At 35.4% G+C, this 144,179-nt stretch overlaps 1 protein-coding gene and 2 non-coding genes across 8 annotated transcripts; 2 read left to right on the top strand and 1 right to left on the bottom strand.

Annotated features, from left to right (window-relative positions):
* Nucleotides 1–47,684: 47,684 nt before the first annotated feature.
* On the bottom strand, nucleotides 47,685–129,377 carry LOC105284108. Of its 6 annotated transcripts, XM_011347369.3 has the most exons (5): nucleotides 129,048–129,374; nucleotides 125,974–126,134; nucleotides 123,857–124,314; nucleotides 111,283–111,338; nucleotides 104,419–109,619 (listed from the first exon to the last, which is right to left on the bottom strand). In XM_011347369.3, exons 3-5 carry the CDS (start codon nucleotides 124,115–124,117, stop codon nucleotides 109,496–109,498), a joined length of 441 nt encoding a protein of 146 aa, XP_011345671.1. In that variant the 5' UTR covers nucleotides 124,118–124,314; nucleotides 125,974–126,134; nucleotides 129,048–129,374; the 3' UTR covers nucleotides 104,419–109,495. The 6 variants fall into 6 exon arrangements, with proteins under 6 accessions (XP_011345672.1, XP_026825838.1, XP_011345671.1 ...); XM_011347370.2 differs by lacking the exons at nucleotides 104,419–109,619; nucleotides 125,974–126,134 and adding an exon at nucleotides 47,685–49,093 and having other exon boundaries at nucleotides 129,048–129,373; XM_011347365.3 differs by lacking the exon at nucleotides 125,974–126,134 and having other exon boundaries at nucleotides 129,048–129,373.
* Trnav-aac lies at nucleotides 97,624–97,696 on the top strand. Its single transcript has one exon. It is a non-coding gene; the product is annotated as a tRNA-Val (tRNA).
* Trnav-aac lies at nucleotides 98,102–98,174 on the top strand. The gene has a single exon. It is a non-coding gene; the product is annotated as a tRNA-Val (tRNA).
* Nucleotides 129,378–144,179: the final 14,802 nt, after the last annotated feature.

Below are 144,179 nucleotides of genomic sequence, written 5' to 3'. Positions count from 1 at the left end.
CGATTACGATCGAGCCTCAACAATGGGCCTCTGTCGTGATTTCGTAGATGAGCAACGCCCGAGCTATTGATTGACCGTAATTCCGCTGTTTCGCGGATTCTACGATGGACTAGTCGAACGATATAAATGTCCGTTAAACCGCTCGCCGGATGCACGACGATAAATTAGACAATGTATTGACTGATTTATCATCGGTCACTTAACTCTGTCTCCCCCTTCACTCCTAGCGAGAAAAGCTAACTCGTGATCGTTCGTCCGGTTGATTGTTCTCGCGATAAGACTTCCGTTTTTCTCTGATTCAGGTCAGATACGTAATTTACTGCATATAGCATTGCTAATGCCTCTTAAACTCAATAATCCGTTTTTTTAGCGAGTCAGAGTTTCCAACAGCTTTTTCCTGATATTCGCAGGCAATAATCGAACATCGTTCAATTATGACTATTATGTCAATATCGATAAAATTAGAACACTATATTTCTGGATTTTTCTGGATTCTGTGCTGCGATATGATGTTACTAAAAAATGGAAATGGTTTAAATCCATGACTTTATTTACTGCCGGTTTAATTTGTTATTTCAACTTATAATACTTTGTGGTTTTTTTGCTAAAACATTATTTTGCCAAAATTGCGGTGCAAAATAGACTTGAGTGTATCTAGAATTAAATTCAAAAATTCAGTTTAGAATGCATCATTCTTCTACTACTTCCTAAATTTTCTTAGGAATTTAAACATTCTGTTTTATAAAAAAATGTGTATTGATTTTTTTTCACTAGAATATAAAAATAAAATATCAGGTTAAATGAATTCTCCTATGATGCGTTTATGGTTAACATTCGTGTTTTTGGTTAAAACTCGATGAACAAATATAACGGATGTGTTCGTCCTGTTTATGTGATAGAACATTGAATATATCGAGCATTATTCCCGAGAAGCGGATATAATAAATCCGATTATTTGTGAAGCAGCGAAATCCTGTTAGCTTAGCATTGATGTTTGAAGGACTGAGTATTGTATTGTCCTTCGCGGTACAATCTTGAGTCAAGCAAGAAATTTATAATAGCTGATTTTTACTCTACGATTTACCACAATTTAAGACAATAGTGTATTATTAAAATCAATTAATTAATCTGTTATTAATCGATGTTAAATCCAAATGATAAATCGAGGATCGAGAATGTGCATAACAAGCATAGAAAATCAGCAATTTTGTCACGATCAACGATAATTTAAAAAAATACTAAAAATATTCGAAAAAGTTCAAAGTACAAAAATTTCTGCAATAATGTATGGAAAAAATAATAAAAATTGTATGAAGATTTATATATATTTCAATTTATATATGAAAATTCTAGATATTGTATTAGATAGACATGAAAGCTGGATGTTGAAAAGTTTAATGAGAACGCATAGCAACTCAGACTGGATCTTTTCTCTTATAAATAAGACTTATTGTGCCAAGATCTATTTCGAGCGAAATGGACCATCCATGCTGTATCCTGAAACGCGCATCAAATGCATCCAAGTTTAAGACAGCGGGAGACAATTCGGTTTTGGTCGGCACCGAGGACGATGAGGATGTTGACGCTTCGTAGTTCGAAGGTCAAGAAGCAAGTAACGAGGTTCGAACTTCCGACAAACGACTGCAACTGACAAATGAGAGGCGAAGTAATGGGCTTACGCTCCCTGCATAAATAATCGGGCCGACCAACACGACGCCGCAACCACTTCCAGGAGCAGTTCCACATCGCCTGCCCGGTGGTTTATCGACCTACGATACCGTTGACCTACACCATCACGTTACCAATGTGGGCGAATTCGCGTTCTAGCTACGGTGCTATTTTGTTATGCTGGCCAACTGCATGCTCTTGGCACAACACACATAGATTCAAGGCATGTGGAGAAAAATCACGGTGTGACCAGAATAAAATAGTACCCCTACATGTACGTGAATATATTATATTTTAATTTTATTTGCTCCGCTGGAGTAATTTATCTAAATAGCAAGAGAAAAATCTGTATACATGTGTATATGGTACAAGCGTTACAACATGGAGAAATACAATTTATTTTCGGAAATGAAGTAACTTTCACGAGCGAGAATATTTTTTCACGTTATGTTACAATGCATATCAATATAGATATATTTTCAAGTGCTATCCAAAAACATTTGTCAGAGTATTTTCCATAAAAGCTCCATTTCTCTCACGTTGTTTCTAAATTTATGTAATTTTTGTATGGGAAATGTTGTGTCATAAACCTTGTTACAACATATCATCCAATCAAGGTTCTATTGAATGTCTCATACTCTTTTAAGCCAGCGTATTTTTTTAAAAAACCTTCCATTTAAAAGTTTTCATGTGAATGAAAAACTACATCCCTTGGAGATATATAAATAAAACTGTTGACAGGATTAATTTGGAGAGAATCAAAATCGATACTTTGTAAGCGAGTTCATTTTGATCAATGTTTGCTTTAGTTTTTGTAATCCAGAAGTATCGAGAGTTTATGAAATAACGAATATTTGATATCATATCATACTAACCCGAAAGTCCGAAGGTTTTTATCCAAAGTAAAATTTGTTAAAATTAATTACAAAGTAATAAAAATAGAATAAAAAAATCGCCAAAAATTGTTATGGCAATGTCATAAATAATTTTAATATAATAATAATTTCAATATTTGTGTGGAAATATCATTTGTTCACATTTTGTTTCATAGAAATAGAATTTAGAGCTTTCCCATTATTGTTTTATAAAATCTAATTACTTGTGATAACACTTATGATAGCGGTATGGCTTAAGTATTTATTTTTGTCTATAAATCATTAGAAAAAACAATATCGTTAACTTGATAAGATCAGTTTATCATAAACATTTTTGTTGCAAAATTTTTCTATTTATTACACATGAAATATTTTCTTTGGAGAAAGTTAAATTTATTCATGCTCGCCATAAAATAGAGAAATGTGACTTACGCGAATAAGACTAAGGTACAGGTTTTTATTTACAGTACACCGCGCATAAATGGGAGGAGATAAAAGGTTAACCTGAAGAAACGGAGCAAGAAAAAACTGACCGCCTGTGCCGTAAAATAATCCCATAAATAACGCGATAAATCACCAGGCGTGTCAGCGGCATACAGAACTCAAAGTTGTGCGGCGTGGTCTCCTGCGTTTAAGTGTCGCGGCTTCGTTAGAATTTCCATCGTCGTCTCATTAATCAGACGCGTTGCCGTCGGTCGCGTCAAAGTGAATGACGTTGAGAACTCCACTACCGTTCTAAAGCGGAGCTTTCTTCCGCGACGTATCATCTCTCCTACCGACGAATAACTTTATTCGCGCTAATTATAGAAAATCTCACGAATCATATCGCACGATTACTGATTTTTATATCGCATTCAAGCTTTATAAACTACATGTTTTTTCGAAGTCAAAATACAATATTTACTTTCTGTCCGTACTAAGTAAAATATGCGTTGAAGATATATTTGATATGTAAATTTGAATAATATATAAAATCATATATAAGCAGAAATAGAGAAGTAAAAAATAAACTTAGAATGACATATGTCAATTAAAAAAACGACGTTGATATCAATTAAAAATAATATTTTTAAGTCACAAACAAATTTCATGAAATCCGTCAATCAATGTTTGTCAATTTTCTTTTTTAAGATAATTATTTCAGTTTCAAAATCTCCATTTTATGTCAACTGAATATAATTCAAATCTTGCTTTAATATCGCACCGTTAAAATTACATACTTCGAAAACAGGAAAAGAGATAAGAGCAGATAATCGGTATAAAAACGTTACATGTTTCAGCATATATTAATTAAATGTTGGTTTAAAATAACATTACGCATATCTCCCCATGAAGTTATATCAGATTAGGTTGGCATGATTAAGCTTCTTATTTGTTCAAGGAGCGTCTCTTGGGGTGTGGACTTGCGTCTTTCACGAAAAGCAAAGGGTCAACTGGGTCGGTCAGATAAGGGGTGGCAAAGCTTCTTAAAAAATGAAATATTACCCGTGTACATTATCATATAAAACACTCGGCCGGAATTTCTGTCGTGGCGCGACGGGCGTGAGAAGTAGACGCGACCGCGCGGTTAGTGAAGGTACACTTTTGCGACGGAATTTCGCGCGACATTTTAACACAAATCTGTCTAGATAGGAGTATACATCCAGTCTCAGAAAACGCTTTTCGAATGGGAGATCGTGATAAGTCACATTTTAAAAGATGACTTATTTGTGGTATTTGGTCGACCAAATACCACATGCAAGCACAAATAAAAAAAACGTCAATATGTGTGTGTGTGTGTGTGAACTTTTATATATAAATATAAATAAAATAAAAACGTATCTTTTGAAAATTATAAGTCCTAATCAACTTTTATTTGAATCTAAATTATCAGGTATTATAATAAATGTTATTTCAGAAAGATAGTACAGAATTCGTGGAATATCGTGAAATATTGTGGAATATAATAAAAAACATTTTCTAGAGAATTAATCTAAAAACATAAAATATAAAATCTTACAAATAAAATTTTACATACAAATTGATACGACTGAAATTATTGCATTAAAAGTATATTTTAATCTTGATAACTTTCTTTTTATTATAAAATCGCAGATAGATAAACACACTCACACACCCAAATACTATATCCCAAATGCTTAATAAGATTTATAGTATTTGTTGAATGCACATGTATAGCGTATATCACGATTACTTTTTACATAAAATATGTACAATATATCATCAGTGAAGCTTACGAATATTATATATTTCCGCTAAATATACGATGAGCACATAAATTTCGATCATGATGAAATATAACGACTCTCTCTGCTTATATAGCAAAAGAAAAAGTGAAGAATGCCAGTAGGGAGAGAAATTAAAGAAAAGCGATCGACGAGAAAAAGTTTGGGGAGTGAATCAGAATGAAACTTTCTCAAGAAAGTTGGATTTTCCGACGTTTTTTAATAAGAAAACCTCCCGTTGCGATGATGCGGCTGGAAGACGCGTTTGCAACGAGTTCTCACTGACAGAATTGTCATCCTACGAAGATTGGAGAGATAAGAAAGCGCAAAGTCGAAGAACGAAAGCTTCGAGAATCAGTTGAGGGATCGATTTCTTTTGCGCGATTTTCGCGCGATAAAGAAAAATCGGACGAGAAGACACGAATACTCGTCGGTGCATGTATAACGAGTGTATTCGGGCAGAAGGTATTCCACCTCAACGAAGGCTTCTTACACGGGTATTGCGTCGCGATAGAGGAGGAGATGGCCGAGGAGGTATTAGAGCAAAGGGATTATAAGAAAAAGCGTGAGTAAGCCTCTTTGATAAAGAAAACTGATTTCCACTCGGGAATTGCGTAACGAAAAACGCATCGCGTTTCCTGAGCCTGAAGCGCGAAGAATCTAGCACGTTTCAAAGTAAAAAGAACAAAGAGGTAGAAAACACGAATATAAAAAGTTAAAAGAATTGTATACCAAAGATTGCTAAAAGAACAAAAAACAAAATATTCAAAGAGAACTAAACACATAATATAAGAAAAGAAAGATCTAAAATACGAGAAATATTGACAAAGGAAGAGAAAAATAAAAGTAGCAAACAAGGAGAAAGAATAGAGCTTCACAGTTCAGGAAAGGACAGAAACACAAAGAAAAGAAAACACAGTAATGAAAAATAAAAAAATAGAAAGAAAACAGGTTCTGAGCAAACTGAATGTGACGAAAGAGAAACGAAAAGGTGGAAGTTTAGAGGAAAATAAAACGTAATGGATAAAAACTCAAAAGAAAAGATCTAGAAAAACAAGAATATAATAACAAAAAAAAATATGAATTCAAGAAAATATGAACGTTATAAGACCACTATGTGCGCGAAAAAATATGGATTGCGAGATAGTATAAAAAAATAACCGAAAGTTGAAGACATAACGTAAATTCAATAAGAAAGAGAGAGGGAGAAAAGGGAAGACAGGATAAATTCGATAGAAGGTAGACAAGCCGCGAAATAACGTGGAAGCAAAAGCTCGAAAGAAAGCTGCAACACGTCGGCTCTCAGGAGCTCGAATAGGCGCACAATTGTGTTACGCCGAAAAGTGAAGCTCGTTAGGCTACGTGACGTTGCCCTGCACAAAGGAAGGGCCGCGCTAGATAAGAGGTAGCCAGGTCAAGTCTTCACTTCCGCCTTTTCTTCATTATCGGGCAAGCGCGAAACGTGCGGATGCGGATGCGAAACGTCGTAACGGACGTTATCTCGTAGCAGACGTTCACGTGAAAGGGTCGAACGATACGGTAGATAAGAAGGAACGACGGTAAGACTTGCGGAGGAACAACTCGAAGGAAAACACCATGGAAAGAAATGAATACGCACTACGTAGGAAACGAGTCCGAGGCAAATGTATACGGGGTGACCTGCAATCTGTGACATTATTTAATCACGTAAAATTTTTTACTGTTTTTACCAAAGAAAAAGTAGTAAGGTACATTTTAAAAATTATAAAAGACATAAATTAAGATACTTGAAATTAAAATGTAAAAAGTATGTTTTCAGACTTGATTCTTTTTACACAAAGAGATTGACTCCAATATGGTGTTAATTATATTAAGAAAAAACTGTATAATTATATTATGCATTATATGCATAATGCAATAAATAAATACGAATTCAGTATGTATCTTCACATTTTCAACTTTAAGCTTCCACTAGCGTACTCTTTTAAATATGATCTCTTCCGTGACATGCGTATGATTGGTTGCTAATTGTTTGTTTGATTGTGCAACTTGACAACTTTGCATTACTTTGCACAAATTATTATCAATATCTGAATCCAGACTGTTAAAGCAAACCAGTATTATTTGAAGCGTATGAGTTAATGAGAGCGTTGCATGTGTGTAACATCGAATGTAATATGGAAAACAATTCATAGTAATAATCTAAGCATGTATTAAGTATATCGTAACGTACATGTAACTTACGTATGTCCGAGATAAATTATGTTTTATGCTAAAGCCTGCCAGTGATCCGTCATGTCGACTCTACATGCGAAGCTTAACATAGCAAGCATATCTTGCGTACGCAGAGTAATTAAAACATTGCATTACGGAGGACACTGGTATATCGACGATGATATATCGTCCAGAATTACGTAACTATGCAAAGAGGGATTATTGGATCATTCTATATATGTAGTCTGTGCACGGCACGTCTCATAATTGCAGCATTATTTTTTAATGCCGAATGCATTTGTCGGAAAAATGGATCGAAAAATAAGTCGTTTTCTCCAAAATTGATTCTACGTTCTGAAAAATACTTATTAATCTATAAAATATATATTATATAAAATTATAAATCGTTAAATAATCTGTATTGAATTAAAAAGCTTTTAAAGTGATTTTTTTTAAATTTACCTTCCACAAAATAATTAATTTTATTAAAATTTATTTATATCGATCGAACTTTTTAATTTAATTCAACTTTACTTCAATAAAGAGATTTGATTGAAAGCTATATTTGCTATATATGTAATATGCAATAAAAAGCTTGTGGATAATGACATCTTATATCATTTCTGTCAAAATAATGTCTATTTCAAAGTCTTCAAACTGGACCTTGTCAAAATCATACTTTTAAAATACCTTATATAAAGTTAGGATGAGAAGCTAGTGTTTTTGCCGCACAGGAAGGAAAGGTGAAACCGGAGGTGGAATAGCTCGGAAATTCTTTCTTTTTTTCTGATCTTTGGTCGGTGGTAGTTGTAAAAAAGTGTTGTAAGCGAAGGTAAAGGGTGACGTTTGCGATGGTCTACGGTTGCTGGAAGCTCCGATAATCCGAGCTTTTTCTCCGAGCTCTCTCTCTCTCTCTCTCTCAACACAGTCGATCGTGTATACAGGTAAGGAGTACTTATGGACACGATGAAAAAAGCATACAAACGAGTTCCTGGCAGATTACAGTTAAGGTTCTCATCGAGAACCATATAGACCCTTTGATGCTGGAAATATCATATTTTTATCTCAAAAATTAATATTTCTATATTAGGAATTACATATAAAAATAAAATCGTGATAAAGTTTTAAGCCATATAAATTTTTCTTCTTTTCCTAAACAAAAAAAAATATTGCGTTGCCCGGAAAGTTTATGCCAATATCTTTCGCAAAACGTAAAAACTGTGCATTAAGAATTAATACAAAGTTTTGCGTCAGACATATGTCAAAAAAATCCGCATAGACTTTCCAATAACGAAAAACTTTATATTAATTTTTAATGCAAAGTTTTGCGTTTAAGTTTTGCTAAGGGTATGGACTTTCCGGTCAACCCAATACAAATGTTTATTTAGTACATTGATCGATGTAATGGCTCTCAACATGAGCTGTATGATTTTTATAAGCAATCAAGTTTATAAAATATGGAATTGCAGTAGATTTATGGATGAACTAATCAAACTTCTTTTTTTTAATTAGCAGTGACTGTAATGTGCAAATTGGAAGAATCATCAGAATAAAATTCAGAAGGGCCCATAAGAGTATGGAAAAGTTGAGGGACACTGAGTTAAGGGTACAAGCACCAATGGGGCTTTCAGTCTCTGCGTAATTCCCGGTGTCAAATCTAGTAACTAGCACCGAGGGTGTAGACAGGCTTAATCCGCGCGGCTTACGCCGATAAAAATGGCGCCGCCGTTGGACGTACGTCGCTTTCGTCTTTCAGCACGAGTGGCCAAGTAATATACTTGGGCGAAATAGACTTTTTTAGAGTTCTAATAACAGGTGAAAGTACTTTTTTTATTTGTGCAAAATACATAAATTATGATTCACACGCGCATCATTTGATAATATGCATAAATATTTGAGGTTCTTACCTGTCTCTCCTCTTTTTCTCTCTCTCTCTATCACAAATGGATATAAAATTTCTGTGAAATAATTACTAGTTGAAACATCATAAAAAGATTAACGTTATATAATTAGTTATGATAAGAAGGAAAAAATTGAAATGTAGGCAATTAATTACTTTCCATCTCTTATTTTACATAAGAGAGAAACAAATATTTATGACACGCTGTTTTTAGATTAAGCTAATTTTGCATTTTTATAATATCATTAAATCTGTAATCGCAAGTTCCTGTAAGAATTAATTAGATCTACCGATTTCCTGTGGTTTTCCAATTTGCGAAGCTTTATCGCTTGTAATCGCGAGGCAAATGAGTGGGAAATAAGAGACGCGTGTTTCCTTGAGCGGCGGCAGCAGGCGGATGTACATAATGAATTCCGAACGAAAGAAACTTAAGCCCGAAATTAACCCGAAGAATTTAATTACCACCCAGTGAAATTAAACTTTGCCTTTTGATGCATATTCATGGCAAAGCCACTGTGGGCTTCCTCCACCGTTTCTGGAAAAAGAAAGGACGAAACGTCGCGAGCCGGGAGCATCCAAGATCGTCGTCCTGTCTCGTAACGAGGTGCATTGTGTCGTGATATAAAAGCTGGGCAATAACCTCGACTATAGAATAGAATAATTGATTTAGACCAATTTTGATGTCTCGAGAATTTCTTCTTAAAAGATCTATCAAATTCTATGTGAATTAATTTTATGTTAGGCAAGTCTATTTAATTAAAGGTAATCGTCTTTTAATGACGCCTGGGCGTAATTTCCCAGGAATCGACACGTGCCTTCGTTTTGTAGCGTGTAGTCTACGATTTTCTTTTGGATTTAAGGCTGCTATCTGTTCACCCCCTTAAACGTCCCTCTCGCACGAACAAGCGGGTCCTCCCTTTTCGCGTTTGCCTTTTTATTCATGAAATTCGTTCTGAAGAGATTTCGCAAGCCCGCATGAAGAAAAAACGGCGGCGCATTATCGAGGTTTAAAAGCGTCGTTCGTCAAGTCGCGCTAAGCGGATTTTCTACCTCACGAGCGGACAAAAAACAGCGAGAAAGGACGATTACACTCCTTACTGCGATTTCGTACGAGTTCGTTTGATCTCTATTCCCAATCTTTATAATCGTAGCATATTCAAAGTTTTTGAAGAAAGTTTATTTATGGGAAATGAAATTTTCGAAAGAAACAAGAAAAGATAAATATATAGTTATTTAACAGATAGTGTAGCTATTACTACTATTTATGCATTTAATCGTCATTTGCGATATATAAGTTATAGTCTTAAGTAATTATGTGATTTAGCTTTTCAAACCTCAGAGATTGTTAAAAATATTTTGTATGAATATCTTCAACCAATATCTATTTTCTTTTTTTAAATTGACCCATATCTATAATATCATCTCTACCAATCTCTATTGTTCACAAAAAGATGTATGCCAATGATGATTTTCGGGACAGTAAATGTGTCTCGATTCATTTAAGGGATTCGATCAATCAGCTGTGACAGGCGATCCGCAAAAGATCTCTTTCCGGATGACGAGGACGAGTCTAGCAAAGCTGATTTATAAAAATCGAAGGGACGCAGAATAGAAGTCGCTTCCCGCATAAAAGAGTAGTTGGATAATTTAAATAAAGATTCGGTGCTTTATTCGAGAAATCGATTCGCCATCCTTGGTTCTTATCTCACCCTTATTCGAGTGCGAGGTAAGTTAAATTTTTATCTCATTGCATCGCGTCGGCCTCGCTTTCAGCTTAGATCTTTTTTCTTCTCGCCGAACGGATGTGCCATTAGTTTCGCAGAGTTTCCTCAGTGATTTAGATTCCCATGCAGATTTATGAGAGAAAGCTCATCGATCACCGTGTGAATCTATTCTTTTATAGTGACGTACTATTATAATTGTTTATAAAGAGAATCTGTTTTTTATGTTATTTCTTCATACGAAAAAATATAATAATTTCGTTTACTTTATTAACAAAAAAGAACAATAGACCAAATTATATACATATACAGGGTGAGGCACCTAAAACAGGCCACTTGAATATCTCGGCTGTTATTGGTGATAGAAAAAAATGTGTCAGACCAACCTTGCATGGTTTCGAGGGACACATAATTTATTCTAAATAGTTTTTTTATTAGGTGAACGCGTAGAGGTCATATGAAGGTCAACTTCGTTTTTTTAAATGGTATGATATGTTTTTTTACGTACCATCTAGTAGAGCGTTTGAAGATGCGCACATTGATCTACGGGTCAAAATCATTCAAGGTCACTGAAGGCCAACTTCAAGGGAAAATAATTTACTTTATATTGCCTAGAGTTCTCTGCTATTAAAAATACTGTAAACTCAGAAATGAAAAAGTTCTAGCCGTTAGAAATTTTTTCTTTTCCAAGAAGTTCTGAGTTGATGATATCATTATTTTTTATATTGCCTAGAGTTCTCTGCTATTGAAAATACCGTAAACTCAGAAATGAAAAAGTTCTAGCCCTTAGAAATTTTAGCCTTCAGTGACCTTGAATGATTTTGACCCGTAGATCAATGTGCGCATCTTCAAACGCTCTACTAGATAGTACGTAAAACAACATATACCATTTAAAAAAACGAAGTTGACCTGCATATGACCTCTACGCGTCCACCTAATAAAAAATTATTTAGAACAAATTATGTGTTCCTCGAAACCATGCAAGTTTGGTCTGACACATTTTTTTCTATCACTAATAACAGCCGAGATATTCAGGTGGCCTGTTTTAAGTGCCTCACCCTGTATATTCTTTAGCGTAAAATTATCGGTATCAAGATACTAAAGTGTAATATAATCTACACGAAGTATAAGCACTCTTTAGCTTAGAGAGTCAATGAGCAAAAACTCGGATATGTATTGATGTCACGAAAACTACTAGAAAGTCTAACTCCTCGTCTTGCTTGATTTTCGATTTTCTTACTTATCAAACGTAACATGCTGTTTGCAATAACTGATTTCGATAAATGATTTAAATACTCTTTAAACGACTGACTTTATAATTAATTGCTTCCTATAATTGAATATTAATAAATTATTATAATAGAATATTCTTATAATATAATATTATTGGCATTATTGCGATACATATATATATATCTTTATAATAATTTTAGTAGATAGAAAATTTTCGTGAAGAATACGAGAAGCGGCTTTTGAAGTTGCGAAGTTTCAAAGAAAAATGGAGTAAGTTTATAATTTATTAGAATATTAGAATTATTTTTATTATCTAAAGTGAATTTTATAAATTTTACACATGATTTACTTTTATTTTATAAACTTTCTTTGTTGGAAAAATCTCTTCAATTTCTGCTCTTCTGTTAAAAATATATATTATCAATTAAGTTAGGAAATTTATCAATTACGATATTGTAAAGTTTTGTCCTTATGTTATTCTTAAATTACATCTAATTTATTAATATTTTATGGAAACTCCTTTTTAAAGCACATTTTAAACCAAGGAATTAAGTGAGATTTACATTTTAAGCTACAATAAAATAATTAAGATATGAAATAATGAGAAAGATATAGCTATTTAATGTAAAATACTAGAGAGAAATATGCAGAGACCACCTAAATGTTCTTAGGCTTTCGAATGTTCTGATTTTACTACTAGTTACCCGTTGCACATTGACGCTACCTTTTTAAAGTTTTTCTTCGACCTTTTGCCGATTGCTATTGTCGAGAGGTTGTCGCGGGCAAACCCAGAACCGCCCTTATAATGTAAACGAACCAAGCGAATCCGCTTTTACCTTTCACGAGAATCGAATCGTTTCCGCTTCGTGGTGAACGTTACCTTATACCTTCGCCTCGTCCTTCATCTACGTTCGGACCCCGTTGTTCATGTATGGGGGTGGTACCACACCAGCCCCATATTCTATCGCAATCTCATCTCTCCTACAGAATCTCACAGAAACGGCGGAAACTCAAACTCGGAGCTCGTAACTTAAAGAAGAGATCTAAAACTATCACTGACGAGGAAAGAAAATACTTTGAATGCTTTCGTACGTGTATCCACTCTCTCCGATTTTACCGTCTTTCTATGAGAAATTTTTATTGTTATACACGTATTGCTATTGAGGAAATTGTTTTGCTATGTATTTACAGTGAAATTGGAAAATTATTTTTAATCAAGTTCGAAAAATCATCAAATCAAATTATAAAAATTTTAAACAAATTCGGATAAGCAAATAAAATAAAAATATATTTATTTAGATGTAAAGATTTACATAAAAATTATTCAAAAGATAATGACATTTAAAAATCAACTTTTGTGATAATTATTGCAAGATAGTCATTGCTTTACTGTTTATAATAAGCGATATTTATTCACAATTTTTTCAAAATAACAAAATGATCTTTCACTTATATTCTTATGCAAACTACTTTTATAAAATATAAAATAAAAGTAATAAAAACTATATATATGTATATATATATATATATGAGATAAAGATATAATCACGTATAATTTACAAGTGTCCTAATTTTAACATATCACGAAAGAGATTGATGAAATTTTCCATCAAACTAAAAGTTAATGAGATGAGAGTTTTATATGTGATTTTTTTCAGAAGATAGTATGAGAATCGAGATAAGCTCAATATAATTTTCGGAAAATTGTTACTCCAGCGCGACTCGCTCCTTGTAAGATAAATTACCAGATTGATACGAGATAATCAGGTTAATTGCGAGCAGCACAACTCGGACTTGGTCTATTCCGGCGATTAGGTAGCGTAGGAACTACGGAATTAACTACCCTCATTATATGCGCCGTCGTAAGTTCCACTTGACCCGCGTGAGATCGATGCTCGACTCACGTGACGCGAAAGAGATTGGAATTAAACGAACGCCTGCGAACTTTGCTTTGCCCGCGACTTCGATTTCTGAAGACTCGCACCTCGATGGAAAGAGTGTACTCGCCATTTTTGGAGCTGAATCAACGACGGGCAGTGAACAATGAAAGAAAATTGACGGAAGAACGCGCGCGAATGAGCACGAATTGTACCGAGTCGAGCACGAAGAATCGAGTTTATTTTCCCGCAGATTCTATCCCGGAAGAAAAAATTCATACGTATGTAACAAGTGCTGTTCCCGATCGACGTTGTAACTGGCTCTCTAACAACTTTCGTTCAAAACGTGTAATTTTATGTTTTCATGATTTTTCTTGGTTTAAGTGTTCGTTGGCTGAATGGAGAGACTACCGAGATCTCTCATCAAAAGTAATAAATCTCTTTTATAATTAGTTTCTATATTGACAAAGCTTTAAAAGTATCTGCTGTAATTATTTTCGTAAATGTCGAGTTTTAAAGTTCTTGCAAATACTTCATTTGGCGAACGTGGAGGTGTAACACTATTTACAGAAATAGAATATATATAACGTTTATCACAAGCACATAAAATTAATAGTCTTAATATAATTAGAATAAAATTAGATTTTAGTTAAGATCGCAGAAAGTGCCAGATGCAACTCTTCAACGATCTTGGCTCACGCTAATTCGACTGTTCCATTAACTGGATTCCCGATTAAATTGTCGAGAAGGAGGAAATACGATCCGCTCGAAGATTTCCTTTTTGTCTACAATGCCAAAAATGAAGAGCAAAGAGAAAATAGAAAAGAAACGGGAAAGGAAATAGAGAAGATGAGAGAAAGAAAGATTCACTAGAGAAGAGTTTGTATGAAGCGGGCAGACGGCCAACGAAGTAGCGAACACCGGAAGTTCCGTTCCAGACGAAATTCCCATTCAAATCGGCCCGGTAACTCTCCCGGCCATCGCGACCCTGGTCTGACCCTCGACTACCAACCCCTATTTAAATTTCACGCAGCAGGAACAGAAATCCGAGCTAAGAGCGCGGAATTCTTGCTCGACAAGACGCCGAAGAAATTTGAGGATGAAGAGACGAGAAGAAAAATGGGAGAGTGAGCCGACAAGGGTCGAGAAGGCGAGCGATAGGTGGGTGAAATGGGCAACGTGCCAACCTAACACCAAACTCCTCATTGATCGCCGCACACCTACACCTCCCTCCGGTATAGCCGTCCCTCTTTGCTCCTCTCTTTCATCGCCGTTGATTCACCATCCCTCATCTCGCTCTGACTTTGCACTCGTCAATATGTGGTAACCTTCTCTTCCTTTTCTCGTTGCGTTATCGTCATTTCGCTTCAGCTTTTCCCTCATCAGTGTGTTGATGTACGCTTTCTTTCTTTTTGTTCTGCTATCGTGCTTCATCGTCTTGTTCTAACTTTCCATTCATCGATGTGTTGATCCTCTCTTTCTCCTCGTTGTTACGTCACTACTTCATCGTCTCGTTCAAACTTTTCGTTTGCACGGGTGTTCTCCACTTCTCTTTTTCCTTCTCTTCTCTCTCGCGTGCAATTGCATACTTAGGCAACGTAGAGCCTAGGAGGTGGGCAACGTGCCAGCACACACTGATGTAATTAACACCCCAGCCTGACTCTGACTACCCCGCTCTTTTCGTCTCTATCCTGTAGAGCCTACTCTTTCGGCTTTCGAAAAATGGGAAGGACTGCTGAGTAGGTCGGAGTGTTCTCTTGCTCTCGCTTCCTCCGTTTTCCTCTTCTGTCGCCGTTGTTTTTTCTGTCTCGTTCGCTCCTCGTAGTATTTTGCTGCGTGGCGAATCGCACAGCGAGAATTATGTCTCACCCCAGAAAGTACTAATTTCTTTCACAGAGACTAACGAACAAGGGAAGGAAGAGAGAAGAAAAGAGAAAAATTCTGCCGAGTATGCATTAGCTCTCTCTTTTACGTGAATTATAATGCACAACACTCGCTATGACGTTGCAATTATGCGGTCGCAACTCCGTGGCGTGTTTTAATTATACATATAATGTGGTATCACGTTGAAGCAGCATTGTTATATAACGAATTTTAACGGGTCTGGCCATGCGTGTCGGTAATACTTTCTGTATTTTATTTGCACTCTGCTATTCATAAATTCACGAACATTGGTAAATTAAGCGCCTCAGAAAGGTTATTAACAAAAGTATATTTACATCAAAATTTACAAAATTTTGACATAATGTTTATGAAATGTCCTGATTTTATACCGAGAGATTTATTTCGTCCTGTTCTTATGTATTTGTGAGATTTCTAATGGTTAGTGATTATTTTATTCCAAAGCACATATAAACTTGTTATTCCATTATTCTCTTTATATTCTCTATTATCCGTCTATCTATTATTCTATTTATCTACGAAAAAGTACTAATTACTCTGCTTGTAAAATACTAAGGTATCGTATTCAGTACAGATTTTATTAATATCTAAACTCTCTTTGGATTCGATAAAATATATAAAAACGGAGTTACGTTATCATAACGTTATGTAATCCATTTTGCTACGGCTCGACAGACAGAAATTGCTTACGTTTTTCCAACTGTTCTCTTGTTGTATTACACGCGATATTCGTGGCATGATAAATCAAGGCAAAGATTGTATCTCGCTGGTTTCCACAAATAGAATTTTGAAGAATGCTCGTGCAATAAAATTCCAGCTTTCATACGAAGGATACGTTGTTGCGGCTGGATGGAATAATCAACGTACTGACATAATTCCGTTTACCATGCGCATCTGCGGTTTCCTGTCCGTGAATCGTCGGGAAGAAAGCGGAATATATTTACAGACTCGTCTTTTAAGATGGGAAAATATTATGCAAAACGAAGCGACGAAATCGTATTTTCTGTTTCGGATTTCTCAGACGAAAATAATGTAACAGTTCTCTCTGTAACGTAACAGTTGAGTTTCAAGTAGCAGTATCTCGTGTTGTGTTAGCAATAATTTGTCGTGTACTTATTGAAAAATAATTCTTGCTTTACTGAACGTAAAGTTGTAATTTAAATAATTGAAAAATATAAATTAATCTGTTACAAATAGACATGTCATGTAATGTTCTCTTGATGCCAATTAACTGAATAAATTTTGGATTAAAAGGCTTGTCATATATTGTTATAATCATGTATTTGTCACAATCATATATTCATGCATAAAATACTTTTTCTGCATAATTCTGAAAAAATTACTCGAGCAGAGAAATGCCGAGTTTCTTGTTTGATCGATCTGATTGCGCCATGTTTCGTTATATGGATTTTTAACGACAGCGTGCGAGATGAGCTCGATGAGAAAGGATTGATGAGTGGTTCGGGCAGAGTACTTCATCTCTTTTCTCTTTTTCTCTCTTTCGCTCAGATGCACGGCACTCGCTGCACACTAAAACAGTCGACCCTTGCACCGAGTATCTATGAATCATGGGTAAAGTCTGTTGGGTAGCTCTTCGTTTCAACAAGGGTGAACTGGAGTGGTACATGTAGAAGCGAGATTGAAATTGTAACTGCGAAATTAGAAAATAGATTTCAGAACTGATCGAGAAAATCATTTCTCTGATTTATTATGACGCATGATACGCTCCGAAAATTTAAATTTTCCATTAATGTGTTCACGTAAATTGAAAAGCGTAAAAGTCAATCAAACAATTACAATATTCAATCGTTCTTTTTAAATAATAACTCTTCATAGATATCAATAAAACTTTTTATATATGCTTGGTGTACGTACACATAAATGGCGAAAATTACTCTTTAAAACTGTACAAAAAGAGTATTATAATTAAAATAATATTTTCTAAAACGGGTGTGCTTCATCTCCCGCTATTCAAACGTTGCTAATTATCCCAATTACCGCTTATCTGCGAATCCGCGTAACTCGAAACTGCACAGGTCTTGACAACTAACGGTAATTACCGTATCGCGCATTCAACGCGAGCCATCACGTCGCGCGATTAATTCTAATACTGTAATTACACTGTCGAGGCGATAAAGCGAGTAGCTTTTAGACGGTGAAGTTGTGAACATTAGCACAATTATGGGCACAGGAAGAAGTGCTATACAAAATATCCTTAAAAATTAACTCCATCTCACAATTAGCTTCTTATCCCTTGTTTTATAATACAAATTGCAAATAAACTTCCTACGTTTCTAACTCAAAGTATTACTTTTCGTAATATACGCAATCGTAGATGTGCATTTCTTTAATATTTTCTATATATCGTATAATCTTCATGTTTGTATAGAATTATCCATGAAAAGATAATACCATTATACCATATATTGTAGAGCCAATAAAAGTTTTGTAAAATATGCAACCGTATAAATTTTTGTTAATGCCACTTTTCTATAATTTTTACAAAAGGATACAATCATGTAAAAAAGGGTAAAAAATATGTCTTTTAAGATTGATGTGAAGCAAGCGAGATCGCTATTCAATCTGGGGATTAATACATCGAAATTGTCCTTTCGACGTGAAAGTGCCCCAGGCCGTTTTGTTCTACGAAAGAGAGCACGTGTTCTCATTTGTGGAGTGGTGGTGCGCACCAGCAGAAGCACTTGAGAGTGGTAAGAGCGACAGCATGTACGATTGGAAGTGCCACTCTGTGGCAGTCGCTCGTTTAATTCGACAGGTGAGATAGCTCGTAAAAGAACGATGCCACATAAAAAGGAAGTGCCATCGCAATTGTATCCGAGATTTCATAGGAACTTGATGTTCGTTTTTGTTATGATTGGTATATCACATTTATTGTATAAAAAGAATTTAAACAAGCAAACTATACATAAGATTACTTAACATTATTTAAAGAGTAAAGATCTTTATAATAAAATAGTAAATATCCAAATAGATGTTATACAGCTTTAGATAAATATTGTATATAAGATAAATTTGTATGTGAAGATGTATTTTGTTACCATAATTGCATAAATAAACTTTACTTTTCTGAAAATTTACTTTTTTGCAAGTAAAATACGCTACTATTCTCTATACGCTAATATTCTCTACAGAGTACAGAGTATTTTTTACATAAAATTCTGTTTATAAATTGTGCTTTATATAAATGTTTTTCTAAAATGAGTGATTTAATTTTCATGTCTATCGAAGGAAAGAGTCAAAACCATTTAAAAGAAACATTGCAATACGGGAGGTTCTAACGAGGGATTCGTGTTACGGGTTCACTTCGGGAACGGCTTGGCCATTTAATCCGGGAATGAAACGGAGAAAGAAGCGGCCGAGCGGACATTTAATTCGGCAAGAAGCCATTGGTGCGAACACGGCCAAGTAATTGTCGAAAGCGAGAATTGCCCCCGCGACGATATTCGTCTCGTTCTCTCGTTGCAAGACTTTCTCTCTGTCTCTTTTCGCTAATATGCAATCTTCGAATTAATTACCGCTGCTAACGACGTAAGACTACTCATTCTCCAGCTTTGTTGATTACCTTCGATAATCACATATCTTAACTAAGAAAGTCGCATTTCTCATATTTTTTCTTCAAATGCGTAATCTTTAATTATTGAGTAAAGGTCGAAAGAAAATATCTTCAATCTCAAATAGTACGTTTGATATTATTTTCTTCTCAATCAATTATAACATGAAATAATAAAAATATATGGATAAGAAATATATATGTTATTATTGTTCAATAATATTTTAATTAAAAAATATAAAAATTTAATTGATGAAAATGTGATAGATTATATATATATTTTGTTATCCATGTAATATGAAGATATATAATTAATTGATAATAAAGAAAATTAATAAAAACGCACATACACTCTCTCAATTAGATCATATCTTTTATCGTATGTGGGCGCGCAAGCTTATTTTTGAACACCCTGTATAAATAAACAATTACATACGTCAATTCTGCAGAAATGGAGATATCAATTACATCGAATTCGATTAATCCTGTATAAGATCAATTCTCCTAGAGAGGATATCGGTAGGTGTATATAGCTCTCTATCGAGTTATCGTCGCGGATTAATACGTGCTTAGCGATGGTATCCTCGATCTTACAGTTCGGCAGAGGTAAGCGAAGTTAATACCTCGGGGATGCATGCGGTATATATCCTAAGATTTTATTCAGAAGGGTATACTAGTTCCCGTTGTCTTCCGGTCGAGACATTGCCACAAACGAGTAACGACCACCAACCAGAACTCCTGCCGAGTTTGCGAAGAGTCCCACCCACAACTACCGCCACTCACTCTACATATTCTGGACGAGGGCAAATAAACGATCATTGTTCGCATAAAGATCGAAAGCGAGAGATTATAACGTTTTCTTTTGCATATAGAAAGATAAGTGAATGATAAATCAAACAAGAATAAAACACTTAGTAAAGGAAAAGTGTCTTATCAAGTTGTAATTGTTAATGTTAATTTTATGTTTTTATGTTACAATATAAAATACAAGTTTATTATTTATTTTGTCAAAAATTTATTAATATAGCATGATTGTAATAGAAATACTCTCTTCGTTTCTTTAAATCATCGATTTTCGAAGCTTTAAACAGCAGATATGTCGTTGATTAAATTCTTTGTGTCAATTGCGTCATCGTAATCAGGAATTATTGACACGAATAATTTTCTAGATCATATACTGAGGAGTCGTTTCACCTTAGGCACTTTAATACCAGACGAGGTACGCGACCTCAGATTTTATTCACGACTTTGCTAGCGACCCGGCGCGACTCGGTCACCACCAACGAGCAAGAATACGTGCCAGTAACCATGAGTCTTCCAATTCCCCGAGCAAACCGCCGCCGTCCCCAAGGGGTTGGTTGGGGCGGCATCGAGGGACGGGCGCGAGGTAGAGGTCGAGCGAGATAGTAGAAGCGCAACCGGGGACCAGTAACCACTAAACTAGGCGTCTAATAGCTCCTCTCGTCCAGCCACGAACAATAGCCCGTGGCGAACACCATCAGCTCCCTACGACTCCTCCAGGAATAATACCGTTCTCCGCGGACACTCGGTACACGTACGGCACCGCGCATAAATTTTCGCTCACCCCCGTTCATCGTGGCACTGTGCAGTTTTCAGCGCGCGCTTATACTAACTCTTGGATTACCACGTTCTGATTTCTTGCGCAAAATAGATATTCTGCATTTTCTTTCTTTGTATTAAAAATTTCTGGAAACGCGTTCCTCAAAAACTATCGTAACAATGCAATATGCGAACAAAATATGCGAATTTGTCGCTAAAAGATTGATATACATAGAATGAGATAAATTAAAAGGATCAGAAGATAATTTCAAAAATGCATAGAGAAAATTTCTATCTTTAATTAGATATCTTTTTGAAATCAAATTTATTCCAAGAAAATATTTTCATTTTCAATGAAACTTCGCTTGCCAGTGTGCCAAGCGCACGATTCGACGTTTCGAATAAAAATCATTTTCATAAGTTGTGCCGCAATGAAAAGTCAATACCTTATGTGACCTATTCCGTATGGGAAAGAGATAACCACTCACGATATTTCATTGTGTGTCACGTGGCACTTTAAATGGTTTTCGAAATATAGCAGAACGTTTCCTGAATACGTACGGCATGCATGCGCCAGCACGGATGCACTATCTGAATAGTTTGAATGCATTACTTCTGTCTAAGGAATATTAAACTTTTTTCAATTCTGTGAATGTCATCGGAAAAAGAATATTCTATTCCAAGCTACTGTGCGCTAATGTATACGATAAAATTGAAAATATCGAATACTATCTCATATGAATCATGCTAATTATAATCGCAATTTTTTGATTTATTATACAACCTTTATGTCGACTGAAATTCCTGTATTAATCGAATAAAGCCTACAAACAGATCAAATAACGCCTGCAAACACAAATGCTACATTGAATACGAAGATGAATACCATGGATCGTCTGAATCTCGATGCGAATAACGCGTAATCACGCCAATTACCAATGTCAATTTGCAATAATCACGGAACGTTTGTTGCGTCGTGCAGCAGATAGTAAGACGCTGCGACATGTGTACAATACTGTTTACATCAATTATAGAGACGCGTCATCACGCATAATCAGTATACACATAAGGAAATAATGTTCAACAAATAAAGCCTGGTATCAGATTGCTACATTCATCGCTAAATGCAAAGCTAAATAATAGAGCAAATACCGGCCGTCGTCTCGTTAACAATAAGGCATAATCATGCCAATTATCGGTGTCAATTTCCGTCATAATTCACGGAATACATTTGTCCTGTAGCGCACTACTCAACGCGCTGCATCTCGTGAAGATGCACTTCGACGTCGAGCACGAGGGACTCCGTGGTTCGTTGTTGTTGAACTAGTGCACACTTTGTTAGGCATGTGTCTCTATCCGCAGTTAGTAAATACTCTAACTAGCTAACTAACTGTGTGCGTTCTCCATTCTCGCAACTTGGTCCGCCCTCTCTCTCTCTCTCTCTCACTCTCTCCTTCCCCATCCCTTATTTCTACGTGCCTTCTGTATACATATGTGTTCCTTCGAGGCACAGGCACTGCTTGCACGTGTCCTGCACCGACCAGGCGAATTTGTTGAAACCTCGTTTCGAGCTAAATTGCCGGTCAAATAAGGCGCGTCATCAAGAATCAAGAAGTATTCTGCCGCCGCGATAGAAGCGAAACGTGAGTTGTATTTTCTATAGATCCACATCGTTTATCATTATTCCGCTTGTTACGTTGAATTTTTATAAATTCCTTTCCCTTAAGGGACGGTAGGTAGAGCAAAGCGAAATCTAGAATAACTGGATTTTACATTGTGAGAAAATTGAATTGAAAGCTTCAACATGCTAAGATATTTAATGCGGGAAAGTAAAAGATTTCAGCAAACAATAGCCTCCTTTTATTAAATTCTTGCTAAATAGAAGCGGGCTTTAAATGCTATACTGAAAAACTGCGGTTGAAAAAAATTCTTTGTAAGTCTGGAGCTTGTATAATTTTTCACTAACTTCGCCGAGAATATTGAAGCACGTTATTGCTTTGCTCTGCACACGCAAGAATTACAGAACTGAAAAGCAAAGTTGAAAGAGTTAAGGTCGGCAGAAATGCAACTCATGTGTGTTTCTCTTTCTTTACTTTCCTTAGCTGGCTTTCATATATCTGTTCAGCTCTCTGATGATGCTGGTTTTTCTGTTGTTCAGAAGGTAAAATTCCGGTATACGACACATTTCGCGGTATGAAAAGCCCCACTTAAGTTCCGCCCGTAACTTTTTGTCGAGTCGGACTTTAATTAAATTAAATTGCGCGTTCTGCCCTGAGAAACAACCACGAGAAAATGGGAGAGAGAAAGCGCGTTTCTCTTTTTAAATCCACCTCCGTCGGCTATGCGTTATCCCGCCACCCCACTTCAGGCGCAAACGCTAGCCAAACAATCAGAGAACTACTTCCATTTAATCCGGTTTGGATAAAGCGCTCCTTGTCAGCTTCGAAGGAACCGGCGGCGCCTCGCTAATTCATCGCCAGTCGCGTAAAATTAGCCTCGAACGTTTAATTATCCCGGATGCACCAACTGCGCTTCGGTTTTTACACCCCGCGACCCTCCTCTTCGGCTTGTGCCTGCCGGGATTTGTACCTCGCAGATTTAAATTCAATTTTGTAATATTTGCGCACCGGAACCATTGTCGAGCTAAAACCTGTTCGGGCGTCTTCGAAATTCCTCGCTCGAATGAATTATCTCTACACCGAGAGAGATTACTTTCTGTCGATTATATTATAATAAAAATAAATTTCTATATATGTATACAATCTCGTATAAACTTTATCTTTGTTTTGATATTTTACTTATGATTTGGCACATTTGGTACATTTACAACAATTTTACATGTATTAAAAACTTTTTAATTTAAAGATTAATGGAATATTAGATATTATATTATTTCTATTAGGAGTGTGATTTAGTTTTGAGGGTTTTGCAACAGATGGCTGTAGTGTCAGTTTGTTCCAATAGCTGTTTCCGATAACTGTTGTTTCTTACAGTGTTGACATTATCCATGACATTTAGTAGCATTATAGCAATAGATGCAATAACAGTCGTGTTTATATCATCGTAAAAATGCAACTTCCGAAAGCTCTTTAGCATTTTCGACATGCGTTGCTTTTGTTTTTTAATCAAAAGAAAACTGCAGCTGAGGGTTATAGAATTCTTGTGGAAACTTATGGTGATTCTGCCCCATCAATTAAGACGTGTGAATACTAGGTTTAGACGCTTTAAAAGTGGTGATACTGATGTGAAGGACAAAGAACGCTCGGGACAACCAAGAAAGCTTGAAAATGCAGATTTGCAAGCATTATTGGACGAAAATCCAACACAATCCACTTCAGAACTTGCCAGAGCATTAAATGTTGATCGTACAACAGTTACCAAACATTTACATGAAATGGGAAAAATTCAGAAAGAAGGGAAATGGGTTCCACATCAATTATCGAAAAGTGCCATTGCGAACCGGTTGAACATTCGCATTTCGTTGATCGCCAGGCAAAAAAGAAGAGTCTTTTGTCTCGGATTGTTACTGGGGATGAAAAGTGGATCTATTTTGATAATCCCAAACGCAGAAAATCATGGGTGGATCCAGGCGAACCATCAACATCCACTCCGAGACGCAATATTCACGGTTGAAAAGTAATGCTCTGTATTTGGTGGGATAGTGTACTATGAGCTGTTAAATCCGCATGAGACTGTCACGGCTGATCATTATCGACACCAATTGTACAAGTTGAAGCAAGCATTGGACCAAAAACGACCACCAATTGCGAGTAAATGACGGAAAGTGATTCTTCTTCATGACAACGCTCGACCTCACGTTGCGTTATCAGTGAAACAAACACTATTAGAGCTTGAATGGGAAGTCTTACCACACCCCGCGTATTCTCCGGACATTGCTCCATGCGATTATTATTTGTTCCGGTCGATGCAACACGCTTTAGAGGATACACACTTTCATAATTTCGAAGAAGTGCGAAAATTCGTCGACGAATGGATCAACTGAAAAGAAGAGTCATTTTATCGTGGTGGAATCCATCTGTTGCCAGAAAGATGGGAAAAAGTTATAGAAAAAGAAGGAAAATATTTTGATTAAGATATTCATTCATTATCATATTTAAATACATGCGTTTTTGAGCAAAAAAAACTCTCAAAACTAAATCACACCCCTAATATTTATATGTATATATAATATAAAATCTTTACACACACACACACACACACACACACACATAATTGTAATAATTGTACGTAATTTATTATAATTTGGGGTACTATTTGTAGCGAATTTCCACGATTTCGTAATCATTATAGACCATAAATATAAATTCATTCTTGGATATCAATAGCTTCGAAGTTGGATTTTCTCATCTAATGTTACCTCTCTTTGATGTTATCTTGTGTGTCACATTTTATTCCGTTTTTCTTAATTTAAATCGCTATCTAGTTGCCGTACTTGCATTATTAATTAACGACCGGCTGATGGGTGATTTTCTCCCGATTTTATTAAAAATTTCATTGATCGATTGAGTTGACATATTCGTGACAGCTTTTTTTCGCTGTGTTCAAGACTGATGCTTTAAATAATTATTCACAATTACTCGCTTCTCATTATTCTTTTATTTAATTTTAATAGAGACCAATTTAGAAAAAGATCTTAAATGTGCGTAATTTTAATATAAACTAATTACTTTAATTATTAAAAATAACATGCATTTCTATTATATATTTTTATATTTTATAAATTAAAAGATATAGATGGAAACAAAAATTATCAATTAATAATTAATATTACGTTCAATATGTAGGTACATTTCGATATTCGATATCTTTTCCGATAACACTATAAAAAGTACTGTAATATTAATACCCGAGTTTTCCAATATCAGAGACACCATATATTATTCTTTATATTACAATGTAATATTAATCTTTTTCTAGATATTTATAATAAATTTATTTTATATAAACAACGAAGAAATTTAAATTAAGAAATTTAAATTACACTAAATTAAAAACTAATACAAAAAGTTATTTGAAGATGAAAAGATAACCGTTGTTTGATTTATATATATAAAAATAAATAATTGTGAAACAAATTGTGTAAAGTTATATTATGTTAAGTATTACGCATTGTATTTATATTAAGTATTACATATTTATCGTATATTTTCGATAAAAAGTTTTCAGAATATGGGAATATCCTACAATAATGTGTTAAAATATATCTTTTAATTTATAAAATATAAAAATATATATTATAAAAATATACAATTGCATGTTATTTTCAATAATATAAGATTTTATATCTCGCTTATTTTGTTTATGCATAATGACGACATATGTTACTTACAATCGTTAATGTTACGAATACATTTAATCAAAATATTATATAAAATTGTAGGTACAGTTTACAATATGTATACGTCATTAATAGAAAGTAAATTGAATAGAATATAGCTTTAAAACTCGAATTTATTTACATTTAATATTAATATGTGTACTCAATTTTACAAAGCATCTGATAAAAATACACGGGTAATACCCTAATATATCAAATTCAATTATGTACTGACAATGAGTGTATATATATATATATATATATATATATATATATATATATACCAATAAAATATTCAAAATCAATACTTATTAGTCTTGTTTTACGTAATGTAAAAGGTAAATGAGATTTAAAAAAATGTTGCACACAAATGTCACAAAGAATTTCAATAACTCTCAATTCGGAACCAGGATAAAGGTTTGGCAAATTGGATGTGACAGACTACTAGAACGAGGAAAAGTTATTTACCCCAATAGTATTAAGGTTATACAAAGGAATTGTTTGACAACTGGCGCAATGTAAACTTGTAAAGTACAAAGACCTACAATATGTCGCAAGAGAAGAAATATAAAAAGAATATTTAAAATGTAACTACTGCGTGTAGAAAATTAAAAATGCGTTTTTAAATTACTGAGTGTAGTGAAAAATGATATTTGGGAAAAGAATAATCAGCCTAGTTAACCGAGCTTTTGAGAAAAAAAAATAAGACGGCTGAGAGAAGGGTTGAAAAAGCAAGTGACCAGATGGTTGCCCGCTTAGGAATTGAGACATGTTACAATGGCGCACGGAAGTGTGGAAATGAACGTATTACCAGCAGGAAGCAATTAGGAGAAGATAATAGGTGCCTAGGGATTAATTCCGAAAAAAGCTATGGGAACACGCCAGCAAAACGAGGACGGTAAAAAAATCGCCGGCGGTAGTTTGGATGGAAAAATGGCGAGAATGGTTGCGCATAGTCAGAATCGCCGTTAGGATAGGACAATCTTTCTTTTTAGTAGATTGCACAAATTGTTTCCTGGAGAGTCGAAATTGTAGTCATACCCTGCCAATTATATAATAAATTAAAAAGTAAGCAATTACAATTTATAAAGCAGATAATTAATTATGAAAGCGATTTGTAATATGAATTATGTAATTAAATTACTGATATATTTCTAATATTAATTTTCGATGCGTTAACTTTTGATTGATATGCTTTGTTACAATATTATAACATCATTATTTGCATTAATATGATGGATATAAATGAAGATGGATGTAAATAATTGAAATAATTATTTATGCGCCATATCCGTGGCGCAAATATTATACAATGGTGGATACCACAACGACACGATAATCAAGTGAGGGAGCTCGAGACGTAAAAAGTTATATAAAAAGATTCAGATTCGGAGATTTTTATATTACAAGGCGAAAGACAGGTAGATTAGCAAGAGGGGATAATATTGCATCGGAAGTGCTGCGAGACTGATTTCCAACAACGGAAGACGAGGAGATCGGAGAAGACATCTCGACGACGATGAAGGGGAGCTTCAGTGAATTCCCGCGCGCATCTCAAGAGAGCTTAATCCTGTCGGGGGGCTAAGAGGTTAGCGCCTGTAACTCCGTTTCAGGGTTTTATCCTTCTGGAGTACGGCCAAAACCTCTCCTTACCCGCGACGACGACAACGATCGTTACAACCTGGGCAAAGTCTCCGCAGGAAGCGCACGACATTTGCCCTCTTTAAAGCCGTTGACATTTGTTTTTGGGTGAAGAAAGAAAGAAAGAAAGAGAAAATGAAAAAGGAGGAGAGAGAGAACTCGACGACTTCCGTCTACTTTTAAAGTGCATCTCATCTTGCATTCTTAATTACGGTCCCTTCTGTCTGGCGTCTGTTGTCACCTCTCTGACGAGAGTACGTGTGAAGCTAAATTGAATCTTTCGAGTGGCGTAAGTGACATTTCGAAAATCTATTTAAATCGTTGACGCAAAGTTTGATCACGGAAAACAGAATATTCTAACAATTTAATATATTAAATACGTCCTAATTTTTGTCAAATTTATTTCAATTATTTCAAGTAGGCATTACAAATAATTTGATATTTTATTAATTTTTAGAATGTATCTCCAGGATATATAATATCTCCAGGATATTTCATGAATTTAAAAGAGAGGCTTATTCTTCAATATACTTTTTTATTTTATAAACTATGCCATTACTATGGAATGGAAAAACATTTTTAGAATATATAAAAATAAGATAAAAAAATTAACATCTAGTTAAAGTAATGGACTTTCCAAGATTCATTAAATATGTAATGAGAAAATGGTTTATGTATGCAATATAGAGTTAACATGTGGAGTGTATGTACATATTAAAATTGTATCTCTTTGAAAGGGACTTATACCAGGTTAAAAATTAATGATTTAAATATTTCAAAAGGAAGAAATAAGAAATAAGCTAGATGAATCATGAAAATGTAATAAATAAATGCAAATAATTTAAGATTGTTGTGTTTTTTATATTAACGTATTTAGTAATAAAATTTTTAATATAATAATTAAGTTAAATAAGTTAAAAATTATTGTTCAAGTAGGGAGAGAATATTTATTATTAACAGAAATATGTAACAGTTCAAACATTATATTTCTTTCAGAATCGCTGCCACAGTGCTCTCGTTATATTTTTTTTGGTATTCTAAATGTTAGTCAATTGAATTTTGAAACTCATGAATAAAAGAAAATTTATGAAAATTTATGATCGGATTAGAATGAAGAATTATTTAATTCATTTAATGGAGAATTATATAATTCTCCGTTCTATTCCGATCATTTCCTGAATTTTCTTTTATTTTCAGAGTTAAGAATAAAATCCGTCTAGAAAGAAAATAATTTAGTCCTGTCGATATCCAAGCATGCATGGAAGCAGTGACAACCAGGTGATTCGAAAAGCTTTAAAATGTGTGACCAGGAATATCTGGAAACCAGGGAAGGGTACTGCTTGAAGAAGAGACAAGCGATAAATACTTTCCTCAAAGTTTTGTTTCAGCGTGCGATATTCACTCACTCGCGAAACTTCCCCGATGTACCCTACATTCGCCGTGAATTATTACGTCTCGTGGGTTTATTTAGAAACCCATGAAAAAGTATCAGCGATTATCTTTCTTCGTCCGCACGATATTGGATTTCTCAACTGACGCTTTTTATTTCGCGCTTGATAATTACAAATGAAGAAATATATATTTGCTGAAATATGTCAAAGGCGAAAGAATATTGAACAATAAAGAACTCTGCAAAGAAACTGATTCCTGTAAATATATTTCATTTAAACTTTTATACGCTAATTTATGTACCTAAGATGTGCTTCCGACTTGGGACAGATAAAATATTCATAAGGATGGGAGATAAAGTTTCGAGTCTCCATTCTCGCGGTATTCATTATATCGAGTATATTGCGACCCTGTGAAAGAAAATGGCGCGGAAAAAATCGTAAGATGCGCGATGTTCGGACGAAAATGAAAATGAGGAGGAGACTTAATCAACTGAGCGAGTTCCTTATTCTTGAAAACGAGGCACGCCAGCAGCTCATGATGGAAAAATGTGCAAGAGAGCACATTTCCGAGGTCGTTCTATTCTCATCTTGGTCTTCGAAAAAAAGACCAGTATTTCCGTTGCTCGCAAGGAACGCTCCAAGAACTTGAAGAAATTTGAGCGAGACTACCGAAAGGGGTCTTTGTTAATGGTCGAGAGGTAAAGAGCTTCACTTGACACGTTCTCTCCTTCTTCCTCTTTCTTTATCTCTCTCTTTCTCTCCTTCCTTAGGCACTAATTACGTTAATAGCATCCGCTGTGGATCCTATTGCAGAAACGAAAATGGAACAAGTCTTGAAGAATTTTATCCAGAAGCGCCGCGGCGGCAACAGAACATCGTTCGCACAAGGAGCTTACAAAAGATATGAGATAACAGCATAACAAATGTCCGTGAAATATCGAGAGCGAAGAACACGCCTGAGAGAAGAACGGAGAAATAGAAAAGAGTATTAAACAAATAACGCGCAGAGGGGCTCATCGGATTACAGCGTTTTAATGCCGGGAAAACGCGGGGTTTTGTCAAAGACTCTTTTTTGCCCAACCAATTTCGTTCTTTAATTTCAAGACAATTAGTCCAAGCTGAAGAGAATCCGATCCAGTGCTGAAGAAAATGCAACACTATAAAAGAGATAAATTGGAATAGAAGAAATGTTAAACGACATTAAGAGTTATTGAATGATCGAATTTTTCTTGTCATCGTCCTTCATATAAAAAGTAAGACAATAAAAATTTTACCTCGAACCAAGTTATATTTTATTAACTAGTAAATATATTAACTAATAAATAACATATATTTCATTTATGTCAAAAATATCTTTATATAATTAAAAAGTTTTTTATCTTAAATTTTTTAATCGGGCTTCATCACGAACGAAGTAAGAATCGGTCATAGCAAAACTTGAAGATGCTAGGGTTTTGCGCGGCGTGTTCTTCAAGCCAGAAATTAATTATCTACTAGGGACAAATGAGCAGAAGGGTCGAGAGTCTTTTTTCGATGAATTGCAACCGAGAAAAATATGCGCGGCGTAAAGAAAGAAAAAAAGGAAGAAATAAGACTCCGTAGATGCCGTGGATATTTTCCTTTCCTGCTACGGATAAAAATAATTTTAAACGGAGAAGCAGAACGCGCGGTAAGGAAGTAGGAAGGGGGTGACTCCCTAGAGACCAACGATAGCCAGGGGCGCAGCAGGCAGGCAGGCAGGACCAGCAAAAAATTTCATCCCTCTTTTTTTCAGGGATTTAAGCGTTCTTGCTACCGTTGTTGGGCGCAGCTGCGCTTTTCTCAAGCCAGCAGACACCTCGATCTTTCTTCTTCGTCTGTCCAGCTGTTTTAACTGAAAACCGCAAGCGAATTTTCTTGCCGCCGTGTCGGCCTTGTAACGCGCGCTTGTCTGCTTTTGTTTATTCTCGTAGTGCGAGGATGCACTACAGAAAATGGATACTACGCTGGCCTCAAAAAGAATACTCGTTGAAAGAACGAAAGAATTCATTGTTTTCAGAATTGTTATCAAGTTTTTTTTAGATAAAAATGTTTTCAAGATAAATTTTAAGATACATTTGTAGCTGCGTAAGTTAAGTGTAGTCTACTAATAAAAGAATTCGTAAATACATTGAAGCAAGAAAATTAATCTACTGAAATTATTATAACAAAAAAATTAAATAATTTTAAATTCTTGCTATTAGTTTACATTTCCCAAGAGTCTTAAAGATTGACACATTGCCGAAATAGTCTGTAATTTAAAAATAACATAATGAAAAAAGAAAATAAAAGGTTTAATAAAGGAAGAATACATTATATAAATGTTGCAGAAATAGGATATTATCCTATCCGTTAATAAAAAGAATTATAAGATTTTTATAAGATTTTTTAGTTACTCTCTATATTAACACATTATATATTAGCAAATCTGTTCTGTTAGTTATAACAATTATTTTGGAGATCTATTTTATCTCTGTTTCTTTTCTCGATTGTGCTTTTGAGAAATTTATTATTGAATTCTTCCTCAGGAGGACAATCGTGATCGAGAGTATGAATAAGAAGTTCGGAATCCGCTCATATGTTCGCGGTCGTATTTTTCCTTTTGTTCCGGGGATTCGATCTGTGGCACTAAAACTTTCAATGCAACATACACGACTGACCGCAATGGATGCCGGCGCGCGTCCGAACGAATCTGCTGTCGGTTTTATTCGTTCGAGTTTACTGTACTGTGTGGATCTAAGCCTTTGAGACTCTCGCGAGAAATCTTGAGCGCATTTTTGCTGACTGCCGACCTCGCTGTCTCTCTGAGAAAGTTCGCTCATAAATTCGGTCTGTATTTTTCAGCTTATAAATCCGCGATCGCATTTGTACGATTCGATGAATTTACAATTTCGCGAAACAAATTTAGGAGATTACACTCAAATCTTTTATTGTTGAAAAAATGTTTTAAAATTTCTCAAGAGAGAATATAACTTTTGTTTCGTTCTCATTTGAATCGCGTTGTAATTATGTTAATAAAACTACGGAAATTAAAGTGGATTCAACTTTAATTTTTTAAAAATATTATTGAATCATATAGTTCCCATTAAGAAGTCATTGACACAACTTTCTTTAAAACTAGTTTACTTAGCTAAATGAAAAAAATATTTATAATACATTTATTATTATAATTAATTATGATTTTATGATTTATTTTACGATTTTACGATTTTACGATCATCGCGATGCAATACATCTGACTAGTATCGGGCGAAATCACTCGCACATACGATGACGAGGAAAGGACTCACAAAGCAAGTTCCAAAGTTAAGATGCCGTATATGCTTACGGAAAAACGATATCGCTGACTTTTCCTCGCCGCGATTTCGTAATCAAATTTCCCACTACAGACTAACAAAGAAAGTCCAAAGTTATGATGGTGAATCGTAACTTTTGCGTATCGAAACGTTCGTAACGGCCTGATATGCGGCCTGACGCGTTCCGTTCCGCCACTTAACGCCGTCGAGGCAACTTTTCCGACGAAGAAGAAATAGAAGCTGGAAGACGCGAGGGAGTCACGAGAAAAAAAATGAGGAAAGACGGAAAGTTGGAAAACTGACGAAGGGGTAAAACGAGAGGAAACGAAAGGAAGTTTTCTTTTCAGCTGGCCTATCGTGCGACCGAGAGCTTCGAGCTGCTGTAAGCTTTAAAGATTGTTTCCTTGCGAGAGCTACTACGCACGAAAGCACACGATCAATTAGGTTGGTTCACAATTTCTTGGTCGTCGTCGACGGCTTCTTTGGCAAGAAGCTCGTCTCCCTTACCTTTGAGAGTTACCAGGAGTTCGGTTCGGGAGAAATCGAGAAAGAAAATTTGTTACTACTTAAGAGTTTTTCATTGCGTTACATTAGACATCTAACATTTTAAACAGTTGCAGCAATTCTTTTATTTCTGTTTTAAATTTTAATAATCTTGAAACATACTTGAAAATATACAAGCTTTACAATGTTAAAAAATATAGACTACAGAAATTATAACAATTCGCGGAATCTCTCAGTATGCTACATGTGTGAGATACACATGCTACGGACGTTAAATAATTAAATGATATTTTCGTGATAATTTTTTCGTTAATTGAAATTCATATTTATTTAATTATATTTAGTAAACTTTTGAGTAATAACTACTTCAAAGCAAGCAGAAACGCAACTACGGCTCAAAGCGTCATATTAAGAGAAAATTGCAATTAAAATTTGAGTTTTAGAAGAATATGATTTTTGAATGGAATTTTTCAGAAGAAAAATACTGAACATATGGAATGTCCTCTGCAATATTTCCATCGTGATTTATCACGTATATGCATGAGATATTCTGTATAATAATATATTTTCCGCATGGGAGGAAAATGAACGTTAAAATAACAGTTTGCATGCTATATAATTAGTGGAAATTTCACAAAAATTTTCCCTCTCTTTCTCTCTCTCCCTCTCCGCTTCTGTCTCTGTATAGATTAAAAGATAAAATACGAAGCTAATAAACACATATGATCCCATGCGCAATAATACATTGTCGTTCAACAGTTCAGCAAGCTATTTACGAAAGCAGATTAAACAGTAGTAACGCGAGTTGTGCTGTGAAGCAAAACAAAACAGCCCAGTTACGATATGAGCCCAAACAGAAACGCAAATAATTTTGCAAATATTTCCAGTTATTTCCGCAGAAGAATTTATAATTAAATGTGCATATTTTATCTCTGTTCGGTCTTTTAGACGTTATCTTTTTCTAATATATATACTCTCAGCATCATCAATTGCATGATGAGTAAATTCATGAAAAGAATGGCTTTCTGTAAAACTGCTTAAAAATATCCATGCAGAATATTCTACTTATACATTTTAATTATACGTTGGATTATTAGATAATTAAAAATCAAATACTACAATTTAAATGCCATTTTCTTTAAATCATTTTTAGAAGATGACGCATGACGCATGTTAAAACGAAATAATCGCGCAATGATCAAATACGCACACAATTTTCACATAGATAGAAAAGAATATTTATACGATAATGCCTTTATTCATTTTTGATCATTGTGTTTAAAGGTGCCGGAGAAATAAAAATTTTATCGTATCGCAATGAAAAAAAATCAAAATAAATACCATTCACTTATTAATTGGCAGGAATGCACGAGGCTTTGATTAAAAATCGCGTTTATTACAACGCGAACGTACCAGATTCGTCCCTGCGAATAAAGGGACAATTATTCATGTAAATATCATAAACGGATTTACTCACCAGTGAACGCCTTGTTGTCCCTGCGTCGCTCCTATCTGGCATCTCAGTCCTGTATTCCGCATTCCTGCCGCCGGGAACCGATGCCACTGCGCTTCAGACAGTTCCGCATGCACAAGTACGAATCAATCGGAAGCACGCCGTTAATTATGATGTCGCGCACTAATTATCGATCGTCCGCCACTTTGTACGATGCATCATTACACCCGCGCGTACTCCGAGCACCGAGCAAATATCGTGAAATACGAACGGAAATGCGACGAGCGATTCCGCCGATTCAGCCGGCATCCCCGAATAACGCGATATGCGCCGCCATAATGCGTATCACGCGCGCTATTAAACGCACGATTCGACTTCTCGCTTTTGACGACGATCGTGCGAAGTCGATTTCGCTCGGTGACGCGTTAAATTGAGGGATTAGCGCGTTAACGATCCACCAGCGTAACTCGTTCGAGTGGGACTAGCTCTCTCGTGTGCGTTCGTCTCTTTGTGCGATGCGACAAATAAGTAAATAAACGCGACGCGTCCGGGCGCGCGCCGCGGCCGCGGCGTCTCAATCGCCGAGTCGCGCTACTCCGAGTTACTAACCTGCTCGCCTCGAACGCGCGCGACCGAGCGAGCGAATCGATGGCGTCGAGTGGATTCTCGGAGTAATTAAGACACTCGATGATAATGATGATAAGCTCTTCTCCGGCTCTCGAAGTGAATGCACTTGGGCTCTAAAGCATTGTGTGTCCACGATGCTAGAAATCGATTCGAGATCTCGGTCGGAGAAATATGTAGCCAATCAACTTGCAGCTTTTCCGTAAGAGTGCAAGCTGACTGGCCACACACTTCTCGGACCGAAATCTCGGATCGATTTCTAGCGTCGCGGACACAAGGCTTAAAAGACTACTGCGAGATGCGAGTTCATTCGCTGCACTTAATCGTGTTTAACAATAAGAAGAAACACGCGTATATCCTGACTTGGCGAAACGAAACTTGGGGGAGAAGAGAGGTGACGTAGTGTAGAGTGCAGAAAGTGTTGTCAGAGAGAACTTTATGTCTGGCGCTGGCGAATGACCGCGCACCGCTGCGAAGTTGGCAACAAGTTTCTGAATTTTTCGTTCGAGAATCGCAGGCACGCTTGCTATAGAATGTTCCGGCTCGAGGAAAAGGAGTAACGCAACGACAACGGGCGTTCGCGTCGTGTCTCCCGCGTAAATTATTTTAGTAACGAATGTAGTAGTACCAAATTTCACAACAAGAAACGTGTCAGTGACGCGATAAAAAGTGCGAAGCGACCGCGACGTCCTGCGATTCATCGGAATTCGGAGTTGTGTCGGGAGTGCCGTGCGTGCAAAGCGACGACAGGCGATCCGTCTCTCGTCTAAAACGCATCGTGAGTGCTGTCCGGAGCGAAATTAGTTGTATCTTCGCGAACGAATGCTGTATCGGAAACGCCATACCTTGTCGCGCCGTTCACGCGTACTTCGCGAGTGAGTGAATGTGTGAGCGCCATGAGAGAACAGCTACGAATTTCGGGGAGGAGGAGGAGGGAGTCGGGGGGCAGCGGAGCAACTGTTGGGTGAGTAATTGTACATGTAGAGATAATTAATAGGTAATTGTGTACGTATGCATGCGCGCGCATAAAATTATATAAATATATGAAATAACGTTCTGCGTAGCGCAGCTACGTGTGTTACAGTCTAGTTAAATGAAAACTTTGACTGCGTTAGAAGGAAACTTTTAACATTGTACAGCTATAACACAAACTTATTTAATATACAATTTAATTCTGTTACGTTATATAAACTTGAAATAAAAACAAAACTGATTACACAAAATTGTATCCGCATTGCGAGCTCTGTTTATGCCTGCATATTTTGCCATTCGGTTTTTATTTAGAAATTGGAACATTATTTATAACAGGAGGAGGATCACAGACCCGCGAGCAGAGAAACGAGGACTGCGATATCATCGATCGGTGAGTAAATTTATTTCTCATATTCGCGCGAATAATTATTCGTTTATTGCGTAACGATATTTTTGGTATTATCACGATTATATATAATCGCATTTCAGCATGCGCCACCTGATCACATACGCTATCTTTTGTTGAATTAATGGAAGAAACGGCATATTGTGTTTTCAATTCTCGTTAATTTGATAGCGTGTTATACATTAAACTTAAAATTGTTTGCTTGTGCAAGCTTTGACTATACGCAAACGAATAAATTATATTTCAAAATATATCGCAGCGAAAAGTAATTTTAAAGCATTAATTTGAAAAAGATATGACTAAAATAAATATTAAAATAATAGAATTATTTCATACAAATTTAATTAAATTTATCACGTCCCAAATAATCTTTTATGCTACCTTTAAATATCTCGGATCAATAAATTCATGTTAAATCAATATCAATCAATTCAATTTGTTGAAACAATTATTGTGGCGTGATGATTACTTCCTTCACTTTTTTCAAATGTGATTTCTCGCGCGTATATTATTGTGATGTAACTTGTATGCTACAAAAATTCGAAATTCTCACACACATACATGGTATTAAATGAGAATCGACGATGTGCATTTCGATGGCTTAATCCGTCGATGCCGATGTTATTTCGTCAACGAAATCAACGAGAAATCAGAACGGATACACTATCAGGATTTTAGCGAAAAAGAAAAATAAATAAAATCGCTACTCCCGGACGAGATGAATTTTTCAGAATCCGCTCCGTTGCATTTCCGTCGTTCGCTTTTTCGTTTTTTGGATGCGGCACACGGCGTTTGCCGGTAGGATCGAAATGATTTAACGCGCGTGGATCGCTCGCGTGCATGAGACGGGATCCGATTCGTGCGAGCGAGAATAAAATAAATAGCTACGCGCTCGCGATGAAAATTTTCGTCGGGGCGAAATTCCAGTCGAGCCGAGTCGAGCCGAACGTGATGTGTTTCCCTTTTGTTCCTGGTTGTTGTCGGGAACAAAACGCTAGGAAGTTCTGTATGTGACGATTTATCGTTTCACTGCGTATCCATTTTATTTTCGCGCTGCTCGACGAAATATCTATATATATAGAGAGAGAAAAACTATATCCCGCAGGATTTTCCGTGTAGCATCGATGTTCGGAAAACGTGTGGCGATCTCGACGTTTAGTCAGATCGCTCTGACTCGCAAATGGATTTCGCGTATAATTGAATGTTTTCTTTTTTTTACTTGAATATTATAGCCGCGATCCGGCCGATTTTATTCGTGCTGTTGCACGGAATAGTGATAGAAATTGAGGTTTTCTCGTTTTGAGAACTAAAAGGCTTTGTGAAAGCAATGAAGTGTAAAAAACACAACAAAGACAGACAAGGCAAGTTTTGAAATACCTTTTTTAGTAGATTTTTAGTAGATTTTAGTGAACTTCCAAATATACCGGTGAATAAATTGATAAAAGAATATTTATTATAAGTTGTTGAACAAAATTTGTTCAAAAATGTATTAGTACATTTCTTATAATATCTAACAAAATCTGATAATACATGAAGACTTAGTTTCTTATATATTGCACAAGTAAAGGCATTCTACAAAAGAATGTGCTTTTGGGAAAGAATAAAAGAGTGATTTATATATCAGAGTTTATTTTGTTACATGATTTAATGAAAATAATATTTACTTACCTTCAATATATAACGGGTCAGCAGAAAATAATTCCAATAGAATTTAAAATAAAATGTCCTGTTGATTGTGTATTGCGTTTTCAGTTGCATAAAGAGTTTTGCTATGAGTCCTAATTTTTATTTCTGATTGGAATAGATATGTGCAATAGTACAATTGGTCATTGAACTCACATAATACATTGTGTGAGAGAGAGAGAGAGAGAAAGAAAAAAAGAGAGAGTTCATTATATTTCATGCATTTCAAAGCACATTGTTCTTTTCCTTTCTTTCTCCCTTTTTTCCTGAAAATATATAAATCACATAATTAATATTTACTGCATTATGTAGAAAACACTATTGATTATTCAAAAATTAAGATTAGTAACAATACAATATATTAAAAATTTTTAGAATAGGATATATTAATAAATACACGACACATATAGAAAACGAAGAACTTTTTTTATTACATTCGTTGTGTCATGAGATTTCATGTGGTGTCGTTTTCGTCATGTCTTCGTCTATAAATATTTGCTTCAAAGGACCTCTCGATTTTTCGCTTTCGTTTCCGATGCATTCGCTCTCAATTTGTATAACTGTACAATCGATTCGATGTGCAGAATTGAATAAACGAGTCTTCAGTTTCATATCTTTTCTATTCCTACATATATTGGATTGACCGGAAAGTCCATGCCGACTCCCTTTGCAAAATTCAAACACAAAACTCCTCATTAAGAATTTATACAAAGTTTTGCGTCTACATTCTGCCAAAAAAATCATGCATGCATCTTCCGGTAACGCAAAACTTTGTATTAATTCTTAATGCAGAGTTTTGCGTTTAAAGTTTGCTAAGGGGGTCGACATAAAGTTTCTAGTTAACCCATTATGTTAAACGTCAATTCATTTGGAAAAGATGGCACTGTAAAAAAGATCGAAATTCATCTAATGTTAATTAAAAATGGCAACTGCGGAAAGATATTTGTGAAAACATCAATCATATAGATAGTGTCTATACATTGTGAAAAAATATATTTATCTGAATTAAACTGTTATATTAATTTTTTTTAGTATATAATTTTTAATAATATAACTTAAGTAATTTTTCTCTGTATTAATTCATTGAATGATCAAAAATAAGAAGGAAAGTTTCCAGATCTTTATATTAAAATCCGAAGAATCAAAACGTTTCTCGAGACAATTGTCAATTCAGACTTTTATTTATAAAGTATAAAATCAAAATGTTAACTATGTGCAAATTTCAATATAAATATAAGGCAAGTTATTATCGTTTGTTTAAATCACCATTATGGCAGTTATGCTTCTTGGTAAGAGAAAAATGCACGACGCACAGTTAATATACGTTTCTATATCTTTTAATATCACACAGTAATATTACTTCGATATTACTTCGATCTTTTCTGTAGTGCGTTTCTTCTGCTTCTTCGTCTCTTGGTATTGTCCTTGCCAAACTTTGAAGCAATCATTCCGGTTCTTTATCCTCTTCCCTTTTATGTGCGATATGTACCAACGGATAGTTACAACTCTTACTCGTAGGTTATTTATATAATATGTATATAATATATATATTTATATTTATATAATACTTTTTCGCCAGAGAGTTTGTTCATTCCCACCATGCGTTCTGAGTATTTTATGTACATGCGTTATACACATATGTATATTTCTGTATATACCGAATGTTTAAAGTACACTGTGCCATTTTTAAATAACAGATTCCTTAACGGATTTTATTTCGCAATCTTTCTTTCTACGTAAAATTTTACGTGACATCCATCATTGGTCGCAATCGTTCATCTTTTAATATTTATTACATTAATGGCATCTTTTAAGATCGATCGATATGCTCATACCATTCAATTCCCTCTTCGTTTAAGAATCTGCTATTGAAAGGTAAGCCAGCGAACTTGACACATTCTGTATAAATATATGTGCTACGCGCATGATTTCACCGTCTGAATAATTCCTGATTCTGATTTCTCTCGCATGTCTCTCTTACACTGATAGTAGTAATAATTATAATAATTTAGATAAATCTGAGCCGAAAGTTCCGGCTGAACCGGTGCAATCACGGCCGTTCTGAAATTTCGTTGAGATTCTTCTCGGTGTACATACACCGATAATAGATTTACGTGTGCGAGGTTCGGCAGGATCTTTCTGATTATGAACTTTCAATATATTTTCTCAAGGAATCAAGAATCTTGTCGACTCTTGAGAATAGAAATATCTTAAAAAATCCTTGCTCGCGGGATGCCGAACGGGCGCGACTCCTGCGTGTCGTCCCGCTTTTATTATTTCTCGGGGCGACGAGCGTACGTCCCGATCTGAGGTAAATGTTCCGCCCGTTCGCGTCCTGTCAGAATGAAATTCCGAAGACGCTCCGCGCGCTTGCAGAAATGTCACCACGCTCTGATCGAATACGTGGCATCCGCATTCGCGCCCCGAGAAATGCTGATATTCGTATCCGACTGATCGGCGCCTCGGAATTTTCGGTGCGTCTCAACGCTCATATAATTCCTCATTTTTCTCGGTTCGATGTTAATCGCGGATCAAATCGTTCAATAATACGATAAATTTTTTGTGCACTCTGCTCTTCCAAACTCGGGATTATGATTTTTCTCGTTCAATTGTTCGCGTGCTTTCGCGTTCTCAAACATCGAGAATTCGTAATTCGGTACCGGATGAATTTTCGATATAGAGGATAACTGCATTCGACACGGCTGGATGAATTTTCCTTTGGATGCTCTCGGAGAATAATGAAGCATAAATTTCCGGCGCATTTTACCGTGCTTCTAATTTTGAGAGATTACGATTTCCTTTTTTTTCTTTCTCTCTGCCGGACTTCGCGTGTTCGCAGATGTCGCGAATTCGCAATTCAGGACTAGCGCTCCCGAGACGATAGCGATATGGATTTTCCCGACGCAGTCAATGTCGCACCTGCGGGCGCATCCCGCGCGAGCAATTTAATCAGATCCTTCTGATCCTTAACCCAGCTGCGCGCGGTTGGCCTCTGCGCGTACAAGAGAAAAAGGTCGGAGACAGGCTAGCCCGGTGCAACGAGCTCGTCGGGGACTACAGAGGGCGGGGAAAAAAAGATGATGTAGAGAAAACGCGCTGGATACAGGGAGGAGAGGAAAGGATGGAAGGAAGGAGAGGCGTATTACCGGGAGCAGCTGGGCTTCGTGAGCAAGACTTACTCGCTAATCGTGAGTTTAAAGTTACCTTACGTTACTTCCCTTAGTAGATTACGGCTATCGATCGTGGAACTTAACGACTAGTGCGTAGTTTACGTAATAATAGTTCGGCTAGACGTCTCAATCCCTTCGATTAACGTTGCCTGCGTTCTTTCACATGTGTCAAGGTATACAGAGCGGCTATGCGTGCTGCTTTTCGTGGTTTACCGGGAAAACACATCTGCTTGTGTTACGTGCACATAAAATTTTACGACATGTAACAATTTGACAATAACGAAAGATTTGCTCAACAAGTTATAACCGTTTATATCTTACATCATATTTCACAGCGGTGTATATAGAACGGATTTTAACGATGCTACTTTATGCTGTTTTATAATATAATAATGAGACACTCTGTATACACTCTGTGAATCTAATAATTAACTGTGTATTGGTCTCTTAGGCCAAAAGCGATATCGGTCCCTATATAATAATAATAATAATAATAGTAATAATAGTAATAATAGTAATCACATGAACGCACACTCAGTTGTCAGGGAAACGAGTTCTAGCTTTTCTTGAGATTCTTCTCTTTGTTGGATACTTTGTTTTCAATTTCATAATAAAGTAGAGATCTGAACTTCAAAAATGTAGCGATCATTGCGATATCATATTCGGGTATTTGTTTGCATTGCTTCACAAAATGATCAGCATGATAAATTATTATGATTTATACATCCTTTAAAGATCGTAAATTTAGAGTAACTATTTTGAATCCACACATATATACAAACATTTTTATAAATTTTACATATTTATTTATAAAGAATAACAATTTAATAACGTAATTATTTCATAACTACAAAACTGATCGTTTAACACTAATAAAATTAATAACATTACATGCTAATGATAAATTATTTTAATATGTAATGAGAGGATGATGTAATCGCCTCATGGCAGCGATATTATACTTTTACTCTTTATTTTTTTATCGGTTGATATTTCAAAGATTGCGAATTTTCAAGAAATCTTGAGTTTTATCTTGAGCAACAAGAATGGATGATTCCTTTCCGTTCGTCCGATTTTACGACAGAAGACGATAGGACAAAGAATTACCACTGCAAGGGGGTGGACAGGCCGCCTCGAGCAGACGGGAGCAACCGATTATCCGTATTCGTTGAGCGGCAAAACGCGAGAGAAGGAAGTTAACGTGCCTTTAATTAATTCCGTGAAACTTTCTGATCGACGGATGAAAAGATCGGTCCAACTTGGAGCGTAAAGAAGGGTGTCAGGGTTGAAATTCAGTTGGATATTCTTGGCTTTGAAGGTGATGTTCGCCACGCGGAATTTTCGCATTCTATTCGTGGATAGTGTCATGTTAGTGTCACTCAGTCTTTATCATTTATGAAATGACGAATAGGGAAAATACCTTATATAAAATAATGTTGTATCTTTTTTAACTTTAAATTGCAAATAGAACGGTTTTAATGTGCAAAGCATTTCTTCTTTCTTGAATAATCCTAAAATTCAACGTGTCCTTTTACATCTTGTTTTTTTGTTAATTATATCTTTAAAATACTTAAAAGATTAAATTATATATAGAATTTAATAAATACAGAAAGCGAAGCGATGAGCTTTGTGAATACTGTGAATTGAATTCGAAGGACAATATTTTTTATGGAAATTATTCCTATTATGTTTTATAAAATCGCTTTACATATAATATCCTTTATGGAAATATAACTTTTAATAAGTTTTACGTAAATCACTGAATTTGAGCGGTCGTTTAAAACATACTATATAAAACTTTTATTTATTGAAATATATTTTCGTGTTTATACATTACATTTTTATATAATATATTTTAAAAAAGAAAATTATATATAATAAAAATATATTTGTTGCGAATCGTAAAACCGTAAGAGAATCGTGCGCAACGCGAATCTAGTATGACATTCCGCGTGTATTTAGACATTATGACGACGAGAATAATTTCGTGCGTAATTTGGTTTCACGATGAATTCGTAACCGCGGCTATGCTCGACAGGCCATAAATATGGAAAGCCCTAATGATATTGAGTACCGTGGCTGATCGGTTAACCGCCTTCACCGCTCGCGGTCACCCACGCAGAGCGGAAGCGGCGTTGCGCGCGAGCAATGCGCGAAATTTCCGCACAATTGTTTCCCCGCCGCGTTTGCGGCTATTCCGAGATTCCAACGTTCACGTTAAATTTTTAGCTTTGTAACTGCGAACAAGGAACAAGTAACTGTGAAGAAGGAGAAAAAAGAAGCTGGAAATTAGCACTAATCGGAAACTGCATCGTGTCACATGTTTATATAAAACACACTCACGATATTCAAAATAGAGTCATTAAATAATACAAAATTTTATCAAATAATAAAATAAGAGAAAATTAAGGTTTAGACAGAAATAAACTATCAAAATCACGCCCACGTGTAATTGAGAATTCTACTATAATAATTTTACAATAATTTTGTACTTTACAAAAAGCATAAAATAGTAAATGAATCATCTATTATTTTATCTGCATTTTCTAAATTATTACATTCTTAAAAAGAAAAACTATAATTTTTTCCTATATTTTTAGAAAAATAATCAATAATTTCGGTTTTTAATATTTCATACAAGAGATTACAGCCTGTAAAAGTTATTTTTAAATTATATTTATATCCAGTAGCATATCCGATTTTTATATGTATTTGCGAATCAGGAATTTATCTTCTAAATTCGTAATGCAACCATATTGTATTGAAGTACAAAAGTTTTCTTCGATGTATTCTGCGAATTTTGTGCATGTTTCCAGCACAGCCATAATACGTGGTTGAATTTGCAGCATGTGGTCGATACGAAAGCATTAATAATGCTGGTTGTTGCGGCTGACCGGATAAATACAGTTGCTACTGGTCGTGGCGAAACTACTGCACGCTACTAACTAGCATTCGGACTTTAGCTCTCGAGTTGTTTTGCGAATCAAAACGCACAGAGTTTACTTTATCAGCGAAAAAACGGCGGAACGAGCGCGCGTGGAGTAACGAACCGGCTTCGCATACGTCTCTCTGCTTTCATTGCAAACATTTATTCGTATCGGCATTATTTATACGATACTCCCCCTGACAAATGTTAGAACAACGATTGATACGGTCACTCGCGGTAAAATCATTCGTTCGTTCGTACGTTGAATCACGTACTTGCATTTTCACAATTGGAGTAATTTCAGTCAGAAATTGCAGCGCACTATTCGATGATTTTTCGAAAAACCGCATTTTTGTTACGTGAATTTCCCATAGAGAAATCTCGACGAATCATTATTCGCATTGTTTTTCACAAAGTAAGAGTTAGTTAACGGTATAAATTTGTTATATTTATTTGCTCAGTGATAATTTATACTGCACTAGATATCGCACTATCTGTATTAGTATTTGTATTTCATCATTACAGTGTCTTGTTTGCAAGTATGTTACATTTTCGATTAGATTTATTTATAGCTAGTGACGTTTAATTAGATACACATAGCCGCGAAATTCTAATTTGCCTAAAACAGAGTGGTGCATTTGTGTCATGCGAATATATTGATTCAATACAATTTGTATCACGCGACCTATCACCGGAAACGATATGGTATGCTGCGTGCTCTGTAGAGATACGCTTTGTCAAACTGCATTTAAATTTATAACAAATTGGCTATTATCTAATGTCATATGGCATACGTTATTCATGGTATCACAAACCTCGATCCATATAAAGTACATCCAATTATTTCCAATTCCAATTTCTTGTTATATTATTCTGCTATTATTACCTTTTTCGATAAAAAAATGTTTAATACCTTGTTTTCATTCATTTGCTCATGTATATGCAGACGAATTGAATTGATCAATCATGAATCGATATTAACAAATATGATCTGATAATATTAGTCACGTAACGTAAAATACACATGTATGTGATTAGAATTCGTATAAATGTTATGGATATAATGCATAATAGAGATAATATCGCGTTAGAAGTATATTTCAAACGGCTACGCTTATATCAGACAACCGATGTAGTAACGAGCTGCATTCAGTAGTCTAGAATTTTGCGTTGAAATGTCTGCTGTGGCTTTCTACAAGCCGTGTTTCCATTTATTGAGAGGAAAACTAAACTTTCATAGTCGGAGGAGAAAGGGAGCCATTCGTTTCTGCATTGTTTTTTCATCGTCAAGAATTTAATCAAAATTCGATCAATTCCGTTTCAATGTACTTTCTCGCAAAATATTCCCATGAATAATGACGCTATTCGATATTGTACATAAAATAGCGGCAGGGGACGAACGGAGGTATTATATATTATATGTCTGATTAAAATCGATTATTGCTACTACTATTACTGTTACTATGTTATTACTATATAGTTTTGCACAAATCGACAAAAGGTATTCAAGTATCAGTACTTGACCGATTATGTTAACTTGAGTTATATGAAGATTCTATTATAAAATGAGGAGATAATACAATAATATTAAACATTTTGTTTACCACAATAATAGAATACTTATCTTCTGGCAATAAAATAGTATGTTTTTTTTTAAATAGTTAGCTTGACGATAATAGTAACTTTTACTATTATCGTCAAGCTTTTAATATTAAAAAAAGAAACAGTTAAAAAATTAAATCGAAGGAATATTGTATAGTTATTAAGAAATATTATATTTGCTTTCTTACTAAATTTATATGTAAAAAATATAAAATATTAATTTTCGTTATTAACTAAACTTTCCATTTTGTAATATTTTCACAAATTTATAAATATTTTGTTAGTGTGTGTTGTTTAGTCATCATTGTTAATTAATAGTTATCGATCATAATTATTCCTTTATTCGTTTTAAATTGTTCTGATTTTTTAATGTCGCTTTTATTATTATTATTATTATTGTCGCAATGATGATAATCTGCATAATCTTTACAAAAATTATTAGATTTTATCATGACCAAACTAGGGCGAAATCGTGACTTATGATTCAATCTGTGAAGTAAATTGAACGATCTTGCTATTTTCGTGTTTTCTATTTTGCGACTAATCCATTTTTGATCCAACACGGAAACGCGAAATGCCATTTCAAAGTAAGCACATCAGCTAACAGAGCCAATAAAGCGATATTGACTGATTGCGACGTGATTAATTATAATGAATGAGACGCTTGAGCAGTAGTACAATTCCATTTAGCCGCGGACTATGCAACATTGATTGTAATAATTGTAAAATATAAAATAGAATATATACATACTCATATAATTAACTAAATGTTTACTCTCACTTAAATACAGAAAATATTTTTGAAAAATTGCGAACAGTTTTACAAGTAAATCAAGTTTACTTTAAGTAAATTGAAGATTTTTGTGTAATATATAAAAGTTTTGTTGCATATAAATATTATTTTATCACTGAATATAACGTTTTGCTTTGTTGTTGCATATCAATATCAGTATTTATTATATAATTTTTTTCTAATTCTAATAAAAATTTTAATAACTTTGTACGAATTTATGAACATTTTTCTATATCTTTTTAAACTTTAAATTATAATTTGCCGTTATCATGTAAATTGTGTTCTTTTGCTTTTGATCCTTGAAAACCTTTGAGGTCTGTCAGAGTCACTGATGAAATAACGTGTCATGCAAATGTGCTGCATATATACCGTCGTGGTTTTTAGAACATTTCAGCACGTGGATCTAAATATTTCACGCCTCGCTCGCGGTTTGGCAATCTTGAATATCGATATTTCCGACGCTCTCGAGCTTGCGTATATCTTTCGTACCGTGAATATTCATGATTCCATATACATACATGCGCCGTCTGTAACATCGTCAATTTATAGAACTCGTTGCGCGGAATTCAATATATAAAGCGCGAAATGGCCATGCTTCTCTTGATGCAAGTATCGCATTCACCCGTATAATCGAGAACGGTGACAGGAGGGGAATCCCGCGGAGGGGAATCGAATGAAAATAAAAAATAGTATACTTTAGTTTGATACTGTACTTATAATGATAACGTGTTTAGTCCTTTTTCACAGTTTAATTTCTAAGATTTTTATCGTAGTACGTTAACTTAAACAATAATTATATAAATAGTACCTATCTATCGCAAATAGATCAATGAAATAAATCAGCTTATGCGCAGAATAGATTCTGGACATATAATTAATCCGCTCTAAAATTGCAGATATCTATTTGGAAATTTGAAAATATTTTTATCTCTTCTATATTTTTAATTCTTATTTTAGACATCTTGAATATTAAAAAATTTTCGAGATTTGACACAATCTTTGTTTTAACTTAATATATGATATTATATTGTATTAATCCGGATTCGATCAATATCTGATTTTTATTTTTTAACGCTTTCTACTCTGGAAACATTTAATTTTACATAAAAAAAAAATAAATTTCAGATACCTTTTTTTTTATCTTTTGTTAATTATTTATAATCTTACCGCGCTATTTACTCAAATTAATATTACAATCATAAGTTTATCTTACATGAATATAACAATACGTACTGATTTTTTCAGAAATACGATTCTAATTTTGGAAAGCTTCTTCACGTATACCGAGTGACTTGTAATTTTGGCGTCGGTCTTTCTTTCCGTTTACTACGTATGCCGACGCTATTTCCATGCCATTATCACACCCGTTTTCACGCGGCCGAGCTTTTTCTTCTCGCTTTTTCGAGCATCTGCCGGTGTCTCTCCGCCTTTTCTGCCTCATTCCTACTCGTTTCCCTAGCCATTGGTTGGCACGGTTTTTCCGCGCTTATCTACGCGACACTTATTTGCCGGAGCTATCTAGAAATTTAACGCTTGCACCCTCACTAGGAAGATCACCGCCATTCCGACACACACACCCATCCGTGGGTGGTCGTTCGAAACTATCTCTCGCATTCCCCAGATCTCTCTACACACTACTCTCTACGTTCACGCATTCGATTTTTTCGACGAAAAATTTTGACCGGACATTATCCTCGCACTTTTCATAGTACTTTTTGTAGACTTCGTTACTGCATATGTATTGATATATGTATTAATCATGTCACAAGTTAAACGTACGAGTTTTATAAAAGAATTTCTGCAGAATATATTTATGTTGGAATACGAAATACTCTAGTATACATAACTTTCTTTCGATAAAAGCAGTGCAATGCAATGCACCGTGTGAGTTATTAATTATATTTCTTATTTTGAACTAAAATTGAAGCATGTTTCTTTCTAGTTTTTAATAGAAAATAAATTTGTATGAAATAACGTTATCAAAAGAATATTCACATCAAACATGTTGTGTGGATCAATTATGTGGATTGACCGTATATTAAATGTAATTTATATCGTTAGAAAATTAATTTGCAAATAACCAACGGCAACAAGCCGAACGGATACCCTCATGTAAGCAACACAAAGGGAAGAGTCACAAAGAAGATAAGATTACGTCGTTTTACGCGGAAATTTCGCCTTTACGATCACTCGTTTCCGCGACACTTTCGTACGTTCCATCATCATCGTCGATCTGTTATCGCAACGTCTATCATCGTCCACGTGAACAAGAGAGCGAGCCTTAAGCCTAAAATGGAGACGCTGCCTTAGAACGCATTTTAAAGCTTACAGATTAGCTCGATGAAAATCATTTAGAGCGCGCCGCGCGCGTCAAATCACTTCCCTTCGAAAGATGCCTCTGCTCTTCCTCTTTTGACATATTAGACCAGGGGAAAGAAAGGACTGTCACACACGCATGTAGAACGCACTACTAGCAGTCATCTTGGGTCGAGGAAGATTGTAAAAGCGCCGCCACTCGTTCCGGAAAATCGCCCGAAGCTGCACCGGAACACTGAAATACAAAAAAATCGATTTCTTGAAATTAATAATAAATTTAATAGAACATAAATACAAATTTTTCAGATACGTAATAAATATTGGGTCATTATTTTATAAGTAATCCGAGTCGCATCTAAATGGCGATGAATCAAATTAAACACATAGTTATGATAGCATAACATAGCTTCTCGTATATTAATTTTAAATTTTATAGCAGGGCAGACAACTTTTAAAACACAAAAAACAAAATTTCGTTCGTTACATTGTCGCATATAATACAATTTCTAATAATTATTGGTAATTATTTATCTTATTACGTAAGTTACATATTTATATAAATGGAGCCAAATTGCAATCTTACAATTAGTTCTAATTTTAAAATCTAAATATCTTGGTTCTAATTTTTTTCTATGATAAATATCATTTTTGTCACAGAATTTTCTTATGTATTTGTTAAAAGTATATTTCATCAATTTATTATTTTTAAATTTAAAATTTTTTTGTTTTAAATCAAGATGATTACAAATTGCTAAATTAAATAACAATAAACAATTTCTCCAATTCAATTTAAAATACCAATTTAATTTAAAGTTATATTGATTAAAGTAGGTAAATACTAGTAAAAATAGTACCATTCTGATAAAGAATTGATTATGCATTTATCAAAAACAACATTTCTAAAAATTATTCATCAGTTACATCAGAATATTTTTGATCACTTATTTTGTAATGATATTCAATATAATAGAGAATGATAAAAAATGTGACAATCACAATTGGAATCCATTGCGAAGTTCCTGTCGCCATTTCGACAGCTGGCTTGTATAAAAGCAAAAAGGCTGAAGCAATGGGGTAAAAAGCTGCGAAACATCCGGCACTCTGGCGAGGTGGAAATTCGAGGGGTTGCACGCGGTTAAATTGCAGCCAGCGAGCGTTTGCTGCATTTTATCTCTCGGGAGAGGTAGCGGCAGCTTGAAACTTTAATGTTGGTCGGCCAGAGGTGGCGATGAGATACTTCAAGTCGATTCGCCATCTACCTCTTAGGATGAGATGTTTACTTGGATAATACATTGTCTCAATCTATTATCAATGCGATTGCTTATACATAGCTCGCATAGTACACCAGTAAATCAATATACATAGTAGATTTCAGTATTAATAGAATCACCATTTAATGATACAAATAAATTCTTTACATATAATTATGGATCAGTAATTACTATATATTTCAATATTTTTTATTTTTTAATCAAATTTTTTAATATATTTCTATAATATATTCTATAATATTTTTTTATAATTTATTAAGATATTCCATGAAGATACTGTCAAATCAGTCTATAGTTAAATTTAAAAATGGTCTAGAGTTACTGAAGATTATTACCAATATTGGAAAGGAAAAGAACTCTTTAATTAAGATATGTTAGTGTCGCGGTTGCATCTTGATTCTTCTCTCTTCCATCTCTCTTTCTCTTTTGGATGGTAATACTGTCATCAATGAAAACTTGAAAACTTTCCTCTCTCTTTCGCAAGATCGCTGAAAGCCGACGATGCTGATTTCCCAACGGATGTCGTTCGTCTATAAATCTACACCCAGGGGTTGTTTAGTCAGTCGGTGACTGCCGCGAGCGTTGCCCTCGTGTATTTTTGATTCGGCAGCTTCCGGTAGGAGAGACGTGAGAAGACATCCTGTCGAGTAAAAGTTTCGCGTCGCTGAACTTAACCGTCGACCATGCTTGCGATCGGGAAATGAGAAACAACGGTCGTTTATTCTGTTCACGGGTCGTTTCTCGCGACGCGACCGCCATTTTTACGGCGCGAGAACACCTCAGCAATTACGCGTCGTACCACAGCGTTTATTTTAGGATCGTGTCGTGGACCTTAAAATTACGTCTGCGTGCGGTTTTTGCACCCAGGTATAGCTTACGTGAAATTTTCCTCAAGCCGAAATAAATTATTTGTATATTTTAATGTTTTATTTGTATGTGCGTGCGTGTGTGTGTGTGTGTGTGTGTGTGTGTGTGTATGTGCGCGCGCGTTTGTGCACAAAATCTCTTAATGAACCTTCTTATATAGAAATGTATACCTTGTTTTCGTAAATAGCAGAAGCAAAGAAGAATTTAAATGCGCAAAAAGTTAATTTATGATAGTGTTTAGGAATTTTTGAGTAATAAGACATTTGAAGCAGGAGACTAGCCGCAGAAGCAAACGAAAGTACATATTCTGAAAATTGGAAATTCTAGGGAACACTGTAGTCTCAGTTGCTTAAACATATAAGTATCCTTTGGGATCCTTTCGACTAACCGGCACGATTTCTGTGGTGTAAAGGCGACAATTTGAGGAGTTATTTAAGTGGGAAAACGAGACAAATCTGTAGTTTGTAAGGTTCACTTTAAACGTGAAGTCATGTGAGAACTTGAAAGAAGTCTGTAAACCTTATAAATTATGAACTTATCCTTTTCGTGGATGAAATTTAACAATTCGTTCAATGAAATTCAAGAACTAAAAGTTCGATTCGCTGTCCGATTCGAATTTAGAAAAGAAGATTTTCACCCCTTCGGGTGCTCTCATCCCCTCTTCCGTACCATTCCATTCCGGTCTTTTTATACCGTTTTACCACGTTTTCTCGCAATTTCTCGCTTACTCCCGCGTCGGCAGTCGTTTCCTTCTTTTTTTCTGTTGGTGGACTCGTTCTTCCTCTTTTCCTCTCTCGCGATTTCCCGTTTTGCTTCTCTCCTTTCCCCTTCCCCCCCCCTCTCTCTCGCTCTCTCTCTCTCTCAGCGTTTTCTCGCTTATCTTCCTTTTTTCTTATTTAACCTCAATGAGATAAACTGGAGCTCTGCGAAGTGGCCGCCGCGCGAAATATCATTGGCCCCGCATAAGTACGATATTATGAAGACAGGAATAAAAAGAAGATGGTTGGAAAATTTCCCGGGACCATCAGGAAACGTGGAGGTCTTCGTGCTGCGCTCGTGGCCAACTTTTTTTATCTAATTTATGGCATGGTAAATATGGTGCCATGGAATATTCTACATAGCAGCTAGCTGAAATTCTGTTCGACGATGTTATACAAGAATAATCATAAAGTGATAAATTATAAATTGATTTGTCAGGATCGGTTAATAACATTATCACATTAGATTCATGCTACAGTCAAAACTTGATGTCTTATTTGATACAGAAATTATTCCTACTGTTTAGCGATTTTCATCGGCTACCGTTGTAGCAACAAAAGATACAGTTTACACAGTCAAACGGTAGTGTACCATGAGTGATGAATTAGAATTACATATACCCCGACGCCTGAAATATAAGCGCCGAGCTGTAAAGTAACATTAAATAAGCTCTGTTGATTTTAGGCGTCTATCGACAAATTCCGACTGTAGTGGCAACAGTAAATTCAATCCAACTCTATTTGCTGGCCGACTGTTTCATTAGATAACGATTACCGTCGACAAACGCGTGTTTGTAGGTAAAGCAAACGATACTCGAGCGTTATAACCGAACTCCCGGTTTATGTACGCGCAATTATTATGCAGACCGCGCGCGATGTGCGCGGCCCATTACGCATCACATGCGTATCACACAATTAATTTATGTGGATACGCACGCGTCGTAATCGTGCGTGCATGCCGCTACAGAATATCGCGTTGGGCTATTCTGTCTGCCTCCCCGTCGCCTCCATCCGTACGAAAGAGCTCATCTATAATTTAATTAATTAATGCGAACCCTCGCGCATTGTGAACTGCTTGCAATGCAGTGGCCAGAGCCAAACGTATATTCTTGCAGAATTCTAGAATTTAATATTGTCGTTACCTCACAACACGTTTCGTAAGTATGATCAAAATTCGAGATTCCTAAGGAGCGTATACAAAATAATGAATAATTAAAGAAAGGAAAGTTATTTTTATGCATTCAAGAGTTATTCCAAGTTTTTATTTTATTGCAAATTACATTTCCTTCATTGATTATCTAGCATAATGTATTATATAGCATGTATTTTTAATAAACACGAGTTATTATTTTCGAGATACGTTAAAGACTAACAATAAGAAAAGTTTTTAAAAGTGATAATTTTGAAATGACTTCCATACAGAGATATTTGTTTCACGAAGATATTTCCGCAAAAATTAAATATCCGGTTGCTTTCTTTACGTTAGGTTCCAAAAGAAAAACAATATCGCAATTTTAACAAAACACACTGACAATCTTAATATTAATCACGATTAATCTCTTAATTGCAAACTTGAATGATGACTGCACGTGTATTTATATGGCTGTCACAAAGGAGGATAATTTATATGTGCACCTCGTAGTGATGTAACATGTGCGAGAGGTATAATTGCATCATGTCATCGTTACGAAAAGTGTAATTTGATGACAGTAAAATGCTAATTATACCTGTAAACTGGTTTACTGTTTATTTGTACGTAACTATACGTGTTTGCTCTACAATCGACTGCTGTTATATTTGTTAATGAGCAATGAAAAGATATGAATATGAATAAAATATGAGAATTGATATTTGCGTACTAATCGAATAACATTTTGGAAATAAATTATTAAGTAAATATATACAAATTAAGTAAATGTATGCAAATAGAAAGAAAAATATAAAAATAAGATGTTTGCTGAGAAAAATTTTAAAAGGAAATAATCTTTATATAAATATTTTCACAATTAACGTTTAATTCAGAATTGACGCACACATCTGTTATGTATTTTTTTCGAGATAAAAATCCGATCGAAAGAATCAAGTCGAGAAACTCAAATAAAAAAGCTTGGTTAACCCAAATAAAGAAGGTTGCATCGAGGGAGGATAAGTAAGGATAGTCGGTCGCCACCGCGGTCGGTCGGTCGATTTCCACGCCACTGAATCCTTCTATTCCCTTCCGACGATCTTTCCATGACGATCGTCCTCTGTGAACCTCTCCATCCTCTCACGACTATATTGTCGTGAAACTCAAATGTGCTTTCGCTGCGTTTCCCATTACGTTGATTTTCATGTCGAATGATATCATTTTTAAATCATTCTGATATACGACAAGGTATGCAATATTTAACATGAGATAAGACAGAAGTATAAACTACTTAACGAAATGAAATATAATGTGACGCGTATATATATTATATTCTTTTTCTTTCGTTAGAAGAATCAATACGGGCATTTACATTATGTAATACATATATTATATTATATTGGCTTGTAACAAAAGTAGCGTTATTTTAATGAAATTTCAAAATAAAATTATTATACATATACATATACATATATGCAAAAATATTTATTGAATTATATATGCACCGTTTTGTTCTGTTAACATTTACTATCTTTGTAGCAGCTTTATGATTCTATTTTTCCAAAACTTATCATCTTTTTCTCATTTAAAAAATTAAACAACGCTACGAATTTTTGTTACAACTCAATATATTATAGTCAATTTTATATTATATGTTATATTATAATGTTCCGATTGATCAAAGTTGATTTACTACGTACTTTATTATTATTGGAAAGCATTTGTATTTGTCTATTTTTATTTATAAATTCCGGTTTTTATTTTTTTCAAATGTGAATCGTATGAGAGTACATTAGACAAGATGAGGAAACAAACGTAAGAAGAAATCGGAAAAACTTGTTCGAAAAGGGAATTTATATGGGATGACGAGGGAGAAAAAGATACCGAAAAGCGTGGTTACAAGAAGAAAGCGATCATCTGGAAAAAAAAGAGAATTTGAACAAAGTTTTCCTCGGTTCTAGGGCAAATATTTGCTCGATATAATCCAAGTTATATCCGTTGGAAAATGATATCCTGTCGGGGAAATAATCATTCTGTTGTGTTTTATAACGCAGTTAAGATAACAAGCAATCTCGAGAGAATTTCGTTTACTTTCCCATCACTCGTGAAAATGCGCAGGTGGACGCAAAAGTGCACCTTTTGTCGATTTGATTAGCTTTATTACGAAAAAATGGAAATGATGAGAGAGAGAGAGAGAGAGAGAGATCTCGAACACTATTTTTCTCTCGTTATCTTATATTGATTTTCCAATCTTCAACTTCTTGATCTATAATCAAGAAATATACCTAAAGATTGAAAATATAAAATAATCGTTGTGTTTTTCCAAATTTATTATTTTTTTACATTAATATATATATTTCTATTATCATTAAATTAATCAACAACAAAATGATGGCAAGATTAGAGCTTTGATGAAACTCAATTTTTTCTCTTTCTATAGAATAGGTCTAGGAAATTCTAAAGGAAATTCGGTATTTTTATAAATATATCAAAGCACATGACAGTGAAACGTAAGACTGAAGAGTAATCAAGATTAATTAACTTGAACGAATCGACCTAAAATGCATCACATGTTACCTATATCCGCAACATGGTTAAGGCGTAACTGATACCAATTAAATCGTGAATAGTTGCGTCGGTGTACGGGTACGTATATCTTACATGCACAGGTAGAATCAGTTACGTTGCATTTCGTGCTTGTAACGCGAGAATGTACGACGATTCTCTAAGCATTTCCACATAAGTGGAGACAACCCATTATCATTGATATTCCGAACATCACGACAGTATTTCGAAAACATTGTGAGGACAATAATGTTTCTAAGAAATTGAATTCTTTCTTGAATCTTGAATCACTCTTAAATCATTAAATTGACAAAAAGTTTGTTTTTATAATCAAATCGTTGAGCAACTCATTTTCTAATATATCTTAAAATGTATTTTGTTAAATAATTAATTTGATTAATTATGTTTTGAAAACTAAACATTTGCTAAATTTGCAATGCTTTGTATGTTACTGTAAATATAGATTCTTATAATTTTGTTAAATTATGCAATGTTCAATTTACTCCTCCTTGTGTTGAAGATGACTTCTAGACGGCTATCTCAATTTAGTTGTTCGCGAAATATGAATTGCGACGAAACACGCATCCGTTTTTGTCACGCAATATTATTGTTCTCTGGCAATCTAAATGCAAGCATATATACGAACGACCTCGTAGATGTTTCCCGGTAGGTTTTTGTCGTCCACCAAGTAACGTTCTCATTGCAGTTGTTTTGTTCAGGGCAACTTCAATTTTCATTTCTTATCGGCTCAGTTTACTCGCGCGCAACATTTTTATCAGAATAATTATAATATTTCGAATGGCTCAATACATCCTTGTATGCATTCATGTTTTGTAATTCTATATTATTGATTTGCGATTTTTCGATGTAATACGTAGAGATAAAGAAAGATACATCATAAAAATATTCTAGAAAACAATTCCAAGACATATATCATTAATTACGAACAGTTCAACAACTTTGCATTCGTGTAGAACTTGGTGCTCCCCTTGTTGCCAGATACAATACATGCGCAAATGCATCGTCATTTCTATGTCGCGTCTGCAACTCGCTGCGATCCATATTTGCGCGGAAGCGGAGCAGAGAAGTTGATGAAAAGGAAAAGCAAGATATATTTGAAGCATATAAAATACTCGTCTTCGTAGTGCCCTTTTCTCACGTGCATGTTTCGTAGGAAACATTTTCTCCTTTGCAACGGAAAATGTTTCGCATTTCGCAAGACTGGGACATGTCACCTTCATACTGCAGTTCGTATCATGTATATAGATAACTTGAATCTCAAAAATTTTGTTATCTACGAGAATAGTATATACGTGAAATTATTTCCCCAGTATTACAAACAAATAACTCGTATTCTACATAAACAGTTATTTTAAACAAACTGTTATGTTCAGTGTTATAATTAAAATTATTCGCCTAATATAAATGAATTTTAGTATAAATTAACTTTACCATAAACATGTTTTTAATTAAATACATAATATATAATTTTTATATGTTAAAGTCTGCATTGTAGCCTTGAATAATAAATAATCAATATTCTGGATCGTAAATAATTACATCAAATTCGTTGTTTCGATGCATTTTTAAGCAAATAATATCATGAAATGTATTATACAGTACATGTGGAAGTATATGTACAATTTTCATTAAGCATGATCGAACGATAAAAACATTTTGATATATTTTCGTAGCTAACACATAAATTATTTAGTTAGTTACCGCAATTAGAATATGATATTATTGTTCCATGCAATTTCACATTAAATTCATAATGCTCGGATGTTATGCAACGCGTGAATGTGAAGAACTCCATTAAAGTCGATTAAAACGCAATGTGAACGTCGACTACGAGGAAGAAATTACGGGCTTCTCGTTAATCAGCATTAGGAAGTACCTTGGGGCGTTACACTATTTCTTTGAACTTTCCTGGATAGAGAAGAGAGGTCACTCAATTATTCGCGAGGAGACGTGCATAGAAAATATGCAAGAAACTTCCTCTTCGTCTTCCTCTCTTCGTCGATCCGGATGATCGAGAAATGAAGCTTGTTCCGGTTTGAGCCACCGGGGAATCCACTCCATTTCCAGCGGCAATTATTTATGGAAAGCGGAGCGGCAGGATTTAAACATCCCTGGTGTGTACCTAGGCCATTATCATTTAAACTCGAGTCTGAGAAGGTCCGGGTTGACCTAGGTCAAACAGTCTTGGTCTTCGATAGGTAATTTATAAAGGGCAGACGAACACGGTGGGAAGAGGAGTGCAAGGGAGGAGAGAGAAATCTGGAAGCATTTTAGTTTGAAAGAGAAAGAAGGAACCACAGAAATGAGGGGATATGACTGTAGAGAGTATTCATTGTGCAGAATCATCATTGCATCACGAGAGTACCTTCGTCTGACATATAACGTACCTTTTTCACTTAAAATGAAAAAGAGTCGTAATTAAATCTCCTCGACAGATGAGTTAGCGAATTTTATTTCTTCTAAAAATACGATTTCGAATATGAAGTTATCCTGGCTTGATTGATCGATGAAATATAGTAGTACGATTGGCGATATCTGCAACTTTGGAATGAAATTCGAGAGCCAAATTTAGACAGGGTAAAAAATCATCGTCATGCTTCTCAAACAATATCGATTAAAAATAAAAGACACGAATAATGTATCTTCAAGTATCATCGGTATGTATCATGAATCAGCATACCGCGAGCTAGTGTATCGCTGTTTTCGCTATAGTAGCAGTGATTGCGACGGAAGGGGAGAGTTGCAAGACGGAGTTGGATGCAATGTGATGGCAGGTGATGGGGTTTTCGAGGGAATCGCGTCGACAACAAGGAGGGCATAGACTGCTGGCAGGAGGGTAGAGGAATATAGGGTCGTCTACTCAAACAGAATTCGATTCCTTGATCTAAGAGGCGGCGAAGGAGAGAGAGGAACAGAGAGAAAGAGAGGTAGAGAGAAACACGGACAGGTACAGCTGGAATGTGCAAGTGAAATCTTCTGTCGCGCCAACGATGCAGAGTTAAACTTGCTATTCGACGTATGTACGACCCTCGGCGTGATTGTGGACGGGGTGCACCTCGTCAATTTTCCCAAGACATGCCCCTCAATCGCGTCCTCTTTACTCTTGAGAGAAAACCGTGATAGATAATGGGAGCGAAACACGTTGTATTATAGACAGACACTAAGTTCTTGGTTGTTCTAATACGCTTTGGAATATGATATTACAATTTTGGTATGAATACAATAAAGTAAAGCATATTCATATTTTATATAATATAGATTATGTAATTAGATTTTTGTATTACCTGTTTTCTTTACTAATACCTTCTGCTTGCATTTGTGTTGTTATGAAATAATTTATGATCGATAGTTTCGCTGTTATTCTAATTTAAATGCTATCAATTTTTCCAACGCAATGCCAGAAAGTTAAAATCGAAACGAAGGAGAGAAGGGAAAAGGTACGGACTTTCAAAGCGCACAGGATAATTTTAATTGGCGAGAGAAAAAAGGACTCACTCGAACGCATCGATTCCAGCAGACAAGCCCCAACCGCGAGATTTAATTGAAATTCGAAGTATAGACTATCCGAAAATTCGTTTCCGAACTCGCAGGCAAAGCCAGTAATGTAATTAATATTCTCTTGACAACTTGCAGTTTCCAGCAAAAAAGGAGTAAAAATTGAGTAAAAGCCAGTTAAATGATAAGCTTGTCATTTCTGTATTAATTAAACAATTGTCTTTTTAAAAATTATTGTACTCTTTGAAATGTTATTTAATTAAAAAAATTAGTTTTAAAAAATATTGCTATATTTTTAAAGTATGAGAACTAATTCAAAAAATATTGGGTTGAAAAACAAGTTTGCTTTTTATATAAGAGTCTGCTTTTTATATAAGTTTTATATAAGTTCTCTAACCAAACACAAATATCATTTTCAAATTACTGAAGCAGTTCTGTGTCTAGAAATCTGAACATTTCTGAAAGAACAAGAAAAAGGACAAAATAAAATTTCTGAAAAGAGAATAGTAAAAAGTCACAAAAATTGAAGTTGCTTGACAGATATTTGCATCTTTAATTTTGCTAAACAGACCAACTAAATTTGTTTCCGACCCAGCAGTTATGATTCTTATAATTTGCTCTCCCTAAAGATTTTAGCATAGAAACATTCTAGTAGCTCCCTATATCACGTTTGACAATGATACGAACAGGTCGATATACTGTCTGGCACACGCAGGATGCATCAGCTAACGGACTCGATATGGAGATAAGCTCTGTTGTTCTAATCGGTTGAAAACCCGTCGCTACAATGTCCGAGGACTGCTAGAGCAATTGAATTAATTTCATTAACAAGAAGCCGCTGAGAGCCTCTAACGGTAATTGCTCAGGCCTTCATAACTATCCTCGCTGTCGCGTTGACAAATGAGCATTCAAATTAAATTTCAACGTCTCTGACATCATGGAATCATGGGCAGCTCGAATTTAAACTTTTTTGAATCTTAAATAAATCACGAATTTCTTCCATCTAAGGCTTTTTTCATTTATGCAAGTATATTTTTTAAAAATGAGAATTTTATTCAATAGCACGTTTTATATTTCAAATATCTTGAGCATCAAGATATTTGATCAAGATTTAAACCCACGGAGATTCTACTAAAATAAATCTATTAAAAAAATTAAAAAATTGTACTAAAATATGGATACTAATAAAAGATTGAACATTAAGTGAAAAATGATTAGTAATAATGCAAATCTGGTTGGAATAAAAGTTTCGCATTGTCAACTAAAACACAAAATTTAATTAATCATATGTAGGCTTGAATGCTGGAAAAAAAATTAAAAAATTATTATATTATGATATTAATTATAATAATTATAATAAATAATTATAATAATATAAAAATTAGTTAGTATACATATGGCTAACAAGTTAATTTTAACTTGTAAAACTTTTAGCAATAGACTATACCCCCTTTTCAACGCAATCATTTCAACTCCGAGGAAAATCTTCGACTAGAGAATTCCAATTAAAATAATGAACTTCGAACGAGGTTGAAGATTAGCTGGTACCATTGTCAAAGGTTCCGGGAGTTCTCATTCTCGCCTTAGAGGACGATTAGAGAATCGAGAGGATTCTTCGCTCAGGAAGCCATAAAAACTAGGTTATAATTAAAGACTAATTAACATCTTTAGATAATTTCTCCCAAAAATCCCAATTAAACACATATTGTTTTTAATCATATAATGATGATTATTTATTGCAAACACATTCTATTAACATATGTTTGCGCGAAGAGAAATATGTGTAACTGTTTATTATTAAAATTATTGAAGTTGCTTTTGTTTGTATAAGATTATTGAAGTGATTATAATATTGATACCAATTGCTTTTCGCGATAAATAATTACAATAATAATCATCTTGAATGGGAATAATTTGAATTTTCTACCTTGTGATTCTTAATATTACATTTTTTCGCGTTAAACAGTATTTGAATCAAGAAAATACATCCTGCAATGTAGCGCGACATTCCGATTAAGACGACCGATTTTAATCGCCGTTAAGAGTGCAATCTTAATCCGTAGCACCTGCTTACGACACTGCTGAATATCGTCGGATTACTTAAAGTATAAAGAATTACCTTATGGCTGTACGTCGATTATCGTGATATTCATTTAAAAGAGAGTTTCATGAGTTCGGTGATTTTCGTGAGTTTAAATTCTTAAGTGGAAAGTGCAAGCTGACGATATTTCTGTCGTTAGCTCGCCGTATTTTCGCAGTGCATCTATTTCGTATCGTTTAAATGCCACAAACTAGATGTAGTCGTTCGAAAAGCTAGATGCAACTGAGTAAACGCTATGAGTAAATGCAATCTGCGAAAATGTAGTAAGATAACGATATGGAATATATTGTTATACTATCAGTATAAAAAAAAGATAAGATTGTTTTCAAAATCAAATTTATTGATATTTATGATATCCAGAAATTAATTGATGAGATTTCATATTTAGAAAAGTTCCTATTCATATAGAAAAATATTCGTAAATAAAAGTAAATACGATACATACACATGGCGCAGGTAAAAATTTAAGCACATTTATTTTGAGAATATTTATCATTAATTTCATTTTTGTTCGAGCAGATGAAATAGTTTATTTTATTCTACTAAATTTCAAGTTACTTTTCCTGACTCTTGCCAATTTTCCTATTTGTCCGCGTTTTATTTCTGCTGATCGAAATCTTCGATTCGAAAACGTTGCAATCACAATTACGTTCTGCTTACACACAGTTCTCAAGAGCGAGTACTTTTTCCGGAGTGCACCAGTTACGATGCGTATCCTTCAGCGAAATCATCGCGTATCGCTGTCTCATCGGAAGCGGATGCTTTGCAATGCTGCCGACGGTTTCCATAAAGTGAATTCGTTTTTGGGAAGCAGCCGCGTGTATTCCCGAGAGAGATGGCGGTCTCCTCCGTGCTTCTGGTGATGACGGACGTAGAAAGAGATAAAGAAACGAGTAAAGAAAAGAAGCCATACGGGAAGAGACGAGCTGAACTGTCCCCGGCGAAGCTCCGATAAAAATTACGGGGTCAGCCTCGTTTCCTCGATTATCTGGTACTCTTCCTTCCCGTCATGCTTACTTCCGCGGCGCATAAAAATAAAGCCACGTTTCGAGAACAACGGCGAAATGCTCCCCATGGTATTCTTTCGAGGGACTGGGAGTAACTCGGAACACGAAAGGGTAGGGGGCATAACAATAAAACGCCAATAGAATATCACGCGCCAATACATATTGCATGGACCGCAGTCGATCCTCTCTTCGACCCATTCGAGAGAAAAAGAGAGAGCAAGAATTCTTAACCAGTAACATACATACAAAGTCGATTCTTTACATCCTGTGTGCGCAGGAATTGTCTTCTTCAACGTTCTTAAGGACCGTCCTCAAAATGCACTTCCGAAAATATATTCGAAACAGAGTGCCATTCTAGTGGGTGAATCTATTTAATTTGTTAAAAGATGAATTTGAGAATATGCTTGGATTTCTGAGAAATGTTTTTAAAATGGTGTAAACATGATTTAAAGATTATGTTAAAAATACTTTAAATATTTCAAGAATTAAACATTTTAGAGAAGTGCAGACAGAGAAATTTTAAATAGGTATTTTATAAGAAATCTCAATTCTCGAACATACTTAAAGAAGAAAATAAAAATATTATTAATATTAAACAATTGTAAGACTTAAAATTTTGAGGAGTTGTATTCAAGATTATTTTTGCAATTTACATATAATCATCATAATGTGAGATCTGAAATAATTTCAACAAAGTATACAGTATTCATACATATTATAATATCGTGCGAGAAAGGCTTAGGACGATCACGAGGTGTTCAATTTTTATGTAAATTTATATGTATATGCTTAGCATTTTGCATGTGACGGAGGGTTGCATGTAAGATTTACTTCTCTTGAAAGTTTGCATTTCTTAATCATATGCAATGCCCTACCTATACATAAATTTTTGTGGAAGTTGAACATACATATATTTTACGATAAAACTATTTGTAAGAAAACTGTTTTATAAAAAATTACAGATTGTTTTATATGTATACATCATATATATGCTATATTATATAAATTTAACTTATATCGCCCTTTTTCTCAATATCTCATGCAATATAATACTTCAAAATACAATACTTCAGAAGCAATGAAAGGCGTGATATATGGGTCCTAAAGTAATGCAGAGACGAAGTAGTTCCATTGTCTAGAGATACTTTTCTTTCGTCGGAAATTCAGCGATGTTCGAGGAGGCCAAAAAATGGATAGGAAAGCACGATGAGATATTTGCGATATATACAATCGATATTTCTGCCGTGCTAGAGTGAATTGCTTCTACTACATCCATCCCCGGATTCCTGGCATCTACGCCGCCGGTACAAGTCCGGAGGTCCGTTATAGCCCACCCTCAAACTACCTCCGAAGAAATACTGAGACAAACCGGCACGACCCACGGACCCGGCGATAAATGAGACTTTCCCGTTGCTTCCTGACCCGCTCCCGGTCGCTGCCTTTCCTGAGTTGAGTCTCTCTCACGTCTCAACGAAATGAACAGGATGAACATATCAAAAACGTATGATATCTGATTTAGATATCAAGCTCAAGGAAGAACTCTTTTAGTATAGAAAATGCAAAAGGATGTAAAAGTTAGAAATACATTAAATATTATAAATAAAAAGCAAATAAGAGACGTATTAAATTAAAGACCTAAATTAAATTATAAAAATACTTATTTAATATTAGGAAGATATTGATTCTATACAAATATGTAGGTATTATAATATATAGGCTTAAATAATTAGAAATAAACCAATCGAGAAACTAACGAACTGAACTAAAGAACTTTTTATATATTTTTACACATCAGGAAGTGATTAAACTGCCTAATCTTTGCAATGGAAGAAAAATGATGGGTTTTGGAAGTTGGCACGACACTGAATCTTCATCAAGCTGACATGAAGCACTCCGTGAAATTCTGAGCTCGCCTTTCCTCCATCTAAATGTCAGTTTTCGCGTAGAAAGTTACGCCATTGAGGCATTCGAAATCGATACTCGACTCTGTTTCTGTCCTCCTAGTTCTTACTTTTTCTTTCTCTATTTTTCTCTCGCGACGAGCAAATACACGATCCCACTTGGCTGTTGCTTCTACTTTGCCAGGAAGCAAGGTGTCTTCCGACTCTTTCTCCTCCTCCTATTGCCGCTATCACCTATCTCCCCCCGACTTTCCAACCCTTCTTCCTTGCAACTCTGCGAGCGGCCCTTTTGAATTATGTATGGGCGACGGTAAAAGTTCGACTGCCTCTCGTTGCCGTTAGCTGTAAGGATAGCCAGGATTTCAGAAAGGCCGACCGGAGGATCGGTGGTTTCCAAGGATCCAGTAGGATCTAGGCACCATCGAAGAACGAGCGAATGCGCATTCGCTGAAGAATCGCCGGTAATCTCCCGGTATTCGCTGCGTCTTACTTGCGTTCGCCAAATTTATTCTGCCGCACGCGGCGGCACGATCGGCGAATCGATATCTGTATTATTAATTCACTATGGCAGCTGCATTATCCTTAAGTGAGATATTCTTATTTATGATATGTTCGAGTATCATAATTTATCAAGTTTAACGATTTATTAATTTATTATAATATATTTATTAAATATATCCTTAGCATGTATACATATATCTCTGTCTATAAACATTGATTAATTTGACTTCCTATAAAGATTCAAAAATATTCTTAATTCACATATTTATCATATTTCTGTCTTCTGTCTTCTTAATATCCATTTTGGAAGATGAATATTGGTCGCAGTCTTCGTCCAGGAAGATTAGTGACTCGTTTGAAGGAAGCAAAAAAGTAGAGAAAAATATCGACGAAGAAAGAACGACTGGAGCAAAGCATTCTGAAAAGGGAAGCGGAAGAATTGCATCCGTGGGTACATAATGAGAGCGCACGATAGAACAAAGGCGGAGAGGGATCGTTCGAAGTCAAAAAAAGGGATGAAGCTTCCGCCGCCGGGGGCCAGACGAATTCTGAAAATTATTCATCACCGTCCACAGCATCTGCTGTAATTTTTAACCAAAAGCGGTCGATACAGCTGGCAATATCCATGCAATTCTCTTTTTTACTTTCCTTGCTTCTTTCTCTCACACATTTCAACGGTAACTCTATGCTTTTGGTTATAAATGAAAATTATAAGAACGTCGAAAGCCATTCTAAAATAGATTTAGGTACGTTTTCTGTCTGGACTAAATGTTTCTTTTTCAAAAGAGTAGCGATTTTCCTAGGATACACTGTTTTATTTGATGAAAAAGGCGAAACAGACGATTTGCGATATGGACGACTTTGCTGTCATTTAGCATTCACATTCACGTTCGATATCGATCAGATGATATAAATTGACGCCGTCCGAACATTCGTAAGTGGAAACCACGATTTGTCAAGGCCGCTCGATTGGAATGACGTTTAGTTGTTAGGTGCAGTGCACATTGCTGGGATTCTGCGCCTGATTTCGCATCCATAATTACGCGACTCAATTTGAAGCCACTGTCGATTATAATTTGTGAGCCTCTTTGCCTGATTGACGAGTCTGTTGATCGACCACGTTCTGATGCTATAATTAATGTCAGTTTTCCTTATATTCCTCTGTTATTAATATAATAATCGCTGATGCATTGATTGCTGTGAATATTTAAAGCTTCTCTAGCGTAATAAAATAGATATTTATTTCTTAATACGTTTTTATTAGTGTTCAATTATAATGTAACCATTAATTTATAGAGATCTTTAAAAAAAGTGGTAAGTTTTTTATATAGAAATAACATTTTTATGGAAAAAGCAAATTTTATGAGAATAATATTTAAGTCTGAAATAAAAATTATATAATAATATAATTTCAAACAAATAAAAAACATTGGGCTGTTAGAAATAAACTTCTTAATAAAGCTTTGATGAATCTTCTGTAGAAAATATTTATTATAACTTCATTGTGTAATGGACAACATTTTACAATTGATGATTACATTTTGCGTTTCACATCGATATGATCTTGTTACAGCACATGTATTTTTGTGATTGATATTGAACTTTTGACCTGATTTCTTACTGGCGAGTTGTACCATGAATATTTAATGACAGTGCGTCCATCAGTTGCATCTAAAACTGTTGTATCGAAAAAGCAGTTATTTATGTCTCAAAGACGGAAAAGAGAAATAATACTTAAATAATAATATCTAAAAAATAATAGAAATAATATACCTAAGTCTTGAGTATTTTAGAATTGCTTTTGTTCACAACGCCATTCTTATAATTCTCATTTATGATAAAAAGCATAGCGTCACCGTTAAAATGTGCGAGAGAAAGAAGTAACGAGAGTAAAAGAGAGAAAAAGAGAGACAGAGGTAAAAGAGGATAGAAAGTGACTGCACGAAGCTGACGGCACGATCTTTTTCACTGTTTCTCTCGCTTTTGCAACACGTATTGTTATGCAAAGAGTTTGCGATAGTAATCGTATTGTAATCTCGACGGCAACAAATTTCCGAAAAGAATGAACATCTCCAGAGGATTGGAATATATGTGAGTATTCCTGAAAGGTGCGAGATTGCATTTAGCTATTATTTGTTAATATGTAGTCTCCATTATCAAGACAACTCGCGTGCGTCTTTATAATTAAATGTAATTAAATATCATGAAAATCAATACATACACATAAACGAAGAAATAAAATCAGATTAAAATGGAAAACTAAATTTAATTAATTTGTAACTATTTTGATTGTTATTTCGAGCTTACGATACGATTATTCTGGGATATCTAAATTGAGAAAAACGCGTGATTCTAAAATCCATGTACATTGAAGATAGAAAATGATTTTTCAGCTAAGTTCTTATTAAAAGTAAGGCACTAATCGAGATTCTCCAAAGCATATCAACTTTATATAATATTTAAACTATTACTGTAACGTAATATTACTGTAATAAAAAGGCTCTCCATTTATTTTGCATAACATTAAACGTATCGACACGGTTGATACGCACATAAAATAAATCTTTAGACGACCGATTCCCTCAAGTTCTGTTCTTGAAAACCGCAAGATTAGATTGCTATGCTAATCCACGTTAAGAAAGAATGATGGCAATACGCAGATCGAAGATACTATAAAGAAATGAGAAAGTAGTTTTTTCCCTTCATCGAGTGCCTTCGAGAAGGAACACAGTTACTTCGTAGCTGGAATACAGTCTTCCCTATCAACGGCGGTATCTCAAATTAAATATCCCGAAGATTTAATCTAAAGGAGCATCGTGAACCTCGAGGATCTTCCAAGGAGGAGGCTTTTCTTCCTTTCAGCCCACCTTCTCGATATCTCTCTTTCTTTTGCCAAGGCGGTAGGCCAATAATAAATTTCTCGGGCTAAAGGGTGTGGGTTAAAGGTCGAGCTAAGTCCTCGATATCACGGATAGATAGATAACGTAATCCCGGGGGGTTATAATTTGGCTCCATTATCCGGGGTACGCGTACGGCATAACTAACTGAGAGGCTAGAACGCGATCGGAAAGGAAAAAGGGACAAGATGGCGTCCAGGATGAATTTCGTCGTCTCAAGGATTCTGGCCGCGTTCCTTGGCGGCTATGGCTGTCCTCGCTTGCCTTCGAAGCAATCGATATTCTTTTCGATGCCCGGTGCATTTAAATTTCTCGAGTGAGAGTCAGAAAAAGGTGCAGAAAGAGACTATTCTGATGAAGTTGGTCTTTTTGGACAAATTGATATTAAAATATTCATGTTAGATAATTGCTACAAAATGATCGTGACCTACTTGATATCTTTTTATAAAATTTTGACAATTTGCAGGAAAAATATATAATAATATTGCATGCATAAGAATATTGCATCCAAATATCATACCATTAGGGAAAAAAGTTTCTTGTGCACATTGTATCATTTTGCGAAATTTATTTCTTTTTTCAATAAAGTTGTATGAAATTCAACATTATGGAATTACTAAAGCGGCTCTTCAATTTATCTTTGTCATTGTCGTTTTTCAAGACCGTTTTTTGCTTATCAATTAATTAAAAGATAGCAATTTGTATAAAAATTGCATTGGAAATACATTGAAACACCCTGTTACGAGCCAATGCCGAGTATTCGCAAACGGTCAATGTTATTTGGAACCCAAAGTTGTTTAATAAAAAAGTTTATAGACGGTACATCGCCGTTCGTTTGCATCGTCCTTTCATAAATTCGCAGCCTCGCGGCTCGTGCAAATTAAAATCACGTTACGCCGAAGGAGCGGCGTTGCAATTTCGCGAAACGAGTCGGAACTGTTAATAAAATTCCAAGCAACAACCGCAAACGTTGAGATATCGCTACGTTACAACTGAATATTTTATCTCTTCTCTTAGGTTTTGGTTAGCTCGCTTTTTATTAATTAAATGTAATATAGTGTTTGTTAAGTTAATATTTACATTCCTCTATTCCATTCTTTTTGTAGAATTGTTTAATTATCAAATATGACAAATTTGTGTATGTAATGAAAATAAAATGAATCTTATTTAGTAAACTCAAATGTTGCTTTGAATAAGTTTATATATTTTTGTAAAAAATGTAAAAACTTATTCAAAGCAACATTTTGACTTTTATTTTATTTAGTTTTCACCAATTAATTTTATTTTGAGATTCAATTTATTTTCGCGTTTAATTTGAGATCTTATATCTGAATTTATATCTTTTTGAATTATTTAGGTAGTTACTAAATACGTGTCATATATTAAATTAGTTTCGTATAGATCTGCAAAAATTTCATTTGCATTCTTCTTGCAAGATATTCGATATGGACGTTTTTAAAGAAATGTGGAATCAAGAAGTCGCGCAATATGCGTCTCGGATGTCAGATGATCTCGATGTATTCTCTTTTTTTTATTCTGATTTGCCCTTTCCCTTCGTATGTCTTGTCACTCAGGACAATGCGACGCTTTTGCTTTCAGCTGACTGCTCTTATGCCTGTATAATCGCCGACTTGCGACACAATGCGCATTTAGTTTTATCGCTTTATCGCGTTTTCTCTTCTCTCTTCCTGTTTCTCTCTCTCTTTCTCTCTCTTTGAAAACCAGATAGCCAAAAGAAGGACTTAGGTGGGATACAATGGAGGAGGAGAGAAAGTTTGGAGGATTACGAGAGAGGGATGCTTTCGACGGATGCGAAGGGTTGGAAAGGATCGAAGGGAATTTGGCAATAAAACTTTATATCGGCGGTTGACCGCGGCGTTTCGTGGTTTGACCAGTGAAACATCAAAGCGAATCCATTATTTCCGTTCGTCTCTTTAACCTTACGTTCGCTTTCTTTCTTCCTTTCCCCGCTATCGTGCACTTTCTAATTTCGAACAGGAAACTGCTCATGGCCATTTGTAGAAATGGATTCAATAATGTAATTAAAGAAATTAAATTAAAGCAGGCAAAAGAATTTTGCAACATTAAATGTACACATCATCCAAACAAATATACATTAATCACAAATATTTATCATTTATGTTATTTTCACGTATTATATTATCAAATGTTAAATATGTGAATACATAAATATTCTTTTTTAATAATTAGGTATTACTTTAAAACAAAGTTAAGGAAGACGTAATAATATCGTGATTAAATGTTCGAATTTGTCTAGAAGATGATATTATTAGATTCCTCCCGAGCCAACCTGCTTATGGTATATATTCTCTTAGACTTAATTCATAGCGACTCGCCTACCTGCGATATCGCGGAGTACGCGCGTACGCATGTCAGAAAGTCGCACATTCCGCGAGCTTCCGCGGCTTAAAGCTAGCTGAATGGAATGCAATTATGCGGGTAACTCCCGCCGGGGTACTATAACCGTATTCTATACCCGTTGTATTATTATTCCAAGAAATATCGTGTACGCGAGAGAGCTCTTAACTTACTATAGTCAAAAATTAAATTCTTCCGCAAAATTGCATAAAGATTAAGAAATTTATCGAAAGAACTTTAATGACTTTTGTAAAATAAATACATCGATTCGATGTATTGTTAGTAATAAAATATACTAAGCAATGTATAACAAATAATTTTTATTCTTACCATGTGCTATTCATCATGAATTATTTTGAGCTGTACAAAACAAGGCAACCATTCTGTCTGTTGTTTTTATTTTATCTGACAGATATTTTTACTGTTTGTGTACTCAGCCTCTACAATTCAAGAGCTTCTCTATAATTCAAGTTTTTATCACTAATTCGATCTGTCATCTAATCCTACTCGCTGGACGTGTAAATTTGTCACGGAGTTGCGAGAAACATAACGCAATATACAGTGTGACCCTTTAAAACCAGAAGTTAAAGGCTACGTCTCCGCCAAGCCAGGTTTGCTTGCGAATTTACGAATACTGCATACATGTATGCATATAGATATAGTGTGTGTGTGTGTGTGCGCGCGCGCGCGCATGTGTATGTTGAATGTGCTTGATTGTGTACGTGTATATATACATATATATATATATATATTACATATATACATGTATATTGCATATGTGTGCGAGAGACTCGGAAGCGTCTAGGAAACGTACGTCCACAAAACTTCGCTACGCGAAGGGCCGCTGTAAAGTGCTTCCCTTCAAGCGCGACAAAGGGATGGATTTACAGAGGGAAAGAGCAATGGGAAACGAGAGACGATGAGGATGGATAGTATGTAACGGCTTGCTGCCCGAGAGGTTGGCTGGGGCTATGGCTCTCCCTTGGATTTACCGGATGCGATCGTAAAACAGAGAGAATTGCAAATCTCTCATTACGCATTCGCCATTCGACGTATGCGTTCTGAATTACCGGATTTTTCAGACGAATCTTTATTTGGTTAAGGTGTGAAATCTAATTTAGAAATGCGGCATGGCATTGGCAGGGAGAATTTTTACGTTAATTTTTCATTAATATAGCTTCCCATGGTCACAAACATTTTATGTGATATAAATTTAATTTATACATGTAATCACCTCAATATAATCCAAATACTTAACAATAAAATTTTCAAAAAATTAAAGTTTTTAAGTTTAGTTAAAGTGAAGTTTAGAATTTCTCTTTCAAACTTTAATGCTGCGGAAATACGACATGCGAGTAGAGTTTCATTCCGATAACGTAGAAATTCATGTATTTAAAAATTAACGAGGTGCATAGCTCATAAGAATGTGTCACTTGTGCTTCGTGCAGCTCGTAATACACGGAAGGGTTAGCGGGTATACGCGGAAAGGCTCGGGGTTGTTCGAACATGTCGGCGCGGTAAAAAATCGCGGGATATAATGTGACTATCCACGCGATGCAGGATAGCGAGGGGAGATCCTAAAGAGCGAGCGTTTTTTTTATATTCGTATAAAATCTCGTAATGCAGTTAACAGCGTGGGTTTACGACGACGTCAGCTCGGAGAAGCACCCTTCGCGCGAAAAAGCTAAGCATACTACTACCTGGTGACCCCTCTGATCCTGTTTTCGTAAAGGATCACTCGCGTTTTGTGAAAGGACGAGGATGTTCTTTTATCTGCACGTTCGCGTATCGCTACACGCTACGCATTCACTCGTGGGTTTAAAGAACGATGACCCGTGGAATAAACGAGTTGTATTCTTTACTAACTCTCGCCAACAAATTTTATAATTTGGATTAATAAGTTAGAAGTAGCCAGATTCTAAAGGAGTTGCTCTTTTTAATCAAGAACATGCAAGAAATATATTTATTTCTTTTTGAAGAGAGTTTTTCAACATTTTTTAAATAAGAGGAATTAGCTTAATTAAATTTAGTGCGATTTAGTGCGACGAGAATACAACTTTTTTCAAAGTTTTTTGTTTTGCTTAATCTTATTATCTCATAATCTTATTATGTGCTATTCAAATCTCACTGCTCCTATCGTTTTCCACATTTAATAAAAACTGATACTCTTAGTTTTGATTACGTGGTTTATCTTGTTAGTTACGAAATTTGTCCCGCATACAATATTATATTGTTCTTCTCATCGCAGCAAGATAATTAAAAATTATTATCGGTCAGGCAGAAAATCTAATTATTTGGGGATTCTGTTATAAAAAATTTGTCATGTCTCTTTGCTATTGCTCCTTTTCGTAACATTCTCGCGAGGAATGGATGTACTTTATCTTTTTATGCGACAAATAGCACCGTACTTTGCACAAGTGGAAAAGGCTTTTAGTCTCAGACATGTACAAGCAGATCGGGGCATCGTGAGACAAGAAAACTATGGAAAATTCGAGAGATGTCAGATTCAAAGAAATTCTCACTCAGATCCAGTATTCGGGAGTTAGATGAGGTCATAGCAAATCTCTTTTATTAATTGGTACACGATTTTTCTATCGAAACGCGGACAATGGGATAATTATACTTAACGTTTTTCTCCCACCATAATAAAAATTTGCTAGCAATTCGAATCTGTTTTGAACTATCTTAATTATTTCAAAAAATAAGTTATCGCATCTCGTGCAGGTTATACATTGATCGATATAATAAGTACATCTTTCAATTTGTTAATGAAATATATGTTCCTAAATATCTGTTGACATGTCCCAGAAAGTTAACTTTATAAAATTTATAAATTAAATTGATAAAATATGGTTTTTAAGTAAAGTTTCGTGAACGTTCTGTTTTCATGGAATTTTGGCATGAATTTATCACAAAGCACCGTCGAGTTTATCTCGACAGGTTGAAAGGGGATTCATTGAGCAATAAGAGAAGCGTAATCGATATATTACGGCGATGTTCGGTTCCATATCTGAAACGGCTGGTGTCTGTCAGTCTCGGAAACGCGCGAGCGTATTTATCGAGCTTATTTCCCGCCTCGCGCCTAAATGGAAGCGCCTTTTGATACCGGAACATTGCTCGTCTTTACACGACAATGGCGTGCGACCGGCATTCTGCGGATTCCGCACGAGCTTCGGTCCTCGCCTTATTCGCGAGAGTTGTTCGCCTCGAGCCATAAAAAGGTCGTATAACCGCGGAAAGAATATCTCGCCAACAATACGTTGCGATACACGTTCCTGTATACAGGGTGTCCTGAAGTACGTAAGAAATACATTCAGCTGGGCTTTGCTCTTGGTACAATAGGAAGGGTTGGGCAGATGAAGGCATCTGCGCGGTTGTTGAATTATACTTGCACGAATTTTATTTAGAATAATTTAGTATTCTGCAAAGAAGAAAGTAATATTCGTAACAAGAAAATAATATATCAATATATTAGTAGAATTTGTATTCTATTAATATATTAATATCGATAGAAAATAGAATTTTTCTGTACGCTACTTTTGCTCGTAATAATACTGATGTGATGTGAGATTTCACATTTTTTTCTTTTTGCAGTATCGTACATAAGTATCATAAAGAATACTTACAATGTTGAATACTGTATTAGATTTCTGTATTATCATGATTCTTTTTCTTGCTTCTTTATTCCATCAAAAACTTATTTATTAATTATCGCTTATAGCATAAGTAATTAATAACTTCTCACACTTCTACACATACAAAGAGAATATTTGACTAAGAGAATTAATTGTTACAAGAGGCAATTTCGATTTATCGAGGACACCTTGTATAACGACATAATAGCGATCCGCGTTTTTCTTGTCGTTCGACTCCATAAAAGGTTGGCGTGAGTTGAGCCACGCGAGAAGAACATTACAGAAACACGCATCCACCATTCTTTATTTAAGACTGTTGGGCAGAGAAACAGAAAGGAGAGAAATAGGAGAGAACGCACGCCTCTATAAAACAGCGAAACGGTCGCGTCTATGTGAAAGCCGCGCGGTTAAGATCGTCTCGCTTTATCGCGCTCGTGCATAGGATTTTCGCGCGTCGCTGCATGACGGGATAAACGCCGGGAATCGTCCGACCGTTCGCTCGTTCCTATTTATTTTCCACCCACGTCTACACCTCCGTGCTTTCATCCCATCTCTCTCGTCGTATAATCTCCGGAATATTCCGAGATAAAGCTCGCTGTCGAAGCGGATCGCGCTCGTTTTCTATGGCAACGAACAATCGCAGAAATTACTCTTATCGTTTCTTTTGATCGCTCGCATTATCACGCTGCGAATCTATACCATAAACAAAAGCAGAATAAATACTGATATCTTGTAAAAGTAGGATGGCGAAGGTACTTCGCGGGAGAGCTCAAAGGGAGGAGGTGCGATGTCATTAAACGAAAAGAGAAATTACAAGGGGAAAAGAAATTTCTCTCGATACTTATCTCTTTCTCTGCCTCTTTTCTGTCACGAGTTTATGTAAGTTTGAGGAAAGATATAATGCATAGTGATTATTATTTTCTGGCGAGTCTCATTTAACTAATAAACTAGCAAGATGATCTTCTGAGAAAACAGAAAAGATAATTAAACTGTTATTTACATAATTGGAATGATAAACTTCTTGATTTATGTCATACGTTTGGCAAACAAAGAGACGTTGGTTATTCCATTTTCGTGACTAGAGAGTTAATATGGCGCGATATAGGGATGAAGAAATTACACAGAACAAAGAAACGGGTATAAAAGAAAAGAAGGTACTAACAATGCGGGAGATAGGATGCGAATAGTCAGACTGAAGGATTTCAGGGCGGTTTCCTTGGAGAAGCAAAGGGTTGTAAGTGGTCTAAATCCGCCAACCACCGCCATTAGAGTTTCGGAGACTACTACCCTTTGCCAGGCCCTCTCCCATGGTGGTGAGAGGCCCTTACCGCGCGATATCCTAATGTACTGGGTGGTTTAACCCCTTTTCCACAGTTCGTCGTTGTTGCCTCAAATGGACAAATAACATCGCCAGATAAAGTCGTTACGTGCGGGCGTTAAGTGTAAAATTACGTCGAAACGCGCGATGCTATGAGATTAATATTCGAAGTCGGTAATCCCAAGTCAGCAATCTCCTTGACACAGTCGTGTATTAAGGTGAAAGGCGGTTTACCGCCTCGCTCGTTTACGTCGAGACTTGAATTTCGAGGTGCCGCTTAAATATTCAAACGCGGGACTGTATTACGGTCCAGCTACGTTTGTATCATGAAGAAAGGGTGAGAGCATCACCGCGACCGCAATAGAAGTGCTCGAAGAAAGGTCGCGACAACCTAGGAAGGAAAACCAGGAGATATATTAACTCTCTTGGATGTACACTATATGTGTATGTGTATGTATGAGCAAAGGTACATAAGTTCTTATGGTACACGAAAGCGCATTCCGAAGCGTAAATCAGACATTAACGTCAACGGCACTTGACAATTATCTTAATTAACATTTGATATTTATCTTTGTTCGAAGTTCTTAATACAAAATACAAAAATAAGGTAGAAAAGTGAAAATTGATTCGACCCTCTTTAAAATGATTTTTAATTATTATAGAAAATTTTTATATTTTTTATAAAAACTTTATAATTTCTTGTGAAACGTAATGAGAAAATTGCTATATCTTTTTTCCTTGCATTTGCGATCAATTTCTATATTTGTAACATCATATAATATTCTTACATTTAAAATTAAATAAAATACATATGATCCTTATATAATAGTTTCAGAATATGTTTTAGATAAGTAAAAAAAGGATAATACTCAAACAATTATTTTATAATAACAACTTATTACAACTTGCAGATTTAATGGAAAAATGAATATAACAGGAATCGTGTAATCAGCGATGATGTTTATCGCGGTGATTTATAATTAAATCTCGCGGAACGTAGCAAAATAAACTTTTGTATCGTCGATGCGCTAACTCATGATGCATTAAAGCTCGTTCATTTCATCGACCTAATAAAAGCTGGTTCCTGGAGGCAAGAATCTACTTTTCTCCCGGATTCTTGCCTTCCCTCGCGTTCCTTCAATGCGCGATACGCAGAATATTCTCGCAAATCAAGTTCCGCAGCAGATTTTACGTAATCGAGCGGCCATAATCAGACGCTAGCATGCAGCACTGCGATGTAATAACAAGCTCAGAGAAGATCAAATACCGATGAGAGATGTTAAACCACCCAGTGCACCGATGAAACTTACGCTGGGTTAAAGCATCGACATTTCGTGATGATCAAATTATTCATGGTGATTAAGTTAAGTGTTGCACGAAGTTACAAAACCAGGTCACTCAATCATTATTCAATAGAAATATTTATGACATGATATAACTGTATTATGACGCACCTATAAAAGTTTGAAAACGAGTCTAAAATTTTCATAATGTCAGAGATATCAAATTATCTTTCTCCTTTAAATCCGATTAAATTATAGTTTCTCAAGAGTATAAAATATATATGGTGTATTAAATTCCTCCAAGTTCTCATAGTGCAATGCTTCTGCGGTAGTATCCTTAATTGCGATTGAAAAGGCTATCTGCGCTCATTGTGCGTGTGTAACAAGTGTACGTACCTATTTAGTAGTCTGAGTAGCAGCATTCAGTGCTGATCTACAGCATGAGTCGCTAATTGATTTCATAAATTCGAGAGTGCACGCGTACTTCTGCCGACGACGGGTCTCGTTCTGTGATTTAATGGAATCTCAAAGTTTAAAGGATATTCTCTGGCACGGTGCTCTTTCCCGCGCGAACGTCAACCGTATCTGAGGCAGACAAGCGAATAGTCAGCAGATATACGAGCCAAGGGTGTCTTCCTCACTATGAGGAAGGAGGAACGGATGAAGAAGAAGAAGAAGAAGAGAGGCGGATCGGTAGGTGGAGAAATCACGCATTTATTTTCGGGACAGGGAATCTCGCCGCGGCACCCTGAATAGAACTCGTGAAAGAGAGAGGATTGCTACGACCTGCTGGAAAATATACGTCTTTTCGCGAGGAGGTATAGGCTGGATCCTGCTAAATCTACCGGAATTAAACGCCGAGGGGCACTTAAGGAAAGGGAAACTCGAGGGCCGATTTATCTCGCAGCTTTTCAGATCCGCCCGCGCGGCGATTATTTACTCACACGTATCTTCCGTGAGTTCGTGACCGACTTCACCCATGACTTTTGACCGTATATCCAATGTATAGGCAACACAACACAACCCATTTGATGGTATTCTGTCGATTTCTTTTCAGAATTTTTCTTTTAAAAGCTTTCATATATTGAAAATGGAACATAATATGTAATATTAAAGTTGCAAAATTGTATATGTGAAATAGATGCGTAATAACATTCCAAATAAACATATGCAGATCTGATGTTATTGCAAATCGATAATTTTCCATTCGATTTTTGTTTACTCAATTTTCTCATGTGAAATTCGAGGAAAATTACATTTCTAAATATCGATATGCTTCAATTCCATTAATGAGAAATATTTGCATGAATAATGACAATTTTTATTTATATGAAGCATTTAATGCATCAGTTTAATATTAAATATATTTTGGATTTTATTAAATTGGAAGCTTTACAATTTAATTCAAATTTAATCAAAAGAGAGGACATGTAATTGCAAATTTTATTTATATCCGCTTTTAGTTCCAATATTAAACATGTCACTGATTACATCTTTAATTAAAAATTATTTGAATCATTTTTTCAAATTGTGACGTATGTAATTATATGAAGAAAGTTATAATATTATGTTATAATTATTTCTACACAATGTAGTGAAATTATTGCGAAATAACTTGTACTTTTTCCATAAAACTGTTACATATTCCTGTCGTTCCACTGATTTAATCATTCAATTATTGGAACGCATTATTTGTCAGAATCATCGACACAAACCCGCCCAGGAGACCCCGAAAATGGAGTTACATAATTGGAAAATAGAGTTGGAGTCGCGTCTCGTCGCATTAGCATAAGACGCCATTATGAAAACCGATTAATTATGCTACCCCGTCATCTCGCTGACGCGACGTGAGGACAAACGAGATATGCATTTGCTGCAGAGTTCTGAGCCTGACGGCTGTTATGCAGGTGTCTGTCTTTGTCTCGCAGCTTTTGCACGATTCCGTGTATTTGCGAGGAAGGAAACTTCCCTGTGCGTGGATGTCTGTGTGTCGGTTTGTTGCCCGAAGGAGCCTCATTGTCAGGCAGATTCAGTTCACGGATTTGCTCTGGCCGTACGAAACGCGGCCGTTTGTATGCATCGCGCGCGGTAGATTTCTCCGATTTGATGAGCCGAACGTCGGCAACTCCATTTCGACATTGATTTTAACTTCATTACTCCTGTGGTTTAGTCATTACAGTTAATGAAAGATATTCAGTTAATGAAAGATATTCCATACCGAACTTTATATCTCTGCAATCGAACATATGTTCATCCATATCATCAGATATCATGATAGATAATGAAATCGAGATTAATTGTGTCATTAACAGAGCGTTTTTTACAAAGAAACTCCCATTAAGGATTATTTATAATAATTTCCGATACTTTGAAAAATCGATTAATTAAAATTTAACCAGAATTAGCTAGATTCTTTACGTAATTTTTTTTCTTAATAAAAATAAGAACGAAAGGAATTTCATACAATATCTTCAATAGCTCGACCTACTTCCTCACAGAGGATTGTTCTTGTGATCTAATTTTCAAGTGAAATAAAATATTACAAATGTTGCTACTTTTTCTGTCCTTTTGACATGACAATTTTTATCGAGAATTGTGCAATAAGAGCGTTTAAACCGACTATTTGGCCCACTCGAAAAATATTTTTGGATTGTTGAAGCTTTCAGTAGAGATATTACAACTTGAAATATCTATATTGGCCTTTTTCTATTTATATCTAGTAGGTGCATTTATTTTATCCAACAATTGTTGATCAATCAATTTTTTTATATCAATTTTTTTATATCAGTATTTTCTTGCACGTTTGCTAATAGCCTTTTGTTTTTCATGGATTATTAATAAAAACTAGTAATAGCGTTTTTAGCATATTTTTAAAATATGCGAGAAGTCTTCTAAAATTTAGTAATTAGCATATCATAAAAAGACAATACTATAATAATGAGGAATATGTTTAGAATGCAATATAGATATTCTCTTTTGAACATATTATAAGTATAAAATAAGTAAAAATAACACAAAAGGAATTCTTAGCTTAATAAGTTTTGGTGATAAGATTTGACGATTTTGGCATAGAATTTGCGATGTTATTAACGATGTCATGTTTCATATGTTATCAAACTAGTTTGCGCAGGAAATGTCTGGGCTGACAAGAATTCCACTAACGATAGATTGAGGTATGGTAGAGGCATCCAATCGCTTTGTGGTGTTGAATTTCAAGCAACGTTATTTCCGATATAATGTTTCCGACCTTTTGAGATGCAAATATAAGAGATGCTACACGTAGCATCTTTCTTGTGTTTACATCAAGTAGCACTTTCTTTTTGTTGGAAACTTGAATCATCTTGCACATGTAATATCATGTACAAACATGTATTGGTAATATACTACTCACTCAGAAGATTTGCATAAATAAATAATAAATTTAACATGTCTGTTAATTATACATGTATATTTAATGACCGCAGCATTTGGTATCTTCAGACGTTATGGAAAGAAATTTGTGATAAAAATTTGGTATAAAACATATAGTTAAGTAAAACAAGGTTGCGTCAATCTCTCTCTCTCTCTCTCTCTCTCTCTCTCTCTCTCTCTCTGAGAGAAATATACCATTGTTATATATATATAATTTGCGAGAATTTGCGCCCCTTCGGCGCACCTCGCGTTTCACCGCAAAAATGAAGGATTTGAAATTTATATATATATGTTATATATATATATAAATTTCAAAATGAAACATATTCTTATGGAAGCACACCTACTATCTGATCTGATTTATAAATTGATGTATAAGAGAAATTAGATAACGCAGTACGCGTTCACGTTATTAAATTTAACGTGTAGCGCGAATAAACCTTTTTTCAACCTCGAATGCAATTTTCGGCGGTGCGTCAGTGGCTGACCAGACAACTGCGAGGGTTAAAGAGCCACGCTACCAACCGTAAAATAAATATTTGCGGTGAAACGCGAGGTGCGCCGGAGGGGCGCAAATTCTCGCAAAAATACACGTCCACTGTTTCCCGGCCTCTTTCGGTCACGTAAAACCTCCCTACTGGTATTTTCACACTGCTCGTCCCGAAAATACAAACCACCACCATTCGCGAGAACAACACATCAATTTCCCCTCTTTTATTGTTCCCTTCACGATTCTTATCATATCTCGCTCTTATATTTCTCCGAAATTTAAATTGAACGATGGATAAAAGAAGCTTAGATTTTTAGAAAGACTATGATTTTTATCTCAAGTTATAAATGAGATATTTTCAATCTAAAGTGTTTCCAATAATGTAAATAGAAAGGATGTAATTCAAAAGACTCGTCAGTAAGAACGAAATAAAGGTAAAGCCCGCTGCATCCGAATGCTTGAGTGTTACTAAAACGCATTTTAATTGTTTCGTGCTTCGTGTGAATAATTATGTCTCAGTAATTACTTTACTCTTTATTTCATGGCGAGGTTTTCATCGATCAAGCCGATATGTAGAGAGATTCAGTTTCATAAATTAGATATTAAACTAAAGGGACGGTCGCAGACAGTAATTTCCTGGAATGAAGTATCTTGTGGAAAGTTTAATTAAATTCTCACAGTGTAATGCCGTTTCGTGAACATTTTGTTTAAAAGAACAACATTACCACTGCTGACTGTGTTGGGAAGAATGATATCGGGGAAACCGGGGTCAACAGAATCATTTTTGTACATAAAAATAAAGTGCAAAAACTTCATGGAAAAGTGTGACAACCAACCCCAGTCTCCCCTATGTCGGTACAACAAAATTTCTGTGAAATAAAATTAATATTTCATAAATTTTATTTCTGAGAAGTGTTCCGCAAATTTGAAATAAAACAATCGCGACCTATATATTTTCATATTTTTCTTATTTAATGAAAATCGAAGAATCACAAAATATTTCTCACAAAAATATTGAAGTATTTGATAATTGCTACAAATTTCTGATTTTTTACTTCATACCGATTGAAATAATGAAAATAGACGTAAAATTACATTATATTAAAAAATACGAGGAAAGAGAAATGTAAAACTGAAATGTTGCAAAAAGATATTATCATTACTTTATGAACTATGCTATTAACTATGCTATTAACAAGATAGAAAATATATGATTGTGGAAAAAATGTGTGATAAACAATGAATATTGGCAGAGTGATAAATAGTCAAATTTATGCGTATATGTGCGTGTGCGTGAAATATTCATATACATAGTTATATATTATTGGGAAGGGAAAAATTCAGATGCCTAACGAAGTTTCATCAGATAAGAAAAACGTGACAGGTCGGATGGTGGTGATGTCAATTTCCCGTGGAAAATGGATGTCGGTCCGTTCGTACGCACGCAGCCACAACTTTACGTTCCACGCCATAAATTTTCCGCGACGGAGGGGAGGCGAAAGACGCGACACGGGGGTCATTACTTAAGGTTAGTGCGGTTTTAATGGCGAACCATCAGAACGTGCACGTTTCGACGAGGTACATACACGCCGCGTGCAGTATACTGCCTCTATCTAGTTAGCGTTTACCGGTTTTTGCCAAAATCAGTAATACGAATGTTTTCTACAAACAGAAATGAAAAGTTAAAACATTTAAATCAATTTCTTTTTACGCGAGAGTTTATTTCGAGATTGATTCCATTTGAGAGACTAATGCACTGAAGTATTAGCTTATTTTTTTACAGCTTTTATTTAATATAACATATTAAATACAGCTTATTTACTAAGTCTAAAACTTTTATGAGAAAGTACGATATATGTAAAGTACTAATCTAATATTATAAGATTTATCGTATATAATGTATTTCCTCTCTTTTATTATGACTCTTTTGCAAGAGATGAGAATTATAAGTCCACATTTAGAATGAAATTGTGTCCGCAATGGCTAATTGCTAATTTTGGCAGACCTCGTTTTTGTGAATATTCTGTCTCTTTTGGAATGTCGATCCATTGCGAATTTGCATATTCCAACAGCGTTGTGACGTGGTCGAATTTAAAAGAGCGTTTCTCGTTACTGTCAGTCATTTTCCGAATTTGTTACGTGGTTGAAATTATTCCGCTTTGATTGGATCGCCGGCTGGCGTAATTATGAAATGGGCAGATTATGTAACTAATAACGGATTGATAATCAAGAATAGATTGGATGGCATGACACGGAAATTTGCTAATCATTTCGTGGCTTTCATGCACGAAAATTCAAGCGACTCTTGAGACATTAATTCAAGAGTAACGGCTTTTCAAAGGGTTTGAGTGCTTTATAACTGGATAAAATATGTGGTTCTCCAGCGAGTGACCATACTTCGACCATATAATGACAGTCGAAAATGGTAGCGACCGTTTCGCTGCGCGCTCTCGAAGTGTTTCGATAAGCTTCAGGAGGCGATAAGTGCACCATAATGTCATTAAATTTTGTGGCTGCATACTGGCCGGTCGATATTTCATGAAAGTGTCAATCTATACATGCATATACAAGATGGTGCATCAAATATTCAAATATTTAAAAAATTAGCAGGTTAAATTTTGTTTGATTTAGCGATTATCTGAGAAACAATAAATACACGATATACGCAAAATCAATTAAGTAATATCATTTTCCATTTTTCTTCGAATGTTTTTTTCGAATCAACGTAGTATAATAACACAATTTTCTCTCCACTTTTAGAATTTGCGAGAAATTTATCACTGATAAAACAACTGATAAACAACGCCAATTGTAATTGCTAAGTGTTGCGAAACAAAGTTAGGCGCCGCAGTTGATTTATGGAAAGCACCGTGAAAACTTCCCTCCCGAATATTTAACGGTTCGCCAAAACGGCGTGAGCGTAAATTGATGATTATGCTGTTGGAGAGAAGAGGCTTAACTTTCTGAATTTTCCATCGCCTGCTGATTTCAGTTTTACTTTCTAATATGCGTTCGTTAGGAAGTTACTTGTCGAGAAAATTGATTATCGAATTGGTTAAAACAATTTTAAAATTAATTGTAATATTTAGAATATTTTTCTATTTTTTCTCTTTTTTTCTCGTATATTTTTCTTTTCTTAAAAATATGCATATAACAGTCAATTAGCTAAAATTTATCATACTTTGTCGATTCATATAATATATATATATATATATATATATATATATATATATATATATATATCTATTTAACGACTTGCCTTCGCTGGAAGTTACGACGCAAAAGACATCAAATTTCGAATATTTGGCCCTTTGTCCAGTAAGCTAGATGGTTTCCATCTAATATCAAATTTCCCTCGGGCTAGTTTCGTATTACAGTGAAAAGGAAAAATTTCTGCAGAGAATTGTTTCTTCTTTGTATGCAATTCTCCAACAGTTTATAACGTAGATTGTTGAAAGTAACATAAAAGGGAAACGTCAAGTACTGGATTCTCGTATCCTTGACTTATCCAACGTACAAAATATTTCATCCGAATTAAATTTCTAGCCAGTGAGTTTTACCTTTACGACAAAAGAGAAGGAAAATTATATTTTCGTAAAAAGAAATTTTTCTTCCGAGGAGAATTACGCGTTCTAGTATTTCGCATTTAGTTGCATGATAGTTCCTTTACGACAGGCGTGTCAGAACTTTTGGAGACTTCTCGAGCGAGAAGTCTTTTTCTTTCTGCGATGGAATTTCATCAAGCAGCCGTTTAATTAACACCCTTTTTGGGAGGAAGGCGCATTGCTGCCGAAGCACTGCGTCGATGACATCGCGGTATCTCGGGCCTCTTTATTGCGAGCGCAGGAAACGAGATTCCAGGAGAAATCGGATAGTAATTAGTTCTCCCCTCTTCTCTTCAACCTCCCGTCAGAGCGTCAATTAAGGCCAACGACGCGGCTCGTCCTGATTATGAGGGTAGCGTTCGAGAAGCGCTATAATACCCGACTTCCCGCCGGCAGGGTAAAGAGAGCCCACTAATCGAAGAGAGTATTAAGTGGTAGATCATGCGCATCGAAATGTATCGACTTAACAGGAAAATAATAAACACTATTCCACAGAATCAATTGTGTGTATTTTAAGTAACTTCTAAAATCTATCTTGATAATTTAAAAACAGTACTTCTATATAATGTTCAAGACATTGTAATGCTATTTTGAAAATGTTTGCGCTATGTAATGCACAATTATCTCTAGGTTTGTTAAATTGTTGAATATTCTTCTTCACAGAATAACACAGAACAAAGTGACGAAGGAATCTCGCTTATCAGCGAAATTTTGTTTCTGTTCGAAAAATGGTAATAATGTTAGATAGTTTTACATATGTTTTCTTTTCTTTTTTCTTATGTGACCTCTATCTTTATTCATTTCTAATCAATAGTCGTTTGATCTTTTAGTAGCTTCCGGTTTGATAGCTTCATCAATTATTATAAAAATCTAAGGACTAACTCTTTTGAAAATTTGGTAGAAGCAGAAATAAAAAATGTTGCATAGAAATGTTAAAAATTGAACGTATCTCTATTTTTGAGGAAGTCGATATACGCAGCGGTATTGCAAAAATCTGAAGAACACCAAAGTACAAAACACTTGTGCGTGCTCCATTATACGAAATTCCAAAATTCCTTCGAAAATGTTTGTCGAGCCGAACGTTCGGAATTCAGGGCGTAGGGCGTTGCGGGCTGGAAAAACAAAAATCGCGAACGGTACGCGAACGGTAACGAGGAAATAACGGCGCCAGCACGCTGCATCGTTGCATCCATGGCGGGCTGGTTTATACGTTACGTACGCAGGCGAAATACATGCAGCGATAGTCATACTGCGCGAATTCGTGCTGCAATCGCGACGTAGCTTGATGAATCTATGAAAAGATGTAACTTTATTTCATGTAGCCACATTAATTTCTTCATTGGTTCCATTAATTTTCAAATTGGCAGAATTTTACGGCAGCCATAGTAATCGTAAAGTCACACAGCTTTTTCCTACACAGTTTTTTTTTTCGTAGGAATTAATAATATAAATAATTTTTATAAAACTCAATGCGCAGTGTATTGACTATATGCAAGATTTTGATATAAACTGTTTTTATTTTAGTTTCTTCAAATTCCATGTATGTATAGAGGAAATTTTTATTTCAGACGAAATAGATGAAACAGCGGTAACACTGCATGCTGCGTATTGCGTATGCACGCATTGCGTGAAACTCATAAGATCGTGAACCTTGTAGGATACCTTCCACTTTACGTCAAACAGCTACGATGTTTTCTTGTAAACTCGTGTTTTATGACAGAATTTTTATTGCAGTTTTTTCATACTCTCAACGTTCAATGAACATCGTCATAGTAATATTATTTATTTTCCGTTGTGCATTTTTATGCTTTTGGAAATAACTTCCAAAATATTTCTATTTTGTTTAATTGTGTTTAATAGCTTTTAATATTAATATAAATTTAATTATTAATTATAATATAAAATTAAAAAAGTTAACATTTGAATCTCTGTGTAAGTTAAATTCCGTTTCACTATGGAATTTTTACGTACACAACGCTTTTCTGAACTGCGATCAAATGCAACGAACATTTTGTTTCGTATTACATGCCATTGTAATAATTTACAATAGTTTTATTAATTGTTTCGTCATTTAATTAACAGCGATAAAAATATAAAAAATACTTTTACTTGTTTTTTTAATTTACGTATAATTAAACTTTTAACGAGAATATTGCGTTACTTGATATTCCAATATTAAATTGCTGTTTCTTATACATTTTAAGGGAAAAGGTATCAGATTTATCGAGTTTACACCGCGAGTAGCATCACTTTCCTTTTTAGGAATGTCTGACCAAAAGTTTCTTTATCCACTTGCACGCTTATTCGCTTCGGACAATCCGAACAAATTAATCGACATCAGCGCGCCACGTCAATCTGGCTAAAGGTGGTAGAAGCATCTTCACCCTCCTCCTCCGTATGTATAACTTCCAAGCGCGCTCTCGAGACATTAGAGAGCTACCCTTCTAACCCCTTTATTCCCTTTCTACGCGAGTGGATATGAAAGGGATGGTTGAGTGGGTCACTTCGTACATTCGCACACCTACACAGATTCATGGATAAACGCGCAAGGCCGTAACCAGCCGAGCAAGACTGGTCGCCGCAACTACCTACCCCTTTATCAGCCTCCTTTTCCCTCGTCCTCCTCACCTCGACACGCGGAGGAATACGAATTTCCTGATCTGCATAATGCCCGGCGCAGTCCGCTTTTACCATGTCAATAACAAACTTTGCACTTGTGCAACTGCCGACGTATAAGCCCGCTGGTGCTCGCGCCTCCCTTCCGGAGGCGGGTCCGACCCTCGCGACAGGAAACACCGGGCCACTTAATTCTGGAGTAACGACCCGCGAGAGGTATTAAGGCGCAGGAAGTGGATCCCCGTGAATGAAAACGCGAACTGCCGGACTCGTCGTTAAAGTGCGTTTGCACTTCACTGAAGTCGAGTCATTTTGCACTTTCTGATCGTTCCTGATGAATCGCCCGACACGAGGAAAAAGTGAAACATATTGTAAATAATTTTATGAAAAATTGATTAACTCTTTTTTCAACAGAAGTTGAGTTTTAATATACTTTTCCTTGAAAAATGAAAAGCAGCAAATGGTTCTTTCTTTTTTTAGAGTAACAGGAAGAGAAATATAAAACAGTGAAATATATGAAATATGTATATGAATGATTGCATTGCCGTTTGTGTCTGATATTCATACATTTGTACTTAGGTACATGTAACAATAGTTTCGCGCGATTTCTGTGAAAAGTTTCCGCTTTTTCAATTTTTATTTTAATGTTTGTTCTGAATTTTACTTTTATTCTGAGATTTAAATTTATTGAGATAAATTGGCGATTAAGCATGTAATACAGAAGTATGGAATCGATTTTCTTTAATAAAGAGAATACAATTACGAGATTATTATACACAAGATAATGAAAATAAAACATGCTGCAGCCGGCTTAATGCAAGATCAAGTATTTAAGTGCATGAGAAAGATAGAGGAATCATGCTTTGGGAAATACATTTTTATTACAGCGGACGTTGCATAAGTAATATTTCCTCAGGAACTTGTAAGGAGAAATATATCAGCTTATGTCAAATAGCCGCGGCATTAAAGGGAATAGGGTAGAAGCGTAAAGAGGATTACACGTATTGTGCATGGTGTCAGAGATAAATGACAACGAATGTTCGGCGCGTGTCGGGAATTATACCCATGGAGTCTACGTCTGGCATCCATATAGATGGGTTACGCGGAAATTTGAATAAAAAATAGAAATGTAAAATAAAATAAAACATTGCCGCTTTGCAACTAGTATGCACTCTATGTTTCGCAATATACGCGCGATAACGTTTCAAACGCTAATAAAGAAAAATAACGCGTTATATTGCGTTTGCAGATGGCCTCAACGTTTATATCATCATTCGTTGTATCATTATTGGTTAAATAAAATGTGTCGATGCATGGTTTTTATGAAAGTGGTAAATCTTGGTCAAATTGGAAATGCAACGCGTTGAATAAGTGATAAAAATGAGAAAGCTCGCAAGATTTAACAGTGCGTAACGTACCTAATATTTTTTAATATGCAAAACTATCGAAAATGGTTTAAATGGAAATAGTTTCGAATAGAAAGCTATTCACACATACAAACTTATATATCGATTCAATTAAAAAATAATTTATTTAAATTAATAGAAAAAGAAAGAAAGAGGGAGAGAGAAAGTGTACATTTAAACATGGAATTTCAAAGTAGATAAAATATTTAATATCTTTTACCTAAAATTATGAGAAATAATTATGACATATATATATGTCATCTCATTGTTATTAATAAATAAAAATTTTATCATACTTTTGCAAGCACTTAATAAAGGTATCTACCAGTATTTCTTGTTGAAAGTACATTATGCTTTGAAAGTTCTACATTACACTTCGTATAACAAATTAGTGTGAAAGGATGCGCGAAAGGGATACAGCATAATAAAAGAGAGAGATGTGAGTTGTTCTTTCACGCGTCTGTCCAACTATCGCAATTCGAATGTTCTGCGCGTGATACACAAATTCGCAACAGACAACGCCAACGGCCAAATTGCCGTGAATGGAAACTGCGAGGAGTTTCTCTCGCCCCAATATTGTCCGACGTTGATGTTCGGGCGAGAACACCGGCTTTAATCCTGAAATAACGTCCTACGTGGTGTAGCGGGAAAGCGAGAGACGCGAGCCAGGAAAACGCGACGGGTTTCGAATCTCGTCGGATAGCATCCGCCCTATAGATGATCCTTCGTTAACAGGTTACTGCCAGGACTCGTTGGTGCGATTACGGCCACGTAACGACCGGAGGAAGGACATTCTTAATACGGTTAGCGAGAGCCGATAACTCACTTTCGCAAGAGTCTCGTTCACGAGGTTTTCATCGGAAGTTTCGGAATTTATCGCGAAAACCCATGTGTTCATCTTTTCGAACGGCCTGCATGTTACTTTTGCCTGTGGAAGCTCGTAATTAAGTTATAATCGAAAGCGGAGAGAAACACCAGGAATAAAAATTAGATTTCTATAGAATCTTGTATTTTGTATGTGTTGAAGATAAAAAAAGTTTAAGGATATGTTTTTTTATAACATGTGAGTTTGGTTTAGAAATCTACATGTGCATCTTAAAAATGATGAATATATGCTATTTTATATTTATCTTATTATCTGATATTTGCTACAAAGTAAAATCTGTCAAATATGATCGTCTCCCGAACTTTCTTATTAAAAGCGATTCTATTTTCGCGATTTTAGGAGGAAATCTTTGGAAGAGAATGAAATGTAAGGTGAGTTAATTAAAATTTCCTACGTAATTCTGATAATAAATTTGTGTCTTCCTTCAGGCGTGCATCTGAACCGTGACCCAGATATAAATTTCGATTTGAGAAACGCCGTTGGCTTTAATAACGGACGATTCGTGTGCTGGCAACTTTCTTAATTATACTCAACCGGACTATTTCGCCGGTCTTTTCATCCTTTTTCTGCTCCCTCAATATTATCCTCAATCCTTTCATATTGGAAGGGAAGCGCTGAGAAGACGATGCTTTATATCTAAACACAATTTTTTTAACATAAATTTCCATGCTTCCATCCTCGAGTTGTTGCCTTAGTGTGCCCGATACCAAGATCGATACAGAATTTGGCACGATGTAAATTTAGCGTTCACAACAAACACTTTCCGACCTCGAGCAGGCGACAGTAATATCGATTTTGTGAAAGTCTTAGTCTGCCGTAAAATATCCCGCCAAACATTCTATATGTTCTCACTGGAACATTTTTAAAAACATATTATCCTGTTATCGATATCATTTTTTTAAAGCTGCTTTTTAAAAAAATCTATTTGTAACTTATTAATAATGCTTATTGATAATATTATTGAATATATTGATATTTTTAACAGATATGCATTTTACCGAGAGACTTTAAGATTTAAAGACAGCTTTGAAAGAAATCAGAAATAATTTGTCTACGAAGAAAAAAAGAGGAAATATTCGTTCATTTTCGATAGATGAAGACGAACGATGAGAACGACAATAGTATTCATTTATTTTGTACTAGAGTCCGAGAGACGGAAAATGGCGAGTTTTGCAACTTTTACTCGCGCGGTCGCGCACTTCCACTTTCGTGTGCTGTGCATGTACGATGTGTACATATGTGCACGTGTATTCTGGCCAGGGAAGCAAGTAGTTACGCTCAGTCACCCGCAGACAACGTAGCGTGAACCGATTTGCCGAACGATTCCGAACTTTCCACCCTTAAAGTACGGTGATAGATCGGTCGAATGGAAAACAAATTTCCTTCGATAATTCATTATCTTGATTACACAAAGTGTAGTGCCAAAGCGTCTACATGAAAATTAATGAACGAGAGTATTAGTACAGGCTATAGCGGCGATATCGATCATACCGAATACTGGAGATTGCTTGTTCAACAGTGAAATTTATATTTCTTCGTTTTGGAGCTTTCGAGATGAGTTTTCAGATGACAGACGATGATGTAATTTAATGCAGAACGAGTGGTCCAAATAATGTTGGTTTTGAAAGGATCAATGACGTTATCAAAATTTACAATCCTCGAAGAGAATTCTATGAATATAATCAATGTGCTTCTCTGATTTGTATCTGATATTTTATTAAGATCGGAATTTCGATTATAATGAAACATTTGTTATTTGATTATCTTCTAATTATATTGTACTTACAACAAAAGCTCTCTTTTATTATGTTTCTGTTTCGTTGTTTGCATGACCAAATGTAAATGTTATCGTTATGCTCTGGTAATCGCAAATAACCGTTAGCGGTGCTTCACAAAAAGAACTGCATTTTGTTTTCTCATTAGCGTACCTTCACTGTATTTAGATTGTAAAACAATTCTCAGACTCGCGTGGATAAATTCGAATCGGTCACGAGTAAAATAACTATACAATCTCAACAATGTCGAATTGTTAATTGCATAAAATGAGAATCAAAAATACGAGAATAAGTAAGATGAAAAAAGTTGAAAACTATATATAAAATATTTTAAACACATAATAAATAATATAATTTTTACATACAGAATATTTGCAGGAGATAAATATACTAAATTTCTCTCTCTCTCTTTTTCTCTTTCTGTAGTACATATAAAAAAATAACTCGATGCACCCCTCAGAAAATCCGTGTAATTTTTTCAATTATTTTATGTATTTGACGAAGAAAAAGTGAAGAAAAAATATTGATAGAAATATTTCTTATCTATTTCAAAATTTTTCTTAAATTTTATGCATCTTTTATATAATGATATTAGCTATAACGATAAGTATAATCTTTCATGTAAAATAACTTTTTAAGTATATGACTACGATGTATTCTGCATTATGCCAGTATCATAAAAATTCTTTCCACTTTCTGAAAATAAATTATGTATTTGGTGTGCAACAGCGTATATGAGCACAGTGTTTTTGTGCAACATAATATGATACGATGTTAGTAGAAAGGGAACACAATATGTCATGTTGTTTTCCCAGAACCAATTTGAACATATCTCTTTCTCTGCAATGCACAATGTATATGCACATATATACATATGTATATACGAATACACTATTTTTCACATAGAATGTTTTAAAACAGGAACAGGTCATCTATAACTGGTATGTAGTGAATCGCTGATGTTATGCTGGCCTTAATTTCATTTGTGTCAAACTGTAATTATTTTAAAAAGCATAAGTGTTGAACTTTATCTGGATCTTCAAACTCATATTATGTCTTTTACTCTCTTTTTATTGAGAAAATTAATTTAAAGGAGTATCCTTTAATCCAATGCCCACACTCGAGATTTTCAGATTATAACAAAGAGAATACATTCCTCCACAAATCTGTAGTTACCTTATTTCTTACGTAAAAATGAGCAATTAACATAAAATGAAGCATAAGAAAAGAACATACGGAATCAGTAAGCAATTCTTTTAAGTAAGATCGTGCATATTATCGTAAACTGAAGTGTACACGCGAGTGCATTCTACCATCGAAAATCTAACTAATTTATCTTATGAGACAAATATCCCCTAGCGCGTCTTCTAACTTCGTCCATCATTGCCAGCCACCGCACGTGAATCTCGTGATTCCGGCCCCACGTGTGTAACCAGCGCTTCGAGGCGCACACATGTCTCGAAGCTAGTAGAGTCTGGTTTCGCGCCACGTACCTTCGCGAAACTCCCGACTTCCGGGAGTCGTGTTTGCGCAACCGAGACGTTTAGCGGAACTAGCGCGCCGATGTATACGCTCTCTTTGAAGCGTCCTGTAGGCGGCTGGTCTCGTCGCGCGAGCTACACCGGGAAACGGGATAGTGGAGCAAATAGCGTGTTCGAGCAAACACAGCCCTGCATCTCGGGCTTTTGCCCGTGTCCGCCCCGATGCACTACCGGCGGGCATCGTATCGGAGACTGACTTGGATACGTGTCGTGGGTATCCCTTTCGCGCGCGTTCCATCGACCGCGTGGATACGCATTTCGATGATACTCGGCCCGAGGGCCGGCGGATAGCAAACAATTTGCGATTCCGTGTGCTAAGCTTTCGATCGAACCTTTCGATATGTCGAACAGGTAAATGTCCGGTAAACTGCATTCTGAAAAAAGAGGAAGGATAAGATAGCTCAGTGAGAGATAAGCGGGATAAAAGGGATTAGTAGCCAAAATCGGATTAAAGTAAATTGCCGCTGTGGGCCTAATGCTATTTCTGACCCTTCATTAATTCATGTTACACCTTAGTACCTCATGAAAGTTTCTCACAATCAGTGATCTCCCAATTTGCTCGTATCTTTCCTTTGGTTTGTCTTCGTCTTAAAGGTTCCTTTCTATAATGAAATATTATTTTTAATCGCCAGTTCAGTTTCATATATATTAGATACAATTTTTGTCGATCATACTGGCTAACGTGTGCTCGATGGTCAGCACTAAATACGCGATAAACTGCACGCCGACGGGGTTTGTCAGTCATATGCAGTAATAATTCCTTTCTATACTCTCACGACACTCTCGTCTAAACTGTCACTCTCTGACATGCTCTACCTCCCCTCCCTTTCGTTTGTCATACGCTCAACGTTCGCTCGCTATCGCGCTACACCGTTTATCGCCTATTGTTTTTTGACTCATTTTACCGTCCCTTAAATCTTGCCGCTGTGACTCCTTATATTAATCCTGCTCTGTAAGTAGCTATGCAGTTATTGATTTTGCACCTTCAATCAGAGATTAATTTGGAAAAAATCCCCAGCTTTGAATTTTTATCTCAATTTCTTTTCATGCTGTTGTAAAAAGATTATTGAAATTTTTCTTCTTAATTTCTAATCTATATATATTTAGATGTCATTGTACGTGTCGTTGGTCTCTTTAATTGCTGTAGAGCTATGGAGGATGCAATTTATAAGGAAGTTAAGAATCTTTAATAATCGATATCTTTAAAAGCTTATATGAAGCCATCGAAAACTTGCAATTACGAAGCTCAACGAATTTCGTTAATTGCGTGGTGTTGTATCGCGGATGCAGCTGCGTAGCATCGTCTCGGTCGACTGGAGTTCAAGCTGGCGCATTTCCTGGGGGATATACAACCAGTCGACGGGGTAGAAATCCCGCCGGTGCGCGAGATCCTCGCCTCCATGCACGAAAGATCGATTGGCGGCAATCGATGTACGTGCATCTGACGTATGCAGCCGAGCGCGACTGCGAGCGTTCTTTTTCTGTCTCGTTCCCGCCGCTCCATTTTTGTTCCCTGCGCCCTACGGGCTTCTTTTTGCCTGGCAGCATCAATCAGTGCTTCAAACGATGCTCGATGTTCGTTTACACGTGATGTATAAACTATCCCTCGCATCGATAACGTTAAGATCGTTAAAGTGAATATATAATAAATTAATTTCAGGAGCATTTAGAAATGAGAAATATCTAAATGTTCCGATCAAGTAACTGAGAATAGGAAATATTAAAAATTCATCAAAATTTTGAAGAGAATGAAGTATTAAATCAATTAATTACAATCATTAAACAAGATTAATCGATGGAAATTTAAATGCAAACAGTTTTTTTCATTAAGAATGTAAAACTCGCGAGAAGAGCTAAAAATGAAAAACAGCTTAAAGAAATTAAAACTCGAAATAAGAGCTTACGTTGAAAACACGCTTGAAAGTATATAAGTAAAAAGTCAATATTGATCATGATTAATTGCATCTAATCAATTTTCTCAAATATTCTTATACGGAAGCTTGAAGTATTTTTATGTAATACCAGAGAAATTTTCATCACGTCAACACGTACACGAAATGAATAAAATTGAGATAGGAGAGAGAGATTCATGGAACTCAGGAATGCGATTGTTTCTAACTTTCAAATTGCTCGACTGTCAAAGTTTCACCATCGCTATTTAATTAATTACCAAGCCGTCAAGAGACAAAGATAGAATGCTTCGTTACGGTTTACCGTGACCAGAATAGACGAGGATTGCCCGATCAAGAAAGGTTTCTCGCTATTCCCGAAAATATAAGGCCTTCGTATACTGGACGATTGGATGGAGGCGAGGGCGGAAATCAAACACTAGGCGGAAGAGAAAGAAACGCCAGCAAAGAAAGGCGTAGAAGAGCGAGCGCCGTTGGTAATCGATATCGAGTGGAGGAGCTTTTCACGAAGGAGGAACGGTATTCTTCGAAAGCGAGGAGCCTGCCTGAAAAATAGCCAACCGTTTCCAACTTGCTCTCGAAATGACGAGAATTCGTGCCGACGGCGTAAACGGGGAAAAGATGTCGGCTGTAATGGCGTTTAAATTAAATTCAGTTTATATTGGGTGTATATAAACAGTCTACTTATACATTCATAAAGAAAAGAAGGAGAGAGAGAGAGAGAATGCAAAGCTAATGTATTTTGTAATATTTAATTGATGTTAGGAAAATATCTCACATATACACATACACATACATGCTATTGTAATTAATGGAATAGATTAGCGGAACATTGGGAAGCGACAACAAATCTCTTCGCGTTTCATCTGTTGCTTTTTGCGCATTCTTGGCGCATTTTGCTCCTTCTCTTTTGCCCCCATTTTGCACTTTCGACGTTGAAATATCGTCAATCTAGTCCAACCTTCGTAATTGTCTCGCTTCTCCTTCTCTCTCTTTCTCGATCAATCTTCCGCCGGTGCGCCGGTATTTCAATTAAGCACCTTGACAGCAACGTTCTTTGGTAATTACCGATGATGTTGAATAGAACGGATAGGTGTGAATAAAATAAACGCGAATATATTCTTTCGCGAAGTATTTTTATTATTTTTCCTGCCGGACAACGTTTCGTAACATGTATAGACCGTGATGTGTAACGACGGGAAATAAAAACATCAAAATTGTGTCCTTCTGACAAACAAGAGTTATTACTATATCTCGTTAATGATTTACGATGCTCCTTGGCCGTGTCATTTGTAAAATTTGCCACGCGTGGCTTGGTGCGTTGTTGCTCGCGAAGTCCTTCATTTATAAGATGCGTCAGCAGGTTTTCGCCGAACTTACTATGCGGCGACAGCAGGTCGATTATGGTAGCATACGGGATGTGCCGATATTGCAAGGAATCTTGTATTAGCGACGATAACGATTTTCGGCGATGCTGAGTTATTGCTGCCATGAAATTGCATATCATTATGGAATATATTACGTCAGGTCTGTGTTATAAACGTTTTTCATGATATACGCGCATAATCCTATTTTACAGTATTATATAAAATCAGAAATATGTAGGAGTATATGTATTAATTAGAATAAAGTATAAAAACAAAATAATAAAAAATTTACCTATTTGCGTGCATGAAAATAACGTGATTACAAAATAAGAATAAGCATTATTTTACCTCTAATGTATTAAATAACATGTTTATAACATTTAATAGTTATTAATATATAGTAATAACATATTTAATATCGGTGAGACATACTTTTGTCACGACGGGACAGGAATCATTAATATCGCACGAGGGTCGTAAGTAAAGTGACGAGGGCTTTTCGAGCCGGTTCGCGCGCGCGAACGGAGGGCAACCACTTTTTTCTTCCAGATAATAAATCGCCCCACCGCCTATTACTCTGCTTTTTCCCCGCATCGTTGTAGCATCGTCATCGTTTTCCCAAATTTCCCATCCTCGTCTCTACGCGTCGAACGTAATAATCATCGTAAAGGCGGTTCTCACGCGCGGAGGGAAACTTTACCATAAAAGGGAAACTTCCGTTGTTGCCGTTCTCCATGTTGCACCCTCACTCCCGCAATGATATCGCGCAATTTTCCCCGGAGCCGCGTCACCGCAACGGTTCTTTGCAGTCCCCTAATACGAATCTGCTTTGCTGTCGAGTAAACGACCTGTCGTCGCCGCAAGAGGACCGACTCGATGAGGATAGTCGCTCGCACAACTATTGGACGGACATCTCGTCGTGCGCGAGTACTCGTCGAGATTTACGCACTGACGTCCCTCTGCGTCGCTTCTCTTGCAATACGATCGCGTCGAGAGGTCTCGATTTACTACGGAATCAGACCTGAACATAAACAAAAAATGTCAGCGAAACTCGATTTTTCGCTGTGCTTAAAATGGCTTACTAATTTTACCTTAGCGATTTTACCTCTTCCTCCCCTTCGTTTGCGATGGTAATGAACATCCAGTGCGTGAAGTGTCGTGGATAATGGTCCCAATGTGCGAAAAAATTTAACACGGGTGCTATGGCAATCCCGCCATAAAATATTACGATGCTCTTCTTACAGAGCGTTCCTCATCCGCTTCGTTTGCACAACGTCGTCGTCGTCGCTGCACCCCTGAGGCAAAACTCGTACACTCGCGAGAGAACTCGTCTGCTACGGGCCGACAACCAATCCGCGAGGCCCACGATTGCCCCGATAAGATGGAAGTTTAGATTAAATCTTGAATATTTAAAGCTCGGCTCTCAAGGGGACCGAAGGCGCCTGCTTCCTCTCACATGTGCTACCAGTAACGAAGGGCTTACTGAAGAGTACCGAGATACGCGACACTCGATAAGGGAGAAAGATTATGCGAGTTGCTTTTAAGGATTACGTCTTATCCGGGAGATCAACGTTTCCAAGCGAAAGGGAACTTCTGCTCGGATTAATTATTTGATAGAAATACTTTAGCGGCTATATAAAAGAAGTCTTTGTCTTCATATCTGTATTATGTCGTTTCGTCGTTTGCATAAAGAATTAACGTTAATTCTTTTTACATTACTTAGTTTATGATATTAATTATTGTTTATCGTTATTGTTTATTATTGTCATAAATTAATCTCAAGTATATACTTGATATTAATTTATGATAACAAATATTAATGCAACATAATTAACTTGATTACAAGCTTAACAAGTTAAGTAAAGGGTGAACCATTTGACGGTCAATGCATATACGGTTTTTCACGTTTTTCAAAGTGGGATTACTAACGTAATCCGGGATGAAAGCAGATTGCTGGCTACAATACAGAAACACAATAGAGAGGCTTCAGCAACAAGTTCCCGTGGTGTAACGCTGCTTAACAGAGTGGAAATATTTTTTGTTGTAAAAATAGCTTAAATTCAGACTTTTACAGCATACGATAATCCTTCCTGTGAATTACTTTGTCAATCATTTGTCAGTTTCATATAAAGGTTATCTATGTATATGCTCGTTTATCAAAGTACTTAATGTAGCAAAGTTTAATCGAAAATTATGTTACATAATTGCTGTGATGCAACTTCGTATCACAGCAATTTCGATAACATGAAAGATAATTGATATAATTTTATCATACAAATGTGTTAGCACATGTTATATATTATCATTACTAAAGTACTATTAAATCAATGAATAAAAATAGTAAAGCAAAATGATTTCATATTTTTATTTAAAACATAAAAATAAAATTCTAGAAATGATGTTAAGATTTTTTTTGTAACTATTTTATTCTGTAAAAATCTGCAATAGTTTAGTATGTAATACGTTATATCATTTTGTAATATTATAGGTTCTGTCATAATAAGTTTATATTTACGTAGATGATTGAAATATTAAAATTAATATAATTTAGAATTGAAATATAAAAATTACTATAATTTAGAAAAGTAAAACAGGGTTGACACCACCAGACAGAATAAAGACAACGTCAACAAGTTTCCGTGGTGTAGTGGTTATCACATCCGCCTAACACGCGGAAGGTCCCCGGTTCGATCCCGGGCGGAAACATTTTTTGTATTAACAATTAATTAATCACAAATATATGTATATTAAAAAAAAATGTTAATGAGAAAAATATGAGAAATGCATTTTTATTGTTTTTAATTTAATTGACCGAATATATGTAGAAGCAACAAGATTTTTATCAATATCTATTAAACTTGTAGTTGCTGCCACTAGCATTTTGCAAAATGAAATGATACATTGATCTTTTCATAACTAGTTCTTTGTAATTTCCATCATTGTTTTCATATAAATAAGTATTCTATAGAAGAATAAATGAGATTTGCGAAACAATTGTACAAATAAAATTTATAATGTTCTGTGTTATTCCATATGCAATGTATTTGTATTTGTAGTCATAATCAATACAATTCCAATCCACTTCTCGTAGTAGCTTTCTATGTGTACAGCGTTTCCGTGGTGTAGTGGTTATCACATCCGCCTAACACGCGGAAGGTCCCCGGTTCGATCCCGGGCGGAAACATATTTTTTGTCACAATTTTGGTATTTAAAATTTTTAAGGATTAAAAATGCAATACATATTGCATATTATAGTACAAAAAGAATTATCGACGAAAGCCGATATAACGTGTCTACTTTATATTTATACGTAAATGGAAAAATGCATTTCGATTTATTAAGGATAAATCGCTTTATACATTTAAATTTTTATTAAAACCAAGAGTTTCACAGTGAAAATATTTTCTTATATTTTGTATTCAATATTTCTGTTCGTATTACATATCTTCTCTATTACATTAATACACAATTAAACTGATATGATAAACATACTGAATAATTCGCAAGATAAAAATTATGTGAAATCTCGGACCATTTCGATGGAGCTAAAATTGTTTCCAATTTGGCACTCAGGACGATCAATAGTCATTAAAGACAATGTAACATTCCATCTGAATGTACGTATTACTCTCAAGAGAGTATCCGCGAGGAGATGAAATTATCAAACAATAGAGCGAGAGGCAAAGCCGCGTCTCAACAGAAACAATGGCAGTCGATTAACGGTAAACTACCGATTAGAGAGCGCAGGAAAGTACATGTATTATGCATGACACTCGTGTAACGATCGTGTAAACCCGCGAATCGAGTATGCGGGAGTCAACGGGCCGTACTCGTGAAAGTTTAATTTGGATGGTGTGAGCTATCGACGCCATTAGTAAATCTACGCAACTCGACGTAGTGCAGGCGTCCTTTCACTTCAAAAACTGGTTTAACCAGGATTGCGTCGTTTTTCGTGGCAATCGAATCGCTATGTGTACAAAGAAATTATTCAAAGCTAGAGTACATTTTCGAAATTGTTTTCATCTCTGGAATTAACTGTAATACAGTAACTATGAAAGATTCGATTTAATAATCGAGATTAAAAGTTAACATAAAAATGACAATCGTGCAAATATTTTGTTTCATTATATTTAAAGGAAAAAGCAGCGAATTTTAATAGAAGATAAGATACAAATTGAGAGCAGTTGATTTTCACCTGCTGGCGAGAACAAAAACATTTTCCAAGTCTACTGACGCCATTTGCGGAACAAAGTGTTTTGCATAAATCTCTCGTTTACATGGGAGATACATATGCATATTCCATATGGTGTGCACAGCGCAATCACAAAGTCCTCGAAAGGATTGACCCAGAAGGAGGACAGAACGCCAGATTCACGACGCGAAAGCGGGAGCTGCCTGCGGGGTTCTCGGGTTTGCAACTTATAATACTTTGTCTCAGGATAGGAAAATGCGGTCTAGACCTGCCTGATGCATCCCCTTGTTGTCGTTTTTCGCTTCTTCCCCGTCAACTCGGGGTTTCTCCGATGGGATTTCTTTTTTTTTATTCCACACCAGTCTCAGATGCGTACAAGTTTTATAAGAACCATCGCTACCCCACTGTCCTTAAATCCCGATCTCGTTTGCATCCCCCTTCGTTCCCTCGCAACTCCAGTAAAGATCTACTTCCGGCTGCAGATGCATCCCCGCGAGTACGCACGCAAGTACGAAAGAGAAGATAAAAAAAACACAGATTCCTTAAATAAGAAATTCCTTAAATAATAATTTATTAATTGTAGATAAGATATTATTCATAAATTATAAGTGCAAAGATATAGATATTTATAAAAAAAGATATGTTACTTTGTAGGACAGCTTTGGCTAATTTCTTCTTAAGTGAAAGCGCATTTTTCTATAGTAATTCGTCATTTACAATAATTTTTGAGCAAATATATCGTTTACAAAACGTTTACATGTTTTAAATGTAAAACTTGATTAATATACAAAAATTTTTAATTACTTGTAATGGAAAATCTTCTCTACTTTAATACTTTATAGCTTTATTACAAACGAGAGAGAATATTACATAAATATAGAGATACACCGTGTAACGTGCAATGTATCAGCATTGCGGTTTCTCGTTTTCGTGTAAAATACATAGTTTGGCTCTTTTCGCATACAGAGTGCATATTCAGACTGTGTTTGTCTGTGCGCCCCGAAAAATTCCTGAAAAATGCAAGCCACTTCGAAAGCCACACTGTAGATTCCTTTCTGGTAAATGTAATATGCGATCGTGCGAGGTAATTTAATTACAAGTTGTAAAAGTAGATGTTATTGCTCGTTGTACTTCCATGAACTCAATCCTATCTAACTTTTGGTTCACCGATGTTTGCGTTTGTCGTGAGCGCCACTTATTGTAGCTTGTGTCGACAATGCAATGCATCAGACTCGGGAGTAGAAGTACTTACACGATGGCACTTTTAGCGATCAGATCAGACGAATCTTCGGGGGAAGTAAAAATTGCTCGATTTTTATTAGAAACCGAACGTTATCGTAGAACGAATGCAACGTACATTCTTTTATGTAATTTTTTTATAATATATATACTTCTCGCTCCCTTCCCCGCAAAAAACATATTTAAAATCCATAAAAGTAATTGATTAATTGTAGATCAGATGCTTTTTACATAAAAAACGTTGCGGTTATAATTTATGAATATTATAAGAAGATAACTTTACACATAGATAATTATAAAACAACTACATATGTAACAAAATTAAGACAATAATGATATTAGACGAATTATGTTGGAGACTAAAACATTAACAGGATATTAAAGGATCAGAGAAATGCGTAAAGCACATTAAACGCATTACTTAATGTCTGCAGCGAAGAAAAAAGAAAAATATGTACATATATAGATGCACGAGGTACTTTGACGACTTAGAAACTTCTGGGGATGATATTTTGAGAAACTGTCAACGCGCATGAGTTCAGAGAATTTTCGTAGAGCTCCTGTGGAAGTTTATCAAAAGAAGTCGGGGATAAAGTGTGAGGAAACACACGGGGCTCCTCGTGTATACCTATAGCGCTTTAGTCAAGAATGAATGATGCACGGATACGACGAGGGATGCGACGAGGGAGGCGACAAGAGATGCACTCGATCTCCTGGTGACGATTGTTACGAGTTGCAAGGATGACGGAAGGAGGAACGGAGGGAAGGGTTAGACGAGGAACGAAATAATGCTGTAATTACAATGCGACGAAACAATTGCGGAACAGAACGCACGTCTGACCCGACCTGGCGGCGCCCTATTATCGCCATGGCGGATATTTCACGTCGCGCCGATCTAGCAGCTACAGCTGCAATTTGGCACTTGCGTAGCGTAAACTGGTATCTCGAGAGATATTATGCGATTACCATATGTGTATACACGAGCGTACGTACAGGTGAACGTAATGAGACGGCGAACAAGTTGCGCTATTGACAAAATTGCGAACACCGTCAGCTACTAAGTAGGTATAATGTTGGTTTCTCGTTATTTTACTTCTGTTACGTTGCAAGCGGATAATTTGACATCTGACACATTGAGGACAACGATATTTTTATTAACGATAACACTTAATTATCAATGTAATATTGAAATGTACTTACTCAATTAGTAATTTAATTATGTCTCTCTTTTCCGATATAAATTTATGGTAATAAAGCGGATAAATTTAATAAAAGTTAAGTTGAGCACATAATTAAATTCTCTCATATATAGATGATATAAATAATCAATATAATATAAAATATTAATCGGAAATTAATTACATCGTTAATAATAACGTCATTAATAAATAACTACAATAAGATATTGATTGCTAATAAAAGATTATTAAACGTTTATTCTTTATATTTTTATGTGATATAATTATTTCATATTTTTATTTATATAAACGTTGGAGCGCAGGGGATGTAAGCCATTTTGAAAAATTACTTCGTCGAGTAAGGATACTCAGGCGGGCAACGACCTTATGGTCTATTTTTCTAGGAGGTGAAGGGAGATGATGGCGCGGGAGAGATGGGTAGAGCTGGTAGTTAGCCAGGACTCGTAAGATGTTCAGCACGTTACTGCGATATCGGGTCGTCGAGGATCAAAACTTTAACTTTCCTCGGGCGAGATTTTCCCCGTAGCTTTACTGCGGTTGCCAGCATGGGTGACTTGAGCTTCGTTCTTGGTCACATTTTTCGTATCTTCCTCGATTCATCATTTTTCGATGTTATAATTGAATGGAATTGGTTATTATATGAAAAAATCATAAGTCGATAATTATTGTCATTAAATTGTCGTTGCTAAAAGATAAAATTAATTATTTTCATATGAGAATTTCTAATAAACATTGTATGTCTATTAATTTTTCTTCTGTTTAAAGAAATTACATTAATATGATATTATATAGTAAATTTATCAATTATATCATTACAATCATATCATATTGTGTGTGTGGGGGAGGCAGGGTACATAAGGTTGGTATCACACCTGGTATTTTGCAGATAAATAGATTGTAAAGAAAAAGCCTTAATATACCTAAATTATTTCATAACACTTTTTATTTATTTTAAGTTTAACTTTTATCAAATATTTCTTAATATTTTATAAAAGATAATTGACCAAAAATGACATAAATTTCTCATAAATATAATTGATAATTCAATCTATAATATTATTTTCGTCAAAAATATTAAATTGTCGTCTTTCTTTCTAAGAAAATAATTAAAAAACTAAAAAAGCTCTCATAATTTGAAAGACAAATCCTATTTTTGTCAGAAAACTAACTAATTTTGTCGCAACCTTATCCCGCGCGCGTTCTCCGTTTTTCTAGACTTGGACATTCATTTGAAGCTAGCACTAAACGTCGCTTTGTTTTTGTGTTTTTCATTGTTTCGTCACCTCATTTCTTTATCTTGCCCGCTTTCTTTTCTAAGGCCGCGACGCAGCATTGCTGCGGCGGTTGAGCGGGATTATCCTGAAATCCTGCTGGCGAAAGAATGGGGGACTGCGAAGGATATTCCTGCGGTAATGTCTAACCGACGAGAGAAAGGAGCTGAAGACGAATGATCCGCGGAATATCAAACTCCCCTCGAAGAAAGCTGGCATGAAGGGATTATTTTTTTCTCGCCGACGAACGCGCGCGGTGAGATCATCTCAAACACCATCACCGCGAGAAGCTGGTGGCGGTCCTTTCAGCTGTCTAATCTATTCCGATAAAAGCTTTCCCGGAAACGGTTATAACCGCGCACGAAGGTGCCCACACGATAGAGAATTCTTTGTGTACTTGGTCCATTTACGGATATCTCCCAAGTGCTTTGAAATACCGGGGCTACTACTGGTCGACCTCGTTCGTATGGTTGAGGCCAGAAGGCGCGTACAAATATATGTTATGTGATCAGCTGAGTTCGTCGATAAATAAGAATGTTTTCTGAAAAATATTATTTTCTATTTTATTTAATTTGTTGTTATATCTTAAAAATCAATACTTGCTTAAAACGTAAATTTTTATTTTTATTTGAATAATCTGCATCTATCGTCTGTCAGCATTAATATATTTTGAACACTGCCACAACATCGGTATTGTTTCAACAAGTGTCATATCATAACCCAAACTCCGTGCGATATAAAAATTTCTAGCAAAACGTTATTGCATAATAAATTATCTAAATTCAAAATCACATCTTACATAAATCGGCGCAATTATTTTAAACTCTTTTTGTTAATTACATAACACCGCGAGCGCGCATGAAAATGCATATTAAAAACTTCTAAAAAACTTTTTCCTTAGCAGCAATGCTTTCTATTGAATTCATATCAATCTGCATGACTTTACTGCATGACTTTTGACGTAACTTTTGTTGTTGAACAATATTCTTTTGTCCTCGTTTGATCTCAAACAATACGCAGAAAAATCAAAAAGTTAGGATAGAGAAATAGAGATTGTAAAAATCCGAAAATAAAAAATTTTCATTCTTTCGTAGTTTCCAGGTCGGTAAAAATCAACGCTGCCTCGGTACAGTAGGCTGGAAATGGATATGCCATCGGTTTACGATCTTTTCGCAGAAAGAAATCGCCTCGACACAGGCGAACGGTTTATTTCTCTTTGATTATCCGCCCTCAAGACGGGCGCGAAGTTTTTAGTGCCGCGCCGCAGAATGATCCACCCGTGAATAATAAACGGCGAAATTTACGGCGCGGAGCGTAACGAGAAGCGCGCTTCGTCACAAGAGAGAAACAAAAAAAGGAAGGCAGAAAGAGAAAGAGAAAAACCCAATTCGGATACGGTCCGGTTAAAAGCTGGCAACTTTCTGACAGAATCGGGTCATACATTTCGCGTTGCACTCTCTAATGCAGTGCACCCCATTTTACTGGCAAATCAGATTCTTTAATTTTTAACCTGTTTTTGATTGTTTCTTTTTTTACTTTTATCAGTAAAACTGGAAACGCTGAACTTTATTTGTCTTTGTTCGCTCTATTCACTTTTGTCTCCAGTGTTTGACTTAATGTGAATTTATACATTAGGAATTCCTGTATTTACCAAAGATTTTTATTAGAAGTGAAAAGCGAGAACAATAATACAGGCACGAAAATCTGTTGTAAATTAATAATAACTAATTATACACATACACCACTATATTTTATATAATTATTATATCATTATATAATTTTGCTAATAAATAATGATACGTGAATTTTGTAATAGTAATAATAATTATTTCGAACTTTCGATAAAATAGGCTTGCCTTTTGAAATGTCACAAGGGAGAAGAATTTCAATATTTTACTTCCATGCCCTTGATTCTTGCTCCCCAAGTCAAAGGCTCAAATTAATACTTTCCACCCTTCTGGATGTGCTTAGGAGTCCCTCGAAACTGGGTAGCTATAGTACGTGTCATCAAAAAATTCTTGAATTTGTGTCTTAATTTTAAATCCTCTTGTAACGAGGGTTGTTATATCGCACCTTTTGTTTTGAGTGACATAATCGATTCGTGATGTCAAGTTTCAAAATTCGAAAAATTAAAGATTAAACTTCAAGATTAAAATTAAAGATAAAACTTTTTAAATTCATACATAAAATATATTTAATGTATCTACATAAAAAATAAAAATAATTAAATCTTACAAACATGTTACAAACGTTATTAAACAAACACTAAAATAGTAATATATTATATATAACAAATATTACATAATAATGGTACAGAGAAAGCTACAGAGAATATGCAATAATATCTGTAATATTATTAAAAAAAGAAATATTAACTTTTGACTATTATTTATTCAATCATTATCACTGAAAAAATATCAACATTTTTAGATATCTTATCGCGATCTGCATGACGAATGGAGAAAGATCGAGAGAAAAATGGAGTTTGAGTGTGCTTAATGCACCATTATCATATTAGGCAAAAGTGGCAATATGAACATTAAAAGTACACGCGACAGCAGAAGATACGCGATGGGTTTCGGCGAGAGGATGAAATGGATATTACACTCCGTGAATAACAGCGAGGGTGAAAAGAAAATCCTTTAACCAAAATGTTCCCTTTTCATAGTGCGCGCTCCTTTTTTTTCTCCATCGCGAATTCGCCGTACGTGCGACGCGGTTTATTCGCCTGAGAAGAAAAGACGGGAAGCGGTTTTTGACGGTGGCGAATCACCTCCCCCGTTCTTTCTCCGTGGAAAAGTAGCGCGGCTGCGAGCAAAGTGCACGCGCGGGGACGCCCGGAAATTCCTCGGCTTTGCGAACTTTCGCGTACGCTTCGCTCGTTCGTTCGTTCCGCCTTTCCGTTTCTTGTCGTTGGCTCCTTCTTTTTGTCGTCCGTGGGAAAAGGTGTAATCGAACGTCGTGTTGAAGAATATTCATTTTATAGGGTCCAAGTTACTCGAAGAAAATTTTTATTGGAGTCGATCGTTTCGTGGACACATTTTTATCATTATACAATTTATTTATCTTCATAAAACGCACGAAACAGATAAGTATATAAAAATTCAACGTATTTCTGTATCTAGAAAATGCCTTATTTATATCTATAAAAAGATTATTTTCAGTATCTTTATACCATTCGACTCGGACGTTTTCCGATGACGCGTTCTCGGATGTCCCACTTTTCCGAAACGAAATTGCTAAACCTCGGAAGGGATAGTACTACATCAGGATCAGACTTAGGGGCGGTACTTTATTTCACCGTTCGAACCCCGAATACCAATCATCGTCTCGTCCATCAATGTCGGCGAGAAAAGATCAGACGGATGCTGCTTTTTCCACGTCGTGGAAAAGGCAAGCGAATTTTGTAATGGTCACGACCTCGGCCTCAGCACGAATCCACAAGCTGGATCGTAATTCACTGCCGATCAGATCGGTTGGTTGATTAATTTGGCCGAGATTAAAGTATCGCTCACGTGAAAAGTTTGCTGCACTGTTACACTGCAATGTTATAATACAATTTATGTACTGTTGACACACGCAAGTGGCGTTGCAGTTTGGATTATTGATTTATTCATATTCGCGAGATACGCAAAATCTGAATAAATCTGATCTAATTGCACGAAAGATTAATCTAAATGCCGGAACTGTTGCCTCTTTTGTCATTTATGAAATTTTCAATTAATTATTTTTAATGATATTTTGTGTCCAATTTTCTTATTCGAGATACGAATAATTTTTTATTTGCGAAACAACAAAGGATTAAATTTCTCTTGTTTAAACAGAAACAAAAGAGATGTATTTTACGAAGTATTTCCAGCGGCATTCTTCCGAGGCTTCCAAACGCACGCGTGTGTACAAATTGCACGACATCGTGCAAATAGTCGCACGATAGTCGTAGCCAATTCAATGGCACGGAAGCGGTGCTGGAGCACCTGTGTCCCGGGGTTTTGAATAGTATTGCACTGGTATTCCCGAAGTGGTTGCGGTCACGCAACGGCTGGATTGGCTTGCTGCGCCTTCTTTGCTATCAAAATTCACCTAGATAGACCGCGCGCTCCATGCACGCTTCCGAAACGTGCGAATATTGCCACAATAAAATTAATTCCTACTGGTACATCTCGTGCGAATTTTTTCGTTTTAAAGTGCCAGAATAAAAAATGCTTCAAGCAGAATTTTCTGCTTTTAATACAAGTATTAAAATAAAATTATATAGCTACATCCTCACGTGTAGATATTTTCATCATGTATAAATCCAACATTAAAAAAATATACTTATTATAGTTTAGCATGCAAATTAGCATTCCTGAACATTTCAATGTAATGAGAATTGAATATTAGGTGTCGAATGTTATTACGTAATAAAACTAATGATAGAAATGCCAATGCCATTAAGATTTTTTATAATTACGATCGGTCGGCGAAAAGCTTGAAGCAATTTAATAAGCGGTTGCAATTAGTGTTTATCGAGAGGCGAGTAAAGCCTGGCTGAAAGTTTTAGGGAAACGAGGGAAGGGTTGAAGGGGCGGCCGATCTCCGCTTTTATAGGAAAGAGGTCGGTACAGCATGGTACACAGCGACGGTACCTTTTTATCCGCCATTTATCTTGTACGCCAGCACATCGCACGGCATCCGTGACAGCAGAAAACGAACCCGACAACTGAATATAGGCCGCTCGTCGTCATTAAAGATACATCTTCTTACAGACGATGTCTTCGTCCTCTTTGCTGCCTGGTTGTTTTCTTTTTGCTTCTCACGACCGATCCTTTCTCCTTTCCTCATTATATTTTGTATTTATTATCTCATTGGCGATCAGAATATTTTAAATAAAATTAAATTTCATCAGATTTATCCTGTACATGTCACGCAAATGAATGAATGAGAGGAAATACACAAAAATGCAAAGTTGAAACTTAAATAGCTTCTCAGATTCGATTAGTTTAATCAATTGAAAAGATGATATTTATGTGGAAATCATAAAAACGTTTATTTTGAACAAATTTTTAACGAGATACAATAGTATTATAATAGAGAGTATGATAACACATATATACAACAGTAATATAAAAAAATAATAATTTTTGGATAATTTTTATATAACTAAAATGTTTAAAAATACAAATCCTTATTCATAACTTACGCATACAAAAAAACAAAACATTAACACTACTGATTAAATCATAAACTTTAATAACTTTGTTTTCGTTTCAGTAACAAATAATTTGAAATTTATTGATTAATTCATCAATATTAACTTTTGTTTCAGATTTGATAATTTTGAGACGCTCCTAAGAAATAATCATCGATCGGTAAGTGACAATGTAAAACTTTTATTATTCCATTTATACAAATCTGAAGTTCAGATTTTTAGTTCAAACTCTCGATTTGGTCAACGCATATCACATTCAAAAAATTCTCCTCACGAACTCGCGGAGTTCAATTTTTCTTTTTTGTCAATATGTAAGTTCGACAGAGAAAAAAGCAAAATCGAAATCGACAATGCGATTTGCGCGCACGATGCGACAAGCGCGTATGTAAATATTGAAAACAACAGGATGGACAGATGACGTGACGGTTTTTTCTCTAGAAAAGCAATTACCTGAAAAAAACAAAGTGCAGCGATTTTTTTCGCGTATGCACTACAACAAAAGTTTTATACATAAATATCACGTATTGCATTGTGCATCGGTCGCGTCTACTGTTTCTCGTCGATAGTAAAATTTTTCGGAATTCGAATCTTTTCGCAAATCAAATTAACGTTGTGATATGTCTATATAAGATTTCGCCATGAAAGTTTTGCAAGATACCGTGGAATTTATAGGAATGGGTTATGTCGAGACGAGTATACTTATGGCGAATTCGATTGGATACACTAGTGCGCACTGAGTGCACACCAAGGCTTGTTTACAGTCAATTTTTATATTTATATTCTTATGTTTCTTCTTATAAAAATTGATTGTAACCAAGCCTTAGTATGTACTCAGTGCACACTAGTGCATCCAATCGAATTCGCCATTAGATCTGAACGTTATCCGTTTGCAATGGTAATGCGAACAGTAAAATAATTGAAATCGAGGACATCGAAAATAATAATACGCTGAATTAGTCGACAGAATTCAGATTGATATATGTGGGTCAATATAGAGCTGCAATACCAAAATAATATCGAAACGTGCTTTTCTATTTTGGATAATGGAGAAATCTCTAATAGATCTAATTATGTAGTATCTGTTCTATATACAGACGCATATGCGATCCTATATAAAGAGTATAAAGCTTAAAATATATAGTATAAAGCTTTTATACTATAGATAGAAGCAATATCCTGTTTTCTAAAGATAAACATCGGAACGTTTAACTCTTAACAAGACGAGGCATTAATTGTCAAACAGTAGCATGATACGTCTAAAATGTTTCTTCACGTTGTGTTGGTACAAGATAAGATGAACTTACGAAAAATTCTAAGAAAAATGTTTGTTTTAAAAATGCCTGAAAAATGAGAATCGAAAGAAGATTTTTGACAGAGTTGAATTATTTTATTTTTGTAAGACGTAAACATCATATTCTAGAATACCAAGATGCCGACTTGCGCGCGGCACATTACATTTATAATTAGATCCTGTTGTTTCCTATTACACTGGAATGGCGGCGGCGAGCCGTAATATAAAACGATTTTCTTGTTCAGCCCTCTGAAATCAGATCAACATCACGATACAGCCATACATTCTGCTGGCCGGCTTCACCCTGTCAGAATTCTTTCTCTCTCTAGCTCTCTGCACTTGTCTCGCTGCATGGTGTGCATAAACATGCATCGATGCACACGACCGGTAACTCTATATATATTCCGCATATGGATGTTGCAGCAACAACGGAGCCAGCCGACGCGCACCAGGCGCCAAATGAATTTTGGATCTCGCCTGCATTTGGATCAGGCGGGTTTCCTCAGTGTTTCTCAAATCTCTTTTGCAATATTATAATAAGTAATAAGCAAAGGAAACACAGTTTCTTTATCTATATTTACTTTATAAATAGTTCACAGTATTTCAATTCTGAACATTTATAACTAATTTTGAGTGATTTTAGGTGATAATAATCTTAAGTGAAAATTTTGTTAAAACTTTGTTAAAAATAACTTATTGTTTCAAAAATTATGGTTCCTACTTCGCGTAATTCTGATGATAAAAGTCAAGAATAATGTCTTGCAATATTTTAATTTATACTTAAATTCGATAATATCTTATTTCATTGTATAACTTTAAATTTCAGAAGAATTCAATTTTACATTTCTCAAAATTTGTAGTTCATATAATGTGCTTAACATGTTTTTGAATGATTTGAGAAACACTGAAAGAAATTCTATATTCATTTACGACTGATTCTGGATTTTTTCTAAAACACCTTGTACATTGTATAATATAATGCATGGTTTTAGACAAATGCGTGTACATGTACATATGTGCACGCGTGCGTACATCTGGGGATCGAACGGTTGTATTGACTTCGGCAACTCGTCTCGTGTTTCATCGAAATATGGATATGGGAGAACATATATATGTATATTGAATATACATATATACATATATACTGCAGTATCCAGCTGGTTCTAATCTTGCTTTTCTTGCATGTTTCCGCAGTTCGTGTGCACATCATGCGGAGAGAAAAAGAAGCAGTAACAAAGTCAAAATACAGCGTGATTATAAAAGAAACTTTGATAAACTACAATACGTTTACCTTGCAAAAAATAATATTCCTCAAAAATTATTTGTAAGGTAAAATGATTCACACTATATGAGTTATATTTAAGCGCGATTTCGTGCCTCACGTTTAAATAAATTTATTTATTAAATAAATTTCTTTCGATTCTCAATATATTATATATAATATAATATATATAATGATGATTAAGAATTTACGGTATCTACATTTACTCTTGGTTTTCGAATTTTTATAACTATGTTCACAATTCGTGTCGCTGTCCGCAAAGGATACATCGTTCGTCCGCGATACATGTCCATGAACTGTCAGAAACACGTAGTGCATGAATTAACACGAATTGTCGAATCGAGCTATCCAGAAAAAAAATATGAAAACGAATTTTCCGATCTCTGATTTCCTTTAATTTTAATTTGCAGATAATATTAGATACACAACAGCGTAGATACACAACATGTTATGTAATATTATGCATTCAATGAATAACACTGAGAATTTGATGAAAATTGAAAAGTGCATCTCTAATTGATATTTAGTATTAGAGTCTCACGTTTCAACAAAATCTGCCGCGGTGGTTTCCCGATACGAATCCATTTATGAATAGCTTTCAGTTTGATTACTAGTTTTACTAATAATTACTTTAGTCTCATCGCGTTGAATGCAGTTCCACATTGAAGTAGTCCAGTTCTCGCTTGCTAAAACAAATTACGAACCATGGAATTACTAGTTTTATAGTTTTCTTATAATTTGCTTTTTCATAATATTATAAATATTTATAATCTTTTGCCATAAATGTATATCTAACAATCTTTATCTACGATTTTTTGTTCGAAAAGTCTGAGGAATATCTATTGCACACGTTAAACGTACGTAAATTATTATGCACAATCAACTATGCTAAACGCGGATTCAAAGGTAAGTTTTCTCTTGGATTCATGAATTTCGTAACATGTAAGTACCAAGAGTAAATAAGAGACTCGTGCGATTGCAATAGCAACCGCGGCGATGGACGTAGTGCAGCGATCTCTGAAACGAATTCGGAAAGACCATTTATCATTTACCCCACGTATCAGCGGCGTTGCATATGTGTACGATTACTACACGAGATTATTTGTTATCGGCAATGAATTGATCACTCCATAGCTGTTAATGCTTGATTTGTTTGCGCCGAAATCACGCGTTCGTAATCCGCGAAACCGTGAAACGCGATCTTCTCATTTGGCGTGGCATAGTGAACGAATCAGCCTCGTTGCTAAACTTACGCCGGCGAATTAATTCGCTGATGTTGTACGGTTATGTTTCTGAAATTGTGCGAGGCAAACAGTATGATCGTGGAGTATGATTGAAAGGCATGTGATATGGCGCAAGCCAGGAATAATAGGATATCGTGGTATAACAGAAGCACCTAAAGAGCTCTCCATTGTGACTGTTAATGTGCGAAGTTCAATATTCCCTTATATAACATTGCGATTTTATTTCTTATAGAACGTTGGAATTTCATCTCTCTCTCGTCTCTGTAATAATTTATTTAACTTAATGAAGCTTAATGAAAACGTGGTCTAGTTTTTTAACTGGACCACAATGACAATCACTTTGCTGTCGTGGAAGCTTGACTCTAATGCGATTGCCGCAATTGCGCGATCATGAGGAGCGAATTAAGAGTTTTCCTTGTACATGATTTATCGCGCGAAATCCGCGACGAATATCCAGTCGAGAATAATGTTACGACTGCGTGTTACGGTGGACGCATCCACCTCTGGACGGACAATGCTATAAATCGCTCCGTACCCATAAGAGACTAACTCCTCGTTTATCATGCGCTTTTCTGTCCGCTCTCTCCGACCAACCGCGAAGAAATATTTCTCGTTGCAAGAAGAGCGTGCGAGAAGAATCTGAAATTGTAAGATCCATTCTTACGCCACCGACAAATGCCAGTGTATGTGAAAGCTTTACTTTTGCTACGATATTGCACTATATTGTTCTCTTATAATATATAGGCTGCTCAACCATCAGCACTGAGGATTAATGGCTTCATTATATGAAATTGCAAAAGTTTAAATGCATGCGTGAGCATATGTTGACCGCAAGACGTTTTTAGTAATATCGCGATAAAATGGAATTTACTTGAAATATTTCAAAAGATAAAGCTTTCTTGCAAATATAGATTTTTTGTCGAGGAGAAAAGGCGTCTTTGTTTATTATAAATGTTAAAAGCGAATATAACTGTATTGTGTCAGAAAAAGGTAAAAAGATTGTTGTATTTAACGCGTTAAATACGCGACGCAAACACAATCTCGTTTTTCATTAAATCCATGATTTGCACTGCGTTTCTATCCTACACGAATATAAGCGAAAATTACCAAGTTGTATCCTGTTCTCTTTGTAAGCACTGGCAGATTACAGGACTACAGCTATGGTGACGCAAAGCCATGGGAATTATGATACTGCCGGAAATTACGCTGTCACGTAAAAAGAATGTTACGATCCTTGGAAAATTATAGTCGTCCAATGGTACCGAGATTTATGTAAACATCTTAGATGGTTCAAACGTAAGGGATGATTGAAAGCTTCATTGATATTCGAAAATTGAAAACAAATAAAACAATAGCATCCTTTCTCTTTGAAAATAATTAAAATAGCTTATTTAAATGCAATCTATGTTCTCAACAAACTTTCAAGATCTACAAGGTCTTAGCTTTCGGATGAAAATACTTGACTCTTTAATTCAATTATTTAAATGCATGTAGACAATTTCAAATAAATTGGATTAACATTTTCAAGAGAATTTATAAAACGAATCAAATAAAAGTTTATTAATGAAATATTTATTGCTGAATATTTCATTTGTCTTATTATAGATATCTATTATATATAATATAAAATATATTACACTATTTTAATATCACAAATCCTGAATTTATTTGGATTTTGATAACTGTAATTTTTGGACATTATTCATCCGATTCTACAGCTCCAGGCTAAAGTAAAATTAATTTGAAATTATCCAAAACCTTTGATATCATTATCTATTTATCTTATTGAAACCTCTTTATGGCGAGAATATAGGATATCTCCTACATCTTTCGCGACACATCCCGCAGAAAAATGGTTGCGCGAAAACGTGCACTGGTACATGTACGCACCAACCATAAATCGCGCGACACACGTAAATGCTGTTCACTTCATTTTTCATGTGCTACCGTGTCTCTAGAACAAGGTGAATAAACGCAGGCGCACTGCGAAGTCAGCTCTCGCATATAGGCAGGATTGTATGAAATCCTGCAAAAAATGTGCTTCGAATGCAAAATATCGAGTATAAAATTGCAAAATAATCTGAAAGATGTATCTTAGATATAAAATGCAACTCGCTAGTATAGAAATGTGGGGTTCCGAGCGAATTAAAATTATTTTTTTCGACATTACTAATTTTATTATTACACGGTTGTTCGGGATAACTGTTAGATTAATATATTTATAATGTATTTATTGTAGTATATTAAAAGATATTTGATTATTTTTAGATATATGTATAAAATCTACATATTGCCGTCAATTTCTAGAACTGACTTGATATGATATCTCAAATCATTTTCGGCGAGATATTCACTCGTCACTACTTCAAATGCATGTCATTTCCTTGAGTTGTATCTAACTAGGCTTTTGCAGAGTCTGTCAGGCGTGATCTCTTTGGTCGACGCGCTGCCAAGTTCGTCAAGTTTCTCCGTATAATTTACATACGTGATTAAAATTTGCCTGATTACGAAACGTCACCAGCTCGTTTCTGCGAGCTAACTAGTCCCTTTGTGATATCCTGTGAATATAACTCGGTAGAGTTTTGTCGTACGACTCGAATATAAATTTTTCGCCGGTCTAATATAATTTCTCTCATTCAGTTATTTTCACACGCTCTAATTAATCTATAAAGAATTTATAAGTGTAATAAATCTATATTTGCTGCAAAAGTATACAATATGATACAATTATGTTACTGACATCCGAAATAAATATCGAATTTTCGATATTTTTGTCCAGGAATTGCCTCGTTTGCAAAGCAATCAATATCGTGATGCCTGAAGCTACCTGTATTAATGCAGGCATACCAAATTTAAGGGAACGCGGATTAAGCGAGTGCATGGTGTACCGACAGGATAGCATTTCCGGTCGGTGCACGGACCCGCCCCCCAAGCCGGTGTATGTAGTTTACATGCGTAATTGAGGCAGGAGGGGGCTTCGTTACGAAACCACCACTGCCATCCTCTCCCTTGCGCAGCCTGTTGATCACTCTGCGATTCTCCCGCACTCGTCGCCCCTAATTAGTAGTCGAAATAACACCCTGGCCAGTGCCCGTGACTGACTCGTGTTTGCAGCCTAGGGGTGCTACCCATATCCGTTAATTATCTCGCCGCAGCTGTTTGTCCAGCACGTTTGTTATCGCATCTATGATAAATGACATATTAGTCGTAAATCATCATAAGTATCTTTTTCGCTGGATAAAAACATTCGCGGATATTTATTATCGGATTAATTTTTAATCGCATAGTAATGACATATGCGCTTGTGGCTTGATGATTTGATCTTGACTGGAACAACTTTTCATCCGAGTAAAAATAGATTGACATATTAATCTATTTTGCATCTATATACTTTATTTAACATGGAGACTGTCATCAAAGAAATCAATAAACGTGTATACCAAATGATTCTTATATTTTACTCCTAAAGAAAACTTTTATCGGTTTTTTCATGATGCTGATTTGATTATCTAATCATCTAATGTATGTCATTTTATGTCACTTTATAGCACTTTATGTCATCGTGCAATTTAAATAAAACAATTTTGTTATTTTCTATTTTAAACATATAATGATTTATATTTCATGAATATTGTAATGAATATTGTACAGCATAAGATATAGTATGTTATTTATAAAATAACATACTATATCTTATGCTGTCCCAGTCACACATACACACACACGTACTGCATTACTTCATACTGTCCAATAACTTTAATCGGAAATATTTTGACAGTTTGTATGCTCTTTGCAACCGAAAATGCTTTGCATCGAGAGAGAATCAAAATATTTGTTTCAAGTTTTTCAAAGGTAGAGTCAACATTGACTTTAGAATTCAGAAATCGATCTATCTAGTACGGGGTAAATTATTTTCTCACATTGATGTATTATTTTTCGATTATATTATCACGAGAGAGCCGTCGAACTTTTGAAGAACTATCGAAATTTTTGTCGTTCGAGAGAGTTTGCAAAGAATCACACGGTCTGCGGTTCGTTCGAGATGTTATCATTCAATTATGGGATTTAACTCTCACGCACACGCACGCAATACAACGAAACAAGTGCGAAAGAGGCAACGGGGCATAAAATAACGCAGACCAGCTTTTCTCTGTATTATTTTATCTTTGCTCTTCACTTTGAGGAACTTATGTTGGACCATTTGACATTTTGCAATATTTCGAAACATGAAGAACAATAAAAGAAAACATTTTTTTTAAATAAGATGCATTCTTTGAACTAGTTTTTTGGAGAAAATCATGAAAAGAAGATATTTATCTTATGTATTTATATAAAAGGAACAAATAAAAAATATTTATTAAAAAATTACTTATTAAATATCTTACTTAAATATTATAGAAAATTATTATAGAAAAATGTCAACACTAATTGAACACGGAAGAACAAAATTTTACAAAATATTATTACTATTATGTGATATATTATGACAATTCTCATTTTATCATTCATATTCTCTCTCTTAGCAATTTTTACCTTGTATTAATATCTCTCCGTGTGAACGAATGCTGTAATGAATGCAATTCGATATGTTCTTAGATATTTTTTAAACGCAAATAAAAGAAAGGGAGATATCAGGACCGATAGATTAATGTATACGAGTGATAATCTCGCTTTCTCTACTTCGGTCTCACGGCAGCAATATCGAACACGCGTATTCAGTAATCTCGTTACTCATGGCAAGGTATACAAGGGTGCGCGATGTGAGACAATGTCACATAATTCCAACCATTAATTATATAAACAGTTATGCGGCATTAAAGGAAATGACTTCGTGCATGAAGATAGGCAAATGCGTATGCGCGCGATAGTTATGCGACTAAATGACTGATAACGCCGTTGTAACATGTACGTTCGTTGCATGTAGCATGCATGCTGAAACGAGGCAATCCTGCGCGCAATTAAGCCGTGAGTATTCGCGCTACGAGGGCGGCATTCGCGTAAAAAATTATTTCCTTCCTGTGCAGCAACTGTACGAGTCTTATATATTCTCTTGTATTGCTGATTTGATATCAGAAAAGAGAACTTAAAAGGTTTAATAGTGCAGTATCAGTATTTAAAGAAGATTGAGAATATGTTATAATTTGGGATAATTAATTCATTAAATTTCTTAATTATAATTAATGAGTTACGAGAAAATTCGGATCAGCAAAGTGCTGAAACTGGAATTTAATGGAATTAGCGATCATTCATATTCTAAACACGGTTGCTTGATCTATTTGATGCGCTGAATTTTCTAGTCAGTCTGAATTCTTTCTCGGACAACAGACTTCGTTGTCTTTCTCCCTGCAGGCTTTCCAGCTTGTGTAAAAAATAAAGTCACGTCGCTCCGAAACGTTCAGCTCGAAAAATAGCGAGAGACACGTCGCGGGTAAATACACGCGGAACGACGGTAATCCGGAAATGCGCTTGAATGACCAGCGTACCGGGGCCTGTGCAACGAGGGTTATTTCCGTGGGTTTAGCCGCGAAACCAAACAAACCGGGGGTGAGTCGGAACGAGTTGGTGAATGGTACACATCGCTTAACCGATCATCGAAACGCGCGAGTCTCCGCGTAAGCGTGCGAACGTAGCCAACGTATCTACGAAAAGGCTATTTGCGTTGCTCTCTACCCTTTTCGCTTACGGTCCCATCTCACCCTTTTTCCCGTCTCCTTCAGCCCTTATCTTCTAGCTACGTCGGCGAAAGGAGGTTTTTCGAGATGTTTGTTTAAAGGGTTCGCCCTGAGCAGCACCATCATGAGCGAGGCTCATGCTAATGCAATATTCAGCAGTGTATAGCCGCGGGTTATCCTAATTAAAATCTCCCGCTATTCAACCCCTTCGCCGCTCCGTTTGCCCCGGTCCGTTCTGATTCTGTTCTTATAAGTACGTGCGTTCTCGCGCGGGATTTTACTATGGCGTACGTAACTAGACGAAAAAATGGGAGCAAAAGTGAGGAAGATATTCTGTGAGCGAAAAATGAAATTTTTCTAATAGGTCTTTCACCTTATAAGATGTTGCAGTATTGAATAAATTAAATGAATTTTTGAATTTCATGTCTTTTAATCTTAATTTTTTGAAGTCGAAGAATAAGTCGAAGAAGTTTGAAGTCGGTTAACAAATTCGAACGCAGCTTCTCAAAGCTACAGCATTGTATTATTAACAATTCTGATGTTCTTCGACATTTTCTCTCATTGTTATCATTTATTATTCTTAAAGAAAAATATCTTATTACGTGTATAAATAATATAAAATATATCATCGCAAATCGCACAAAATATCAAGTAGTGATTTGTTCAGAAATTGGGAATATTTACTCTCACGTTTATATTCATATCGACATTATGATTTATACAAACAACAGTACTATTGTATTAGCAATTTGTCGCAAGACTGTTGCGATTTTCAATAAAACCGGGTTACTCATTGTCGACGATATTGCTTTATTTTTGTCGGCATTTCTCACTTGTTGCTACATCGACCGCAGAATATTTTCCCGGCACCTGCATCAAACTGATATAAAGCACCATGTTTGTACATTTGTGTCTGTGTTATAGGGTTTTCCAGCTCGTGAGATTTCCGAGTAATCATAAAAAGCTACGATGACTTCTTTTGATAGTTTTGTTAAGAAAAGATCAACCTTAAATTTTATAAGGAACTATACCATACTTAGTTTCTGCTAAACATTCAAGGAAATTCTGTACAAAAGAATACAACAAATAAGTATGGTAACTTTAAAAAACTTTATATATGCATATAGGGAAACTTTAAGGAATGTATAATTGTTTTGTTTAAAAACTAAGAATCTAGAGATTATTCCCACCTATCCGCAACATCAAATAGTAAATAAACCCTTGCCGGTAAAATTACAGTGGTTTCAATCTCTGGTAAATAAACCTTCAACCGAGTAGTGGAAATGTGACCTGTGTGGTCAGACACTAGTAGATATAGCTGTAAACTACCGTGCGATAACGCTCGAACGTGTGCATTGTGTGCATTGTGCATTCGCGTATTCGCGAACAACAGTGTCTTCCATTATGAATAAAGCGACTGATACTCTCGTAAATTCTGAGAACCTCATAAAATGCTATTTTTAAATGTATAGAATTAATTTTCGTTTTTCTCTATTATATAATTTATTATGGACATGAGAGTTATTCATTGTTTACAAGAATTTCTTTTATTATGAAAAAAAGATAATACAAGTTAAACACAATAAAAATAACAAATGACGAAGAAAATGATTAAGATATTAAATACTAAATTATATTTGCAATTGAATTTAATATTTATAAAGTTCTAAGTAAATTATTTCTAAGCACTCAAGAAAAAGATAATTTTATTTATGTGAAATCATGATTTCTTGAATTAATTAATGCCATATATATTCCAAATAAGTTTGTTGACCTGGATCCTCGAAGTTACATAAACGCTAGCTGCAAATGCACAGGGTGGCTGCAATCGCGCGGTACGTCACGCAACGTAAATAATAGTGCACGTCGTGCGGCACGTACTGCCGTCATGCGCGTCAGTGCAAATAATTGCGATTGTTGCAAAATAAGTGCGCTGCTGAGTGAAAATGTAATTTCGCGATTTGCGACAAAGAAAGCCATTGATATTCGCGACATGTCATCTCCTGCTTTGATCCTTTGCTATCGAGCTGATCTTAGAGGCGAGAATTTCATTAAACTTTAGGAATATAAAATCTTTGGGAATATAAAAGACTAGACAGAAATGTAAGTTGTAAAAAAGAAAAACATGAGAAAAATAAGTTATCATATATTGCTATACGATTTCCATTTTTCTTTGAAATAATGTGACTTTATCTACCTATATAAGAATAATTACAATATATATTATAAATGTTACATTTTTCTCCTTTATCCTTTATTTCAGCAATTATAAAAAGATTTGTAACATTACTAGTTATATCTAATTTTCAATATTTCCAAGAGTGATTCTGTAGAAATTAAATTAAAACCGTTTTCTATGTACTTTTGCTTTTGATCAATTATATAAACGTTTGTTATTTATACAATTATAATTAGAACTCTTTCTCATGAAAAAGATATCTTTGTTTACAGGAAGCTAACAAATGATTTTCTCTTTCTTGCTCTTCCTCTTCGCGCCGATTAATATCATTTTTTGTCAGTTATATAAAAGTACGAGTTACATAAAGTTTCATTTTTCGATCTCCTTTCTTTCGGTGGAAGCAACCGGGGAGTAAACAACCCCGTTTAATCCCGGGACGAGACTCTTATCGTTTCTTTTATGCATACTTCGTAGACCTCGTTAGCGCACTATGTTCTACATACTTTTTCAACTACTTACTATTTAACGGGGCATTTTTTAATTTAGCGTGCGCACACGGGCATCTGCGGATGAACACTTTGCGTGGATATTAAAATTCCTTCGAGATTCTTTTCAAGTTTACCGCTCTTTCTCTCCGAGTAGGGAGCTCCGCCGAGAGGTAGTTTAACATTCTTTAACGGTAGTGCGGCTATCTATATACGCATTTATTGATTCTATTATATGTATATCGTATTTCTTTATATCTCTCTTGTTGTGTATAAATCTTAAAAATATTATAAAATGATACTTTTAGTAGAAAAATATTCAAATTGCAAAAGTAAAAAGTAAATTAAAAAATATTAAAAATCATGGAGTTAATAAGAGATGAAAAATAGATGAAATAAAAAAATTGACAAATGTTGGATATTGAATTTATCATATGTATAAATTTAAAAATAAATATTAAAAATTTAAATTAAACTGACATTTTGTTTTTTTATTTATTAAGAGCAAAAATGATTAAGATAATAACTCTCAATCAACTCTACATTCTAATTTTCAATATTGCTAGCGTAATTAATTACATTTCTCGCTATCACGTTTAAAAATTCAATTCTAAAAGTGCATTTAAATGTATTTCCGCTTCTGGCCAATCACGACACGCACTAAAAACCGATGTGTCGTCTCGTGCAATGCGACTACAAGTGTACAAATGTAAAACGCGCTTTACTACGATCGGAGTTTGCGCTTGGAATCACGGTTTTTCGTCTGTTTTCTTCCTTTCTGTGGCAAAAAAACACGTGGAGTAATCGACTGAATAAAAAGCTGTCTGAATGAGAAGAAAGCGAGTGAGAGTGTATTCGCGCGCGTATTCACGGAAACTCGTACACGCGTTCGTGAGAGTGAGGGAACCGTGACGGGAAACAGCAGCGGCGGAAAAAGTGCGGGAAATCACGCTGTTTCGATGCCATTTCCATGGAAATTGAGCACCTCGAGAGGGCCCGCCAGGCTCTCCAGTCGCTTTTCGACATCTCGATTCACGCCGTGCGATAAAGTACGAGAAAGATGGAAAAAGAGTATACGTGCGAATTATCAGCCTCTTCTCTCTTTCACTCTTTTCTTAAAAGAGCAAAACGAAGGAGAAATGGAGAGATTAACTGACAGACCAATTTAATACGTTGAAAGTTAGGAAATTATTAAATACAAAAATTGAAAATACATACATGGACATATATAATTAATAAAACTATCAGTGAAAGTTACTATACAAGCTAAACAAATTCGCAAAACAAATTCTCCAGTCAAGTTTAAATATGAAATAAAATTTTTTCTTAACTATAAAAGACATCACAATAGTTGTGTAAGGAATAATCTAATATATGTTTTGTCCTTATAATATTTTTTTATTACTTTGGTAATTGTTATCTCTTGTTAAATTAATATGTACAAGAGACCGTTATGGTAAATCGTTACCATGACAAAATATGTTTGCGACAAAATATGATGCGAAAACGGCAATGTTCCAGGAAAAAAAGGAAGAAATAATATGCGCAACGACAAACAATAAATACGTAACAATAAATACTAAATAAATACGAGATGTAACAGCGAAACAAAGATATTGAAGCATAAATTGAAACATATACGGTTGCACTGCTGTTTGAAAATAATTACGCGCAACACTGCATTTATTGTGCGCAGGATGTATTGTTTTTCTTTTCTTTTTTTCCCCAAAGGTCCAAAATATCATAATTTTTCTTGAGTTTGTAGTAACTAATGCATATGAAATGTTGCTATTTCGTTGGCGTATTATATATGGAATATATATGTATATACTAAAAATTTCAGTACAATCAAATGTTTTCAACGCAAAACAATTATTTTTATCTCTTTTTTCTTTATTTATATGTTTATATCTATCTTTTAGGATATCTATATTTATATATTTCGGTATTTATTTATTTATAATATATATATTTTCTAAACTATATATACATATATACACACACACATATATATAAGGTTGTGTGAGCCTTTTGGAAAATGCATTACATGCCATCGAGAGTATGATTTTGAGAGAGGCCATTTCGGAAATATCGTCGTAACATATCCAGTGACGAAACGCGACTTGAACCCGATGGGATCGGCAAAATGGTTTTATCGATCAATTGCCACGCACATGTGTGTGCGAGTGCACTTTCAATAGGACTCGTGCGGTAACTCTCTTTGAACCCGCAACCTCTTTCATTTAGGCTATTTCGATAGATCGCCATTTTTTTAGCTCTTTTACACCGAGTTTGATATTCCTTTAGTAGAATTTCGTGCGAACGAGTATCGATAATATTGCAATTCGCCGACAAGTACGGTAAAAACGAATGCTACTTCCCGATTGAGAGCATGATACAATATGAACGATCTAAAAATCAAATCGTTTATTTATACATACATATATTTATATATATTTTATATAAAATCTCTTCTCGATTTAAGATCAAATCGAATTTGGAGAGATTGATAAACAAAATAATCATCTTGAAATGAAGAAAATCTTTGAATTATAAACTTTCCTAAACTTCTATAATTATTAATTTATAACTTTTATTGTATTACGATTTTTCCTTGTAATGCGTAAAACAGTTAGTACACTGCATAATAATGCACAGAATTCTTATTCATGATTTGCAAACAGTGCTCTGTTGCTTCCAGAGAAAATCGTGAATCGGCAGAACATACAAAACTTATATTCGAGATCGATCGGTTTTCATTTCGTTTATTCGACAGTTATTTGTGCACTTCCATTTATGAAGTACATTTTTCATGCCGCAGTCCATTCATTGGTTATACTTTGTCATCAATAATAAATATTATTGATCGAGCAAGGGAATTTCTTTTACTTTCCTTAAACGTTTCTCCAGTTATTGACGTTATCGGACAATGTGCGCGTTTAATTGGTCTACTTTTTAAAATGTAACACCAGACAAACGCAAATATTGTAATAGCAATCTTCTCAGAGTTAAATTCTTCACGAAGTAATGTATTTATAGAAGAAAGATAATTATTTTTTATTAATAATAATGTTAATATCTAGTGTATATATATATTTTATTTATATATAAATATATTTTGTTTTATTGTCTTATTAATATTAATGTATCTTGGCAAAATGTTTCTCGCTGGAGAAAACAATGTCATGTCGGGAATATTCAGTCAGAATCGTTGACATTCTTTGTAACGAACTATAGATATGCAACAAGGCCGCCGCAAGAAAACAGGAAGTGCCGGGAACGAGAATAGTAACGGAAAGAGAAATTTCAGTCGAGAGACGAAGTTCTATTCTTCTCTCATATGAATCGAAAGGAAGAAACGGGAATTCGCGTTTGAAAAAATTTCACGCGAATTGAAACATCTGCCTTTTCGTCCTAACCGACATCACAATATATGCCATGAATTTAAAAAATCTCAAAGGAGATATAGTTTCCCTTGTATTATTCTCTTTTAGATACGCCGATTTTCAAAATTCTCTAAAAGCGCATGCTCCGATTTATAAAATATGTTATCAAAACGAAGTATCTAGATATTATACTTGAGATATTCGAGGATTGATATAAAAGATAAATTTCAATACTGACTGTTCGCCTCAGGACGGTCCTTACGGTTTCCACGTCCTGTCGTGTGGGCCGTGTGGGCCAACGCGCGTAGACGACGCCGCTGAGCAGGATAACGAACACGCTGATCCAGATGGTCCATGTCAAGATGTTGCGTGTCCTGGCGAGTAATTTACGCGCCGTCCTTGTCGAGATCACTTCCTGCGTCGGTATCTCCAGTTTCTGCGCCCGTCTCAATATGTCCTGAAGTCGCCTTTTGGCTTGCTCCACGTCCGGCACTACCATCTTATCCACCCTTATTCTTGTCCTTCTTCAACCTTCCCCTCGTTCTCACTACGTCGATCCCAATCCTGCAGGACTGCGCGCTCGCACGCAGGGTGGCTCACCAAGGGTTCACGATGGAGACATTAAGGGTCGGCGGGATTGTAAGACCGTTTCATGTAGAGTGCTCCTCGTCCTCGTAACAGCGCGTTCTCGATTTTCTGCAAAATTTACCCCATCGTCTGACTTTCCATTTTCCGAGAGCCGCCTTCATCTTTGTGCGATGTGCAAGGGATGCGACGCAACCATGCTCGCACACGTCCGCGAAGTCTTTCTTAGCTTGTGATTTTCTTCGATATCTCTAGCAATTTATGAAAGATGAACTTACGAAATATTTTTCACAATTCTAAGATCTTGTTTTACAACTCGAGCAAAACGTGTCTGCTTTCAAAAACTTTTTCAAGCGATTTTTGAAAATTGTTTTATTAATTAATATGTCAAATAATAAACATAATTGCGACTAATGTATATCGATACTTGATGTGTCAGTTTTGATACTCGTCCGACTTAGTACTATCAATCAAAATTAGAAGGAGACAATAGTCTTTACTCGTTCCGGGCTACATAATACCAGGAGATGATGGTATGCAAGTGATCTAATATTAAACGAGTCGGCACTTAATTCCGATGAAAGAAGAGTTCGAAAATACCGAACTGCTCTCTGCCTCCTCTCGCTGCCTCGCGCCCAACCTTCGACCCGAGCCAGTAATCGATTCTAGAGTTATTCCCGCCACACCGCGGTAATTACCTAATAATTCCGAGCTCGATCCCATCCCTTCTCTCGACATGGATGATGCACGCGGAAACTCGTCCCTAATTTCCTCCTATGTGAAAGTTCGACCTACTTTCGGTGCAACTCCTAGAATTATAAAGGCGTGCACACGTGACAAGCACGCTAACGATTTGACGTGCGATGCATCATGAAGAACAAATATCAAAAAGTCAAGTTCTTAATTATTTAGATAACGATAAAAAAATGAACAGCACGTATAAAAGATAGTTCGAATAACCAAGCTTGAAAATTTATTATTTTCTCTCAATTATTGTCACCTTCTATTTTGCTAATCAGCTCGCATTTTACGCGTCTTAAAAATTTCCGATAATTCCGTCGCTCGTTTTTTATAAATTTCGCAAAGGAAACTCGGCTGGCCTTTTGCGAATTATGTCGTGGCGCGGCGAGTAAGAAACAAATCTTTTGTGAATCTTACGGGAAAACTTTTGTGCCTGGTTGCGCTCCGAGGAGGACGAGAGAAGAGGCTGAAAGAGAGCGGTTTATCTTCTGGAAGTTTTGTCGTGTACGAAGGGAGGAAATACCCTTTCGATCAAACCGCAACGACGAGTCGCGAGAGAGCACCGGGCCAATGTAATTCTCCATCATCTTTCTCTCCGTCGAGGCGTCGATCATTTATCAAACTCGCGTTCAACATTAATCAGTTGCTTCTGTATCGGCAGGAAAATTCGTAGAATTCATGATACGCAAAAGAATTCGACTAGACACAGAATTAACCGCGAAGCATCTAGACTCTATTATAAATTCTATTTCAAATGCTTGTTATAAAGCGAAGTGACCGTACATATTTTGGAAAATCTCTCTCATGAATAATTGAAATATTCGGAATAACATTCATGAATATCTATGTAGCTAGTTTCTTTGTACATATTGTTTTTCTCTGTTTCGCCTTAGAATCGTTTTGCCTTAGAAAATGTTGCTTCAAGATAAGGCTTGCATATTCTGTTCGATTCTAAATACAACACAAAATACAGAGATCTGTAATACGCCCAAAACTGTTTCGAGTTATCAGACTAATGTTTTCATTTACCTTGATACTCTTTTTGGAGTGTTACGGTTTTCTGCTTGTACAAACATCAAACGAACTGTTTATTTTTCTACTTTTTATAGTTTTTTCGCCTTTTTTATTGTCTCTGATTTCTTCACTCTTTCACTTTTAAAATGTTCCTTTAGTTTTACCCTAGGTTTTACCTGAGTGTAAAAAAGTACAATTAGAAATACATATAAACAGGAGCTCTTTTTTAAATTAATATAAATGCAATTAGCGCACGTAAGTAATAACAAATTATTTATCTTTACATAATTCCAAGTAGATTTTACTTAAATGAACTTTTAATGTATAAAACCGCAGAAGAAGATAGCAAACTAGATAGAGAAGATAGAAAAAAAATAGTAGCAAACGAAAGTTTTGTTTAAAAAATTAGGTCAAGATTATGTTCGTTGTTAACTGTCACGAGGCTAAATCACACGAGGCAGATTTTAGCACAAACTTCGGAGCCAAGAGGGTTTAATGTTAAAATGCAGGGAATTTATATGTATATAAACTTGACAAGTAGTAATACTGAGCAGTAAGCAGCGAATCCATTTCGTGCCCTTGCGCGGAATAACTCATTTGACGTTAGCTAAACACGATGAACTAGATTCTGAGACGCGCGTGGGATATCGCTAGCTACGTCTACGAGTCCGAGATTGTCTCGGCAAACACGCTCGCTAATTCATAATCTCTCTGGAGACCGTTCTGGAGATGGAGATGCGCCACACTCGATTACACCCAAAGAGAATCCCTTCGCAGGAAATCCCATTTCGACGAAATTGCGGAAATTTTCTCCGACGAATAGAGAAAATGTGTCAATCAAAATTACTTGCTAGTATGCAATTGTGCAAATAAGGATATGTTTAAATAAAATATATTTAAGCACAGCGCATTCATATAGAATATACAGCTTACTAAAACTGAAGATTCATCATAGAATATTTAACTGATTTTATTTAGGTTTTGATAAAAAGATAATTACTGGTATATATAAAGCAATAAAGTATATCATTATGTAAAATGATATAAATGTCAATTACTTTATAAAGCCAATTAAACGTATATCGATATATCGATTAATATGTATATATCGTTCTTGTTTGAAAGGTACTATGTTTTTTTACATGTTTAAGAATGCTGCGAAACATTAAATTCAGAAATTCAAAGAAAAGTTTTTATTCATGCACTTGTATCAGTTTGTTGGAAATTACATTATGATAACTGCATCACCAAAGATAAGAAAATGATCATGTATGATTGCACTTGAGGGACCTCTTGTGAAATAAATTCTATCTAATTGCAAGATTTTTAATTCAAAAGTTCAACTGATGTTCTCGATATTCTCAAGCAAAGAATATTGTTATTTACTGACGCACGAACTCGTCAAACTTGCCTATCTACATATATATATATATATATAAACGGAGATTTTATAATATAAAAAATATATAGCATTCTTCTTTATACCGTTAAAATAAATTTCATTAAAATAAATTTCATTATTATTAAAAAAAGTTTGCTTGTACTCATACAAATCACGATTGAACCAATTAAATTTGCTCATTATTTTAATTAAAAATTCCCACGATTCTACCGTTAAATTATTAATCTTATAAATATAAGAAATATTCTATATTCTTCTAAAACGTTAAAGGTATTGCGATGTAATTTGAACGAGCGAGCTGTTATTAATTAATTAATAATTTTACTAATTTTATTACGTGCAATAAAAGTATTGGTATTTTATTATATAATAATATCATGGTTTTGTTTTCAAAGAATTAATTAAAGAATTCTCTTATAAATTGTTGCACATGTAGTTAATACAGGTCTTTTTAAATAAAGCTGTTATCTATACCGTTTACGTACATTACTCTATGTTGCTAATTATAACAATACGATTTTAACAAACACTATTTTTATGAAGTAACTATACTTTACTGAAGTTACACTATATTTTACTGAAGTTTGAATTATATACCAGTTCTTTCTATTTATATCGTTAGATTCACAGAATCATTTACATCCGAACTTACAGAGATGAATCGTAGCAATACAATTGCTAATACATTGCGACTCGACAATTAAGAGAAGTAAAATTAAAAGATGTGAAAAGTGAACATTTAATTTTGCTATTCACATATCTCGTTAAAATAGATTAATTTTATTTGAGTGCTGTGTGTACACATCGTTCTCCCATTGCCGAAATTAAAATCCGCAACGCGAATTACCGTAACAGTCCAATTGGTTGTCATTCCTGTACGATGAACGAGAATTACATTGATACGCAGTTTGCGTATGTAACCGATTTTGCCTCCGTGAATGTGGCAATCGCGTATCGCTGGAAATCTAATCGCCGTAGGATTTCGACCGGCCAACACTACAACTGGCAACATAGAGAACAATTAAATTCGAGTGCATTCCGTTGGATGTGTCGATTAACTTCTGTCGTTCGCTCGCTGAGCTCATACCTCTCGCTCTATATTGCTCCATATTGTCAATAACGAACTGGCAAGTGATCGCTATAGAATTTTGGTAGGCCAACATGCCACTAGATAATATGTGACGGTTAAATTACCGCAGACATTCTGTCTGCATTAGTTATTTTCATTGCCATCGATACATGAATTACTGATATTGCTACGTATTGCTGGAGGATATCATCCGACCAGTATACACGATTGTAGTACACGAAGTACACGATTGCATTGTCGGAAAGTACACGATTACCTTAATTGACATTGTCGCTGGCGTGGAGCAACTTTATTCTCGTGAAATGTCATTCCGCGTCGCTGAAAATGTGATAATAACTGATAAAAAAATCTTGTAGTTGATCAAGATCATCATTGTCGGATAATATACATTCTAATCGTCGTTCGGGTTGGTCAATCCCGATTGATGCGGGTTGATTGAGTCGACACACATTTCGCCCGCATTGACCAACTCTTGTTATTTGGCCGAACGCGAGCAATTTTTATAATATATATGCGGCATACACTCCCATTGAGATTCTGTTGCCTAGAAAGACCTCGCGGACGAGCAAAGTTTGACTTCGTTCTCGAGATCCTTACTGTGTATATTGTCACTCCTCCCTCGGCGAGGACACTTTTACCCATCAATGACACCAGCGAGACCATGAACGCAACCCCCGACAGGCATGGGAGACACCCCACTGCGTTCGAGTACGCGTTTCGTGTACACTTGTCATAAATCTCTTCTTCTATTCTATTTCAAGCCTTTTTAAGCCATTCTCGTCATCGTGACATTTGTTTTCCGGGACGCGTTTGTGCCGCCGAACAGACGACAATGACCGGAATACGGAAAGCAAGATACAATCCCACGAACGACTGCCCGTATTCCCCGGACGGGCGAGAACTGACCGGCCTTGCCGAGGGTAGCAACCCTTATAGATATACGATGATCGGGCGCGCGCATGTGCCGCACCGGCGGTAACGCCGCGCCACGCTGCGGATTCGGCTGGTGCGGCGCGCTAAAGGAACCCGGCGATTGGTCTGCCACGGGGGTTGTACAAGCAGCTAGCAGCAGGGGTGAAAGTCGGTCGCTCGGGCGGAAAGTGACAGTGATGAGGGCCCCCGTGTGCACGCCGGACGCGATCGCATCGCGCACTTTCCGCGAGCGATCGCTGCGAAGATGTAGATCGACATGTTGCATCAATCTCTTTCCCGCCCGCTGTTTTTAGATATATGAGGGCGAAAACTGATCGAAAATTGATTATATTCGTATATTTAATTCCAATTCGAATCGAGCTGGCTTTACATAATATTAAAGATTCAAATAGGTAAAAAATATATATAAAATGGTGGAATTAATTGCTAATTCATTAATAATTAATTTGCATCAGTTAATATGTTATTACACGTGTTATGAATAATTGTTTTTATATCTGTGGATATATTTTTAAAATGATATTATTATGCATAAAGAGAAATGCACAAATAAAATATTTTAAATTTGGAAAGAAATAAATTGCTAAAGAGAGAGCAGTGTAATGCTTGCGCGTTTGAATATGCATACACACGACCTGACTGAAGTTATTGCGGTGTATATCTAATATCTACAGCAGAACAACGTCGTGCAAGTTTCGACTTGCAGATAAGCCATATAATTTCTAAGTGATTTGCGTATTAACACTATACTAGCATAAATTTAAAAAATGAATAAAAATGGATATGAAATATATTGTACGTCATAAAGGAACGGCTCTTTGGAGATTGTTCTACAACTCAGAGAAAATATCTTATTGTTAGTAATAAATATTCCAGTTAATAAATGGTGTACAATTAATACATAAACAACACATAAAAAGTAAGGATCGCGCGTAAAATCTGCGACGCTCGTAAAACTACATGTTTCTCCGTACAATTCCAGTTCGCCGGAAGAGTTTTACACCCGCTGATTTGCCTTTTTCGTCGAAACGGCATATTCTCGTTGCAGGCAAATATAAAAAAAAAGGAATGGAAAAAAGAGAAAATGCCGTACGCTTGGCGGATCAAAGAAAAACGAGCAACCGAAGTGGTATGCGCGACAACGAAGTTTTTAATTTACGTCACCGAGATACTGCATCGACGACGGCGACGAAAAACGCACGAAACGCGAAATTCGGTGAGAAATATTCTCCTAGGCGAACAGTTCTCATTTCGTTTCGTGTTCAAATATGCGCCCGACTACGCGTGCCGTGGGCACATACTTCCAGTCGCGCTTCCCCTAAAGCCCCCGTAATTGCAAGAATCCTTCAGTGACTTCCTACCGCGCTTTTTCATCCCTCCTTCGCTTCCACCGCTTTTTATTATCCGACCGGATAGTAAACTCGCGCGAAAATGTTCACACGCCACTATTCTAAATCGTAGAGAGCGTTTTTGTAGGATTGTTGGAAACTATGCAGACACACTTACACACCACGAGAAAATCTTAGAAATATTTAACATAAAGTTTATATATAATCTCGAAGTTTGCAACCATAAATCTGATTTTAATCTGATATTATTCTTCTTTCTTAAAAATGCAAAGAGAGGGATGCAAATGCATCTCGCGTGCAAATGTAAGCTTCTGATGTCGCTCGTAGATACCATTAGATACTTCCCTTTTCTCGCAGCTTGCTGACGAGACCGCCACGTGTTTGCACGCGTTTGCAATTCGCTCGCATGTTCAGCGTCGATAAGCGCTATCAGAGGCGTTCCGGCTCATTCGACGCGCGACCAATTACTTTCGCCCCGGACACTTAGCGAAGACAATGGAGGCACGTCGAAGGTGGAAAATCAAGTGGCGGGAAAATAGCGGATTTCGTCACCATACAAATGTCGCATGCAATCGCCTGTGAAGATAACGAGATCGTTAATTAGCGGTCGCGAAAGACAGCGAAAGGGCACGCGAATAAAACGATACAAAAGATTTTTTCCCGCAAAAAAGTCTCGCGAGATGAAGGTCGATTTTGTCCCTTCTAGAGATCTATTCAAATTAGGTTTTTTCCTTGATTATATCAAAATCAGAATTGCAATTAATTATGCCATATATATATATATATATATATATATATATATACATACATACATACATACATATATATATATATATATATATATACATATTGTGTTATATTAAAATTTTATATTATTTTACTGTCTCTAATATTATAACTTGTAAAAAATCAAATTAAAGGCTCTAGCAGGGTATGTAGGGTGAATCGGCTCCAGGCGTAAATTTTGATGACACTTGGCTCAAAGTTAGCTCCCTATATGAGATTTAAGTACACCAAGTTTCAAACATGGGAATCACTTTTTTTAGAAGTTATGTTAATAAATGTGATTTCATGATTTTTGCGAATATCTCAGTGGTGTTTAGAGATATTTATTTATAAAAATACTGGTAGATGCAGGGCCTCAAGACTAATAAAGGACTATATATCAACTGGATTTTGACGCGAAATTCAAATTTTTTAAAAATATTAAATTTTGAAAAATTGTTTTCGACATGTTCCCTTAGAGCTACAATCATAAGTTTTTTTCTATACAATGCTCTACTACAAACCTACCTATCAAAAAATCAACAGCCATGTATCCGTGGTGCAACAGTATGAAAAAAACCATAAACCAACTTTTTCGTTTTTTTGACGTTATTATTCATGAAAATCACATAAAATACATCCGCAGGGTCTATATAGCTTTTATTAGTGTCATATAGTCATATGGTTAATTAAAGATCGCGAAGGATTTCAATTTTATTATAAAATAATTGTAATGAACACACAATTTATTCTTTAATCCTCATCACTATCTTCATTTATTACTGGATCCACCAAGACTGTATCAAAAAGTTTTGTGAGTTTTTCAGCTGGTCTCACAATTTTCAATAAATATCTTGCATGCGCAAGGTAATAAATGACCGCTGCTACATGAGAGCAGCATCCAACCGTTCGATTACCATTTGGACATTCGCAGCAATAACGTGATATACCAGAATATCCATTTCTGTTAGGAACATACTCAACAAAACAACGATATGTTTTCCTACTTATATGTCGAGATTTGATAAGCACTTTTAATATATTGATGTGATCCTTCTGATATTGTAAATAAACCGTACCATCTTCATCAATCATTTCTGCTAAATACGATACAGCTTGAGATAACTGATAAGAACCTGTAAATAAAATCTTCAAGTCTCTTTCAGTCATTTCAGGGAAGTCCAGCAAGTCTTTTGATGTTAAACTACGGAAAGAAAGCTTTCGTCGTATCCATTTTTTGGCTTCGACCTTGGCAAATAGAGTATTTTTTTCGTATCTGCGTAGTTTCATCATATCCACAATTTCGTCTGTGAGGTCATGATCCGAATTTAAACGTTTCCCAAACTTATTATGCAGAAATGATGCAATCTGAAAGTATAATTTGGCGTTTGAAAGCATTTTGTTGTCTAATTTTTGGTCTAATAGCTTGTATTTTTTTTTTCATTATTTCATGAACAGCTTCAACTACCCAGCGAAGCTTTGTGACAAAACGTGATTCGTTAGATTCGTCAGTAGGTAATTACGATATATTTCCTTTTAATGCAGGCATGAGTACTTCGAAACCTTTTTTTTCTAAAAGTGGCTTGACATCTCTAAAACCACGATCAAGAATGAAAATATCTCCTTTCTGTAATAGTTTCGAGAGACTGTTTGGAATATTTAAAATAGATTTTAGTATTTCCGCATCGTTCAGATTGGCGTTGTAAGGACCAAGCATATCAATAATGTATCCGTCTGTGGTGCACAAGGTGAACTTTTTTCTGTCTAGAAAATGATTTTCGCTGATATTCGTTGTTGGTACTCTTTTCATGTCTACAATATGTTCCGTCACTTATGATCATGAGCTTATTCTCTACATTGTACAATTTCTGAGCAATTTCAGATGTATGATTTTTAATCAATTCTTCTCTGGATACAGTATTGATACCAAAGTGACGTGGAAGTATATCTTTTTCAAACGAATGCAGTATCAATTGTGAATACTCCGAAACTTGTTGTTCACGTTCCAATCCGAGAAGTGAAGCTATCATTGCATTGGAATTTCCGCAACGTAACTGAAACAAAAATACAACAATAGCTTGCGTGACGTTGCGGGTTTTAGAATTCTTTATCAATGTCATCATATCTCGTAATTCGATAATATCTTCCCACGTGAGACCAGTAAATATTTTAATGCGTTCTTCTGAAATTGAGAAGTCACCTATTTTATCTTTTATAGAAGAATCACATTTGATCGCAAGGTGCCCCAATAATTTTGGTACTTCAGAAGCTAGAATAGTACTCGTATTAGAGTAAACTCTTAAAGAATTCATATCCTCGTCGAAAAAGCAATTTTTTATTAGGTGGCTATTACAACATCTGTTTCCAGTAGGAATATATATTCTTCTTTTAATAACTGTCTACATACGAACCTCAAATGGTACTACTTTTAATTTAGCTGTAGATCCACAAACGCAACACATTCTATGAGTGGAAATCACTCGTTGCATTGATATTTCTATGTATTCTTCATTAAACGGATGAGATGTACGTTGCATTACAACGAAAGTAGGATCGTTCATCGAAGATTGAGAAGATGCTTGTGATGTTGATGACAAAGGAGAAAGGTACTAACTTTCAGATTCTGCAGAACATTGAGTCGTACTCGTAGATGGAACTGGATCGCTTGTATTTTCTGCTTTTTGTCTGTATATAGACAGGCGACAGTTATTGCAGAGTATATCATTCATAATTACTAATTTTCCAGTCAATCTTTGTACTTCTTGCACTTCACTTTCTTTCGTTAAGATTTTTCTAGAACCTGATATTTTACGAAGTGATCGGGTGCATAGGGCACACTTTTCACTCGGCATTGTAAATCTAAATATCGTAATAAATACGGTGTAAAAGTGCGAATAATTCAAAAAAAGATCTCTTTCTTAACGAAAAGAGAGGCAATTCCGGCGTGAGAGCGCGAACGAATCTTAGGAACTGGTAAGCTCCTCCTAATCTCTTCCTTCAGGAGGAGTGAGAAAATCTCAACACAAAAGTATATGACGTATAGAGAAGAACAAACCGAAATCAATACCAAAATCAATACCAAATCAAAACCTAAATCAATACCAAATCAAAACCGTAACCGAAGAATCAAAAGCAACAGTATGGCTAATAGCTATACCATGATTGACTAATCAGCGCGTGAGTCTCTTATATGCTTTCTATGGAACGATTCTAACTGAGAGAAAGCGTAGCTATAATGCGATATCTCGTGGTCAAATTTGTAATTACACTCATACGGGGCTCTCGTACGCAAGAATGTGACGTATGCTGCGGCGGAACGATGAACGGCGACATAGCGGCAATACTTAAATATTCTTCTCATTCCCTATATTTCTGATAATATATCAAAATCTAAACCGAATCAATATGTTAATTGCCTTATTCTCTTTCTTTCTGTCTTATGAATGCGTGCATGCGTGAATGCGTGCGTGTGCGTGTGTGTGTGTGAGACATTAGAATTAAGTATAGAATAAGTAGAACTACATTAGTAACATATATTTTACGTATTTCGGCGAATTGTGTTATGTAATTTAGAGTGTAAAGAAATTATTGTAATTTTTAGATTATTTAAATACTAAGACAATTACTGAATCGGTTTAGCAGCGCCAAGTATTTTGAAAAAACACTTATTTGTATTGAAATATTTATATGTATTAAAATATTTAGTTATATAAAAATATAATAGATGTAATAAATAGAATAAATGTAATAGATTTTTTGGTTTGCATAAATACTCATTTTTATAATTGGCGCAATTTATTGATATCATTAGTTTTATAGAGGTCATCTTTGAACGCGTTCTTCGGGCGCGTATGCTTGGCGCTTTTTTGTACCTTTTTTAAAAAGGGTAATTTTGTTGTGATTACAATTACTTTATAATAAAATTAAAATCCTTCGCGATCTTTAATTAACCATATGACTATATGACACTAATAAAAGCTATATAGACCCTGCGGATGTATTTTATGTGATTTTCATGAATAATAACGTCAAAAAAACGAAAAAGTTGGTTTATGGTTTTTTTCATACTGTTGCACCACGGATACATGGCTGTTGATTTTTTGATAGGTAGGTTTGTAGTAGAGCATTGTATAGAAAAAAACTTATGATTGTCGCTCTAAGGGAACATGTCGAAAACAATTTTTCAAAATTTAATATTTTTAAAAAATTTGAATTTCGCGTCAAAATCCAGTTGATATATAGTCCTTTATTAGTCTTGAGGCCCTGCATCTACCAGTATTTTTATAAATAAATATCTCTAAACACCACTGAGATATTCGCAAAAATCATGAAATCACATTTATTAACATAACTTCTAAAAAAAGTGATTCCCATGTTTGAAACTTGGTGTACTTAAATCTCATATAGGGAGCTAACTTTGAGCCAAGTGTCATCAAAATTTACGCCTGGAGCCGATTCACCCTACATACCCTGCTAGAGCCTTTGTTTTATATTTGTCTGTTATAATACATAATATGAACATGTATATAATAACAAAGCATTTTGTTATGCTACCTCTAAGAAAATTTAATTAACAATTTAACAACATTTCGATAAATTTAAGAAAAAAGAGAAAACTGTATGCGTGTCAAAAAAATCTACATCTGTCGGATATTTTCAAGTTTATTAATCTAACCAACGATTTCAACGTTGATTTATTACTTGATCCTGTCGTTGCGGCTTCATTTCATTTTGCACTGATGCACGCGGGTTTTTTTTAATGGAGATCTCTATCATGGACATTGTGCATTGGCGGCATTCAAGTTTTGAAAGGTTTCGATCATCCGCTTATGCGGATACCATTACTCATAGTATTATAAAATCCTATTAACGAATTATACATAAAATAGTGGATATAATAAACAAAAAATTATATATTCTGTCTATAACAAGAGAAATTGTATAATTTATCGAGAATTTTGTAATATATATTTTTATTAAATTTTAAAAACATTATAATAAGAATTTTACGATTACAAACAATTTTGAAGTTTGCTTTAAAAAATTGTTTATATAAAATACTGATATATTAAATAAAAATGAATTTTTATGGAGTATTATAAAAATGTATACTTATAAGTATATTAAAAGATACAAAATGACATACGCGGTGCATCGATTGCTAAAGAAACTGCGTAAAAACTTGATATGCTTACAGTGAAAATGACATATCGAAACTGTATCGATTTTCATTAGGATAAAAGTTTTTCATCTTATTTTAATAAACAGAAGGATTGGTCATTACACGAAATTTTAACGCGACAAGGGAGTGCTGTAATAACATCGCAAGCACTCGTACTTGTCGATAAAGCTGGGAAGAAACGAGAGATAAAAGAATATTTAATCAGCAGCACATAAAGTGCGCACGGAGATAGAGAAACAAAAAATGGAATCGTCGCCCGAACGGAAGAAGCCCCTCGAGTACGAGATAGAGGGAGCAGATAAATGCGCGGTTAATTAGTATGCAAAGTTTGGGAGTACCGTAGGCGAGTTAACGGAGGATGCGCCCCCGCCCTGATGGCGTAACGCGTAGACTTATGTGGATACGCGAATAAATTGCTGAGGAATTATTACGTCGCGATTTACGCAGCACGGTAGATGAAGCGTGAAACGTAATTAATATGGACAGCCGGCATAATTTGTAAATAGAATGTGCCATGGTATACTTATAAAAAACTAAATTATTAAATGTCACACTCAGTAACGCTTCGGATATGCATAATTTTATAAATATAACAAACCACTTTCACGAATAGAAATAACAGAAATGATATGACAGTTTGTTATAAGTCTCTCAACTTTAACTATTCTATAAAACGAAATCTACTTTTTTCAAACGTTATTCTTACACGGTAATTTTTTATAAAAGAGCTAAATGTTTTTTGCAAAAGTTAAATCTATAAGTATTTTGACACAGGATGTTGAATAATGATTTGAATAAAAGTTAAATTTACAAGTATTTTGACACAGGATGTTGTGAATAATGATACGAATATTGGAGAAAAGTTTTATATGGACTGTTTCAATTCCACACATATTTTTTCATTTGCAACATCCTTGACAATTTTTAAAAGTTTCTAAAATTAATCAAATTGAACTTTCTACAAGAATACAAAACCATAATACAAATTTTTTAACGAGATATAGTAATAATATTTTTCTGGTATATTATAAAGATAAATTACAAAATAAATATTTTTCATGCAACAATCCATGCATCAATATCGTTAAAATAATTGTCGATTTTGAATTAATACTTGGAAGGCTCGAGAGACTATTAGTTAATCGCTTGATAAAGCATGGGCCGCGAGATGATGTTATCTTTTAGCGAGAGATCAAGAAAAAATCGATAAAAAAAAGAAACAGGGAGATGAATGCTAAGTGGATGAGAGATTAGATCGATGGATATTGACGATATTGACTGGCGAAATCTCTTGATGAAACAAGGATATTGATATTGCGTCTCTCCCGGCAAATCTGCGTGAAGGACTCGAGAGAGATATAGAAAGAAAAAAAGAAAAAGACGAAAAAATGCAATGATAGTAGCTGAGGTTACTAGTATTTGATACTATCTAGAAGAAGAATAGATATCGAAAATCGAACAATCACAGGCATCTGCCTGTGCGTTTCCGCATGGGCAATATCGGTCTTGCGACAAATTGCGAACACGAGAAACTGCCGAATTAAAATAATGAATCGCAAACACAATTCTGATCGTACTTAAAATTCGAGTGAAACTGAGAAAATCAGGTGGAGAAATATTTTAACTTATTTTTTATATCCTAATATTCTGTAGTCGTTATATATAGACAAATAAATGCTTGAAAAGCTCAGCACAATTGAAATATAAATGCACAAAAAATGACTTGAGAGAAACGAAAGTCTGAAATTTATCCTCGAATAAGTCAAGTCTTTATTCAAAGAAAATTTGGTCGTTAATATTGATATATAGTTAATATGTCTAAAAATATTTTCAAGAAAAGATATTTAATAAAAATTTAAAATTTAATTTTATAATAAATAATATCAATAATTTTAATTTTAATCCTACAAAAATTTTATGATTGATAAACTCTGTAGCAATGTATGAAAATAAAAATTTATTATTTAATGAAATCATTATCTATTTGTGGAAATAGATAATGATTTTTACAAAATTAAATAATATGCGACATATATTATATTAAAAAGATAAATAATTACATAGAAAGTCGTTGAAAGTGTATGCGACGCCAAGATATCATGGCAGTCCTTTTTTAAAGAGAAATATTTCCGGCTGGAGATTATATCGTCACGAACGAGTGCGCCGAGCGAGTAGAACAAAGTACCCACACGGACATCATCGTGATGAAGAGGAATTGGGAATCGTCGCCGAGGATCATTTGTCAAGTAGTTACAGTCGGATATTTCCACGCTGATCCGTTTATTATTTGAAATCGCTGAAAGATTGAAAATGATTGAGCAACCAGTCGAGCGTAACTCAAAAAACGCTGAAACTGAGTAACATGTTGCAACATTGATGTATTATCCAAACATATAGTCTACAAAAATAATAAAAATAGCCACCAATAATTAAAATAATGACTGAAAAAAGATTGTGTTAAATTTAAAAATTATTTTTTTCTTTATTCAATTAAATTAATCTCATATTTAATGTACAAAAACGTAAAAAAATGTGTAAACGAAATTCTTGTTTAAATTCTGTCCAAAGAAATATAGTTACTGAGAGGTGGAGATTTGCTTCCTGAACGATCTGAAAAATGAGCGAGTATATAGAGTGCATAGATTTTTGTTGGCAGGAAATTGACATCTCGTGAAATTTCCGCTGACACGAAATCGGATCGTGATTCATTAAAGAAGCTGAGTATCGTGTGCGATACCGAAACGCTATGTATACGATGCCGACGGGCACCCAAAGTGAAATAGAAGACGAGCGATCCGGGTGCAATCTTGACGAAGATCAGCGCTCAAACATCGGCCCGTTTGTCAGCGTGGCTCCGTAAAGATCCCCGAATCGAATCGGTTCTTTATACGCTCTAGACAGTCGTTTATTACTCCTGAAGGTTCGAGGGTTGAATACGGTTAAGGGTAGTTCATCGCAGACCATTTGGAGATGCCTATCGTTCCAGAAAAGCACCGTTCGCGCCGCTCGCTCGTCTTGCCCTCTCTACTTTGTCACCGACTTATTTCGCTCCTTGTCGATATTCGGTCCCCTCCCTCCGCCCTTTCTTTCAAACTACCCTGATAACGATGTGATCGTCGATGGGAGTACTATCTGCGCTAGATAAACGAATCAAAATGGAGACATCTTGTATTGAGAGTGCTCCGCGCGTTTGGTTTGGAAGTTCGTAGAAGAGTTATTTTATTTATTTGTTCTCATAAGCTATGTATATTTTCCCTCCAAATGACTTGCGATAAATCAATACTTGAAAAATAAATTTTGTAACTGATATTAAATTGTAAGTTAAACTTGAAATAAAATTTCCTGAATTTTAAGATTAATTTCTCTAAGTTCTTTAAAAATAGAATAAGCCACTATGCTGACCACTTTTACTAAAGCAATGTATACATAAAATAATGTATGTATACGTAAATTCTTTTTGAAATCAAAGGCTGTATTCGAAAAGTTCATGCGTATTACAGAGTATATATTTTTTCTCGAGGCATAATTGCAATGTTAAATTAAAAATGAGTTATTTCCATTTTATCAAAAAAGATTATTCCTTCGAGAAATGCGCTGCCCTTCTAACAAACCTGATGACAATCGCTATCGCTTCTCTTTGTTAGCATCATCGGCGATCATCGCGAGAGCGCATAAATCGCGTAATTCACGTGCTGGAGAATTCGCGCAAAGAGAGTGCCGTTCGTTCATGGATGACGGTACGGGTTTAAGGCGGAGATTGCGGTCGCGATACGTCAAGGATTTAATTGCCGTCTCGACGGACGAACCCGACCAGTAGCTCTCGGCGCGCGAACGTATTAGCTCTTCCGCCGCTGCTTCCTAATTTCAATTATTATCCCATCCGTTATTGCCACTCGGAAACGCCTCTTTTCAGCTCTCAGCTCCGGGACGAGTGAATAAATCGCGCGCATCAGCCATTTACCAGCGATTTATTTGCCAGTCTCCTCTCTTATGACGAGCTTGCGCTCGTAAACGCTATCGCTAATGCCGTTCTTATTGATCAATAAAGTCTACCTCATTCCTAAACCATCGAGGAACAAGTCATTTTTGTGGTTTAGGGCTAGGCGACAAATGATTCGCACTATACTTAAGCGATTATTTATGGGACCGTCAGGGAAGCAAATTTAAGATCTCTAAGTCAATGTGTGACTAAACGATTTCATTCTGAAAAATTTCTCCTTGCTGCATGTTTCTTGAGAATAAAAAATATGTTGAAATTGAAAAAAGCCTGCTGATTTATTAAGAAAATTTTCTTCCAAATATATGTGAATAAGAAGTTCGTATGATTTCAATTAAACTTAAGGAGATAATTAATTGAAATATTTCTTTACTAAAAATGCAAATTTATGTAATTGGATCCTTAAACTTAAAATAACAAATTTTGTTTGTAAAAAATATATTAGATGCTTGCAAAAGTTCGTCGGATTTTTAAAGATATTTATTTAATTAACAGTAAAAAGCTATATTCATTTTAATCAAAATATCTACCGTCACTTTCCACAACTTTCTGCCACCTTTTTTACCAATTACCTCTCAGGTAATTGCCTGATGCCATGTCTAAAAAACGGTACATCTTTTGAGGCAATGAAATTATCGACTCATTTCCGAACTTCCTCGGTATTAGCAAATCGTGTATTGGACAAGCCGTGTTGCATAAATCTGCATAAATAAAAATCAGATGGGGCAATATCTGGTGAGTAAGCTGGATGCGGGAGAATTTCCCACTCTAACTCTAATAATGTTGTTTTAGTCATAGCAGCAAAATGGGATCGTGAAGCAGAATAACTTTACGTCGATTTGTGGCTATTTGTGGCTTTTTCTATTAGTGCACTGTGTAATTGCCTCAACTGTTGACTGTAGCGATCGGCTGTAACCGTCTGACCCGGTGGTAGAAGTTCATAATACATGTGGCATAGATGTACTTTATCGGGTTCAATTTTTATAATAAAAATGAGGTTACGTTGTTACGCTTAAGATGCTGCAGATAAATTTTAAGGTTGTAAGCTTCTTAAATTATATATCTTCTTCCTTTTCTTAAATGTATGAAGCTCCGTAAAAAAACAAAACTATCAACTCACAGTAATTTATTTGCAATCCGATAAACTTTTGCAAGCACTTAAAACATGTATATAGTTACTTATTTATCTGATTCCATGTTTTATATACACGTACATATAGATGTAAAATAAATTTTAGTTATTACAGTTTGTGCGTAACAAATACCGTTAATTTTAATAATTATTACATTCGCTGCTGCACCATACCGTAGTCCTCTTCAATTTTATTGGATAAACAAATGAATTACGCAATTCACGTCGTTCTTGTATCCGCTTGAAAATTTGGTATACAGATCGTAATTACTTCATTAACGAATTTATTGCCTTAATTAATAATATCGTAACGCACATATTACTTCCGCTTTACTAACATTTTCAATTGGCGCATCGGTATAACGCGTACAATAGAAAAGATAAATAAGACAAATATCGATTGAAATAATATCTGATACAGATGCATTACCATAATTATGACATCACGATAATTAGTATAAAATACAAATATTACGAATATTACTTACTTCTCTCCACGTATTATTTTCCAGTTCTCAATTCACTTGCGCATATGTTAAGACCTATTGACATCTTGATATTGAAACAATTCGCATTTCTCTTCATTTGTCTCATACCTGATACCTTTAGTTGAGAAGAATGACGGGAGTTCTGGCACTGTCGGTACATCGAAGAAAGAACAAACTGCGCAACTTTCCTTAAGCTGCGGGGAAAGGAACGGAGATGCGGGGGAGTGAGATAAAGAAATAAAGGTGGCAAGCGAAGAGGGTAGACATAGACGGCAGTGGAAGGGGTGAAAAAAATTCTTCGCGGAATGAAGAGGCGCGTGACGCGATTTTTTGCTCGATGCGGCTTATTCGTCCCCATTGCTTTCCTCTTTTCCCCTTTCTGCCATTTTTTGCCACATCCCCTTGTGCTGCTGGAAGCTTTATGCTTGTCCCGCTCGCTACGGTACAGTAGCAGTTTTACACTTAGCTTTACCAGGCCTGTCTTTATGGCTTTTCGCACCCCATGCGAGATATTGCATCGAAAAGTCGAGGCAGTGCGAGATATAAGCGTGAATAGATTTAGAAATTTTAGAGTGAAAGGAGGGTGCTAAAATCTCCCCAGAAATATATCACGGAATAAAACATGATAAGGACATTATAATAACTATGCAATCTCATTTTTTTCGAGTTTAAACTTTTCGCTTAAAAGAAGAAATAAAAGAAACGAGAGAGCGAAATACGGCGGAAGGTGAGACTCGCCCATACATAGACGTAATCATCAGGAATAAAAATCCCAGAAGCTATACCATACCATAGCTGTCTAAAATATAATATCGTACACTTGGATTAAGAAGGATTAAACGATATGAAAAAGCTTATATATTGCATATAATGTCATAGAATGAACCTTAAATTTCTCAAATTGGATTAAAAGGTTCCTAGATAAAGAGAAAAATGCTGGAGAGATAGAAGCACTTTGTACCTTTCGGTATCTTAGATGTTTATCTCGCTTAACACCTTTTGCTAGTCCTGTTTACACTTGCACAGCCACGTTCTCCAGTCAAAGGGATGGAAGAGCCGCTTTATCCCCTTGGACTAGTTGGCCGGAGGTGTTGGTGGCGGCGTTCCTCGCGGGGGCGAAAAATATTAAAAACGATAAAGAACTCGGGCCGTGCTGTTTCTTCGTGCCTCGGAAATAGATCGCCGCCGTACGAGCATCGTTTTATCGTCCTTGCACGAGGATCGACGCGGACCCTTCGTGCGCGCGTGTGTAAGCTAAGAGCAATAGCGACCTTCGGTAAAACGACGAACACAGAAACAAAAGGGGTAGGAAGGGGGAGGGTTATAAATTTTTTGTAATGAAACTGCAACTTCACATGCGTGATTTACGCGCTAATGTGTATGTACAGGATACCTTGGAAAGTATTACTGCTCTTTCACCCTCGAGACAGTTCTTTAGAGTCAAGTTTTGTTGAACGAAAATATCGGGACGGGAATAGTTTTTGAATTATAAACCATGCAAAATATAGAAACTTCGAGGAAATTTTAGTAAAACATAAGTACATTAATAGAGAAGTCTTATTCTTGGGGTAATCCCAACTTTATTAAACTATATTGAATTTGAATTTAATTTGGCAATTTCTTAAAATATCCATCATTCAGAAGATTCAATTCAATTGGAAAGTCATTTGTTAATATATTCATTTAGTCAAGGATTATGAAATGTCGAAAAAGGAAAAGCAAAGTATAAAAAGAATTCATGAAATAAGTTAAAATCGGATAACATTGAGAAGAAAATATCGAGACGTGAATGGTTTCTAAATTATAAATCATTCAAAAATCTTCGAAGAAATTCTAATAAAGCGTAAGTATATTAATGAAAAGTCTGATTCCTGTTAATTCGA

This window comes from Ooceraea biroi, chromosome 6 (genome assembly GCF_003672135.1).
Source record: "Ooceraea biroi isolate clonal line C1 chromosome 6, Obir_v5.4, whole genome shotgun sequence".
NCBI classification, from domain to species: Eukaryota; Metazoa; Arthropoda; class Insecta; order Hymenoptera; family Formicidae; genus Ooceraea; species Ooceraea biroi.
This window is presented reverse-complemented; position numbering and strand designations above follow the sequence as displayed.

Bases quoted from the DNA above. Each gene is read 5' to 3' on its own strand.
- LOC105284108 (XM_011347369.3), bottom strand. From the start codon at position 124,117: ATGGTAGTGCCGGACGTGGAGCAAGCCAAAAGGCGACTTCAGGACATA. The intron at 111,339-123,856 runs GTCAGTATTGAA...AATTTGTTTTAG, and splicing joins GGACCGTCCTGAGGCGAACA to CAAGCGAGAACTGGACTACT. The intron at 109,620-111,282 runs GTAATTATTAGT...ATCTGATTTCAG, and splicing joins TTCAACGCGATGAGACTAAA to AGGGCTGAACAAGAAAATCG.